Source organism: Argopecten irradians, chromosome 7 (assembly GCF_041381155.1).
Source record: "Argopecten irradians isolate NY chromosome 7, Ai_NY, whole genome shotgun sequence".
NCBI classification, from domain to species: Eukaryota; Metazoa; Mollusca; class Bivalvia; order Pectinida; family Pectinidae; genus Argopecten; species Argopecten irradians.
Window position 1 is genome coordinate 38431276 of NC_091140.1, and position 144179 is coordinate 38575454.

The 144179-nt window shown below is 33.6% G+C and overlaps 9 protein-coding genes across 17 annotated transcripts in view; 2 read left to right on the plus strand and 7 right to left on the minus strand.

Annotated features, from left to right (window-relative positions):
- The window catches only part of LOC138328366 (tumor necrosis factor receptor superfamily member 6-like), an 11232-nt gene extending 7735 nt beyond the window's left edge, over window positions 1–3497 (minus strand). For both annotated transcript variants that reach the window (XM_069275142.1, XM_069275143.1), the window contains exons 1-3: window positions 3443–3497; window positions 1370–1535; window positions 542–747 (exon numbers count right to left, since the gene is read on the minus strand). In XM_069275142.1, coding sequence (XP_069131243.1) covers window positions 542–747; window positions 1370–1516 — 353 coding nt within the window. In that variant the 5' untranslated portion in view covers window positions 1517–1535; window positions 3443–3497. The remainder of the gene's footprint in view (window positions 1–541; window positions 748–1369; window positions 1536–3442) is intronic.
- Window positions 3498–12344: 8847 nt separating this feature from the next.
- On the minus strand, window positions 12345–20912 carry LOC138328367 (uncharacterized). 3 transcript variants are annotated; one of them, XM_069275147.1, is made up of 8 exons: window positions 20747–20912; window positions 19132–19311; window positions 18614–18813; window positions 18239–18339; window positions 17998–18108; window positions 17413–17449; window positions 16343–16905; window positions 12345–15674 (listed from the first exon to the last, which is right to left on the minus strand). In XM_069275147.1, exons 2-8 carry the CDS (start codon window positions 19303–19305, stop codon window positions 15397–15399), a joined length of 1464 nt encoding a protein of 487 aa, XP_069131248.1. In that variant the 5' UTR covers window positions 19306–19311; window positions 20747–20912; the 3' UTR covers window positions 12345–15396. The 3 variants fall into 3 exon arrangements, with proteins under 3 accessions (XP_069131248.1, XP_069131246.1, XP_069131247.1); XM_069275145.1 differs by having other exon boundaries at window positions 18239–18345; window positions 20747–20911; XM_069275146.1 differs by having other exon boundaries at window positions 18239–18342; window positions 20747–20909.
- A 10196-nt stretch (window positions 20913–31108) lies between these two features.
- On the minus strand, window positions 31109–38160 carry LOC138328371 (uncharacterized). 4 transcript variants are annotated; one of them, XM_069275154.1, is made up of 7 exons: window positions 37686–38160; window positions 36669–36865; window positions 33429–33610; window positions 32639–32847; window positions 31900–31940; window positions 31363–31490; window positions 31109–31128 (listed from the first exon to the last, which is right to left on the minus strand). In XM_069275154.1, exons 3-6 carry the CDS (start codon window positions 33591–33593, stop codon window positions 31441–31443), a joined length of 465 nt encoding a protein of 154 aa, XP_069131255.1. In that variant the 5' UTR covers window positions 33594–33610; window positions 36669–36865; window positions 37686–38160; the 3' UTR covers window positions 31109–31128; window positions 31363–31440. The 4 variants fall into 4 exon arrangements, with proteins under 4 accessions (XP_069131255.1, XP_069131252.1, XP_069131256.1 ...); XM_069275151.1 differs by lacking the exons at window positions 36669–36865; window positions 37686–38160 and adding an exon at window positions 37146–37343; XM_069275155.1 differs by lacking the exon at window positions 37686–38160 and having other exon boundaries at window positions 36669–37085.
- A 620-nt stretch (window positions 38161–38780) lies between these two features.
- On the minus strand, window positions 38781–59709 carry LOC138328370 (uncharacterized). The gene is made up of 8 exons (XM_069275150.1): window positions 57910–59709; window positions 56199–56368; window positions 55483–55694; window positions 55296–55351; window positions 54778–54912; window positions 53672–53767; window positions 52988–53318; window positions 38781–38862 (listed from the first exon to the last, which is right to left on the minus strand). Exons 1-8 carry the CDS (start codon window positions 57959–57961, stop codon window positions 38817–38819), a joined length of 1098 nt encoding a protein of 365 aa, XP_069131251.1. The 5' UTR covers window positions 57962–59709; the 3' UTR covers window positions 38781–38816.
- On the minus strand, window positions 39855–49826 carry LOC138328369 (uncharacterized). The gene is made up of 7 exons (XM_069275149.1): window positions 49613–49826; window positions 46371–46552; window positions 45661–45869; window positions 45174–45232; window positions 44676–44798; window positions 43378–43800; window positions 39855–43154 (listed from the first exon to the last, which is right to left on the minus strand). Exons 1-7 carry the CDS (start codon window positions 49626–49628, stop codon window positions 42943–42945), a joined length of 1224 nt encoding a protein of 407 aa, XP_069131250.1. The 5' UTR covers window positions 49629–49826; the 3' UTR covers window positions 39855–42942.
- Window positions 59710–59830: 121 nt separating the features above from the next.
- Window positions 59831–65729, minus strand: LOC138328368 (uncharacterized). The gene is made up of 6 exons (XM_069275148.1): window positions 65426–65729; window positions 63394–63599; window positions 62936–62994; window positions 62453–62564; window positions 61117–61520; window positions 59831–60265 (listed from the first exon to the last, which is right to left on the minus strand). Exons 1-6 carry the CDS (start codon window positions 65618–65620, stop codon window positions 59964–59966), a joined length of 1278 nt encoding a protein of 425 aa, XP_069131249.1. The 5' UTR covers window positions 65621–65729; the 3' UTR covers window positions 59831–59963.
- Window positions 65730–72602: 6873 nt separating this feature from the next.
- LOC138328372 (uncharacterized) lies at window positions 72603–102322 on the plus strand. The gene is made up of 9 exons (XM_069275156.1): window positions 72603–72738; window positions 88994–89093; window positions 92119–93377; window positions 93969–94047; window positions 94443–94490; window positions 95612–96789; window positions 98090–98192; window positions 98836–98925; window positions 99190–102322. The coding sequence occupies exons 1-9, from the start codon at window positions 72733–72735 to the stop codon at window positions 99747–99749; spliced, it is 3423 nt and encodes a 1140-aa protein (XP_069131257.1). The 5' UTR covers window positions 72603–72732; the 3' UTR covers window positions 99750–102322.
- A 7819-nt stretch (window positions 102323–110141) lies between these two features.
- On the minus strand, window positions 110142–125513 carry LOC138328373 (calpain-15-like). 3 transcript variants are annotated; one of them, XM_069275157.1, is made up of 13 exons: window positions 125410–125513; window positions 121695–123150; window positions 120793–120998; window positions 118623–118806; window positions 117943–118087; window positions 117596–117668; window positions 117256–117384; window positions 116428–116589; window positions 114708–114869; window positions 113995–114194; window positions 113392–113576; window positions 112631–112803; window positions 110142–111196 (listed from the first exon to the last, which is right to left on the minus strand). In XM_069275157.1, exons 1-13 carry the CDS (start codon window positions 125445–125447, stop codon window positions 111013–111015), a joined length of 3297 nt encoding a protein of 1098 aa, XP_069131258.1. In that variant the 5' UTR covers window positions 125448–125513; the 3' UTR covers window positions 110142–111012. The 3 variants fall into 3 exon arrangements, with proteins under 3 accessions (XP_069131258.1, XP_069131259.1, XP_069131260.1); XM_069275158.1 differs by lacking the exon at window positions 125410–125513 and adding an exon at window positions 125153–125392; XM_069275159.1 differs by lacking the exon at window positions 125410–125513 and adding an exon at window positions 124684–125134.
- A 2225-nt stretch (window positions 125514–127738) lies between these two features.
- LOC138328374 (ganglioside GM2 activator-like) lies at window positions 127739–130698 on the plus strand. The gene is made up of 4 exons (XM_069275160.1): window positions 127739–127938; window positions 129015–129176; window positions 129607–129774; window positions 130382–130698. Exons 1-4 carry the CDS (start codon window positions 127774–127776, stop codon window positions 130517–130519), a joined length of 633 nt encoding a protein of 210 aa, XP_069131261.1. The 5' UTR covers window positions 127739–127773; the 3' UTR covers window positions 130520–130698.
- The last annotated feature ends 13481 nt before the right edge of the window (window positions 130699–144179 follow it).

A 144179-nucleotide genomic window follows, 5' to 3' on the forward strand; every position in this document is an offset into this window, starting at 1 on the left:
TAAAGTGATTTCTGCTGGAATGTTTCCATCTAATGATACATAAAACAAGCGGTTTACAGTATATAAGGCATCAGTATACGGTAAGATGTTCATTTGAATGACTCTTACAGTTTAATGAATCAAACCTGATGATCGTAAATAGATTACTGAAAAAATAATATGTCAAAATTTTCGCCAAGTTATGGCACATGTAACTTAAACATCCATATATTTCTGCTAATTGCATTCGATTGTGCCACGCATTTTCAAAACCCAAACTAAGGATGAAGTATTGAGAATAGAAAATACTGAATGTTGTTCAGACTTAAAAGCCGGTGATAGATGTATTGAAAAGAATTTCGAAATTGAATGTCAGTTGCGTGTTGCTGAATACTGTTGAATAAGGAATTTGTCTAATTAAATTCTAATGAAAGAAAAAAAAGAAGAAAAAAAACACACCAGTATTTGAGTGAAATGTCGTATGTCATATTGTTGTCCCCGGTTTTAAAGTTAGAGACATATGTTGTCACGAATATATCTAGTTTTTGACCCTCCGGCCTACCTCAGAGTTGGTACAGGGTATCGACACCTGGTATTAGATGATGGCGTACAAGGCATCCTCTCTTCCATGCCCAGAGCCTCACAATCTTTACAAGGTCTACATTGCTTGAAGGATATGTCTTGGCTGAATGTTTTACCAGCTTCACACGAGACACATCTTTGACACAACATTGCTCCATGCTTTACATCAATTTCTATAGGCTCAACCTGAAAAGATGATGAACACGGGACTGAATAATCATTAGCTATATAGAAAACTGACTGCGCGGATCTTTATGTGGAGGCGTCCGCAGGAATTAAATACTAAATCAACTGGAAAATATTGTAGAATTTTAAGTGACAGAACGAGATAGGAGTACATTGCAATCATCAAACTTTTGACCGATGCAATATGAACATCCATGCCGAAGTAGATTTTTTTCTTCTGTAAATAACATTTATATTTACATTTGTAAATACATTTTAAAGGGACTGTAAGACTACAACATGAAGACGTCAACATAGGATGTCGCATAAAATTATCACTTATAACTTGTCATTACATTATCTTATTTCTATATTGACAGCTTGCCATTGTATGTATTGCTTCTTATTTTGCATACAGCGTAGTTTGCTTGGATTATAAACTGTAATAATTAACGTATACTTAATTGCATTTGAATAAGTATATAATTGATTACTTGAAATGCGTAATAAATTATATAAATGCCATTTTCATCAGTTATTCTAGATGCTATATGTAGCTTAAACTTCAACATATATTTCATGTTTTAATCTACATGTATATCATTGGCTGAATATTTATTATAATGATGAAAATGCTACTTACAGCAAAGGGCACTAATCCCATGCCCACAGGACACTTGTCACATCGCTTACATCGCGGTACTTGAGGGTTGTAATACTTGTGATGTTTAAAGTCACAGTATCGATGTCGGGTCTTCTGTTTCTTCATCTCCCTTTTCTTAGAAGACATAACTAGTTTCTGTTAGCACCTTAACAGTACAAAAGTAGAACATGAGCCTAATTTGAAATATCGTTCATGGTCATTAATGAAACACGATTTAGTTCGGTTGTGAAGAAGTGATGAATGATTTGCTGACCACGACTTTGAAATCTTAAAACCCCGAAAACAACTCTCCACGAATATTTCATATTGTACAGTATGTGCTACCTTTGCAACATAAAACTTGGACAATAATCAGTCTTATGTGGTTTGTGTGACATCATTGTTTTCAAAAATCTGAATGCTAAATTTTTGCAAGTCATGTCCGGGTTGTATTTAGTGTATTGGCAGTGACCCAGTATTTTACCCTGTAAAGATAATTGAAGTAAACTAACATTACATGAATACTTCCCGACCTACTATCTAGTGCAAACATGTCGTGTCTCTATTTATAGCTTCATGTTTGTACACACGCTGCCTTCTATTTTTAACTTCTGGAATCCACCGACGGGTATATTGTGGTCACATATGTACAGGAGAAAGTAAACAGAATATTGAAACGAAGCAAATAGTATTACATTGTTGAATGTTTTCTCCGATACATAACTAACCATCACTATTGTAAAATCCATGTATAACGGGGTTCATACAAGCGATTGTATGATGGGGTTCATACAAATCATTTATATTATCTAAGGTTTATACAAACGATTGTAAGATGGGGTTCATACAAATCATTTATATTATCTAAGGTTTATACAAATGATTGTAAGATGGGGTTCATACAAATCATTTATATTATCTAAGGTTTATACAAATGATTGTAAGATGGGGTTCATACAAATCATTTATATTATCTAAGGTTTATACAAATGATTGTAAGATGGGGTTCATACAAATCATTTATATTATCTAAGGTTTATACAAATGATTGTAAGATGGGGTTCATACAAATCATTTATATTATCTAAGGTTTATACAAATGATTGTAAGATGGGGTTCATACAAATCATTTATATTATCTAAGGTTTATACAAATGATTGTAAGATGGGGTTCATACAAATCATTTATATTATCTAAGGTTTATACAAATGATTGTAAGATGGGGTTCATACAAATCATGATATCATAGGTTTTATACAAATCATTGTATGACGGTGTTCATACAAATCATTTTATGATGGGGTTCATACAAATCATTGTATGACGAGATTCATACAAATCATGAAACCATAGGGTTCATGCAAATCATTGTATGACGTGTTCATACAAATCATTGTATGATGGGGTTCATACAAATCATTGTATGATGGGGTTCATACAAATCCAAATTAATGAGAAATATCTGCTGTAAACCAATTGTCTTTCGCGGTGACTAAATTTTGCGATTTCTGTTCCAGAACCAGTTTGCGGAGATAAACTTTCGCACTTCCCGGAAATAAAATGTTCGTTAATCTACTTTGATCGCGAAAGTAATTCGCATGCGAAAGAAAGTTATTTTACAGCATATTTCATTATGGTTTATATAAAATATTTATGAATATTCAAAAAAAAAAAAACAAAAAAACAAAAAAACAAGTGTTGATCTAGACATCCTCGATACTCCAGGGGATATTATCAATCTCACTTATCCACAACTGCATACTGGCATAGAAAAAACGAAGGCATTTTCAGGATTAAAAAACTCCGGACAATCACAGTCCTTCTGAGAAATTCTTTGAGAAGTCGTTATTTAATTCCTTCGATGTAAATTCCAGAACCAAACTACTTGTCTCAATTATTATCGTACACAGAACCTTCATGTTTGGTCCAATGGTGGATATAATGACAATGATAGTAACCTCTGGAATATCGAGATTACATAGTTGTGTTAAATCCTTTTTAGTAAAATTATTTCAAGATTGATTTAAAACGACTATCGAGTAATTACAACATATACAAATACAAATACTTACACTTTGTTGTTGACCAACTCACCGTGTGTCTATAATCAACTTCTGGTATTTCCAGAGGCGGAAGTATTAACAGATCTATTTTTAGACGAGGCTAGTGTTTGAGTTTCCGCGAAAATGTACAAATAAGGCGTCATTTTACCATATATCACGATTCTTATTGTTTGGATATCAAAATACTCACTGATAAAAATAATAAATGTGCAACTCAACCGTGCAGTACAATTTTGTAAAAGTACGACATCTTGTTTGACCCAATATAACGGTATGAAAGGTTTAGCAGGTATAATGAGTATCTGCAATGCTCTTCGATTAAGCTAGTTACGATTTATTCAACACTGACACGTTATTGGCGTAGTTTGGCGTAGTTGGGAGTTAGGGTATTTTTTCCTGTCAATAGATGTATATATGACTCTGCACTGATTTAAGATCTATTTAATTAACGGCCTTGATTTGGTTAATCAGACCGAATTCCTTCGTATAATGTCAGCAACGTTAACGTAATACATGTATAAGGGGACAGTACAACTAAACAATCTCACACGGTGAGTTGGTCAACAACAAAGTGTAGTAACAACAAAGTATTTGTATTTCTTGATGTTGTAAATACTCGTTTTAAATCAATATAGAAAGTGATTTACTAAACAGGATTTAAAACAACTATTCATAATAATATCGATATATAAGCGAAATAAATATTCCCTAACGAATGCAGTCCTTGCAATGACAATAGTATTTGTATAGGTGTACACACAAGTACCAATATCATCAAGTAAACCACATGGTACGGTTATTAATTACTCGGAATTTTGAAACGTTAAATACCTAACTATTGAAAGATATTAACTTCTTCAACCTTTTGTTTTTCAATTATTATTTATTAACTTAAAGGCATCGGAAATATCCCAGTCAATACAATATGTATTACAGCCATTAGGGTAAGGTAAACACACCGATAAACAATCTGTGTAGGAAGTAAACATACCGCAAAATGTGTGTATGTCGGTCTGTAGGTCTGGCTAAATATAAACTCTGAAATGTATGTCAGTCGGTCCATGACTATATCGTATGATCCGGGTGTGTCGGTATTATACCTCTGCATTGGACTGTGATATGTTTTGTTTACCCATTGCACCATTTAAACCCTGTTTAAGGACAATCGTACATTAGTTTGTATACTTATTTGTGATATCTCAAATTTGTGTTGAATGCATTATCCATTATGTAAGTAGACTTTCTGGCCAGTTGAATTGGAAATAAATTTTAAAAAAGTCTAAAAGCGGGAATTTTTTTTGTATTTTGTGTGGTACATGTATATAGGATCTTAAATGAGCGTTTATTTCATATAAGATTGTATGATGTGAGTCTTTGGGATACTTTTTATTTCACAACGACAACAACCTTCATAACAACAATCTACATTTGAAAGAATATCGCGTCAAATAGTATTGCGAAATTACGGCGGAGGCCGCCATTTTGTCTCGCCGTCCTCAAAATCCTGATGTCAGAAATACATATCACAAAAGAAAAACCTTCAGAGGGCCGTTTATTTTTCCTTTTGTCACGAATTTAACACAATGCCATTATATACGCTGATTTTCTCAATCACTAAATCTTGGACATTGTATTGTAACATGTGATGACAGCTAGATTTTTTTAGATTTGATTGTGTAGGTATATTTAAATGTTTACTTATTTGCGTAGGCGCACCTTTATTTTGTGCTGCATTATGCCAAAAAGAAGTCGGTTAGTAAATCAATTTATATTTATATCAATAGTCAAAGCTTTGACAATAATCACGTTTTGATTACATGATCCCCTCATGTACATTTCACATCACATGCCATTGTCAAGGTCAAACGGTAATAGAACGCTTACAAGTTGTAATTAAGGTATCATATGACATGTAGATTCATTAGTACTAAATTTTTGTTGATTTGTTTCAAATATCTTTTAATTACATAAATGTAATTATGATTATTTTATGAAATTTTGAATTGACCAGTCTTTATTTATTCTACTGAAGATATACCTTAATTTGTGTTTATCATTCATGCGTGTGAAACTACATTCATTCAAATATCCCCGCAATATTCTATGTTTGTATGACATTGTTATATACTCCTAAGGAATGGGGGTGTATTCTTCAAACACAGTTGATGACTAATACCCATGTGATATCCAAACAGCCTAGTACCTGGTTTCTATATGTATTCCAGCACTGCATGGGTCGTGTTAAATGTAATTGTATGGCAGTTTTGAATAATTTCATATTTGTGTTATTCACGTCGACATACCTAGCCATTTTTTCATTAAGAGATATTTGTCTTATCTTTGCAAAGATAAACTGTATAAAATGTAAACATTTTGAATATATGTTCGCTTCTGTCACGGTCCCTCCGATTAAATATGAGCTTTAATCTTCATTAAATAGGTCATTCATCAGAAGTTACATCATGGAAATTTTTTCTGATTGAGCAAATATTCTAGTCTTACTAGTTGTTCATTAGGTTTCCTACCAGTCAAAATTAGAATATTTTCAAACCATTCTGTTTCAAATACAAATTACTGTAAATAATAATGTACAATCAAACCTGTCCCATTGACCACTTGTACTAAACAGCTATCCATCATATCTGAAAATAACATATTTCTTCAGAAAAACATTCTTCTTATATATAATTATTTGTCCTGTTTTCAAATAGACTATTACCATATTATTTACCATTAAAGGTCGGTAGCTCTTTCACAAGTGTTCATATACCATAAGCCTTATACTGTTTTATTTTTGTGAACATCGGAGACCAAAAACCAATACCGCTGACATTTCAAGGTAATCCAACGTCAAACTATGTTACAAAAATATAGAGGATGCTGTTATTTTTTAATTCTGACGTCACGTTATTATTTCCTGTGCCACGTCATTGTTTATTGATGTGTCACGTTATTATTTATGTATGAAGTCACGTCATTGTTTATGTTATGACGTAATAGTGCTTTTTTTTACCCAAAATTGCCAATTGTCAAAATTGCCATCACACTACGAATGAAGTTATGTCAGATACATTTCGTAAGCAATACAGTGAAACTTGTCTAAACCGGATGTCACTGGGGCCACTAGTACAGGTAAACATAACCATATATTAAGAAGGAAAATGTCATACAATTTCGTCGGAATATACAGGGACCAGATCAGACAAAAGTCAGTTTTGACAAGTTATACTGTATAAGAATAAGACAACACATTTGTAAATTTGAAAGTTTATTTTTTTTCTGTGTTTTTTAACAATTGCAACAATGCATATAACAATAAAGTTTGAGATGTAAACAATATCAACAACGATGAGTTTGTATGAAAACAATGTGGTATAAACATGATACGTTTATGAAATAAATGAGTTGAAATATATTTTAAAAAAAATGATGAAAGACAAAATATTTAAACTTCACATTCATTCATTGGTTATATTAATGACTCACATGAGCAATCCGATCAAAATAGTTTGTTCATTGCTAACGAACAAGCCATGAACATATGGTTTTAATAATATTGTCTGGGGTGTAGCACAACCATTCCGGTATGAATTTAAAAAAACATGCATTGCATGTAATATGAAATCAATTTTTCACTATTGCAAGTATATATAACTATGTATGCTATATGATGACATGGCACAGATTTGCTGATGTAACAAGTCTTAAAATACATTCTGTAAATTAGAAAAGGACATATAAGATGTTAATTGGCAAGTAAAAGGATGTATTTGAAAAGACTTGTATCAATCCTGTTATTATAAACATGGCTACATGGTATACAGTGCATTCTTTACAACTTATTAGATGAAGGTGACAGAATACAGATATTTATTAGAATGGGCTCCAACATTATGAAATACAAATAGCAAAAAAAACCTTTCAGTTTGAGCCATACAACTGTTTCGTACCTTAGGTGTTTTGAAATACTTTGAAACTCGAACTATGTTTTTTTAATTATAAGACTCATACTTTTAAATGGATATTAGTTCAATAGATATTATTTCTTTTTAAGTAGGTTTCAAATAACAAAACATCTAATTTCTATTTACAAAGACCCTGTCATGACGTCAGAAAGACAAATAGCAAAAGAGAATCTTCAGAGGGCCATTTATTTTTCTTTTTGTCACGATTTTAAACTAGCATGTCTTAACACAATGACATTATATACGCTAATGATCTCAATCACTAAATCTTGTATTGTATCATCTGATGACCGATTTTCACCTTTGATTGCGTAGGTATATTTAAATGTAAACGTATTTGTGTAGGCGCACCTTTTTTGTGCTGCATTATGCTAAAAAAATTCGGTCATTAAACCAATTTATATTTAGACCAATTATTTAAAACTTAAAATAAATAATCATGTTTTGATAACATGATCCCCTCATGTACATTTCACATCACATGCCATTGTCAAGGTCAAACTGTGATAGAACGCTTACGTGTGGTAATTAAGGTCCATATGACATGTGAATTCAGCACTACTAAATTACTGTTGATTTGATTCAAATATTTTTTAGTTTGTTATGATTATTTTATGATATTTTAACTGACCAGTCTTTATTTATTCTACTGAAGAATAACATTAATTTGTGTTTATCATTCATGCGTGTGAAACTACATTCATTCAAATATCCCCGCAATATTCTATGTTTGTATGACATTGTTATATAATCCTAAGAAATGGGTGTGTATTCTTCAAACACAGTTGATGACTAATACCCATGTGATATCCAGATAGCCCAGTTACTGGTTTCTATATGTATTCCAGCGCTGCATGGGTCGTTTTAATGTAATTTTATGGCAGTTTGAATAATTTCATATTTGTGTTATTCACGTCGACATACCTAGCCATTTTTTCATTAAGATACATTTGTCTTTTCTTTGCAAAGATAAACTGTATAAAATGTTAACATTTATATGTCCCTCAGATTAAATATGAGCTTTAATCTTCATTAAATAGGTCATTCATCAGAAACTACATCATGGAAATTGTTTCTGATTGAGCAAATATTCAAGTCTTACTAGTTGTTCATTAGGTTTCCTACCAGTCAAAATTAGAATATTTTTAAACCATTCTGTTTCAAATACAAATTACTGTAACCATTGACCACTTGTACTAAACAGCTAGCTATCATATATGAAAATAACATATTTCTTCAGAAAAACATTCTTCTTATATATAATTATTTGTCCTGTTATCAAATAGACTATTACCATATTGTTTACCATTAAAGGTCGGTAGCTCTTTTACAAGTGTTCATATACCATAAGCCTTATACTGTTTTATTTTTGTGAACATCGGAGACCAAAAACCAATACCGCTGACATTTCAAGGTAATCCAACGTCAAACTATGTTACAAAAATATAGAGGATGCTGTCATTTTTTAATTCTGACGTCACGTTATTGTTTCCTGTGCCACGTCATTGTTTATTGATATGTCACGTTATTATTTATGTATGAAGTCACGTCATTGTTTATGTTATGACGTAATAGTGCTTTTCTTACCCAGAATTGCCAATTGTCAAAATTGCCATCACACTACGAATGAAGTTATGTCAGATACATTTCGTAAGCAATACAGTGAAACTTGTCTAAACCGGATGCACTGGGGCCACTAGTACAGGTAATCATAACCATATATTAAGAAGGAAAATGTCATACAATTTCGTCGGAATATACAGGGACCAGATAAGACAAAAGTCAGTTTTGACAAGTTATACTGTATAAGAATAAGACAACACATTTGTAAATTTGAAAGTTTATTTTTTTTCTGTGTTTTTTAACAATTGCAACAATGCATATAACAATAAAGTTTGAGATGTAAACAATATCAACAACGATGAGTTTGTATGAAAACAATGTGGTATAAACATGATACGTTTATGAAATAAATGAGTTGAAATATATTTAAAAAAAAATGATGAAAGACAAAACATTTAAACTGTACATTAATTCATTGGTTATATAAATGACTCACATCAGCAATCCGATCAAATTAATTTGTTCATTGCTAACGAACAAGCCATGAACTTATGGTTTTAAGGATATTGTCTGGGGTGTAACACAACCACTCCGGTATGAATTTAAAAAAAAAAAAAACATGCATTGCATGTAATATGAAATCAATTCATCACTATTGCAAGTATATATAACTATGTATGCTATATGATGACATGGCACAGATTTGCTGATGTAACAAGTCTTAAAATACATTCTGTAAATTAGAAAAGGACATATAAGATGTTAATTGGCAAGTAAAAGGATGTATTTGAAAAGACTTGTATCAATCCTGTTATTATAAACATGGCTACATGGTATACAGTGCATTCTTTACAACTTAATAGATGAAGGTGACAGAATACAGACATTTATTAGAATGGGCTCCAACATTATGAAATACAAATAGCAAAACAACCTTTCAGTTTGAGCCATACAACTGTTTCGTACTTTAGGTGCTTTGAAATACTTTGAAACTCGAACTATGTTTTTTTAATTATAAGACCCATACTTTTAAATTGATATTAGTTCAATGGATATTATTTTTTTAAGTATGGATCAAATAACAAAAATTCTAATTTCTATTTACAAAGACCCTGTCAGAAAGACAAATAGCAAAAGAGAATCTTCAGAGGGCCATTTATTTTTCCTTTTTGTCACGATTTTAAACTAGCATTGTCTTAACACAATGACATTATATACGCTGATTAGCTCAATCACTAAATCTTGTATTGTATCATCTGATGACCGATTTTCACCTTTGATTGCATAGCTATATTTCAATGTAAACCTATTTGTGTAGGCGTACCTTTTTTGTGCTGCATTATGCTAAAAAAATTCGGTCATTAAACCAATTTATATTTAGACCAATTATTCAAAACTTAAAATAAATAATCATGTTTTGATAACATGATCCCCTCATGTACATTTCACATCACATGCCATTGTCAAGGTCAAACTGTGATAGAACGCTTACGTGTTGTAATTAAGGTCCATATGACATGTAAATTCAGCACTACTAAATTACTGTTGATTGTTTCAAATATTTTTTAGTTTGTTATGATTATTTTATGATATTTTAACTGACCAGTCTTTATTTATTCTACTGAAGAATAACATTAATTTGTGTTTATCATTCATGCGTGTGAAACTACATTCATTCAAATATCCCCGCAATATTCTATGTTTGTATGACATTGTTATATAATCCTAAGAAGTGGGTGTGTATTCTTCAAACACAGTTGATGACTAATACCCATGTGATATCCAGATAGCCCAGTTACTGGTTTCTATATGTATTCCAGCGCTGCATGGGTCGTTTTAATGTAATTTTATGGCAGTTTGAATAATTTCATATTTGTGTTATTCACGTCGACATACTTAGCCATTTTTTCATTAAGATACATTTGTCTTTTCTTTGCAAAGATAAACTGTATAAAATGTTAACATTTATATGTCCCTCAGATTAAATATGAGCTTTAATCTTCATTAAATAGGTCATTCATCAGAAACTACATCATGGAAATTGTTTCTGATTGAGCAAATATTCTAGTCTTACTAGTTGTTCATTAGCTTTCCTACCAGTCAAAATTAGAATATTTTCAAACCATTCTGTTTCAAATACAAATTAATGTCACCATTGACCATTTGTACTAAACAGCTAGCTATCATATATGAAAATAACATATTTATTCAGAAAAACATTCTTCTTATATATAATTACTTTTCCTGTTTTCAAAAAGACTATTACCATATTGTTTACCATTAAAGGTCGGTAGCTCTTTTACAAGTGTTCATATACCATAAGCCTTATACTGTTTTATTTTTGTGAACCTCGGAGACCAAAAACCAACACCGCTGACATTTCAAGGTAATCCAACGTCAAACTATGTTACAAAAATATATATGACACGTTATTATTTATGTATGAAGTCACGTCATTGTTTATGTTATGACGTAATAGTGCTTTTCTTACCCAGAATTGCCAATTGTCAAAATTGCCATCACACTACGAATGAAGTTATGTCAGATACATTTCGTAAGCAATACAGTGAAACTTGTCTAAACCGGATGTCACTGGGGCCACTAGTACAGGTAAACATAACCATATATTAAGAAGGAAAATGTCATACAATTTCGTCGGAATATACAGGGACCAGATCAGACAAAAGTCAGTTTTGACAAGTTATACTGTATAAGAATAAGACAACACATTTGTAAATTGACAAAGTTTATTTTTTTCTGTGTTTTTTAACAATTGCAACAATGCATATAACAATAAAGTTTGAGATGTAAACAATATCAACAACGATGAGTTTGTATGAAAACAATGTGGTATAAACATGATACGTTTATGAAATAAATGAGTTGAAATATATTTTAAAAATGATGAAAGACAAAACATTTAAACTGTACATTAATTCATTGGTTATTTAAATGACTCGCATCAGCAATCCGATCAAATTAGTTTGTTCATTGCTAACGAACAAGCCATGAACATATGGTTTTAATAATATTGTCTGGGGTGTAACACAACCACTCCGGTATGAATTTAAAAAAACATGCATTGCATGTAATATGAAATCAATTTTTCACTATTGCAAGTATATATAAATATGTATGCTATATGATGACATGGCACAGATTTTCTGATGTAACAAGTCTTAAAATAAATTCTGTAAATTAGAAAAGGACATATTAACATGTTAATTGGCATGTTAAAGTATTTGAAAAGGCTTGTATCAATCCTGTTATTATAAACATGGTACCATGGTATACAGTACATTCTTTACTACTTAATAGATGAAGGTGACAGAATAGAGACATTTATTAGAATGGGCTCCAACATTATTTAATAAAAATAGAAAAAAAAAAAAAAAAATAAAAAAAAAAAAAATACATTTCAGTTTTAGCCATACAACTGTTTCGTACTTTAGGTGTTTTGAAATACTTTGAAACTCGAACTATGTCTTTTAATCATAAGACCCATACTTTTAAATTGATATAAATTCAATGGATATTATTTCTTTTTAAGTAGGTATCAAATAACAATAATGTTCTAATTTCTATTTACAAAGACCCTAACTGCATTTATATCGACACTTTGGTGGGTCAAGAAGTATTGTATCGGCAGGTAGTACGCTTTATTCTCGATGATGGATGATAAAAGCGATGTAAACACGATGGTAGTTTCTGTTTTACTTTATACAGGTGGATTAATAAACGAAATTTATGATGGCGATGCAAGTGAATAAGTGGCATTTGCAATTCCATATGAATTTAGATGAACCCCCGCATTAAAACTAACAAAATTCTTACCTGTTATGTTTTAGACTGTAATCACCTATTAGCCCATCTTTTCTGAGAAGACGTATTTTTAACTATTTGTTATATTATTATCGCCTTCGAATATAACGAATATATGCTATCATCGCGAAAAAAACTAATTTATCAGTATCATATGTCGTAAAATTATCATGAAAAAAACATTTTTTTTTAAATTATCAAAATATGTTAACAAGAACATGAATATATCACAGTAAAACGTATATACAGTTCTCCAAACTTGCTATACGTACACACCTGATGAAACTAATTTTCATATAAAACGATACATAGATCTAACATACATATGATAAGAAAATGATCATGGTACTTCAATCACAACTCCAAAAACTTGTATGATATGGCAGTATACATTCATATTCCATATTCATTTTGATACGACATTTTGATAAGTTTGAATTTAAATTGTATTAAGATTTATATTTTCAAGCAATTGCACTCCACAGGAAAAAATATACCATTAAACAATAAAAATGTCTGTTCTTTTACAAATTTGTGACATCTTGACCATCCCAAGGAGACAAAAATAGCTATATTACTACGGCATCATGTCAAAAAGTTCAAGATTAATTTTACTTAGCTGGTTTTCGCTTTCATGTTCTTGAGGATGGCCAAGAAGAGACATTTGTAATGTTTAAATTTAAGATTGATAATTGCACTAAATCTATTGTAAACAGCATGGCAGTTGATATAAAATATTATTACTAATCAGATCCAATCTATAGATATGTACATATCAACATAAATAGTAAAAATAAATGATAAGGAGATAAACAGGGTACAAAGCTAGTATATCAATAACCCGAAATAAAGGGCAAAATTAAATTCAAAGTAAAACCAACAATTATTTCTATTGAATATATATTCAGCCACTATAGGACCTTCTTCAGTCCAAAATGACACTCCTAAACAAAAAGTAAAATGAGACTAGGGAGGTTAACAATGAGAACAATGATCAACTAATTCATGTTAAATTCACATTAAGAAAAATTGCCTGTGTAGATGCAATGAACGACCATTATTGAAATAATTTTTGCATTTCAAAATGTATGTACGTTACGAATGGCCTCATCAACTAGATATATATTCGTATCATGTACTCCATATTTGATATTCAACAATTTCCTATCTAAATAACATGTTTCAAACGTGAAGTTGGGGTGTTGAAACAGGTACAAACTAAGGTCATTGATAGTTAACATATGGCAAATACATTACTCTTACTTTAACCAAAATGGCTATAGTTTAGTTTTTATAACAGTGTTCTTCTGTAGGAGCAACAATTTGTTCTGGCACATTCCAGTAACAAGAAATTAACGTTTTATCTGATCAAATACAATCAGAAACAATTACAAAGTTTAGCCCTGGACTAACGATAACTTAACCATATTTGGTAATTGGGTGGTCGATGTTTACATATATATATTTGCATATGCCCCTGTATAGTCAACGGGAGGGGAATTGCGTTCAAATTAGCGTAATCGCAATGACGTATGGATACAAACGCAGTGCAGGTTCAGACTACTTCTAGTTCACGCTTCGATAAGATTTTGCGTCATACATGTAAGTTGACGGATTTCAAAATAACAATAAATTATATGTATTTGACATCAAAACAAAAGATGTGATCAAGCATTGTAACGGTAATAAACTACAAAATGAATCGCTGGTCGGGGCTACAACCGGGGGGCTTTCCTCAGGAATGTTCGGGGAACCCCATAGTTACGTCAGATGTAGGCCTTCATGTACATGTATGTATGTACGGTCACACATCTCAATTAAATATACAGAACATCTGATTGCCGGTGAACAATTATGGGAGCGTCTAAGCGAACAATAGGTTAACAGATCATATACAGGTTTCCAGAAAAAAAACATTACAGGTACGTCTAGCCTATCTGAAACAGCATAATCAGTTTTAAATAGCCCCTTTGTCTTTGCATTCAAAATAGGCCTAGACACAGTCAAACACTTATCTATCCCCCGTACAATAAAATAAAAGTCATGACAGAATTGAGTCTAAATTGCGTTCTATGACCGATACATACATGACAAACATTCAGCAGTTCAACGGTCATACAATCAATACGTTATCACAGTAACTTTCCTCGGTTGAAAATCAAATATGGCGGCTCGCTTCACTTCGGACCGCCTCACTACCCTGACAACAAGACATACCGGTAGTCGTTCCGTCTTGGTTATCTCAATTTTTATTCGAAATGGACATTATTGATATATTATCAAATTGAATTTTTTTTTTTGAAAATAATTGAAAAGTTTCATTGTTGTATTTCAAACCAAACTGCAGCTCTAACATTCAACAATCGGAACTATATCTTCGGTCATCCTGACTACCGTAGTTACCAAACTTAGCAACCATCACCGTTTTAAATTTGAAGTAAAATTGGATTTATTTATGTAAATATATATAGATTGAACAGCGTTTTGATTGCGTTAAAGGTGGTAATAAAAACATTGTTCAATCTCCCTCTCTATATATAATAATTCCAGCGAGCAGAAAACACATATAATGTATAAATAGCCAGTACAGTGCAACTTAACCTCTACGATTAATTAGCTTCGGATTTTCCTTAGTATGTCTTTTCCACCAATGTCAGAAACAGCTTGATTGATGTCAGCAATGTTAATGCCTGGGTTACACTGAATGGCCTTCGCGAGTGTCCTGTAAGCACGTTCTTTCGCTTGGGTATGGTCCTCCTCAATAATGTCGATATCTGTTGTCGATATGTTCAAGTGTCTGCCTAGGTCACGATACCTGCGCTCTGGGGCCAAATACTTCGATAATTTTATTGCGTGTTGCATCAGCTCTCTGTGCTCAATTTCGGATTTCCCTGTGAAAAATGAAATTCGATAAATTCCTTAATATACATGTTTATCATTACTTTGATTATAGTCAAAGCCCGAATAAGGTATATCAGTGATGATTCAACTATTTTTTTTAACAAATTGAATAAAATTTGTATAAAATTAAAAAAAAACAACTGTTGAACAATTATTTTGTTTTTAGGATAATGAATAAATACAGTAATGTCGACTTATCATTTAAGCATTGATGCATTCAATGCTTATAATTAATTTTCCAGGCTAGTTATAAAATGAAATACGTTTACACGTACGATTCCATTTATTTTTTCCAGAGGATTATTTTTTCCAAAACAATACGCAACGTCAATGTTTCTATTGTGACGTCACGATAACGTCGGGATTTCCGCGCCATTCTCGGATTTTTTTTTCATCGTGGAATGAAAAAAATGAATAGGTCAATCAGAAAGCCAGTAACAAAGAGAAAATTAATTATTTTTATTTAAATGTGGATTAACATTTATCAGAAGTGTATAAAGCCTCTATGGAAACTTGTCATATCTTTCTATTGTACTGAAAATATGTTAGTCAGATATATCTTCAAAGAATGAGTGTATGATAAAATTTTCACTTTGGTATATTTTTTTTTACATTTTATATTAAGTACTTCAGTACTTTTATTGTTTGATCCCCTTACCTTTATTCGAATTTATGTTTTTGTTCTCTGTTGTCGTAACTTCTAATGGACTGGCAACTGCGTCTTGTTCTATGGAAGGAATATCGTGACGCGGAGAACCAGTTGAAGCTCGCTCATCTCCCGAGATAACCTCAGAGACTTGGTCTGCAGAAGGGATATCGTGAGGGATAGGATTATTTGTAGGATCGTTTTCTGTCGTCGGTGAAGCAGCCGTAAACATTGTCGGATCTAAGGTATTCGAATAGTCAATAACCACTGTTGGAGAATCAACTTCAACATCAGAAAACTCCTCATATTTATTATTATCTATCTGACGATGGTAATCATCGTTCTGTCCAATGGCTGTGTAACGGTACTGCCCATTACTACATGTCGAGTGATATGTGTCCTGATCGTCGGAAGTTTCAGACGTCTCAAAACTCTCATCTCCTCCATTATGGTCAACTGCTACGGTGTTGGTGATTCCGTCGCTTACACGAATGTACTGTGGAATATAAGGACGCACTCCTGAAGCAATACTGCAGGTGTTGCTCTCCGGGTCAATTATAGGAGATATTCCATATCTGAGTGGAAATGTGAAAGTATATATATATTTATCCAAAATACAAAGAGACAATGAATTTTTATTTCATTCAAAATCAGAATAAAACATAAAGTAAATGAATCTAGGTCTTAATGACATTGATATGAAAGAAATACATGGTAGAAAGAAGTTAGAACTAACCGTGAACAGCAAAAACAAAATAAAAATATCTAGTGCCATAATTCAAAATTTTTGTCGGGAGATAAAGAAATTTGCAGTACTTATAAATGAATAGATACATGTATCATGATGACCTCGTGTTTAAGACCTAATTATGATATTTGAACTAATAATTACATAATTATGTAATCATTACGTAGTTCTGAACATGATGAATTAGAATAGCATATACTGAATTTAAATTATCAGTCCTTGTGGGAAGATACTGTTCGTAAAACCATGTTAATTTGTTTATGTAATGTAACGTCGTATGTTACGATGAAATAAATAAAGTTAAAGAAGTAATTACGAAAAAAAGTATACTTACATTATGTTTTCGGAACACTTCGACCATTGCCGGTATCCTTGTAATCAGAAAAAAAGTACAATAAAAACATTCCCGATATTAGAATAGAGTATCATATTCATTATTGTACGTTTGTTGTCTTTCTGTATGATGAAAAGTACCTTCATTCAACCTGCAATTGATTCCTTATTTTTGATCTTTTAGCAATTTTCAAAAAATATTTAAATTTTTTCCTTTTTATTCATTTTTCATTGTTCTCAGTTGTAAGCGTTTGTTTAAGTTCCTTATAATGATGCACCTGTCAGGCTAGATTAATAAATTATTTTAACTTTGTAATTAATTTTATCTACGTATAAAGTTATTGTTTATTACAATAGTACAATTGTACTGTTTAAATGTGCTAGTGTCATATGCTTTGGTATAGTTTCGGTATCACAACGTTTATATAAAGTCCGTATCCCATGTATGTCAGTTGCCAGGTACTGACCGCTTGTATGTATTTTTCTCTGGGTACTCCGGCTTTCCTCCACTAACAAACCTGGCACGTCATTAAATGACATTCACTGTTAAAAGGAAGTGAAACTAATAAAACCAAAAGTTACTCACCCCTATATCTTAAAAATACCACAAAGCCAATGGTGAGCATGACGGCTATAAATATAACCAACAGTATAATGACCCTGCTGATGTTGGCTTTGTTACTCATTAATTTGTGTTCTGAAACAGAAACAAATACGAACCATTGTTTAACCTCGATCTAAACATAACGCAGTCATACATAGTATCCTTAATTACAGAACAAAACTTGCTTTTGCATTGTTTAAAACAGGTCATGTTTATAACGTACCGTTGAGATCATAATTTGAGTGAGATTCATGTGGACTGTTGTCATGGTGACGCCTTTCAGGATTCCAGCTAATTATTTCTGTGGTTGGTTCCTGTGTACTGCTGCTACGAATAAAAAAATACTGATTTTATTCAAACATATGATTTTTACGGAATCAGTTACATACTGCTATCATTAACTAAGTTTGATGTCATTGAATAGTGCATATAATAGCTATGATTATCAGACTATGTTAAGTGAAGTACAAGCGATGATTATCAGACTATTTTGTGATAATAACAAGCTATGATTATCAGACTATTTTGTGATAATTACAAGCTATGATTATCCGAAGAATTTTTTGATAATTCTCAGACGTAAGTTGTGATAACCAACCTGATGCTAGATTTGATTCGTTTCCCACATACTTCCTTCCGGTCTGGTGCGCACGCAACCTTGACAGCTCTGCCTTCCGCTGTACAGTTCCGACATGGTTTACACTTAAATGCACGTCTAGGATTGTATGTTCCTGGAGAACATGTTTTGCATGGCTTACACTTCATGGCACCGTACTCAGTCATTTCTACCTCAAAACTCTGAAATAAATAAGATCTACTCTTATGTACCTACTTCGGTCACTATATATTCGTTTAATCATTTGTAGGTTCCTACTATGGTTTGAAACATGCTTTTCTTTTATACGGCTTTAGTTATTTCTTTTTAACCATAGAGAAAAAAATATCATTTCACTTCACTGCTATTAAATACTAGTATATAAAAATAATTGCAAAAATTGTAATTGCAAAACAGATTGCTATGATTAAAGTATCCTGAAAAAAGGTAGTTAATATCGTAACATTTACACATGACATCGTATTTAAATGATAATAAACTACTCATGAAGACGGTCTTACCAGATCTGTTTCTTCACCAACTAAACACTTATCACAAGGTTTACATTTCTCCAGCTGTTTGTGGTAATAGCGATTCTTCTCCGCCAAACAAAAGAATGGTGGACGAACTGGTCTGTCCGTGATGGCGATAGTTATCAGAGTAGACAGAAGTAGCAATGTAATAACGCTATCCATCCTTAGCTAATCATCCAAATGAAAAATAATTAAAGACAAAAAAATATCAAAACTTTTCAAAACGATTCCAAGGTTAAAAAGTCTCCTTAAACGGAATAAAAATAATGTTAACTATATTTGTTCTCAAAGCAAGAATGCAGTAACGCGCCTGAACTATGTTGAAAAGTCCGCACCTGAACTTGGAAATGCGCCAAACTGGGAAGTACTAGTTTACTAGAGCAATACCAGCCAGGATGTCAATTGTACGCTTATCATTGGATAGTTTTACGGAGTCACCGCTTCCCAGTGCATTACTTTCCTTTATGCGAATTCACGCCAATTCATAATTATATCGATCCCCTAAGTGCATTCAGTAGGATTATACATGTATATTTAAAGTGCAAGACGCGTAGGGTTTATCTAAAGTAATAAAATCAGACAAAACCAAGCAATCATTGCACAATATCGTACAACAATGTAGAGTTAGCCTAACACAATATAGACTGGTATCTAATACGTCATATTTTGCATGTATATATATATGTTAAACACGATTACCTGGTAAAGTATTGTCAACTTACTTAAACTATTTGAAATCATACGAGATGTGATCCCCAGCTATCACATTATATCTACAAATTGTAACTGTGGCTATACTCAGGTATTTGAAGGAAGAAGTATCAACTGACAGAGGGACTGTCTAAGCTAACAATGCTAAAATAAGGCCCGGCTCACGACGTGATTCTTAGTCATAACTATTTTTAGAAACACCGCGGCCTGGACAAATTTGCTTACAATTCAATGTCTACAACAGGAAGATATTTCATTCATGCAACCGATACGAAATTATGTCACATACATATCATTATTAGTACATCTAAATTGATTAGAAAATTTACAAGTTCACAGGAACATAATCCCTGATAGATCAATAATATATTATATATATGCATTTTGATAAGAAAATATCAGACTGTAAATAAACTGCTTGTAGTGTGCATTGTTCAGATATAAATGTTTTGGAAAATGTTTTCGATTGTAAATGAAACAAACATGAAAAAATAAACAGAGTTGCATTTAAAAAAAAAAATGATAAAAAACAAACAAACAAACAAAAAATAAAGCAAAATATAACCATGTACTTCTTGTCAATATATTTCACACCTTGGAATCTTAAGAAACCAGAAAAACGATTTATTTTATTTTATTTTATTGCACTATTTAATCAATAGTTCAATCAATACAGCATGCATGAATTCATATGAATGCATGAATGCATACTTAACAGCTGTCATTAATATCTCACAGTGCAATTATGCTATATCTCAATATCTTCTAAATAACAGAAATAGGCGAGCGTATACTTAAAGTTTGGAAGTTTTTCCTACATTGATTAAGTACCATGTCAATTACTATGCTACACATTACTAATGCATGATTCATTAAAACAATCAATACTTACGTTAAAGATTAGCTCGTGTGACTGTCATCAACTGGTTTCATTGTTTAATCTGAAGTCTCCATAGCAACGTTTTTACTACACTAACAGCTGATCGTATGTAAACATATCACCTTACCCAGTGGAATGTTTTGATTGGCTAAGAAGCGTCAGGCCAACTCACGATATGTATATAAATAGAAGGGGTTTCCCGAACTTTTGGGTTGTGTCCTAGGCTCGGTTATAACCGGAACAAGGACGTTAAGCCCCATCAATCAATCAACTTTTGGGACTGAAAACATAACAGAAAGTTAAAAGCAGAGAGCTGTATTTAATTCATACTTTGACATTCAATTATATCGATATTGCATATCTATAAGAAATATTAAGCTTCAATAGTTATACACGCTGCTGCATAGAGTTAGATCGCAGTGTTTGTTTCTAAATACCAGTGTTTCTGAAGTGTAGGAAACGTTAAAAGGTCTCAGCGATGTAACCGGGTCAAGCTGTCTGAGATAGCAGTGAACGGCCACAGTCGGAGGCGGAACAAAAAAGCAGAGCCAGGACAACTTACTATGATAATGCGTTAATCATCTTATAGAAAATGTATTAAAGATGCTCCACCGCCGACAAAGCATAAATGATATTCATCATTTGAACAATAATTGGTGTTTAATCGTATATATATATATGCCTAATTAACCCAAAAATAATATAAAATAATTTACTTCGCCTTTGGTGCATGCGCAATCAGAACTTCATTCCATATATGATATAGTGCCACGGAATTTGTTCGGGATGCAATTAATTATTTTTTCATATTTTTAACTTGAAGTAAAATAAGAAGCTCAAACTTTTCAATGGTGGTAATGGTGTAAAGTAAGTAACTTTTGTAACTGAAGAAAAATACTAAATCGTCTACTCCTGTTTTTGATAGTGAAAACATACCATTTGTCAGCGGTGGAGCATCTTTAAGAATTTTCATTTTAAAATATTTACTATTGGCTGTATTGTTTGTGTATTTTCTATGTTCAGGTATTGTTAGTCGTCTAGTGCGAAAACCATATATTGGCATCGGACGCCCTAATTAATTGATACCACAATTATCCAGTACAACATTGTGATTATTTTGTGTTTGATAATTCATGTTATGAATCGTGAATACGAGAACTCGTATAACATTATAGACTGTCTCTATATGTTATGGACGTTGTACAGCAATCAAGTTGTTGTTTCATTTTATACTGTATTTTAACTGTATTTATGATTGTAATTAAGTTGCGCGAACCTTTTACATTACGGATATGCAATTCGATTTGAGTCAAATATGTATTGATTTAATTCCATTCTATGAAATCTTACTTTACCATATGACTACATTATAAGTTGCCATATTGCAAAACCTTAACTTAATAAAGATCAAATTTATATTACTTTACTCAATAATGTTTAATTTCTACAAGTGATTTACATGCTTTCTATACTTTATATCTCAGAAAATCACACATTTTATGAAAAACATTGTTTGGGAATAAATACTATAAACACTTTAAATATGTCTTAATAAATAAAATATGTGACCATTCTAAACGTGTGATCATGAAATCGACGCCAGATTGGATAATTAACTTTTACCAGAAACAATGGTAGCTCCTTAAAAAGTAAACCGTGTAGGCAAGTAAAATTAATATCTCAAATATTTGCCATATTTTGAATGACTGCTTTTTAAGCGCACGTTGCCTGTTGATTAAGCATTGTCATTAGGGAAATGATAATTACTTTTTTGAGTCATGTAGTCAGACTATCGTTATCTAGAATTAATGATACCACAGTTGTAATTGATAAAACCAATTCATTCATGTGTCATTTTTGCACTATGAGCCCCATAACACAAATGTACAGTGGTAAATTGCTTCATTAATCAACAAAGAAACAAAAAATATTCCCAAATGCAAGTATTATTTCTTTTCAATCAGTTTGGATCACATGCGATTTTGCATATTTTTGCCAGTTGCCGTGACTGCCATAGGTAAAATATATCACTACGTTTAATCGAACTCTCTGAGATATAAGAAATGACACTTCCCGATATTTGTGAGAAACAAACATGTATGTTGTTTGTTTCCTAAACACGAGGGGTGTATGGAATAAAACAATGGATTATCCAATTTCATAATCTTTATTTGCATTTAGAAGGGACGTTTATAAATATACATGATTGTATCACATTATCTCGGTAAATTTCCACTCTTAATATCTCAATACCAACTTGATTATTCATATATCATGATAACTTACTGTTAGGCAAGCGTTGCAACCATCAAACCATACGAAATCGACCCTTTTGTTCACTACATTAATCGGGAAAGAATGTTTCCAAATATTTCGAGTGCCTTTGTTGATAAATGAACAAATTGTTACGATTGTACTTAAACAGCATGGGTCTCATCATTGCTAAAAGTACATGTTACTATGTATCATGTACTATAAGGTTTTTACCATGTACAAAAAAAAAAAAAAAAAAAAATCATTGCTAAAAGTAAAATGACACCTGGTTTAATGGTTTTATTTAACATTGACAAATGTAGCTCTCCTTTAGGTTGTCAGCATCCATTTTAAAATTCGATAACACCTTGCTAAAACTCTATAAGATCTCATCGGTCACTTAATTTGCCATCTTTTAATCACAGAATATGATTAATCACTCGGTTCCTAATTATGCATGATTTGATGAACATATATAAAGAAATATTTAATAGATAATTTTTCACTTCTTTCTAACCACAAATTAAGGTGCTACGTGTATTTCTGGCACATGCATGGCGGTGTCATTAGTACCCTTGATACCTGTTTTGTCAGCCACAGCACCGTATCAAATAATAGTATTGACAGCAATGAATGACGAATATTCAATATCTAATAATATTGATAAAGGCCAGTCGGTGCAACCCTTCTGTGGTAAGGGAATACGAGTCTGGGAGGTTAGAACGATTAGTATGTTCCTTATTATGCATGAAATAAAACGTGTTAATATCTAGTCATAGTAATAGTGAATCTCGATATGCATTTGTTCAAGAATTAAATATTTATTCATACCATTTGACCCCATCTTTCGCTCACGATACGTGTTATTTACATTTAAATTACTTTATATATAACGGAAGTTGTGAACTTTCTTGTGTGTGCCTATCCGCTATTTGTATGTAGCCGACGAATATATATACATGTATCTGGGGTTAGGTCACGTGCTATAATTGTGCACTGATCACACAACTAGATAAGTTTATCTCCACAAAGTCGACTGTCATTTTGTTATCATCAGAGACGCGGGCCGCGAAGATACACAAAAGACTCAATCCTTTTGACGTCAATGGAAATTTTCAACTGCAGTTTTAAGATACATTGGTGTCAGTGATTATGTAAATTCAATTTTAAGACACCTGTAGACGTGGGCAATATACTGAGAAAGTTGTATGCACATTGTATCGTGATCAAGCCCACACGAGCCGGCAAAATGATGTAATATTTGACATTTTTACATTGAGTAAAATTACTAATTCACACAGCCATCACTCCACTCTTCAGAATAAGAAATGTAATGTCTCTGTCTAGGATTTATATAACGTCTTAAAACGAATTAAAGCCATTGCGAATTATGATCTGTTTGAGTATGTAATTTTTACTTACTATTGTTAGTATTCAATAAAGACAAGTACTATGGCTATTGTAGTTATGACACTATGGAATTTTGACCGCAATCTATGCGAGCTATTTGCTATTACTTTATCAAGAAGGAATTAAAATGATGAATATTGAAAATAGGGTCAAACTTTATATTTAATGTACTTTTATGACTTATAATCTTTAATCTTGAAATAATGCATTGAATGTTACGTAAATATTAATAGAAATATTATATGACACATGGCATTCCAAGTGTAAAAGACATGATATTTTCTAACCCGCTAATATTATTTTCATTCAAAGGTCCTTTTTTAACTTTATGTATAGAAATAACCCATGACTAAAAGAGAAAACAATCACATATTTGTAGGGCACATTACTCATGTAAAGAGAACTTGCAATGCTAATGTTATCACATTTTTTTTAAAGGTTATTAGCATATTATGTATTTTGCCAGTTTACTCTTTATATCAAGATTAGATATCATTTACTTATATTTGTTAGCTGTTCAGATTTGACAACGACAAAAACAGACCAGGAAGATAAAAGAAACTACTCAAGTATTACTGTGGTACCGCTAACGATGATCTATGATCACTACTTCAATTTGATTGGATTATTTTAAACCAATAGATTGGCTATAATTGAGCGTTCTGGTTCAGTTTGTCATTATCGGCAGAAACTCCTAACTTGATAAAAGCAATGATAAAAGGTGCATGCGATATACTATTATGTTAGTGATGTTACTAGGACATATATAGTGGAGTTATCTACAAAGGACAACATCTAGTTACATATTCCGCCTACTATTCAATGGTTTTGCATATTATGTAACTGGCGCGATAAAAGAATTTATCAATGTCTAAAGTCATGCTGTGTACAGCGATGTAACATCACATCATTATGTGATAAAAAATGTCTCCTAAACTAAATTGTTTTCTGTCAGAAAGTGTTATATCTAATTACCTGACAAAATGATCCTAGCACATGTGACACAATTCAAATTTTTGAATCCAGTTTGAAATGTTAATTTATATCGCTTGGCTATACTCCTTTTATTTAATTCCATATTAACTTAGATCCTACATGTAGGTTAAAAAGTGAAAAGCTATTAGTAAAAATAATGATGACAAGAAATGTCCCATAAAGTTTAACAAACTCCATAACGAGTTTGAGCTGATGTCATTGAATTTTTCCATCAAGTTCATATCAGGTATTGCGTCAGGTCAAACGTATATTTATGACTATACTTGTCAATTTAAGGGTGTGGCTCGTAGTTTGCGCAAACCTTTTGTCTATAGATTTGGTAATGTTCCAAGATACTATATATATACCCCATGGAGTTACTTACTGTCAAAGGGATGGAACAGTTTTCAAAAACCTGGCAGCTCTCCAAAACGTCTAAATAGTATCCGCACGAAAAAATAGTTTCACCAGCGTATTTGGTCGGTATGGACAGGATTCCGGATTATAAAATATTGATATCTATAATAAAAATGGTTAATGCCACATAACCATGCCGAATTAGATAGGAATTCGGATTAGTCAAGGGTCGGTTTCGACAGGTAACACTGTATTGCCATAATGCACACATATAGAAGTGAAACAATAGCGTTAATCACCTCTACTGAAACCCTAACACTGATTTAAAGTAGTTTTCTTTGTTTAAATATTTTACATTTCGCTGTCCGTAATAATTAATACATTATTTATCGATTGTCTCTAGGTTTGAAAATGTTTTGAAAAATGATTTTTTTTGATAGTCTTTGTATTAGAAACATTAGATCGCACCCTTAAACAAATTAAAAATTTGTTGAAAATGTAAACGCATTGAGATACGCATTGGGAAGAGAGATTAAAGAATGCATTTAATGATAACTGGATGCATATTTGGGATAGCTGGTCAATGGTAGCAAACTTTATACATAGATATCATAACAAAAGTATAAGGAATGTACACAATATTTGAAATGCAACTGTTTAATCACTTACTTAGAAATTGACAACAGATTTGAAAATAACAGATTTCAAGGCTGAAATATCTCAAACCAACCATATGCTGTGAAAGTCCTTTAAACTATTCTAATGAAATAAAGGAAGAAAAGATACATTATTCAAAGAAAATATTTTTTAATTCAAAAATTCACAGAGTAGCCTAGTGGCTCATTATTAAACAGTGTAATTAAACATCAGTTACAGTATCAGGGTATATCATATACACATGTATCTACACAAGTTGTTTTGTATATGCATTTGATGCATACAAAGTCAACTATGCTAATTCGTGATTGTATTCTATATAACATTAGACGGTCGTGTGTATCTTCATTTGCACTCTGTTAATTTTAGTTCAATTCGTTTGGAACTTACTTTTACGTAAGTCACATCATGTGCTTATTTTGTTTAATTACATTACGATCACATAGACTAGCTACCAAATTGCATAGAGACCGAACATACAAATGTTATATAGTAAAAATCACGAGTCATAAACACAATAAATACACATTACCCCATTACACGAGGTCATTAAAAATTCTCGTTGTCTTAAAGCTGCCAAAATGTGACATCACATTACACACATATATACAACTTTTTTATAAACCTAAAAACAGTATTTAATGAAATTAAAACAACAATGCCAGCTTGTTGTCTCAACCATCATATTGTCGTAGTCTAATCGTAGCACAATGTGGACTACGTTTGTAATACCTAGCGCACGACTGCGATTATACTACCCAAATCATACATGCTATTTGTCATGTTTTCACTTTCTCATTTATGTACTTTATGTATTTTTGTTTCATTATTTTGTTTCATATATATTATATGTATATATTATATTTGGTTTTTTTATTTATACATATATATATATATTTGTTTTATGGAAGAACCCATTGTCTAGAGTATTCCTTTTTTTCTTATTTTTTTTCCTTGTTTTTTTTTGGTTTTGTTTTTGTTTGATTATTTTGTTTCATATATATTATATGTATATATTATATTTGTTTTTTTTATTTATACATATATATATATATATTGTTTTATGGAAGAACCCATTGTCTAGAGTATTCATTTTTTTCTTATTTTTTTCCTTGTTTTGTTTTGTTTTGTTTTTGTTTGATTATTTTGTTTCATATATATTATATGTATATATTATATTTGTTTTTTTTTTATTTATACATATATATATATTTTTGTTTTATGGAAGAACCCATTGTCTAGAGTATTCATTTTTTTTCTTATTTTTTTCCTTGTTTTTTTTGTTTTTTTTTGTTTTTATTTTTATTTTTTTGTTTTTTTTTTTGATTATTTGTTTTTTGAACATTGTCAGTATTATTTTTCTTTTTTTCCTGTTTTTTTTGTTTTTGTTTGATTATTTTGTTTCATATATATTATATATATATTATATTTGTTTTTTTTATTTATACATATATATATATATATTTTTGTTTTATGGAAGAACCCATTGTTTAGAGTATTCATTTTTTTTTCTTATTTTTTTCCCTTGTTTTTTTTTGTTTGTTTTGTTTTTGTTTGATTATTTTGTTTCATATATATTATATGTATATATTATATTTGTTTTTTTTTTATTTATACATATATATATATTTTTGTTTTATGGAAGAACCCATTGTCTAGAGTATTCCTTTTTTTCTTATTTTTTTTCCTTGTTTTTTTTTTGGTTTTGTTTTTGTTTGATTATTTTGTTTCATATATATTATATGTATACATTATATTTGGTTTTTTTATTTATACACATATACATATATATATATATATATATTGTTTCATGGAAGAACCCATTGTCTAGAGTATTCATTTTTTTCTTATTTTTTTTCCTTGTTTTTTTTTTGGTTTTGTTTTTGTTTGATTATTTTGTTTCATATATATTATATGTATATATTATATTTTTTTTTTTTTATTTATACATATATATATATATATATATATATATATGTTTTATGGAAGAACCCATTGTTTAGAGTATTCATTTTTTTTTCTTATTTTTTTCCCTTGTTTTTTGTTTGTTTTGTTTTTGTTTGATTATTTTGTTTCATATATATTATATGTATATATTATATTTGGTTTTTTTATTTATACACACATATATATATATATATATATATATTGTTTCATGGAAGAACCCATTGTCTAGAGTATTCATTTTTTTCTTATTTTTTTTCCATGTTTTTTTTTTGGTTTTGTTTTTGTTTGATTATTTTGTTTCATATATATTATATGTATATATTATATTTGTTTTTTTTATTTATACATATATATATATATATATTTGTTTTATGAAAGAGCCCATTGCGTAGAGTACTCATTTATTTTCTTAAACGGAACTCGACATGGACTCAACAATATTAAGCTTTCCCGTCAGTACGGGACATTTGCCCGGATCAGACGGTAGCTGAAGTTTGTGGATTTTAGCGAGAGTATCCGTGGATAGCACCGAGCTTAACATATGTTATAGTTTTGATTTTGTTCGACGTATCGAATATTTTAACCGCACTTGGAGGCCAATTGTCGACGATATAATCAAAGTTCCTCTATCGTACGTTGATTTGATAGTTTTTTTTACCATCATTTTTTTATCATAACAATTATACGAGGAAATATTCGACATTCCAACATAAAGCATTCCTCCCAAAGCAGTTATTTTTATACGGCCCGTCTATGTTCTGAACGGCTGTATCCATGACACCATTAATATTGCTCGACATAAACATGGCAGATTTACGCCGTACTTCAAAAGTATTCATCGTGCTGCGTTCACAGCAATTCGAACAGATACTGTTCAACATAAAATGTATCATTGATAAAACATTTAATAGGAAAGTGCTTAGAAATCATAAACACTCTCGTTGTACATTGACAGGTATTTCCCCATCCTGAATTGTTTTAAATTCATAGGGACAATGGATTATACCTGACAATAACAGTTTCTCCATTGTACGGAACACGGGCTCAATTCCTTATAAACCCGTGTCCTACATGGAGCTGCGCAATGTTGTCGCATCGTTGTGCCATACATTAATATATTGTATGCACCATACATCAACACCATGATTGCGCCATATATCAACACCATGATTGCGCCATACATCAACCCTATGATTGTGCCATACATCAACACCATGATTGCGCCATACATCAACACCATGATTGCGCCATACATCAACACCATGATAACGCCATACATCAACCCTATGATGCGCCATACATCAACCCTATGATTGCGCCATACATCAACACCATGAGTGCGCCATACATCAACACCATGATTGCGCCATACATCAACACCATGATAGCGCCATACATCAATACCTTATAATTGTGTGTACCTTCGACATTTTGAATCCAAAGCATTAATTTGACCGTACATTTAATTGTACTCAATATTAGATCAGATATATATTTTTCACATCATCACCCTCTTGAAAATAACCCATTTGAGTTTTAGCCGTACTTCGACATGCTGAACAACAATGAGTATTAAATCATTGCTTCCAGTCCCATACGGCCATAGTAAGATAGTATAGTTACAAAATTAAATAAATTTTGGCCATATTTGTTCACTTCAAACGATAAGATTTGAAATTCAAATCACTCTCATAAACACCACACATCGTTTTTCAGTACGAAATTCCCATCCCAATCCTCTAATTTCAGACTCTATCTCATCCCACGTTATTCCTAATCTACATACAAAACTGGGAACATATCCGCAGCCATGTGATCGTTTGGAAAAATGACCTTAAATAGGCAAGGTATATATTCTCTTATATAAAGACCTTTTTAAAGCATATTTTTTTCTAACATTTTGAAATGCACTAATAACTATCTATATGTTGTACAGCTTTCGTCGTTTTTCCTTGAGAGTGGTAAGCTCTTTTTGCATTCCTAGAGTGTCAAGAGCTTTGTAAATATCACGGCAACACAGGCTGCGTTTGCAGTTCAGCGCTGTAGTTATATGTGCAAACGCCAAGTCCTGAGCGGCCAAATTACGTTGTTTTTTGAGCTCTTCTTTTAACACTTCTATTCTGTGTCCATCAGTTCCCATTTGCTTCACAAATTTCTTGTACTTCTCGTTTGGGGCAAGGAGTTTCGATAAGAGATGTAAGAATTTTTCAGTTGGACGTTCTGAAATCAAACATTACCAAGATTTAATTTCAGCTGCAGCCATTACGACAACATTAAGGTTGTTTAAATTATCTATAGTAGTAAAGATATATTGCGAAGACTGAACTAATCATAAACATTTTATATATAATTTGTTTTTTCAAATGATTGAAAAATACACAAATAATTACAATCCTCATTTTATAATTATTTCGAACAAAATGTAAAACTTACTTTCGTCCAATTGTTCGTAATTGTTCAAGGGTGTTCTGAACTTCTGAGGACGTGATTGGAGCAGACATCTGTCGTTGGAAGGACGGATTAGTACGTCCTGGTGCCTTTCTTTCCCTACCGGCTGACGTGTCGGATCTACTTCCGGTGCTCTGATAATCACCACAAGAGTGATGCCGCTGTCTCCGTACCAACAATGGCTTTCTTTCCATGCTGTTGTCTCGGAGACTACTGAGTTGGTCGCTGGCGCTATCGGATCACTCTCATCAACAGAACTCTCATTCTGTTGGCCTGGTTGATCTGGAGATACGTCAATTTGTGGACTTCGTAATGGAGTTCAGTTCTGGTGGTGGTCACTGGCATGCCTGTTTAACACAAGGACAATTGTTCATTAAGACTAAATTCGTTGATATTATACGGTGATTTACACTTCTTTAACCATTTTCAGTGTCTTCATATACTAACTTACTGTGCAATATAGCTGTGGAGTTCCAATGATTATATACAAACAAACAATACAGAAGACAACACCTTCGGGTTAATTAAACTTCTTATCACAGTGCAATAACAGAGGCAATAATGCATTTTATAATCCTTACCTTCATGTCTCTGACACAATCTTTTTTTCTGGACATACATGTATATGCCCCACCCTATCAGTGCTGTACTTAGTGCTCCTATAACCCCGCATAATATATTGATCGCTTTCTCCTGTGTGATCCCTCATCTGAGTAAAGAATTCAAATATGAAAGCGATGAATGTGCGAGCTGAGCTTATTTTAGATTTGATCATGATCTTTGAATTTTCTAAAATATGTTAAAGTCATAATTCGAGTTGTATGCTTAACACCGTCGGAAAGTTAGATGGCATATTATAAGTCCCCCCCCTCCCTTATTTCTGCTCACAAAAAACAACAAAAGAACCCTAATACGTGTCATTCTCCTTTTTAACAATGCTGGCATTTTACATACTTATTTTGTGTTTTTTCTGTTTTATTTTCAAACATTAAGACACTATTGCATATGAACAATCACAAAATTCCCTGACTGAGATAACGCAGAAATACTTATCACATCGAAAAAAAACCTGACATGAACAATAACGCAAAATCTACTTAAGTATACTCACCCTCTCCCCTCTCGTTTCGGCCTTTCTTTGAGGTTTTCTGGAAAAGGCCTTTTTATAAAAGACAGACGGATTATTATTCATAGTGTTAAACTAAAATATGTATGGAAATATATTATACATACTATGTTAAGTGTATGACATATATGTACAGGTCAAATAAGTAATATGGGAACTGTATGTTTCGGGTAACACAGGATCCTTACAAACGTATGTCTGTCGCATATGTATTACTTCAAATAGTAAATATGGGGAAAGGAAGTAATTTTAACCGTGTAGAAAAATAGATTGTCAAATTTCAAGCTAGTCTATCAAGACAAAAAATAAACATCGCATGATATATAATTAATAATAGAAAATAAAAGAAGAAAATGAAAATTATTATTATAATAAATTAAAGTTGAAAGCAATAAAACTTGGGCCGAACAAAGTCTTAGGATATAATGAAATAGTTATGTACAAACATTATGATATGATAACAATTGTGATTATGGTGAATTCTGAAGAAATACAAGTAAAAAGGAAACTGGGAATGGGCAAAACAGACTAAAAATGCCAACAGCATGACACTTTATCTGCCTTGATTTCGGTTGGACATCATGTTACCAGTGCTACATCCGAGTAAAGCACATATGGTTAATCGTCCTTTGGGAGGCTAAACACTTTGGCGCATTCGTATTATTGCTTTAATATTTGTTCATAAGAAATGACGAACAAATGTATCATTTCTCATCAAAATAATGACATACCTTTGGTTAGATGTCGGAGCTGTTTTATTACACTTGGTATCCTGAATTTTTGAACATGCCTGAATCTCATACTGGCCCAGTTTCTCACACACAGTACATGGTATACAGTACCAGTAGACATCACCGTTCGGGTTGTAGGTCCCGTGTCCACAGTCTCGACAGTTGGGGCATTTAGTGGCACCACGGACACCCATACCCAAATCCGCTCCCTTCAAAACATAAAGCGATAAAACTGTTAAAAAGCAGGAGAGGCTATTTCTTCTTAAAAAGGAAAGGAGAATTAATGATAAAAATAAATAGTGTACCGAAAACCATATACAGAAATAAACAACTTGATCTATAATTTCTTGAACTGAAAGGATTTTAACGTAGGTTTGAAGATACCACTATGCACATACATGTACATAAAACTGAAGAGAAAAAAAAAACAAAAAAAAAAAAACAAAAAAAACCCATGACATTAAGTATAAAACTTAAAACTTTCGACAACATTTATATGCTTTCTCTCTACTAAAGGTAAAATAGTGTATAATTTCGGTTTATTTGATTAAATATCCTATCCAGGTTCACATAAAGACGTGCCAGGTTCCGGAAGTAGATAGAGCTGTGTGTACTGGAGAAAATAAAACAACGACATTACGGTCCTATAAGGAGTAGACCGGGGCCTCCTTTCAAATAGATCAAAAACAATTGTAAATAAGCGAATAATATTGTAATGTCTACAATGGGATAATACAAATGGAACAGTTTTAAAATGCGTATCATTAAAAATAACTTCAGAAAGATTTACCTTCAATTCTATTTCTTGTCCTTCCCAGCATCGGTCGCATTCCCCACATTTTTTGAATTGCTCATTGTAATATTCATGGTTTTCCGGATCACAGGTAATTGCCTCTGATCTAATCGGTCTGGTATCAAATCCGTTTAGCGAGAAGATGATGATAGCCGCTGTCATGACTACATTTCTAATATCTGAAAGGTGAGATATAAATCATGTTTCATCAGATACCAAACCAAACTGGAGAAAATAACCGAAAAAAGAAATAACACCAACGGCATGAGTAATTGATTAAATATCCAGTTGATGGTTGTAGAGAAATTAAAATTCGTGGTAAAATTAACATGAGTATATCAGGACTGACTTGAGTGAGGTTAATAATTTCCTTATACCGTATTCGACCCAATAAGCGCTCAAGTCCCTATCAGCGTCCTTCCAATTTTTAGGCCTTATTTCAATTACCCGGTCATAAGACCAAAACTATCAAAATTGTATAGGTTTGGAATGATTTTATCTTATTAAGCACCTTTTCATTTATTGTTTTCCAATTTTTTAAACGCCCTGTGCGCTAATTAGGTCAAATATGGTAATAGTAACTCTCTGTCTTATGTTACTCCCGTGCTAATATGGCGACTAAACATTGATCTTCTAAAAAGATAAAGTTTGTAATCCAAAACAGTTTTACAATCTGTGGTCATTATTCGACACATCGAGACTTTTTTGGAATGCGCAGAAAAAAAGTGCTGTAAATGAACTTCTTTAAGGATGATTTTCACACTTATTATTGTTGTAATGGCGAGATAAAAAAACAAATATCTATTGCGAAAACGCTAAAATATAATTACCGCTAATAAAGTTAAGTTTACAGCATATCTGATAATAAGAAAACCTACTTGAGTAATTCTTTTTAATGTTTTTCTTACACTATTTCAAAGATGAATCTATATATGTCATCTGTAATAGAAAATAGTTTCTTTCTGAACAGGGTGTTGTAAAATCTAAAATAACATTCTATTATAACTGCATAACAATACAAACAGTCGAACATCTGTGTTTATTGTTGGCGTAGAGGTTGATAGTTAAATAGCTTTACTGAAATAGTTCTTTTGAATAAAATATATACAGTGTATATGTGGTGTTTCCTTTCTGTCTGTTACGTAAGGTGTATATTACAGAGACATATAGAACAAATATTTAGATTTTACACTAAAAAACAAAAGGTATTCTGTCTGGACGAATGGAGGGTGTCCTTATAAAGGATGAGCATTCGAGTATTATCAGCTAAGTAGAAAACCGTCAAGCGTTTTCATTCCGATTCTTAGCGTCCTGGTAACATACAAGTGCGTAACTACTGAGGAAAAACGATTATCTTTTTAAAGTATGCACTATCGATTGCATTGATACTATACTTAGATGACCATATTTGGGCATGATTGTATAAATCGTCAGAATACATGTAGGTGTGTATCCGGGTTGAACCAGTTTGGACCAGTATATATTTACATTGCCAACGTACGTAATCTACATGCATCGGCTACAAGCTTATGGTATGGACGAATGACCCTGCACTTACATTTTTATTATATATTAAAACACAAATTAATTGAGGTAGCATATTATTTTTATAAATAACAATAATTCTGAAGGGAGAAACGTCACGGTTGGTGATTCTGTGACTCTGCATTAAGGATGCATAAGCAGTATAGGTGTGTGTTATGTGTTTTCAATGGGTCAAGGGTCATGGATTGAAAAAGAAATTTCAACTTCGCACAGAATATAAAAAAATGTGCAGAAAAACTCCAAAAAATAAATAAATAAAACATAAACAATTTGGAGACTAATTTTAAGTTTAGCGACACATGATGTACTTAGTAATGAAATCAATTTAATAAACATAAGTGCAAGATTTCAGGGAAAAAATCATCGACCTAAGAACGTTACCGTACGAGTGTCTTATGCTACATGTATGCACAGAGACGAAACACTAGTGTCTGACAACACATTTCTGATACAGCCTAAAAGTTAGCGCTGTGTATTATAAAACTAATTCATAGCACCGGATAAACCCTTACCCAGGTAAACCGGTAAACATTTAGCGATATTCGTTGCATCATACAGGGTAATCCCCTACCCGGTTTTTAAGATGGGAAATCCCCGTTCACCTTGCTTGCGGCAGCCATGTTGTTTATTCATATTCACTGCATCATCACGTAAACAAACAAACAAACAAATAAAAAGGGTCTATATGCATGCTAAAAACTATCATGTGTTTTGAATTCCCTACCTTTTAGATAAGGACAACTGTTTTTGTATGAACTCATCTAATTCATTGTATAGCCAAATGTACACTCTTGCAAGAAATTGCTAAAAATGTTATGTTCATGTACCATCTAAATGGTAATTTATTTACAGCAATTGATGAACACGTATAAATCGCACACTAAATAATGATAGGTTTAATCTTCTAGCAATTCAGCCGTATTGCATTTTGTTTAAAATCACGTTCTACTTACATGATAGCTTTGCCATTTACGTCGAGCCTTCCCTCTCAAATATGGATCAAAACAAATAAACATTCAGTTCGGAATCGACTGTTTTATCAGCAAAATTATCTTTACGCTGAACGTAGCTGACAGAAGATGATCTACCTTATATTGTCAAAGCTAGGTATGATGCACAAGTGTACATATGACAGGTAGATATGCACACATGTATAGGTGATCACAGGATAGCGGCATGTTTATTGACGCAATGAAGAAATTTCCAGAACACGTATGTGTATACCTGTGTTAAAACGACCAGATGAAACCGGTTTATGATTATTAACCATGAAATGTAGTCACACTGTAAATATATATGGACGGTTACCAGTTAATGTAAAATATTTTCTCGTGGAAAAATGGTGATTGTTAATGTCATATAGATACGTTATCAAGGGGTTTAGAAAATACCTTAGGAAAAGAGTAAAAAGTCAATATTTAATTTTTAGTCTTAGCTGTGCCGCCATTCGAATATGGGAACTTAATGGTAAATCAGTAATATATATATATATATATACGTAGATATCTACGAGGCATTTAAAACTTGATTCAAATGGTTTCGTTGGTATATCATTGTGAACGAAAGTTGTGAAGTTTGACCAGTATATATTATGGCCGAATTGCAAATTAATCCATTTACTTTAGAAAAAAATCTGCGTAATCTGTCCTAATAACGTAGCTCAACAATCGCTAAATTTTATGAATGGAATACCTGTCTGTTGTCTTTGTTTGATGTACTTATATCATCGCTATAAATAGACTAGCCAATCGCATACAAACACGTAAGAGGGAAATCCCCATTCTTGCCCCGGTCGCCGCAAGGCAAAATAAAAATTGATCTTTAAAATTGATATAAACTGCACATACATTAAAGGACACATCGTGCATGTCATGTAACCGTTCAGAAACCTTCTCTTCCATATTCATTATATTCGGTATATATCACTTATTGACAGAATTTGGGGAACAATAAGATAAATCATAGAGCATCAGGTTGATGATTTTAAAAAGTTTTTCTTCCTCTTGTAAGATTGCTACAAATATTGCAATCGAAATTCTACACCATAAAAAACTTATTTATGTAATAAAGTAAACTTGGACTACTTTTAGATACAGTTGCTTACATAAACCACAAATAGATAGCAAATTGTCATAATTTAAAGATATTTATCAAATAGTTCGTACTTACATAATCGAAACTGCATTCCACCTCTTTCAGTCGTGATTTCCCCTTGAGATACGGATCAAAATACAGTAACATTCAACTTTTGGTTTCGTGCTGAATGAGATTTTGTGGGACACAAAATGGGTATATGCGGTTAGCCTTCCTCACGGTACGACGTACCCGAATACACAAGAGGGCTTATCTAGACAGATATGTATATATATAGCGCTGTATGCAAATTAAGTGAATAAAGGTCATAGAGTTCAGGCCACCATACAAAATGACACTCCTAAAAACATCGGGGTTGTTTACTCTACCTGTCCTGTTGGACTGCCGTCAAAATAACACGAAACCTCCTTTGAAAAGAAAATGCACTCTGGCGGTGTGTTTTTAAGATCCCGGCAACATTTCAGATTTAAAAGACGAATTCACAAAACTGAATACAAATCATTTTTGTCAATTTATTATTTTTATTTCTTTTCCACGTACATTAAATCAAATAACTATATGAAGCAAATACATTAAAGGACACATCGTGCATGAGTCATGTAACCGTTCAGAAACCTTCTCTTCATATTCATAATATTCGGTATATATCACTTATTGGACAGAATTTGGAGAACAATAAGATAAATCTTAGAGCATCAGGTTGATGATTTTAACAAGTTTTTCTTCCTCTTGTAAGATTGCTACAAATATTGCAATAAAAATTCTACACCATATAAAACTAATATATCTAATAAAGTTAACTTGGACTACTTTTAGATACAGTTGCTTACACAAACCACAAAAAATAACAAATATGTCATAATTTGAAGATATTAATCAAATAGCTCGTACTTACATAATCGAAACTGCATTCCACCTCTTTCAGTCGTGATTTCCCCTTGAGATACGGATCAAAATACAGTAACATTCAACTTTTGGTTTCGTGCTGAATGAGATTTTGTGGGACACAAAATGGGTATATGCGGTTAGCCTTCCTCACGGTACGACGTACCCGAATACACAAGAGGGCTTATCTAGACAGATATGTATATATATAGCGCTGTATGCAAATTAAGTGAATAAAGGTCATAGAGTTCAGGCCACCATACAAAATGACACTCCTAAAACATCGGGGTTGTTTAGGGTTAGGGTTAGTCTGTTGGACTGCCGTCAAAATAACACGACTGCACATTTTTGTCTGTCTGCTGACAAAATAATTTATCGTTGGCTTATTTCATGTAGTATACGGTAACAGAACAACAAAAACGAGAATCCCCTCAACTGGAGTGTAAACAAATTAAATTCTGTCTGAAGTAGATAGTTTTTTTAATATGAACAAAAGTTACAAAACTATTTTCAAAGTTTTATTATATATGTCAACAACAGGTTAACTTGAGGTCGAATATTTTCGATACCTAGGTGTACTGTTATTGACTTGTTACCAAAGTTGCTAATCATATATAACGATGGTGTTTTTATTTAGTGTTTGCTATTGTTACAACTTACACGTTAGAACAGAGAAAAGCGATTTCCTGTGTACGTTGAGAAAGGGGGACACTTAATTCGCAAAATAAACAGCTGTCAAAAATAATTGTCCCAATTCCATGTAATTTTCAAAATGCTGCCTAAGTTGTCTTACATGTCTTAAGTGTGTTTGTCTGCTTCACATCACCTCCTTTGAAAAGAAAATGCACTCTGGCGGTGTCTTCAAGATCCCGGCAACATTTCAGATTTAAAAGACGAATTCACAAAACTGAATACAAATCATTTTTGTCAATTTATTATTTTTATTTCTTTTCCACGTACATTAAATCAAATAACTATATGAAGCTAAATACTTTCATTCATATTTACTCTCAATATGACTGACATATATGACTAAACATATATTATTTATCAAAAGGGAAAAAAGATCTGGCACAAGTTATTACAACTTATGAAGCCATCTCCTTACAAAGTTACATAGCCAACAGATGACAGCATAGCTGGTAACATACATTGACATAGAAGAAAACTATAACTTACATTAACACACAGATATTTATTTATATAAACATATATAAAGTAAACATGTTAAAATCTTCCGCTGGATCTAATGAAAATATGCACTTTACTAAAAACATCACAATTTACTTCCAAAGACATACGTTCATTTCCAAACAATAATAAATCAAGAGATAATGGTTCATATAAGTCTTATTTTTTTAAAGATTCAATTAGATCTGTGCGAGCAGCTATATATGTATGACACTCAAAAAGTAGTGATAGGCATTCTCACAAATAGTACCCACAGCTTAAATAGATTGAGTCTGGGGACAGGTTAGCGTGGTAGAGATCGTGCTTTGAAAACTGCATCATCTTAATCTGGAATAGTATGTTAATTTTTCTAACCCCATGTAAATATCACTATTACACTCATTCACAACATCCTACTCATATCATCATCATCATCATCATCATCTTTACCATCACCCTCATCCTTACCATCATTCCATAATTACCATCACCACCACCACCACCACCATCATCATCATCATTATCACCACCATCACTCCATCATCATCATCATCATCATCATCATCATTATCATTATCACCACCATCACCATCATCATCATCATCATCACCCTCATCCTTACCATCATTCCAAAATAATTTATGTAATATCAAATCCAGAGACAACGTTACGTGGATTTGTTTGTTTATCAAAGTAACGTCCTATTAACAGCCAGATCCATGTACAGCCAGATCCATGTAAGTGAACTACGTGTATGACGTGCGGGTGTGTGTTTCGGGAGACAAAGGTATACTCGTGTTGTGTCTTTTTGTATAATATAACTCTTGCCTTTTTGTAGTGCTACAGTGTATATCACTGAAGTATGCCGCCGAAGACACCTAGCAACACACCCCACCCGGTCACATTATACTGACAACGGGCGAACCAGTCGTCCCACTCCCTTACTGCTGAGCTCTAAACCGGAGCAGAAACTACCACTTTTATAGACATTGGTGTGTCTCGGGACAGAACCCAGAACCTACCGCACAGGGGCGAGCGCTCAACAGAAGGCCAAAAGTGAGGTGGTGTCAAGGGAGACGTTTGGAAGAAAACAAATTAGTTAGGAAGAAGAGTAAAAAACTAAGATCCTAAATTAAGTCGCCATTTACGATCATGCAATAGGGGCAGCAGGTACAATTCTAACGCTCTACCTGCACCAATAGCAAAGCACACTACTCCAACAAAACCAATAATACCAAAGAAACTTGTTCAGCAATAATTCTCAATATGAGCTACTTTTGTAGCGTCGAATGTATTACCACAAATTCGACAATATTTCAGTGTCCTAACTGGACAATTGTTATGGTTTCCACCATATGTCAACTACATGCACTCTATCCTCATAATTCTGTCCAACCTATTTTCCATAGTAATATTCCTTGTACCTTTATAGGCATATCTCAAAAGTTAGCTTAACACGGTCCAACATATCTCAAAAGTTAGCTTAACACGGTCCAACATATCTCAAAAGTTAGCTTAACACGGTCCAACATATCTCAAAAGTTAGCTTAACACGGTCCAACATATCTCAAAAGTTAGCTTAACACGGTCCAACATATCTCAAAAGTTAGCTTAACGCGGTCAAACATATCTATCAATAGTAATATTCCTTGTACATAATAGGGGTATTTACAAAATGAAGCTTAGGTGATCCACATATATATTATGAGTAATATTCCTTGTACATAATAGGGGTATTTACAAAATAAAGCTTGATTGATCCATATATCTATTAATAGTAATATACCTTGTACATAATAGGGGTATTTACAAAATAAAGCTTAGTTGATCCATATATCTATTAAGAGTAATATTCCTTGTACATAAAAGGGGTATTTACAAAATGAACTTTAGGTGGTCTACAAATATATTAATAATAATATTCCTTGTACCTAATTGGGCTATGTACAAATTGAAGTTTATTTAATCCAAACATCTATTAATAGTAATATACCTTGTACCAAATTGGACTATTTACAAAATTAAGCTTAGTTGATCCACATATCTATCCATAGTAATATTCCTTGTACTTTTATAGGCATGTCACAAAAATTATCTTAACGCGGTCAGACATATATATCCATAGTAATATTCCTTGTACCTTTATAGGCATGTCACAAAAATTATCTTAACGCGGTCAGACATATATATCCATAGTAATATTCCTTGTACCTTTATAGGCATGTCACAAAAATTATCTTAACGCGGTCAGACATATATATCCATAGTAATATTCCTTGTACCTTTATAGGCATATCACAAAAATTAGCTTAACGCGGTCCAACATATCTATCCATAGTAATATTCCATGTACCTTTATAGGCATATCTCAAAAATTAGCTTAACACGGTCCACATATCTATCCATAGTAATATTCCTTGTATCTGTATAGGCATATCTAAAAAAAAATAGCTTAACACGGTCCAACATATCTATCAATAGTAATATCCATTGTACATAATAGTGGTATTTACAAAATGAAGCTTAGGTGATCCACATATCTATAAATAGTAATATTCCTTTCACCTAATTGGGCTATTTACAAAATGAAGCTAAGTTGATCCACATATCTATTAATAGTAATATTCCTTTCACCTAATAGGGCTATTTACAAAATGAAGCTAAGTTGATCCACATATATATAATAGTAATATTCCTTTCACCTAATAGGGCTATTTACAAAATGAAGCTAAGTTGATCCACATATATATAATAGTAATATTCCTTTCACCTAATAGGGCTATTTACAAAATGAAGCTAAGTTGATCCACATATATATAATAGTAATATTCCTTTCACCTAATTGGGCTATTTACAAAATGAAGCTAAGTTGATCCACATATATATAATAGTAATATTCCTTTCACCTAATAGGGCTATTTACAAAATGAAGCTAAGTTGATCCACATATATATAATAGTAATATTCCTTTCACCTAATAGGGCTATTTACAAAATGAAGCTAAGTTGATCCACATATATATAATAGTAATATTCCTTTCACCTAATAGGGCTATTTACAAAATGAAGCTAAGTTGATCCACATATCTATTAATAGTAATATTCCTTTCACCTAATTGGGCTATTTACAAAATGAAGCTAAATTGATCCACATATATATAAATAGTAATATTCCTTTCACCTAATAGGGCTATTTACAAAATGAAGCTAAGTTGATCCACATATCTATTAATAGTAATATACCTTGTACCTAATTGGGCTATGTACAAATTGAAGTTTATTTAATCCACACATCTATTAATAGTAATATTCCTTGTACCAAATTGGGCTATTTACAAAATTAAGCTTAGTTGATCCACATATCTATTAATAGTAATATTCCTTTCACTTTATTGGGATTTTTACAAAATGAACCGTAATTGATCCGCAGATCTATCCATAATAATATTCATTATGCCTTAATAGGCGTATTAACAAAATAAGCCGTAATTGATCCGGAGATCAGACAGAATTGATTAATGGTAACATTTGTTGTGTTTCCATTTTGGTAGACTTCCTTTACAAAGACTTTGACTATCATCAAACTTATAGAACAGATATGGGAAATGTTTTGAAAAGTAGAATGTATGCAACACGGTTGATTAAGGTGACCTTACAAAGTTGGTAGATTTTGTTTTGTCTTAGAGAGCGGTAATTGCCCAAAATAAAAATCGTTCAAACTGAAAACAATCCCTCATAGTGTATACACAGTACGTCTTTTCTCCTTCAGATATGTAAGTTCATCACGTAGCCCAAGACTTTTCAAAGCATCGTAGATATCATGGGTAGCACAGTTTTGGTTTGCAGTTCAGTGATTTTGATACATATTCAAACGCCAAATCTTGTCCTCTCAGGTCGCGTTCTCTGAGCTCCTCCTCCAAATTTTCTAATTCATGTTTCTCTAGTTTCATGTAAATTGCAAAAGCCTTGTATTTTTCTTTGGGAGCAAGGAGCTTCGCTAAGACTAGCAGACATGTCTGGGTTGGGCGGCCTGAAATTACAGAATACATTGAGAACCTTAGCATTTGTACAACTAGAAAAAAAAACCCATTCATTATTGACTATAGTAATGAAATAATGGCTAATCTATAATACAAAGTGATATATCAAAAAACTGAAACAAGCATATGAATGTCTTTTGAATACTTATTCACTATCAAATCAAATGACTAAACTAATGCGATCTTACAATTTTGTATTATTGTAATGCTTACTTTTGTCCAATTGCTCTCGGGTGTTCCCAACTTCTGACGACGTGATTGGATCAGATATCTGCCGTTTGAAGGCCGGATTAGTACCTCCTGATGCCTTTCTCTCCCTTACTGTTGATGGCCTTCTGTCCACATTGATGTCTCTGAGACTACTGAGCTGGTCGCTGGGGCTATCAGGATCGCTCTCATCACCAGAACTCTCATTCTGTTGCTGCACAGTTTCTCTTGAAGGATACTGCTGTCGTCCTGGAATCAAAGGCCTTCTTTCCCGGTAACTATCTTGTAGGCTGCTCAAATCATCGCTAGAAGGATCAGATTCGCTTTCGATATCCGCGGCGGATATTTCAGCCTGTTGCTGCGCAATGTCTCCTGATGGAATAGTTGGTAATGGCGTCAAGTCCTCTCGATTGGTACTGGTCGGATTTCCTGTGTAACACAAGCAATTACTTCGTTCATATTTATTAGTGAACATACTAGCTCACAACGTTTCTTTTTTATTTCTACAAACTATTGTATAATTAACATTAGGTAACACATTGACTATACACGAATACACATCAATAGTTTCCATATGCAAGCTAGAGATATGCCAGTAAATGTATGCATGCATATATTTCTGACATTTCAAATCTAAAAAGCAATTTCTTGAGGCTTAACCTGAATATATTTATCATGTTTTGGAGCTAAAACACTAAATAATCCACAAAGCAGTTGATGATGATAGTATACTCTGATTTTTGTGTTATGTCTTCATAAGCTAAAACTATATTCAAGTTAACCCTAATAACTGAATCTAAACCCATGAAATTCCTAATTTCTCGAGGGACTCTTTTTTTCTTTGAAATCATTGCGTTGTTTTGTCAGCCAATCAGAACGTCAATTGTACGTTATGCGATGATAACATAATTGTTTAAGCCAATGAAAATGATTGTTATAAGCAAAATTGAAGTATCAAACTATAATGAAATGTAACAGTTACAATTGTATTAAATTACGCATAAAAATGTTTACACTAATCTTGTGTTGTTATATAAATCTAACATGACTGAATGATAGTATTTGTGTAACAATACCAACATATCAATTCAAAAGCTAGTATAAAACTATTAAGATCAAAAGGTTTTTTTGGTTTTACTAGTTTAACGTCCTATTAACAGCCAGCGTCATGTAAGGACGTGCCAGGTTTGTTGCTGAGGAAAATCGGAATACCCGGAGAACAAACCACCGACTAGCAGTCACTACCTGGCAACTGTCCCAGATTGGATTCGAACCCGCATCCCAGAGGTCAAAAGGGATCTTACCTCTATCACCCTGGCAAGTTCTTCGTTTTTTGATGCAGATTGTAAATCCTATCAATGCCAATACTAAAATTCCTATGACTACGTACAGTGCATCCTTTATGCTTTGCAGGTTGGAGCCCTCACCTTAGTAAATGAATGAAATTTATGCATTTATAAATTAAATTTGACATTATAAACAAACTGATGCTTGTATTATTTGATTACCTGACATCATGTTTATCGTAAATCAAGATTTCGGTATTGTAAAACATTACCAAAGAATTAATTTCGTTAGTTAACCAAAGTCCACATACCAATTATATGGCTTATTTCAAAATTTCAAATTAATTCAATAATGAAAAGAATGATCTGGTTGTTGTGAAGTTTTCAATTGATCTAAAAATACAAATGCAAACTACTTATCAGTGTGTTTTGAATTTCACGTTAGAACACGAAAATGAAACTTGTTTGTGAAAACAAGAAATATTAAAACAACTTAAAAGAACGAATATGACTTACCATTATGTTTTGGGCCTTCGTTTACATATTCCTGGAAACCGGGTATCTTCGGTACGGACCTGTCAACCCAATGCAAAAAGACATTACATAGCAGTCGATTAATTTACTAGACTATCACGAAGAAATAAGACTTACATTGATAAATTGTCAGTTACATATAAAATATTTTCAAAATCAATATTATTGGTAGCTAATTTGGCAGAATGATATTTTCGGGTTTTTCTAGGACAATTGTAAATCACCTTTACTCTACACAGGCAATATTTCTTCACATGAAATTTACGTAATTTTTTCCACATGAAATTCACATGAAATATTAATTTCACATGAAGGAACTTTCACGTGAAATTCAAGAAATACTGCCTGTGTATAACTAACATATATTATTTTTTAACGAAATGCTTTTGTTGTACTCCGTTATGAATGAAAACCCCCAAATCTATAATTCGCTAAAAATAAGTGACTGAACGTTTCTGAACTGATGTACCTTTGATGAAGTGTCGGAGCTGTTTTATTACATTTGGCATCCTGTATTGGTGAACATGCCTGAACCTCATACTGGCCCAGTTTCTCACACACAGTACATGGTATACAGTACCAGTAGACATCACCGTTCGGGTTGTAGGTCCCGTGTCCACAGTCTCGACAGTTGGGGCATTTAGTGGCACCACGGATACTCATACCCAAATCCGCCCCCTTCAGAACATAAAGCAATAAAACTGTTAAAAAGCAGGAAAGACTTACTCTTTAATAAAAAGAGAATTAATGATAAAACATAAATAGTGTACCGAAAAAATAAAAAAAAAATAAAAGAAATAAACGAGTTGATATATAATTCTTTGACTAAAAGAATTTCAACGTAGGTTTGAAGATGAAATACGTGTGTAAAAATAATACAAATTGTTAAAATATTTAATAATATAACTCTTAGTGTTGAAAATAAACTTAAAAACACAGATAAAAAGCATAAAGAAAAAAGAAAACATTAGTACAACATTATCCACCAGCTTTCACATTTGGAACCAGATTAGGGTAACTGCAGTTTCCTTATCCAACGTTGCGACGATGGAAAAATGCAGTCGTACTGTCTGTTCAGAGAAATGTTTCAAAATCAAGTAGGATGATAAATGTTGAAAAATTTTAAAAAGTGGCCAAAAAAAAAAAAAAAAAAAAAAAAGGAATTCGAGAAAGTTTTACCTCTAGTTCAACTTCTTGTCCTTGCCAACATCGGTCGCATTTCCCACATGTTTTGAATTGCTCATTGTAATATTCATGGTTTTCCTGATCGCATTTAATTGTCACTAATCGAATCGGTCTGGTATCAAATCCATTCAGAGAGAAGATGACCATAGCCGCTGTCACGACTACATTTCTAATATCTGAAAGGTGAATTATGTGTCATCAGATACCAAACAAAACTGGCGAAATAAATTAGTAAAAAGAAAATGACACCAACGTCCGGAAGAAATTGATACATTGTTGTAACAGAGGTTGTAAAGAAGTTACCGTTACCATTTATAAGTAAAATTAAGGGCTGACTTTGAAATAATAATATTTTTCCTTCACAATTTCGAAGGTAAGATTTTAAAAATTGAAATAAAATTTAAAGATAAGAAAAAGAAATTACGTGATTTACAAATCAAAACAGATATAACATTCGATTATTACTGCAAAGCTATGAGTGACTATTTTTAACGTAGAGGTTGATATTTAACTGGCTTTACTTAAATACTTGATAATATGAAAACAATGTATAAGCGGTGTTTTCTTTATTTCCGTTACGGAAGGTGTACATGTGATCTGCATTTTACATATAGAACAAGTATACACATATGTAGATTTTACACCATACAAAATATCGGTATTTGGTCTGAATGAATGAAAGTATCATGTTACAGATAAAATGCATTATCATTCCGATTCTTAGCGTCTTTATGGAATAGAAAGTACATGCATTCTAATCCAAAACACCTATCTACTTTTAGTTAGTTTAGGCATGAATATATTTTGAGAATGCGTGTAAGTGAGTATTCGGGTTGAACCAGTTTGAACCAGTACATACTGACATAGTTGAATTACGTAATATACATACATCGGCTGTACAATTATCGCAGGGACGATATAGGAATGAACATGATATATATAGTATACTAAATTGTCACTTATGTAATAAAAACACGCACTTGTTCAGGTAGCATGGTATTTTTGAAGATAACAAATGTTTGAATAGAGAAACGTCATGATTTGAGATTCAATGGATGTATGTTCATTATGCGGGGTGCCATTCTTTGTAATGGGTCAAAAGTCAGAAAATAAGAAACAAACTTATGTAATCAAAGATTATTAAACGTGTGTGTTTTTTGCATTGTTTTCACATAGTTTGCTGAAATGACCTGTTACAGCTACCTTTGAATTTGCCCACGAACCAATTTAACAAAACCCATGTGCTATTTTGTAGTACTGTGACAGAGAACCCGTAAAAAACTTGATAGAACATATGTAGCTTAAAAATTTACAACATTTTTTTTACAGGATCTTGAAACCAAAAAATGACTAGATTTGGAGGCCTATTTTAGCAATATCAAATTTTCACTGATTCTTGTACACCAAAAATATTTTGCAATTATATGGGCTGTAACAAAAGGTAATGGAAATTTAAGAAAGATTTGAAACCGGTAAAGTTGTCATCTAAGGATAAAACTGTTTAAGGTATATTTTTTAATACTGTTAATATGTTTGCAATTAATAAATACTTAAGGAAACAGTATTAGACTATCTATTTTCAAACATATTCATTATTACATCACTGAAGTTGCATCGAATGTTCATATTGATACTTATAGCATCGTCAATCAGAAAATGTAAGAGAATTCTATGGAGGATAATATTTTTTTATTTCAATGATACATACACACTTTTTTAATAAACTTGTTCAAGTACATCTAGGAAGTGATGCATCATACAATTTTGGTACACCTTGAAGAAGAAGCAAATTAAAGTAATTGTCACAATTCGGATGCAAATTCCTTTTGCTGTTTGCATTAAAATCAAAAAGAATTTGCGTGACGTGCTCCCATTGAATTTAAGCAGGATACATAAAATGTCAGGGAAACGAATTTTATATAACATGTATGAATATAATATAAGAAATTTCTTTGTAGTTTTGGTATCTAAAGCTGACAATGCTAGTTAAAAAGCTTGCATTTGAGATAAAAAATTGTATTGAAAAACTATTTTTCAAAATCGTCACCTTGGCAATGTCTGGTAAACAATTCTTGAAATACAAGTGTAATAAATCAATTAAATACGTTTTAACTTGCATTGTTAGATTTAAGGTTAATATTATATTTATCTATATTTGTATGTTATATGGGGTATTTACATACATGTAACATATAATTCTGTAAGCCATCTTATTTATTTTGTATGATGTGTATTATATAGGATGTAGAGTTCACTATCGACGGCCCGTTACGGTAGGCTGCACATGGGGAATCCCCTACCGGGAGAGACTGGAAAACCCCGGATCATGGACTCGGATCGGTCGACTGCCATTTTATCGAAACAAATAAACAAAGATTGTTTACGATAAAGCTATTTTGTGTTTACAAATACTTTGCATCAGCTCATCTAACTTATTTTATAGGCAAATGTACACTTTTGCAAGATATTGCTATATACACTGTGCCATCTAAATGGTTATCTGGTACAGTAAAAAAGAAACACGTATAAAATCGCACACTTTATTAAGATACAGTTTCATTCCCCGTATTACATTTTGTTCAATATAAATATCAACTTAGAAAAGTACATTCCCATTTACGCCGAGCCTTCCCTCCCAAATAAGGATAAAAATAGATATAAACATTCAGTTTGGAGTCGACAATTGTATCAGCAAAATTGTTGATGGTCTAGCTAATGGTCATGCACATGTGAACATACAACAAGTCAGTGTGCATACCTGCACCGCTGGTCACATGACGCGGCATGACGCAATGGAGATCTTTCTAGAAATCATGTGTGTTCTCCTTTCCGAATCAGTGTATGTTAAAACGACCAGGTCACCGAAGCGCAAATTGTTGACCAGGACGAAATTTATAAAATAGTATTTTCGGTATTGAAACATCGAAAAGCGCAAATTTCTATCCGAATTAATAAATCATAACATCATATACTCAAGAGGGTATTCCCCATTCTGGCCGAAGCCGCAAAGTAAAATAATAATGACACTTTATAATTGACTTAAATATGAACATATATTAAAGTACACGTTTGTCATGGAACTGTTCTGAAACCTTGTCTACATACTCATAGATATTGCTTTCTATCACTTATTGTCGGAGTGTGTAATAATATTATCTAGTAAACAACTGATACAACCACAAATAAATAACATTTATGTATGTCATATTTGGTAGATAGGTCGTACATGTACTTACATGATGGAAACTGCATTCCACCGCCTTCAGTCGTGATTTCCCCTTGAGATACGGATCAAAATACAGTAACATTCAATTTTTGGTTCTGTGCTGAATGAGACTTTGTCGGACACAAAATGAGTATAATTATATGGTTAGCCTTCCTCTCGGTACGACGTACCCGAATATACAAGAGGGGTGTCTAGACAGATATGTGTATATACAGCGCTGTATGCAAATTAAGTGAATAAAGGTTATAGAGTTCAGGCCACCATAGTAATCGATGCTCCTCAAAATATCGGGATTGTTTGTCTGACTGCCGTCAAAGTATTATGATACGTGTTTCGTTTTCAGTATACGTCGCAAAAACGACAGGAGTTGTACGCTATTCGTTATTATAGCACAATTATAGAACAGCATTAACTACTTGATTTCTTGAGGGAGGAGGGTGTTTTCTTCCAATCTGACTATTGATGGATTTCATCAGCCCTGTACAATTTTGATCTGGTCATGTATCGATGTTCTTATATTTCCATATATTTCTATACGTTTTTTATTAATATATTTATATACGAAACCAAACGGATATATAAAAAAACGCTTTCTTTCTTATATACAAAAGTTTTCCTTTATCTGCAACACCTTTACCGCACACATACGGCAGGTGACCTTGACAGGGACACCCTTGTTGTTTACCTCAAAATCCTGGATGTTTCCAGAACGTAGATGTGTAGACACTTGTGTATTACCTTACATTACGTGTTATCATTTGTATATCATATTCAAACACTGAATAGTACATTCAAAATGAAAATTCTGCAATCAATTTGACATTTTAACATGATTTCTATTTTGCAATTTTATATAGCATACGTTGAAATAGTGATGGAAATATATGCCATCGATTCCACACGGTTTCAAATATCACAACTTAGTAAGCTATTTTTTAAAAGTGTTCGGAAATGTCCTTGATGTAAACAAACAACAACAAATAACAATACTGCAAACAAACCCTTTTCGCGTGCGATTGATTAGAAATCGCAAACTTTAATCGTCGCGAAAAATTCTAACTACAAATACAGCATTTTACTTGTTAGGTTTGTTAAACGAAATTGAAGCTTGAAAAGGACGAAATAACGTCGTGCGAAATCATTTTGCAATAGTTTCCTGTATTGTGGTCCAGATCGGACGCACCCAATTTTAACGGGCAGTGATCCATTTCATCTCACTTTTCTTGCTTAATTGCAAGTATGAGAATGTATGATTACTGGGTTATCAAATGAGCAACTCAACATCATTACCATTATTCGGGAATTTATTAACACTTGAATAATGTGTAACGTTATATATAAAGTGACGAAGATAAACAATGTATTGATTTGCATAGTTGAATGTGATAATTTAAAGGTCCCAACCAGCAGGTAGACCGTTGGTAATCCATTACATTATAAACCTTATTTGGCTACAAACGTAGCATAACATACATAACTAAATAATATTATCAAATATAACAACAGCATTTCGTTTTAACACAAATATTAAACAAAGTCAAATTGATCACACAGAACCAGAAAATAGAGTTGGCTAAAAGCCTTGTAATTATTTTGAAACAGTTTATTTTCACAATTTCTTATCATTCAAAATAACGAAAGGAAAATAATTACATTCAAGATGTCCTTTTATGTCATCATAAAATAACCCCATTTGATTAAAAACGTCAAGGACAAAAGTTAAAGATGATTCCCTTTCATGTCGAAATAAAGAACGGAAATCCATTAACACATGTTATAAAATAGAATTTGTTTGAATCATATTATCTTTTCGAGTCGAGAGAATGAAAGGTAAAACGATGAAAACATGTCCTTTTTGTCAACAAAAGACAAATATAGAAATACAGAAAGCAAAGATGTTTTCCTTTCGAGTCGAAATAACGAAAGGAAAACAATTACCTTGAATTAAAGATCCTCCACTGCTGACAAATGGTATTTTTCACTACCAAAAACAGGAGCAGACGATTTAGTATTTTTCTTCAGTTACAAAACTTACTTAATTTACACCAATGAAAAGTTTGAGCTTCCAATTTTACTTCAAGTTAAAAATATAAAAAAAAATAATTAATTGCATCCCGAAAAAAATTTGTGGCACTATATCCTATATGGAATGAAGTAATAATTGCGCATGCACCAAAGGCAAATAAATTAGTTTATGTTATTTTTGTGTGTTAATTAGACATAAATATACGATTAAACACCAATTATTGTTCAAATGATGAATATATATTTTATGCTCTGTCGGCGGTGGAGCATCTTTAACATTTGACAAAAAAATCACAACATTGATTCAATTTTAGTTTGAATCAAAAACAAAATAAGAAGTCAACGCAATAAATATTTCCTTTCGTGGTGAATGAATATTAAAAGAAATAAAATCTTATCATTATTTTTTTTTTATATTACTATACTGACCATTTCATTGTAAAAATAATGCATTTGCACATCAATTTTAATAGCGGTAAAATTTAAGAACTCATAATATACACACAAATAATTTCTTCATTTACACTTTATAAAGAGAACCCCCAATAATCTGGACGCCGATAATCTGGAAAACTCGCAGATCGGACGGAAATGTCAGTGACCGGATTACCGTAACTTAACACATTGACTAAAAACATAAAATTCGACAGTCCGGAAAACTCGTAATCTTGACGGATTCAGACTTGAAAGAAGGTGTCCGGATTATCTAGGGTTCACTGTACAGATTATCAATCACTTTATTTACACTATATACAGGTGATAACTATTGCACACAAGCTAAGATCGTTATGAGTAATTTCATACTCAGCAAGTTTTGCAAACCATTTCTCGGAATTCATAGTAAGAAGGATTTAGGCGACAAGAAGGCCAATGATCATGCATTGCCTTTCGATGACCCCGCATACCCTTGACTTCTAAATAACATCATTGCATTTACTGTGCTAGAAAAAGCACAATTCCTGCAAATAGTACAAATATGAACAATTCTTAGTTACTATACGTATTTGCACATTATGCATTGCAAATATTTTTATAACAATTTTGAATCAGTGGTTTATTTACAATTTATTTCATATCGATTCCAGCTGTACACACAACAAAGAATAGCATTGATAGGAGAGTTACGTTAAGTGGCTCGACAGTATCTTGAACTCTGAAGAATTATCTATCTTCACCAGCGCATTGACAATGACAAAGCATGATTACATAAGCCGTAAGTAAAAGAATACCAAATCCAAGCAGCGAGTGTTCTCTTAAAATAATTAACTAATTAAACAACTTTGAATTATATATCATTATTTCTTAATCAACTTGATATTTTTTATTTTAAGTTTAAGTTTAAAAGCTAAACATATATTACCATGTATCTTTGCGATTAAAATGCCAGTTAGTTTCCTGTTTGTCAAACTGACGTCTTCGTTCCTTCTGCAGCTTCACAAGTACTTCATTTAGGTGCAGATGTTCGAGGGCGTCATAGATGACATGGTAAGAGAGTTCTTCTTTGTGCTTAAGCACTTCCTCTGTGTATTTAAGGGATAAATACCCAGTATCGAAATCCCTTAGCTTGTCTTCATCTTCAATACTTTTCACTTGGATGTCCGTAATTCCCATATGTCTTGCAAACCTTAGGTAGCTTTCATTATCCTTTAGTAGGATGGACAGATATCGAACACCTGCGTCGCATGGTCTTTCTGAAACGATAAAACGCAACAAGAACTTGATCACATGGTACCTTGATGCAACTTTTGCCTGTTTCGTGCTACGACCATTTTGAAATATTATTAAAAAGACTTAAGCTCAACTGGTCTAAAGGACTAAGGTGGTAATGCGATATTGCGGCGTTTGTAGTACTGTCATCAATCGACTTCTTCATTTAAGCATTGGCGTCACTATTTTTTAATTTTATCGGTGTATGAATAAAACTTGTTTGCAAACTGTGTGAATTAACGTAGCGTGACTTGGCTCGTTCTGTTCGTCATTTCAAAATAAAAAAAACCTCTGACCCAATCACATACACACAAGAGTGCTTAAGAAAGCAGCGTACCGTTGTCCAAGTGTTGCCATTTTTGTTCTTCTGTTATTTGCGTCTCAGTTTTGTTTAAGGGAATTTTTTCCTGATCTCCTGGATGTTCTGGCTTTCCTGTCAATGGATGATTAGTTGATTACAAAAGAGCAAAAATCATAGGAAACCCAGTTAATTGTATAAAGTATGCTGAATAAATATCAGTACATCTGTATATCTGAAGATTAAACCAATTTCACGATAGAGAAAAAAAAAATATATAAAAACATGTTAACCACGCTTGTTTCCTGGGTAGTACGGCGTAATGACCCTTGATGTATGTAAAAACCGGAGTACAAAGAAAAAAACACAGGTCGTATGTACCACCTGACTCCGTTTACTGTACGAATGGAGCGCTACCCTTTGCTTGTTTGAGTATTTCTTTGTTTAAGTATAACGGTCCATCGACAGCCAAGGTCATTTCGGGCCCATCTTTAGGATCATAAGGAAACAATTGTTAAACTTTTAGTTTTAAAATTGGATCCAGTGTTTCAATACAAGTTTAAAATATTGTGAATGATAAAATAGTTTTTTATGTTAAAAGAAATAATAATCATATGATAAATAAAACAGGTGATAAAAATAATACCACATGATATGAATTTATCATGAGTGGTACCCGTGATAGTGACTGTTAACACTAAATAATCAACACACACTTGATTACGTCATTACCACATCGCCAGCCAAAAACACTTATCTACTTCATCAACGTTACCCATCTGAGATTTCTAGGATATACCGTGTAAAAAAATTACCCAATCATATTATTTTGCCCACGGCAGCGATAATTATCCGAATCATTTGTCCAATAGAAAATAAAAAGAATATACTGTTTAACATATATGATTCCTAGAAACATACAGGGTACTGTACATTATAGCAACAGTCTGATGGTGTTATGTACGTGTTCATACATTTGTATTTATATATTACCCAAGAAATGCCGAAGTGTCCCCCCTTCTGATTTTCTGTTTATGCAGGATAAACAAAAATATCATTACCTAGAAACATACAGGGTACTGTACATTTTAGCAACAGTCTGATAATGTTACGCACGTGTTCATACATTTGTATTTATATATTACCTAAGAAATGACGAAGTGTCCCCATTCTGATTTTCTGTTTATGCAGGATAAACAAAAATATCATTACGACTCCTGTAACTACTATTGCAGCTAGTATATCGATGATTCTTTGTTGGTACAAGTATATTTCAGCGACTGAAAAATTAAATATATAGAAACGGCTATCATCTTCTTTACAAGTGCAAAGCTAGTTTAAGATAACATTTTCAGATTGAAAATTGATCATTTAAAATACAGCGTTTTATATTGTTAAGAAGCTTTCATTGACTTTGAGACCAAGAAATGGTGAGAATTGGTAATATAAGTGCCTTTATCCTCTAGGAAATATATTTTATATTCACAAATTAAACCATCCCATTCATTCTAAAGTAGCACATCAAATGGTAAGTTAAATATTGATGTTAAGGAGTTTATAGCAAAGAGGTTTTTATGGGGAGGGGGAAGGGATGTAAAAATGAAATTGGAAAAAAAGCAAAATAAGACATATCACTACATTATTTTATTTAAGTAGCTCTTACCTTCAAAGTCTTGACTTTCTGCAACGTATTCGTCAAAATGAGCCTTTGATGTAGGCCTGGCAAAATCGTAAAATAAAAATGTTAATGAAAATTAAACATGTGTTTTATGTAACTAATTTAGTTCATTAACAAAAGGGAATTTAACTTGTAAATTGCATCCGAAATCCATCCGACATTACTAAATTACCTTGCTATCGTATCACTCTGGATTGTGTGATTACATTCCGTATCCTGTGTTGGTGAACATGCCTGCACCTCGTGCATGCCTAGATCTGTGCACGTGGTGCAGGATATGCAGTACCAGTACTTGCCGCCATCAGGATTGAAAGTACCGTGTCGACAGTCTCGACATCCGGAACATTTGGTCGCACCATGGAGACCCATACCTAAATCTGCTCCCTGTAAGAATAATTGAAAGCCGTCAATTAAGTCATAGTTAGTTTTATGTATGCTTGGTATACTTAGTTTAGCGTCCTATCAATACCCAGAACATGATATTCATCGACGTGCTAAGTTTGTTATGAGAAGGGAAGCCGGAGTTCCAGGAGAAACAGTATCAACCTACGATCAGTACCATGTTGCTGTCTAACGTGAGTTTGCAACCGAAGAGTGGAAGACGAGTGATAATAGATCGGAACACCTTAACAAATCTACTAACGCGATTAGCATTAGAATCATGGTTGGAACTCAAAATGCAGTTTATAAAGAATATTGTTATAAGGAGAAGAATGTGATCATCGAAATTGCGATCTGTTTTTTTTCCATCGATATTCAGTCAAAAACATTCATGGTAAAACTTCTGTTACCGAGCTTTACTCTCGTTTGTTCTGTAAGGTTCTATTCTCGTTTTAAGTGTGAAGAACTTAGTGTAATGTGTTTTGCGTAGTGGGATTGATACCGTACATTTAGATCTGGCTCCATGCCGTCCAAACATCTGTCACACTCTATACAGTTGTGGATCTGGTAGTTGTAGTACTTGTGGTTCTTCGGATCACAAAATAGTCCATCCTGTTTCATGGCTTTGCCTTGACAACCGATCACCGTCAATAGGATCAGGACCACTTCAATGACTCCTGGGATATAAAATCAAACATGTTTAAAGATGCTCCATCGCCGACGAAAAGTATTTTTCCTCTATCAAAAGCAGGAGAAGATGAATTAGTATTTTTCCTTAGCCTACAAAAATTACTTACTTAACACCATTGCCACCATTGAGAAGTTTGAGCTTCTTATTTTAATTCAAGATTATAATGTTAAAAATAATTAATTGCGTCCCTTAAAAAATCATGGCACTATGTCCTTGACATGTTTAATTTTGTTCCTTGAAAAATTGAGAAAATAGAAAACATTTATATTCCTGAAGAGCCATCAAGAAATGGCGAAAGAACTAGAGGAAGGTAGTTGAGTTTTATTTTTTATATTTCGATTGGGTGTATATATATACCACTTCTATTCTGTATGACGTCAGAAGACTTTCACTCTGACTGATTAAAATCGTTATCATCTATCCTCCTTTCCTTTTGGATTTTAACCTCACAAATTTTTGCAATGTTGCATCACAGGTATTACGGGTTAAACAAAAGTAGCGTAAATACAATACTATGTTCCGTTATACTTTTTTAATTTTCGTAGGTCTTTTTTTCTGTCACTGATTTCACTTTCCGATTCTGTCAATGAATATTAAACAAATCACTATGACTGATGATTCATACTTTTACATACCTATCGATATGCAAATATTTATATTTATGTGAAAAACTGTAAATTATTGATTTATTGGCGCGGATATCAATTAGCACAATTAGGTGGTTCAATACCAGAAATAATCTAAAACACAATTTAGCGCTGTACATGAATTAGCGCACCAATTCCATCGCGAAAGCGCTAAAATAGAACTATCGCTAAAAAGAACTACCGCTAAAATAGAAATACCGCTAAAATAAAACTATCGCTACAATAAGTGTGTTTACAGTATTTAGATTGGCCGAGAAAAGGTATTAGTGTTATCGGCGATGTTTTGCGCGATAAAACCCAAAGCAAACATGTAGATAAATATTATATATATATTGTATGTTATCATTTTAGTTCCTTGTCTGACGTAAGATTATATATAAACCTACAAGGAGTAATAATTAGAACACGCGCTACCCGGATAGAACTGTCAAACACTTGAATTAGTCTTTTGGCAAGAGACCAACTTTGATAATTTGAACCACCATTTTAGGGAAAGTTTTATGTATGCTTTCTAAGCGATATATGGATATGTTAATAACAAGTTTTTGTTACTTTTCAAATCCGTTATGCATGATATTTATGTTTACGATAACAATAAATGTGATTTGAAAGATTTTTAACATAAAGCGTTATGATAAAGAAGTAGATATTGTTTCCACAGGAAGGCTGATCTAATACAAAGTGTGTATCATATATATTGACAAGTAAAATATACCGTAGAAATTTATTGAGGAGGTAAATACAAAATTTAACCATTTTACGGGGATTATATAAGAATGTTAGTAAAAGATGGTTTTGTGATAATACACTTACATATCAATAAGTTGTTCGATTTGTGTTTAAAAAAAATACATGTTAACATAGCTACAGTCATACTAACCGAATCTGGTCTCCACCTTCCGGCGCATTTTTCCTTTGGAAAATGGGCTCATCAGTTGTTCGGGTAGGAACAAGTAGAAGCGGGTAAGAAAATGGCGGACGAACGTAGGTATATACCGTCGGCAGACAGTGTGCTATAACTGTGCACAATGCACCTGTGTACACATTTTAATAAGCCTATGACGATCGGTAGTTAGTATGGTTTAAATACAAATACAGTTACATTACACAACATAACTGTAGTGTATTCTGTAAACAGTGGCTATTGCTTTTTTCAAAATGCTATTCAAACGATAAATGATAGCACCTTTCTGTGAAATTTTTTTTTTTTTATTTCAATGCCTTTTACATGTTTGAACTGCATAGTCTTTAAACGGCATCACTTTTAAAAGACCTGAGTTTCTAGGACCCCCCCCACCAAAAAAAAAAAAAACAAAAAACAAACCACCGACCAATGGTAACAATATCCCTAATGCAAGCTCGAACTTACCTAGAGGTGAAGTACTTAAGATAACCGGAAACTTAGAACACTAGTCCCGAATAACTCAGAGGCAGACGACTTGTGGGAAAAGTGATTTACTCAGCATCCTAACAATCCAGAAATACATAAAACGCGAGAGAAAATAGAAAGCAACATAACCATATCTCAACATCATCTTAAGCGTGGTTAAAGGAGTAGATATGATAGGACCAGTATTTGGCCTTAATTTTTCAGGCCGAAAAAAAAAAACTCTGATCCCCATCGATTTCATATCAATAAATACTCTCATACTTGCCATTCATCAAAACATATTTTTTTATAACCATGTACACGATGTGTCCCACCTATGACGTCATCAAATTGATGATTTTTCCTCTTCTCGCCAAGTTTTGCTAGAAATTCATCATCTTTAGGTTAGAAAAGGCTTGAAATGGATTTGGCCGCCACCTTGGAGCAACTTTACATTTTGCATGGATATGCGTAAATACACGATACACAACGTGTGAAAATCTCTTTCTGCTCCACGAAGGCGGCCACATTCATTTTAAGAGAAAACCACTCAAAAAATATGATTTTTCAAGGATTTTTGTGAAAAATGGCGGGAAACTGCATGTTGATGACGTCATAGTGAACATAATTGGCACATGCGGGATATTTTCGAAATGTAATGTGTTAGCAAATGTATTCAGCTGTTATATGGCAAACTATGTTGTTCTTTACTGGAGAATTAATTTTGAGGCCATATTCGAGTCTTAACGTACCTACTCCTTTATTCACTGATATCTTCATCTTCATGAAACCGTACAATTCTTTTTCCCTCACTATCCATCTCATGCTTTAAAAAGTAATATGCATGCCATTTGCAATGAGGGCTAATTTAGTAATATGTCATGCTAGTAATTATATTGTACGACAATGTCATTTTGATGTATCAATAATGTTCCGTTCCAGGCAATGTTATGCAATGTACTGTCGTACATGAAAACAAGAACAGTCTTTCTTGAAACAGGCGTAAATGACTGCAAATGAATGTATTTTAGGTGGAGGATAAAACGGTACCGCCAGTCGAAAAAGAAAAGAGACATTTAAATACACAAAGTATTATCTATCTTAGTACATGTAACTGGGTCTGATTATTACTTTTATGTTGATTGCTTTATTAATAACTTCAATTTGATGAAATGCGTACTACGTCATCATATTGCGGGAAATCAAAACAATTGCTTAAACTAGACATCAGAGAAAAAACGTATCTCGAGCACAAAAGTTGTTATTTACATTGTAGGCACAAGAAGAAAAAAACACTGTGTTTGTTCGATATCACAATATTATAAATTCTGAATTAATAAATGTACAAAATTCATCTTCAGTGTTGCCTCGTTTTAGAAAAGAAAATGTATTTTGATGTTTGTGAATTAATAAAAATAAGCAATAAATAAAGTATTATTTGAACATTATGGACGTTTAATACTGTTAAAAACAGTGAAGATTGAATACAACTTACATATGTAAATTAAATAAAATATGATATATCAAACGACATGAAAACAATTTAATGACTGAACAATTTCTTATCATGTGAGAGGAATTTTGAAATTCATAATATTTTCTTCCAATAATTGTCGTTCGTTTTGAAACCCAAGTCTGTTGAGAATATCATAGATGTCTATGATTCGTAGGCCCGGTTTTATCTGTAGTACTCGTGTAATTATTTCGTAAGATACGTCAGCAAGGGGTTTATTTTTCTCTCCGAATTCAGTTTCAATCGATTTCATATCATATTCCTTAAGACCAACTTCCTTCGCAAATGTTCTATAAGCTCTATCTCCAGCTAATAGTTTGGACAGGTAACGGATGAAACCATTAGATGGTGAGCCTGTAGGTATAAATAAAACCTGTTAATATTGTATAATTATTTAAGGATTAACTTGAATAGATTTTTAATGTTATGGAGATATAACACAAAAATCTGAGTGTACTCTAAATAAACCGCGAAGCGGTTTATGATTAAAGTACACTCAGATTTTTGTGTTATATCTCCATAACATAAAAAATCTATTCAAATTAATCCTTATAATTCAATTTACTAAAGATAATCTCCTCAACATTTAAAATTCATTTTGGGACTCTTTTGTCTATGAAATTATTACGCCGTCATCTCAGCCAATCAGAAACGACGTTACAAACGGCGACGCCATTTTTTCCTTTATGGGCTGATAAAGTAAATTTTTAAGCCAATGGAAATGCTCGTAACAAGCAACATTGAATTATATATATATATATAATTAGAATGAAACCAAATGATTGAATTATTAACATAATTGATTAAAATTACGAAACAATAAATAATTGAAAACTGGTTACGTAAATAAATAAAGAACAAAATGAATGAATGAATGAATGTATAATGAATAAATGAATGTATGAATGAATAAATGAATGTATGAATGAATAAATGAATGCATGAATGAATGAATAAATCATGCAATTAATGAATAAAAATTAATAGATCAACGAACTATTCATTGTTTTACTAAGTGAAGAGTGAATAATTGATTAAATAAATACTTGAAAACTATCAATAAAGAAACTTAAGAACTGCAGAGAAAAGGTTGGACAAATTATACAATGTAGCAAAACAACTAATTTGCTTACAATAGTATTCGATACTTACAAATCCCTGCAAATTATTGGATATAAAACAACAACAAAAAGTATATAACTTACGATGATGAAAGGAAGATTTACAGCTATCTTTCTCCGTATCTGTAATGGGTAGGGATTGTCGCCTGTGTACCCGAGAACTTTGTGTATTCGCAGGTTTCTCTTTTATTACAAGTTCAATTTTGTTTCCTGAAATGGACGATGTTCGTTTAAATTGCTGCCCATTCGTTTGGCGGATAGGCTGAAGAGACTGTCGCCGTCGTAATAAGGGCTCATTAACTTCGCCTGTTTTCTGACTGAATGTCCTTTGTCGTTTGTAATTATTGGTGTATGGCGTCTTTGGTGGGAAGATATCGCCTCCATCTTCTTCCTCGTCTATATCCTGAAGAGTACTCTCCTCTCCTACACGGGCGTCGCGATCACGCGAAACATACAGTCTCAATGATTCCTCAGTCTTCACACGACTTCTACCTAAATTCAATATAATAAACATACAATGATATAAGTGCATGGATGGTAATATAGTCTAACTAATTCCTGAGCCTTCACTCGACTTTTTTCTTAATTCAAAATAATAAACATACAATAATATAAGTACATGAAGCGTAATACAGTCTAACTTATTCCTCAGTCTTTACTCGACGTCTGCATAAATTCAACATAATAAACATACAATGATATTAGTGCATGGATGGTAATATAGTCTAACTAATTCCTGAGCCTTCACTCGACTTTTTTCTTAATTCAACATAACAAACATACAATGATATAAGTGCATGTAGGGTTATACAGACTAACTTATTCCTCAGTCTTTACTCGACGTCTGCATAAATTCAACATAATAAACATACAATGATATTAGTGCATGGATGGTAATATAGTCTAACTAATTCCTGAGCCTTCACTCGACTTTTTTCTTAATTCAACATAATAAACATACAATGATATAAGTGCATGCAGGGTACATATTTTAATCTAACAACAAGGGTGAAATACAAGTTGAATGAAGCCATGGTTCCAATATTCCAAAACAAATCGAGAGACTAAAAACAAAGACAAAATACTATCACTGAGATATTTATACATGTGTTTTTATCTTCCTTTTTGGTAAAATAACACTTACATACACACTTAAGTATTTAGAATTTATCTATAATTTGGGCTGTAGGCTTTGTACCAAAACATATCGTAACCTTTATCATACCAAAAACCAACTGATAAATTATTTTATAACATGATCGGCGTATTAGTTAAATTGAAATAATGTTTTGCCTCATAAACTTGTTTTGGTTCCCTTATCATAAAGAATCTTTTTTATTCTAAATACATTCCAAATTTTCACTCGCCAAAAGTAGCTCAGGTAGCTGATGAAGTTCGAAGTGTGTATCATACAAAACACCTACTGTGTAATTTCCTCCAAAGTGTGTAAGCTACTATTCCAACAATGACTAGAAAAGTTACTGACAATGCAGTTATAGCTAGGAACATCGTATATAAGCGGTCGTCGTCATCTGCAATAAATAAATAAGTAGAAAAATAAATAAGATAAAAAATGATAAAAATAAATGAAATTATAGTAATAAAATATAGAAAAAAAGCAAAAATACAACATTATAGTGTGGCTTATTTCACTCAATACCGATTTGAACACAAAATAATATTGTAAAACATTGTTTCTTTATCAAAATAGATAACAGCAGATTTGTATATAATGCAAACCCCGACACTTTTTTTGTTAGCAAGCACTATTCACCAAATTTCATTTTTACGCATTTATTTTTTTTCTTGGTGGTTTCCATGGAACATTAAAAACATGGTTACTTATTATTTTCGATGTCTGAACCAAATATTGTTTTACTTAAGGGCTTGTCGATAAAATTACCTTCAGTTTCCGAACCTTTAAATGGTGATTTTCTACCATTGTCTTTTGTGGAAATAGATCTGAAAGATAAATTAATTTATAAAGAGTCTAAGATTGTATCTTCGAGCATTAAAACCGACACATAAACAATAAATAATGTTTTAACGAAATTAGGAAACAAATAAAGTCATATTTTTAACAGCCTCTAGGCAAAACTGTGAAATAATAATTAATTTCAATTTGGTCAATTTGATGTAATTATTGATATTATTTTAATAAAATAAAAAATAAAAAATAGGATATATTCATTATAACAATATGTGTTTAGAAGATTAGGAAATTTAAAAAATGTAAAGATCACGTGCTTCCTAGGGTTAGAAATTCACTATTTAACAAATTCATAAAAAACGTAAGATCAAATTCCAGTTTTTTTTTCAAAACTTTGTTGTAAAAATATAGATTATAATAATACAACAAACCTTATGGATATTGGGGTAGTAACATCACATGTGGTATCTTGTGTAGGGGTACAGGGGTAAACCTCCACCAGACCTAGGTCGGAACATTTTGTGCATGGACTACAATACCACTTCAAGTCCTCGTCGGAGTTGAATGTACCCTTTTTACACGGCTGACATCCGAGGCATAAAGTTGCCCCATGGAGACCGAATCCAAGATTGACCCCCTGTGAAATGAAATCAAGCACTTGATTTCAATATTTTCTTGATTCAGCATTTTATGTGTAGTTGTGCATATGATAAAAGACCTGATTACTTCTTAGGTATATTTAGGTTTTTTTTTCTTTACCGTCATTTTGGAAGTGAAGGAAATTTGGAGTACCCACGGAAAAACTACCCCCCTGTTGTCCTGGTGACTGCCCCACAGGGGATTCGAACTCTCGACTCAGAGGTGGATGTTTATGGTAATATATAATGCCATCTTAACCGTTTAGCGTCTGTTGTCCTTTGTAACTTCTAGATACATTTTTACTAAACTGAAATAAAGGTTAAAGAATGTATAATGGTAAAACATAGATTAATAAATACTTGTCGTTAGTGACATTTCAAAACTTATTTTGCTAGTTTTGGTCATATCCAATTTCACACGGATTTATGTAACATTAATGTGATGTTAGCAAACATGTCATTCTTTTACCAAAATATCTAAAGACTGTACATTACGTCATATATAAGTCTAAGTAGCAATTTTGATGCATATGACGTCACGTCATTTGTTGATATTATGACATCAGAATGACTGACACTACGACATGTATTAACTATCGTGGCAGTTTTGGAAACATATTACATTAGTAAAATGTAGTAGTCTGTGATCAAATATATCACGATATAAGATGTTCTTAATATTATGAAGGATTTATTTCAAGATTGGCTTTAATAGATTTTAATGAATAGTGTAAAATGCAGGCCTAAAAAACAAAACATTGATGCTTGGTTTAATTAAATATAAATCACACTAACTATTCTCCCCGTGTATCAGATAACCATGTGATCACGAGTCGTTACCTGACAGACTAGAATAAAATATCTATATCATAATAATTATAAATAAAGACAATAGCTCATTAACTCAATATAGGTATTAAAAAGACCGTAACGTGCAATAATAATATGATCCTAACCGCGTAATGTTTCTCTTAGGTGAAGTGACTTCAACAGTGATCATGAGTCATTTTCTATATCATTACGAATAAACCTGCCTGAGCGACCACCTCTGTATAAAGACCACCTGCTTAATAACACAACTTTATCAGGGTACCAAAATAGTTCATTTCAACAATTTGACCTGTACATATAGACCACTTGCTATAGAGAACATTTTTTCTTGGTGCTTTGTGTGGTCTTTGTTGACATGTTTTGTTGTATTAGATAGAGATATTCCAAAAACGGCCATATAAATTAACATGACATAAACCACGTGATGTTTTTCTTACCTACATCAGGTTAAGCGACTTCAAGAATGAGCATGAGTCATTATCTATCAGACTAGAAACAACATACATAATATCATAGTCATCATCTGTAAATACAGTAACTGAACAACTCAATAGAGCTATTCTAAAAACCACAAAAACCAACTCTGTATTTTAATATTACAAAGTTACCTACCCTTGCGGGTAGGTATTGTGACGTCATGTGTTTGTGAGCGAAACGTCATACTTTATGGAGAAAACGACGTTAATTGCACTCCCAAAATAATGATGTAGCAATTGATACCTACCCGCAAGGGGAGCTCACTCTGCAATATGCGAAGACGGTATAATCTACGTAATGACTGTCTTACGTAATGCTTTTTTTTCTTTATTTTTTTTCGTCTTATATACATCAGATGAAATGACTTCAACAGTGATCACGATTCATTATCTAATAAACTTGGACCAACATCTCTACATATATACCATAATTGGTGAAGGCAATAACTTAATGACTCAATACAGCTTTTCAAAACACCACAAAATACAATATTCTACGTAATGTTTTTCTTACTTACATCAGGTGGGATGACTTCATCACCGGGTAGACACATATCACAGTCCCCACACACTCCGAACTGGGCTCGGTAGTACTTATGTTCCATAGGATCACAGTATAGATCCCTCTCCATAGGAATGCAGTAACTAGGCATTTCAACAGTTGATACTAGTACAACCAGCAGTACATTTGGATTGGCCCAAAAAGACTCCATCTTCACGGAAGACAAGGGTATACGTTTTAAACCACAGTTAATAGTGAAACGTAAAGTCACACATCACTTAACATGTAGATCAGTGTCTGGTTTCTTAAAACCTACTGTACATGTAAACATGTTTGTGTAAAATATGCATACGCTGGCCCAGGTATTGACAGTGAAACGTAGTTTTTAGAAACCAACATATTTGCAATGCGTGGATATATCAACAAGCATGATTCCGTTGTTCAAATTGTGATTAGGCTATTCACAGTTTAACGACAATTTTCAAATCACGATAAAATAATTTCTGTTTATATGAATTTTACACAATTGTATAAGAATCTTACAGAGAATTCCTTTCTTTACTTACTTGGGTTTTAGTTAATATATAATAACAGACTTTGCCGTAAATGCGAAATACAAAAGTTCACTAATTATGTAATTAAGCTAACCATGCTTTGAACAACCGGCCGCAGGTTGTCATTTTATAGTGAAAATTATATCAGTGTTGATTAAGAGGTAAACATATATATGTTGATGTCAACAAACAGGTACAAAATAATCGGTTTAGATAACAGGCAAAATTGTTTGTTGAATGCTTATGCTAAAATGTTTCGTGTAAAATGTTTTGGGCCAAATGTTTCATTTTATAGTATATGAGAGCTCGGGGTTAGAGAAGACTACTTATATTAACTAATCTAATTGTTTCTATAAACAACACGGACAGTCCTGTGGCTCATGTCACTCCGTGGAATTTTCTTGTTCAATAGACAACTCTCTTTTCAAAAAATGATGGTGACAACGTTTTTGATCATGTCAAGGTCTGGTCAAGTGTCAAATATCAATTGGTTAGTTGCTAACAAAATGCCTAAAATCTGGCGGGGTTAGAATTGTAAAAACAGGAACTACCTGATTTCTTCTTTTTTTCTCTCTCTTCCTCTTCTTCTCCTTTTTCTTCTTCTTCTTCTTCTTCTTCTTCTTCTTCTTCTTCTTCTTCTTCTTCTTCTTCTTCTTCTTCTTCTTCCTTCTTCTTCTTCTTTTTTTCTTCTTCTTCTTCTTCTTCTTCTTCTTCTTCTTCTTCTTCTTCTTCTTCTTCTTCTTCTTCTTCTTCTTCTTCTTCTTCTTCTTCTTCTTCTTCTTCTTCTTCTTCTTCTTCTTCTTCTTCTTCTTCTTCTTCTTCTTCTTTTTCTTCTTCTTCTTCTTCTTCTTCTTCTTCTTCTTCTTCTTCTTCTTCTTCTTCTTCTTCTTCTTCTTCTTCTTCTTCTTCTTCTTCTTCTTCTTCTTCTTCTTCTTCTTCTTCTTCTTCTTCTTCTTCTTCTTCTTCTTTCTTCTTCTTCTTCTTCTTCTTCTTCTTCTTCTTCTTCTTCTTCTTCTTCTTCTTCTTCTTCTTCTTCTTCTTCTTCTTCTTCTTCTTCTTCTTCTTCTCTTCTTCTTCTTCTTCTTCTTCTTCTTCTTCTTCTTCTTCTTCTTCTTCTTCTTCTTCTTCTTCTTCTTCTTCTTCTTCTTCTTCTTCTTCTTCTTCTTCTTCTTCTCCTTCTTCTTCTTCTTCTTCTTCTTCTTCTTCTTCTTCTTCTTCTTCTTCTTCTTCTTCTTCAATATATTTTATGTCACACGTCACATCTTTAATTTATTCACAATAACATTTTTGCCGATTGTTTTTGAAAAGATTAGATGGATCGTGTGTTGTCTTTAATTACATAGTTCATTATTCATGGCACTCATTATCACTTTCATTCAGTTAAAAAACCATTATACTCGAGCACAATGATAGACAAATAGAGGCCCAGGTGTTGTCGCTCTATCGCTCTAATCAATAGAGCGATAACTCGTGACAATTTAATAGACAGACACATAACTAATAAATAGTCAACATAATATCTATCACAATACTCCTAAGCATAATATCACATACATACAAAGAAAACCTCAATTTCAACATCCATCGCCCCGACACTAACACGCAGTCATCCAGGCCTTCCAACAAATAGTACAAGGCAAATACACGAATACGGCAAGCACTAAACCCCAAGAACTTATTCTGTCTTTGCATATTACAGATTTATCTGCCCTTGGCGGGTAGGTACTGTGTGTGACGTCATGTGTTTGCGAGCGTAACATCATACACGTACCTATCGGAGTAAACAACCTGAATTGTGCTCACAAAATAATGACGTAACAATCAATCCTTACTCGCAAGGGGGCTAACTCTTTAATAAGCAAAGAAAGAATACATGTACCTACATTGTCGTCATCACTTGCCAAGATACCACAGTCATCACCATATGATGTAAACCAGCTTTGTTCGCGTACAACAATATGAAATCGCGAAATATTTTCAAAGAAAGTCAATTTACAGTATACATGGCCGAATGGACAAATGACATTGATTTACTAGAGACACGTATTCGTCAGCAAAATAAGAACGTACGAATTTGTGTCAGAAACATATTGTTATAATTACGCTATAGTAGCAAGTTTTCGGACAAATGTTGTGCCATTTTGTGTCAAAATCTTATTGTTATAATATTATAATATTTGAATTTAAAATGTGAATATGTTAAAATGCGTGTTTTTGAAAGTCAACTGAATCCAAAAACTAATTCCTTTCATCAGTGATTTACCGTTACATGGTCATGTGTTGATTGTACTCTATAGGGAAATTGAAAACGCAAAGTAGTATCAAGTTTACTTTAATTATATTGGTTTTTTTTCTATAAATACATGGATTTTTGTTTGTATTCTAATCTTCTGAGAACAATCTGAAAGGCTATAGTTTTCGTTGTATCAAATACATATTCGTCTTAATTACTTCCAAGGAAGTTAGAAAACCATCACATGGATATATAAAATTATCTTGAAGGCCTACTACCTTTTTGAAACGGATTTTAATTTTTAAATTTTGACTGTTAAATTGAATTTGATAATTTTATGGAGTCCAAAAAATAATTATCATTGTCATAATTTAAAACCTAAATAACTTAAATGCACAATAAAATGTTAATTTCTATAACGCGGTTCGTCATGTGTTTTCCAGTTTCGTCATAATTACCGAGGAATAGTTGACTATCACTAGCACACCACGTTTCAAATAGCGAAACAAACATTCTTTGTTATCAAAGCTTTACACAGGGAAACTCTCATTTGTTTGGTGTTTGAACTTCATCTTTGGCTATAAGATATAGATGTACTGACATTACAATTATTGTTAAATAACTTTCAATTTTTATTCGGGAAAACGTAGAGGGCCGTTATCAAATAATGAATTGCACGAGTTTTCCACGGGATATTGTTTGATAGCGAAATAAAAAAGGACATTATTCGTTACATGGGTGCATAAAATAATGCACCAAAGTTAAATTAAAGCTCCCAAAAACCCTGGTTGTCCTTACCATTTTTGGCCCGTGTACAAAATATTGTGCTTGTGAGTGGAGCAAACAAGTTTGACTTGCAAACAGTGTGTTAATAAAGCAGATGTCTCTATGTTATCACCAACATCAAGAAAGGGGTTCCTAATTTTTTCATAGATGTTTTTTGTGTTACTTATGCTGAAATATGACCTAACACCTATCTAAGCAATTCTAAGGACCAGAAGTTATAGTTTTCAGTGGTGTTTTTGTTGTTGTTGTTATGATTTTATGCAGCATTGTTCAAAATATGCGACTTCTTAACAAAAAAAGTAGAATCGTGAACCACAAGTCAGTTACCCGTGTAAAATTTTTTTTTTTCTACCACGATTACTTTTGTCATTAAAAGTTATAAATAATTATGTAATTAAGGCAAATCACACGTCGTTTGCTACGCACTGAAATGCTACAGGTTATAAGAATGTTATCAGTTTGACTGTCGGTACACTTACCAGCTATTATCAGTGAAGGGAGACAACTCGATTAGGAATATTGCTTGACAAAATGTACAATGACAAGAAACCAAGAGATGACAGGACAGAAACACTCCTACCGAAAGAGGATTTCTTTGTTAGAAATTAATTGTTCCTTAATCTAAAATGTTATGACTTTATGACATCATATCGACAGATTCCCTGAAATTAAATTGTTGTAATAAAATCAAAATAAACAAATACAATAATCTGTGTTTTGGCTTTGTTATTGAACAAGATTTATCTTATTAAGTTATTAGTATACGTGGCATTTTTAATAAAAGTGAAAAATCGATTAATTCAATTATTTTGTTTTCTGCTTCAGCTCGCTGAAGCGTTTATTGCGTTCAGCTTTATCGTAATACTTTTTTACTTAGCCTATTTATATTTTTATTGTTATTCATTTTTGTGTTGTCATTTATATTTTTTTGTTATTTTATATTTGTATTGTTATTTATATTTTTATTGGGTTTTTTTTCATATCACGTGACCGTGCATTTTGTATGTGTGTCTTACTAAAGGAGCAGACTGTCTTGAAAATTCGACAATCTGTTTTGTCTACACGGTGAGGATGATTTCCTACTGACATACAGTAATGTACGGTTGTATGGATCCTCAAGTTACCATGAATGTGCCGTTGATATTACTTCTTTGACTGGTCCTGCAAATAGGATGTTAGAATTGTACCTGCTGCCCCTATTGCATGATCGTTAAAAGCGACTAAACTAGGATTTTATCTTTTCTCTTCTCCCTAACTAACTTTGTCTTTCCTATTGCCTCCCTTGGCACCCCCTCACTTTTGGCCTTGAGTTGAGCGTTCGCCCCTGTGAGGAAGGCTCTGGGTTCTATCCCCTAGCCGAGACACACCAAAGTCTATCAAAAAGTGTTAGTTTCTGCTCCTGCTTAGGGCTCAGCATAGAGGGAGAGAGACGATTTGTTCGCCCGTTTTTAGTATAATGTCACCAGGTGAGATGCGTTGCTTGGTGTCTTCGGCGGCATGCTTCAGTGATATAGCAATATAACAAGGGCAACAGTTCCACTATACAAGAAAACAACACGAATATACACGTACCGCAGTCTCCCAAAACACGCATCTCGCACAACATACACGCAACACCACATACATGGGAAGCCGTCCATACATGACCATAAGACGTTAATTAATAAAACAAACAAACAAACAAACAAACTTCATTAACCGCTAATGCACATCGTATTTCTATTCCATCATGATTTTAGTGTAATTTGAATCTGTTCTCAAAAGTAAATGACATCCTAGGGCGTGAATCACATAACCAAATTGTTCATAAGAGAAACTGTCAATCTTAGAATGAAGAAAAAGGCACAACAATTTGATACAAAAATGGAATGCATCTGTTCCATTATTAAGGGCATACGATTATGTTAGCATATTAAAAGGCAACCGACTAGCTTAATTCAGACTGAGGATTTGAAGCTCACATATGGAAACCCTACACCCGAGTATTATCATAACTGAACATGATTCTCGGTGGGTTCAATTTCAACGTTAATAGAAAAATATTACATAGTAATATATTCATTATTATAATCAATATCAGTCAGGGGATCTAATGTTAGTTCTATATCTGTACAGTTTAGGAATCATGTTATCAAAAATGTTGATGACAAAGCCTTTTGATATGCATTTTCATGACATCTGCAATGAACTGTTCTGGTGTACGTAAATCGGAACCGCATCCATTTCTGGTTATATTACAGAGTTATAGGTGTTACACGAGATCTTTGACACACATCCTGTCCTCCGGTGTACTTCGTTTCACAAAAACTTGATCGAGCAAATATCTGTACTGCATGGTCTCCATAGAAAAACCCTAGCAACGGCGCAACACTTATACTGTTTTTTTGACGTCATGAAGTAGTACGATTTCCCGGCGTCTCTGGGATTGTCATCTGTTTAATTTAAAAACGACATTAACTGTTGTGTATGCTACATATTGATTCTCCATTATCAGAGGAAATGCCAGCCCCTTATGAATATACTTAAGAACCTCATCGAAAAATACATGTTTTGTGTTTTTTATCTGTTTAGTACAGTTCCATCAGGTATTCCATGTGTAGCAAGTTTTAATTGTACACAATACTGCGGTCGCCTTCTAGCTCCACGCTATTGGCAATTCCAATCTGCTACACATGTTCTTTATTCTTCAAAAAATTGGAAACATACACCGCCGAGTCAACCACGAAGGACTGAACTTCATCTAAAGACTATTTTAGCAGTATATGAAGCCATATCATAATTAATGGAGACAAAATGCCATCCTAACGTGTAGAACAAATAGCACGTAGTTCAAAGTAAAACATTTGGAAAGTTCATTATACATCGGAAGCACTCCAGCAAAAAGACATAAATAATTGGAATCATGAATTGCATGGACTTTGCACCACTCGAAGGCGTGTCAACTTATAAAAATATCAAGCCCCATATATGCCTATTAATATGTTTCTAAGTAGTATTAAGAACATAGAAATCTCACTTCAACGATGTGCTCATATCCGCGGGTGTTCAATTTCGCGATGGTTACTTGTAAATATTTCGTGACTTTTTTCCCCGCGATAAATATTAATTCTAATCTTTTGCAACATATTGCATATAAACACAAATCTTTCGCGAAGGGGGGGATTTTGCGCTTAAAAGACATTCGTGTAATTATTGTAACCCCACTCCCTCGCGTAAATTTTCTCATTTGTAGTAGTCGTCTTGCTATAACAACTTGTCATTTCCATGTTCTGTGCTTGAATAGTTGATATTGGTGTGAAGAAGCATCGAAAACTTTTATGGTTCTGTTGGAATAATAGTTCTGAAGGAATATATATTTTCATATCATCAATTTCGATCGTACAGTGAAGACAATGTTGCATTGTCTCGCATTAGTCTTGCGAGGTCTCGGATGGTTTCAGAACGTCAATAACACAGAAGGCATATCTACTCGTTCAATCACTTATAATGCTATATATATATGTGTGTGTGTGTGTGTGTGTTTCCTCTTGATACATTACTTATAAAACAATTTCTAGCATTTAAAATCCACACGTATCATTAATGCATGACGCGTCTGACAAATGAATCGGGACGTAAACGCTACCTGTATTAGAACTGGATTAGATGTGGAGTCGGTGTGTTGTGAATCAGAGCTAGAGATGGTACACGAAGCTTGCGTATGAAGAGGTATCGATGAGCGGGTAAACAGGTCCAACACCCGTATTCATTATGGGGGTAAGTTCAAACACATTGTAATTAAGGGATTTAAACAGTATTTTGTAGTATTTTTGTTTAAAACATTAAACTAGATATCTATACATTGATGGATAAGAGAGTAATTTCATCCCATTCTTGTGAGACACGATTTTTCAAGATGATTATGTAAACACGAGGCTGACAGTCTATCAGTTTCAACAATTTCGATTGTTTATTTTAATATCATCTTGCCTCAATCATATGTACACCAGTAAATAATAGTGTTCATTGTAAGTTTAAGCCATATTATCATTTTTATTAATTTTGCCAAATTTTTATTAGATAAATAAAACGGTAACGTTTTGAAAATATTTAACAAGCATTTTCTATCAATGACTGTTTAACAGATTAATAGCATATTAATTTTGAATACATGAATTACATACATACACATATTGATGGACTATTTACACGGTTTGATATTGGTTACATGTAAATAATAAGTAAGTATGCCAAATGACATATTATGATGCGAATGATCTGTAACAGATAAAAACGCACGTCCATACATCACCACAGCTATTTTGGAACGTGTCACTTTATCTTGCCATTTATTTAAGAACGAAGTTCATGGTAGCAGCGGAATATGTTCAACTCAAAGGTGTTTTACAGGTCCGTATATTCATGTATACAGAAATCTTCACTTTAATGCATTTCACAAAATGAAAATGTTCAGGACTTTGAACACAGTTCGTCTGTCTAATAAACAATTCACACCACCGCTGTTTCGATTAAATACATAAACACCTTAATACATATATAAAACTATTTGCTCGTAGTAAGCAAATTGAACTGAATGCTTCATCTGAATGTACAATAAACCGCGAAGCGGTTTATTTAGAGTACAGTCAGATTTTTGTGTTGTATCTCCTTATTATAAAAAATCTATTCAAGTTAATCCTTAAGTATTTTCATTTTGTAATATATTATTTGCTGTATTATATAGTTAGAGAGAGGATCTTACTTGAGTGGTTATGTGATATGAAACGAGTTTAAGAATTTGAAATGCGACGAGCCTTTAGGCGAGTTTGATCAATTTCATATCGGATAGTCACGAGTGTAAGATTCTATTTATCATATAACTTTTATTAATATCAATATAAGTAAATAAAATAAAGTTCGTCTCTATATAAAACAGTAGAATTATGCGACTACATATGTATATATTATGACGTCAAAACTACATATATTTTGGACTACGGTTATCGCCTCAAAACTAATTTAACAATAAACATATATTTACAACTTATTATCAACAATTAAACGCGAACCTGAGTATTCATATTTCGTTTTCAAGATAGGTCGATGTATACATTCTCAAATTTTAGCATTAATAAGGTACCAATATGAATAACAAATTTAAAGAGCAATTTATAGAGTAAACATACAATATATACCGCTAATATAAAATAAAAATGTATTATACGACATGAATAACATATATACAATATTGATATCAGGGTATAGAATATAAATGACAAATTATAAAATATCAATATAAAAGTTATACAATAAACAGTGACGCTGCATTTTATTTGGCAAAACTTGTAACGGTAAATGGCTTCTATCCCTATGATGTTTCACAGTTGTGATGCATCAGTGATCTAATTTATTATCCTCAATATTATGTCACGGATATTACAGAACCTGTTTCACCGACCTTACATATCACCAATCTTATATTAGGTCATTTAAACACCAAAATAAAGAGCAAAATAAACAAACAAAATAAAAGATAAAACCCATCCCTACCTCTAATTTTCGGTTCTGATTCTCATGTGAGATCATCAGAGATCTTAAAATATACCAACAGCGTCCTAGCAACACATATCTTTTAATATACAGACATAGTGTCAACATCACAAATCTTTAATACACCGACAGCGTGTCAGTATCACAGATCTGATAATTCACCGACAGCGTGTCAACATCACAGATCTTAAAATAGGAGGACAGTGTTAACATCACAGATCTTATAATACACTGACAGCGTGTCAACATCACAGATCTTATAATATACCGACAGGGTATCAACATTAGAGATCTTATGACAAACCGGCAGCATGTCAACATCACAGATCTTATAATACACCGACAGCGTGTCAACATCACAGATCTTATAATACACCGACAGCGTGTCAACATCACAAATCTTATAATACACCGACAGCGTGTCAACATTACAGATCTTATAATACACCGACAGCGTGTCAACATCACAGATCTTATAATACACCGACAGCGTGTCAACATCACAGATCTTATAATACACCGACAGCGTGTCAACATCACAGATCTTATAATACACCGACAGCGTGTCAACATCACAGATCTTATAATACACCGACAGCGTGTCAACATTACAGATCTTATAATACACCGACAGCATGTCAACATCACAGATCTTATAATACACCAACAACGTGTCAACATCACAGATCTTATAATACACCGACAGCGTGTCAACATTACAGATCTTATAATACACCGACAGCGTGTTGTCAACATTACAGATCATATAATACACCGGCAGCGTGTCAACATCACAGATCTTATAATACACCGACAGCGTGTCAACATCACAGATCTTAAAATACACCGACAGCGTGTCAACATCACAGATATTAAAATACACCGACAGCGTGTCAACATCACAGATCTTATAATACACCGACAGCGTGTCAACATCACAGATCTTATAATACACCGACAGCGTGTCAACATACAACATCACAGATCTTATAATACACCGACAGCGTGTCAACATCACAGATCTTATAATACACCGACAGCACGTGTCAACATCACAATCTTATAATACACCGACAGCGTGTATAACATCACAAATCATTTATAATACACCGACAGCGTGTCAACATCACAGATCTTATAATACACCGACAGCGTGTCAACATCACAGATCTTATAATACACCGACAGCGTGTCAACATCACAGATCTTATAATACACCGACAGCGTGTCAACAACAGATTAACACAGATCTTATAATAACCGACAGCGTGTCAACATCACAGATTTATAATACACCGACAGCGTGTCAACATCACAGATCTTATAATACACCGACAGCGTGTCAACATCACAGATCTTATAATACACCGACAGCGTGTCAACATCACAGATCTTATAATACACCGACAGCGTGTCAACATCACAGATCTTATAATACACCGACAGCGTGTCAACATACAGATCTTAAATACACGACAGCGTGTCAACATACAGATCTTATAATACACCGACAGCGTGTCAACATCACTTAAAACGAGCGTGTTATATAATACCGAAGGTGTCAACATCACAGATTTATAATACACCGACAGCGTGTCAACATCACAGATCTTATAATACACCGACAGCGTGTCAACATCACAGATTTAAATAACCACAGTGTCAACATCACAGAATCTTATAATACACCGACAGCGTGTCAACATCACAGATCTTATAATACACCGACAGCGTGTCAACATCACAGATCTTATAATACACCGACAGCGTGTCAACATCACAGATCTTATAATACACCGACAGCGTGTCAACATCACAGATCTTATAATACACCGACAGCGTGTCAACATCACAGATCTTATAATACACCGACAGCGTGTCAACATCACAACACTTAAAATACACCGACAGCGTGTCAACATCACAGATCTTATAATACACCGACAGCGTGTCAACATCACAGATCTTATAATACACCGACAGCGTGTCAACATCACAGATCTTATAATACACCGACAGCATGTCAACATCACAGATCTTATAATACACCGACAGCGTGTCAACATCACAGATCTTATAATACACCGACAGCGTGTCAACATCACAGATCTTATAATACACCGACAGCGTGTCAACATCACAGATCTTATAATACACCGACAGCGTGTCAACATCACAGATCTTATAATACACCGACAGCATGTCAACATCACAGATCTTATAATACACCGACAGCGTGTCAACATCACAGATCTTAAAATACACCGACAGCGTGTCAACATCACAGATCTTATAATACACCGACAGCGTGTCAACATCACAGATCTTATAATACACCGACAGCGTGTCAACATCACAGATCTTATAATACACCGACAGCGTGTCAACATCACAGATCTTATAATACACCGACAGCGTGTCAACATCACAGATCTTATAATACACCGACAGCGTGTCAAAATACACAGACAGAGTGTCAATATCAAAGATCTTAAAATACACCGACAGCGTGTCAACATCACAGATCTTATAATACACCGACAGCGTGTCAACATCACAGATCTTATAATACACCGACAGCGTGTCAACATCACAGATCTTATAATACACCGACAGAGTGTCAATATCACAGATCTTATAATACACCGACAGCGTGTCAACATCACAGATCTTATAATACACCGACAGCGTGTCAACATCACAGATCTTATAATACACCGACAGCGTGTCAACATCACAGATCTTATAATACACTGACAGAGTCAATATCAAAGATCTTATAATACACCGACAGCGTGTCAACATCACAGATCTTATAATACACCGACAGCGTGTCAACATCACAGATCTTATAATACACCGACAGAGTGTCAACATCACAGATCTTATAATACACCGACAGAGTGTCAACATCACAGATCTTATAATACACCGACAGCGTGTCAACATCACAGATCTTATAATACACCGACAGCGTGTCAACATCACAGATCTTATAATACACCGACAGCGTGTCAACATCACAGATCTTATAATACACCGACAGCGTGTCAACATCACAGATCTTATAAATACACCGACAGCGTGTCAACATCACAGATCTTATAATACACCGACAGCGTGTCAACATCACAGATCTTATAATACACCGACAGCGTGTCAACATCACAGATCTTATAATACACCGACAGCGTGTCAACATCACAGATCTTATAATATACCGGCAGCGTGTCAAAATACACAGATCTTATAATACACCGACAGCGTGTCAACATCACGAATCTTATAATACACCGACAGCGTGTCAACATCACAGATCTTATAATACACCGACAGCGTGTCAACATCACAGATCTTATAATACACCGACAGAGTGTCAACATCACAGATCTTATAATACACCGACAGCGTGTCAACATCACAGATCTTATAATACACCGACAGCGTGTCAACATCACAGATCTTATAATACACCGACAGTGTGTCAACATCACAGATCTTATAATACACCGACAGCGTGTCAACATCACAGATCTTATAATACACCGACAGCGTGTCAACATCACAGATCTTAAAATACACCGACAGCGTGTCAACATCACAGATCTTATAATACACCGACAGAGTGTCAATATCACGCATCTCATAATACACTGACAGAGTGTCAATATCAAAGATCTTAAAATACACCGACAGCGTGTCAACATCACAGATCTTATAATACACCGACAGCGTGTCAAAATCACAGATCTTATAATACACCGACAGCGTGTCAACATCACAGATCTTAAAATACACCGACAGCGTGTCAACATCACAGATCTTATAATACACCGACAGCGTGTTGTCAACATTACAGATCATATAATACACCGGCAGCGTGTCAACATCACAGATCTTATAATACACCGACAGCGTGTCAACATCACAGATCTTATAATACACCGACAGCGTGTCAACATCACAGATCTTAAAATACACCGACAGCGTGTCAACATCACAGATCTTATAATACACCGACAGCGTGTCAACATCACAGATCTTATAATACACCGACAGCGTGTCAACATCACAGATCTTATAATACACCGACAGCGTGTCAACATCACAGATCTTATAATACACCGACAGCGTGTCAACATCACAGATCTTATAATACACCGACAGCGTGTCAACATCACAGATCTTATAATACACCGACAGCGTGTCAACATCACAGATCTTATAATACACCGACAGCGTGTCAACATCACAGATCTTATAATACACCGACAGCGTGTCAACATCACAGATCTTATAATACACCGACAGGTGTCAACATCACAGATCTTATAATACACCGACAGCGTGTCAACATCACAGATCTTATAATACACCGACAGCGTGTCAACATCACAATCACACACATCAACGATCTTAAATACACCGACAGCGTGTCAACATCACAGATCTTATAAATACACCGACAGCGTGTCAACATCACAGATCTTATAATACACCGACAGCGTGTCAACATCACAGATCTTATAATACACCGACAGCGTGTCAACATCACAGATCTTATAATACACCGACAGCGTGTCAACATCACAGATCTTATAATACACCGACAGCGTGTCAACATCACAGAATCTTATAATACACCGACAGCGTGTCAACATCACAGATCTTATAATACACCGACAGCGTGTCAACATCACAGATCTTATAATACACCGACAGCGTGTCAACATCACAGATCTTATAATACACCGACAGCGTGTCAACATCACAGATCTTAAAATACACCGACAGCGTGTCAACATCACAGATCTTATAATACACCGACAGCGTGTCAACATCACAGATCTTTAAATACACCGACACAGCGTGTCAACATCACAGATCTTATAATACACCGACAGCGTGTCAACATCACAGATCTTATAATACACCGACAGCGTGTCAACATCACAGATCTTATAATACACCGACAGCGTGTCAACATCACAGATCTTATAATACACCGACAGCGTGTCAACATCACAGATCTTATAATACACCGACAGCGTGTCAACATCACAGATCTTATAATACACCGACAGCGTGTCAACATCACAGATCTTAAAATACACTGACACCATGTCAACAGTGTATTCAACATCACAGATCTTATAATACACCGACAGCGTGTCAACATCACAGATCTTATAATACACCGACAGCGTGTCAACATCACAGATCTTATAATACACCGACAGCGTGTCAACATCACAGAACTTAAAATACACCGACAGCGTGTCAACATCACAGATCTTATAATACACCGACAGCGTGTCAACATCACAGATCTTATAATACACCGACAGCATGTCAACATCACAGATCTTATAATACACCGACAGCGTGTCAACATCACAGATCTTATAATACACCGACAGCGTGTCAACATCACAGATCTTAAATACACCGACAGCGTGTCAACATCACAGATCTTATAATACACCGACAGCGTGTCAACATCACAGATCTTATAATACACCGACAGCGTGTCAACATCACAGATCTTATAATACACCAACAGCATGTCAACATCACATCACAGATCTTATAATACACCGACAGCGTGTCAACATCACAGATCTTATAATACACCGACAGCGTGTCAACATCACAGATCTTATAATACACCGACAGCGTGTCAACATCACAGATCTTATAATACACCGACAGCGTGTCAACATCACAGATCTTATAATACACCGACAGCGTGTCAACATCACAGATCTTATAATACACCGACAGCGTGTCAACATCACAGATCTTATAATACACCGACAGCGTGTCAACATCACAGATCTTATAATACACCGACAGCGTGTCAACATCACAGATCTTATAATACACCGACAGCGTGTCAACATCACAGATCTTATAATACACCGACAGCGTGTCAACATCACAGATCTTATAATACACCGACAGCGTGTCAACATCACAGATCTTATAATACACCGACAGCGTGTCAACATCACAGATCTTATAATACACCGACAGCGTGTCAACATCACAGATCTTATAATACACCGACAGCGTGTCAACATCACGAATCATTTATAAATACACCGACAGCGTGTCAACATCACAGATCTTATAATACACCGACAGCGTGTCAACATCACAGATCTTAATACACGACAGGTGTCATCACAGATCTTATAATACACCGACAGCGTGTCAACATCACAGATCTTATAATACACCGACAGCGTGTCAACATCACAGATCTTATAATACACCGACAGCGTCACATCAATCTATAATACACGACAGCGTGTCAACATCACAGATCTTATAATACACCGACAGCGTGTCAACATCACAGATCTTATAATACACCGACAGCGTGTCAACATCACAGATCTTATAATACACCGACAGCGTGTCAACATCACAGATCTTATAATACACCGACAGCGTGTCAACATCACAGATCTTATAATACACCGACAGCGTGTCAACATCACAGATCTTATAATACACCGACAGCGTGTCAACATCACAGATCTTATAATACACCGACAGCGTGTCAACATCACAGATCTTATAATACACCGACAGCGTGTCAACATCACAGATCTTATAATAAACCGACATCAGCGTGTCAACATCACAGATCTTATAATACACCGACAGCGTGTCAACATCACAGATCTTATAATACACCGACAGCGTGTCAACATCACAGATCTTATAATACACCGACAGCGTGTCAACATCACAGATCTTATAATACACCGACAGCGTGTCAACATCACAGATCTTATAATACACCGACAGCGTGTCAACATCACAATCTTATAATACACCGACAGCGTGTCAACATCACAGATCTTATAATACACCGACAGCGTGTCAACATCACAGATCTTATAATACACCGACGACAGCGTGTCAACATTCACACAGAATCTTAAAATACACCGACAGCGTGTCAACATTACAGATCTTATAATACACCGACAGCGTGTCAACATCACAGATCTTATAATACACCGACAGCGTGTCAACATCACAAATCTTATAATACACCGACAGCGTGTCAACATTACAGATCTTATAATACACCGACAGCGTGTCAACATCACAGATCTTATAATACACCGACAGCGTGTCAACATCACAGATCTTATAATACACCGACAGTGTGTCAACATCACAGATCTTATAATACACCGACAGCGTGTCAACATCACAGATCTTATAATACACCGACAGCGTGTCAACATCACAGATCTTATAATACACCGACAGCGTGTCAACATCACAGATCTTATAATACACCGACACAGCGTGTCAACATCACAGATCTTATAATACACCGACAGCGTGTCAACATCACAGATCTTATAATACACCGACAGCGTGTCAACATCACAGATCTTATAATACACCGACAGCGTGTCAACATCACAGATCTTATAATACACCGACAGCGTGTCAACATCACAGATCTTATAATACACCGACAGCGTGTCAACATCACAGATCTTATAATACACCGACAGCGTGTCAACATCACAGATCTTATAATACACCGACAGCGTGTCAACATCACAGATCTTATAATACACCGACAGCGTGTCAACATCACAGATCTTATAATACACCGACAGCGTGTCAACATCACAGATCTTATAATACACCGACAGCGTGTCAACATCACAGATCTTATAATACACCGACAGCGTGTCAACATCACAGATCTTATAATACACCGACAGCGTGTCAACATCACAGATCTTATAATACACCGACAGCGTGTCAACATCACAGATCTTATAATACACCGACAGCGTGTCAACATCACAGATCTTATAATACACCGACAGCGTGTCAACATCACAGATCTCATATAATACACCGACAGCGTGTCAACATCACAGATCTTATAATACACCGACAGCGTGTCAACATCACAGATCTTATAATACACCGACAGCATGTCAACATCACAAATCTTATAATACACCGACAGCGTGTCAACATTACAGATCTTATAATACACCGACAGCGTGTCAACATCACAGATCTTATAATACACCGACAGCAGCGTGTCAACATCACAGATCTTATAATACACCGACAGCGTGTCAACATCACAGATCTTATAATACACCGACAGCGTGTCAACATCACAGATCTTATAATACACCGACAGCGTGTCAACATCACAGATCTTATAATACACCGACAGCGTGTCAACATCACAGATCTTATAATACACCGACAGCGTGTCAACATCACAGATCTTATAATACACCGACAGCGTGTCAACATCACAGATCTTATAATACACCGACAGCGTGTCAACATCACAGATCTTATAAATACACCGACAGCGTGTCAACATCACAGATCTTATAATACACCGACAGCGTGTTGTCAACATCACAGATCTTATAATACACCGACAGCGTGTCAACATTACAGATCTTATAATACACCGACAGCGTGTCAACATCACAGATCTTATAATACACCGACAGCGTGTCAACATCACAGATCTTATAATACACCGACAGCGTGTCAACATCACAGATCTTATAATACACCGACAGCGTGTCAACATCACAGATCTTATAATACACCGACAGCATGTCAACATCACAGATCTATAATACACCGACAGCGTGTCAACATCACAGATCTTATAATACACCGACAGCGTGTCAACATCACAGATCTTATAATACACCGACAGCGTGTCAAACGTCACAGATGTTATAATAAACCGAGAGTGTGTCAACATCACAGATATTAAAATACACCGACAGCGTGTCAACATCACAAATCTTATAATACACCGACAGCGTGTCAACATCACAGATCTTATAATACACCGACAGTGTCAACATCACAAATCTTATAATACACCGACAGCGTGTCAACATCACAGATCTTATAATACACCGACAGCGTGTCAACATCACAGATCTTATAATACACCGACAGCGTGTCAACATCACAGATCTTATAATACACCGACAGCGTGTCAACATCACAGATCTTATAATACACCGACAGCGTGTCAACATCACAGATCTATAATAATACAACAACAGCATGTCAACATCACAGATCTTATAATACACCGACAGCGTGTCAACATCACAGATCTTATAATACACCGACAGCGTGTCAACATCACAGATCTTATAATAATACACCGACAGCAGTGTCAACATCACAGATCTTTATAATACACCGACACGTGTCACATTACAATTATAATAACCACAGCTGTCAACATCACAGATCTTATAATACACCGACAGCGTGTCAACATCACAGATCTTATAATACACCGACAGCGTGTCAACATCACAGATCTTATAATACACCGACAGTGTCAACATCACAAATCTTACAAATACACCGACACGTGTCAACATCACAGATCTTATAATACACCGACAGCGTGTCAACATCACAGATCTTATAATACACCGACAGCGTGTGTCAACATTACAGATCTTATAATAAACCGACAGCGTGTCAACATCACGGAACTTAAAATACACCGACAACGTGTCAACATCACAGATCTTATAATACACCGACAGTGTGTCAACATCACAGATCTTATAATACACCGACAGCGTGTTGTCAACATCACAGATCTTATAATACACCGACAGCGTGTCAACATCACAGATCTTATAATACACCGACAGCATGTCAACATCACAGATCTTATAATACACCGACAGCGTGTCAACATCACAGATCTTATAATACACCGACAGCATGTCAACATCACAGATCTTATAATAACACCGACAGCATGTCAACATCACAGATCTTATAATACACCACAGCGTGTCAACATCACAGATCTTATAATAAACCGACAGCATGTCAACATCACAGATCTTATAATAAACCGACAGCGTGTCAACATCACAGATCTTATAATAATACCCACAGCGTGTCAACATCACAGATCTTATAATAAACCGACAGCGTGTCAACATCACAGATCTTATATAAACCGACAGCGTGTCAACATCACAGATCTTATAATAAACCGACAGCGTGTCAACATCACAGATCTTTATAATACACCACAGCGTGTCAACATCACAGATCTTATAATACACCGACAGCGTGTCAACATCACAGATCTTATAATACACCGACAGCGTGTCAACATCACAGATCTTATAATACACCGACAGCGTGTCAACATCACAGATCTTATAATAAACCCACAGCGTGTCATCATCACAGATCTTGTAAATACCCACAGCGTGTCAACATCACAGATCTTATAATACACCGACAGCGTGTCAACATTACAAATCTTATAATACACCAAAAGCGTGTCAACATCACAGATCTTATAATACACCAACAGCGGGTCAACATTACAGATCTTATAATAAACCGACAGCGAGTCAACATCACAGATCTTATAATAAACCCACAGCGTGTCAACATCACAGATCTTATTATAAACCCACAGCGTGTCAACATCACAGATCTTATAATATACCCACAGCGTATCAACATCACAGATCTTCTGATCGCCGTCAAAATGGCTGTTCTAACTATTGGATTAAATCATCGTTGATAAACGGTTTACCTGGTCTAGCTTAAATAATGTTAATGCAGAGACCCCAAATGGAGTTGATAATATAAATATAGGCTCTACACTTTCTTCATATGACATCTATGCCATTCTATTCTTAGAAAAGCTCAATTTTACATGTGTTTTGTGGTGCTGTTTTATTTTTTTTATTTTCGCGTTGTATAAAAAATACGCGAAATTTTATCACGCGAAATAACGTTGATTTTCAGTACCAACATATTATGTGCAGCGATATATACCACCCACACACATGCTATTATCATAGTTAAGTGTATGAGACTCTGAAACCCAATCGATTACAATTTCCAGTGTTAACGTAATGTTACATGAAAAAAAGTTTCTGCGAGCGATGTTTAATGGTTTTCCGCTGAGCATACCTGTATAGAAGAGTATTGATAATTTTGTCTATTGCGAAATACGAACAAAACATCTTCAAATGTTAATACCATTGAAAGTGTGTAAATTCTAATGGAAATGTTATGCTATTTCAATATTAAAAACAAATGTTATTAGAAAAAAAGGAAAGCAAATGTTTTCATCCACGATTATATTTTCTCGAAATCGCGGATCATCATTATCAGGAAATTATGACCCGTAAACTATTTAGGTTTGTTTGAATTGCCTATAACCTTGTTTTATTCGCTAAAATTATTTTTTCCTATTTGTGGTCCAAATCGCGAAAAGTTTGATCCGCAAGTGATTTTGGTTACATGTTTAACCATTAACATCAAATATTGTTTTATAATTTTATAATTAGTTAACGTTTTTTATGCATTTTCTAGGGTTCACCAGAAATGATGAGTAAGAAGAATCTTACTAATAATTGTATTAATTTTAAAGAATAAAGTTGATTTATTTTAATGTACATGAACTTAATAAAATAAAGGAAAATAACAATTTATTTATTTATTATCGATTTACCGGAAACAAATGACAGGTGGTCTAAATAGAAATTTACAAATAATTCATCTAATCTCCCCATCAAATCCCTGCGTACCATTCGTATATCTGTTTTTGTAACATTTCATGTATGACTTATAAATTTTCTATAGAAACGGTGACGGGATGTTTGTTATCGTCAGTGATCAGAGGATTTCTAAGAAACTTTTCACAGAAAGCTATATTCAGCGCAGTATTTATTGATAATTAATCAGGCACTTATATACATATATATAATTAGCTTTGAGTGATAACGTTTCTGGCATGACCTTAGCGAAACTTATCCTATATTGCTATTCAGCACGATACTCACGTGTCAAGATATTTGATCTAAAGGATACTAAATATATACCTAATATATATGTAGCTTTTCTTCTGCTGTGCCTATGCCATTCACGGTGTATAGCTTCTAAACTTACCCTGAAGTACAGTTCATGCTTTCTTTCTTTTATTTGTATACACTTAAAATCGGGCTCACGATTTTGCAATCGTCATATTCAATATGGGATCGGGGCATGTCATGAGTTTTGTGTCCCAAAAACATACGTAAAAGAGGAAGAAGCAGATACAAAACAAGAAAATAAAAGACCTTCTTGATTCAAACGGGGTTACATCTTACAATGATACCTAGACATTCTTGATAACTAACCAACTTACTATAAACCAAATTCTATTCGCGTGCGATTTACTTTCGCGAATTTAACGATCCAACAGCATTTGCGAAGGTTTATCTTCGCGAATTAATATCTACATCATCTATATTGATAAGAATTATCATTCAATTGTTGAATCCACGATTAATTATCTTCGCGAACTTGTTTTGAAATGGAAATCGCGAAATTTAATATTCGTGAAAAAATATTGGTTTACAGTATCATGAAAACGTTAATAAAAAGTGAAACATACAGAGATTGGAGAATACTATATTTTAAATGCTTTATATGATAACTCATAACGTGTGTTTTATCGACCTATTCCATAATAACACACGATTATAGTGGTATGATATAAGAAGACATAAGTACCTCTGCTATCTCCGACCCCCGCTACATAACGAAAATAGAAGGTATAATGCCCAGCCCAATTTTCGGGTTTCATATTAAACATATGCCTTTCTCCGACAGGAGGAAAGACGTATATTCAGATCAATATGATTGTATATAGTAATTAAGTATGAGTTATTACTAAGGTGAAAAAGGATATAATGTAATACAGTATTTGTTTAACTTTTATTTAAAGCGTTCGCCGTTGTCTGACGAAACCATGGAACCCTATACACCTGTATCAGATACAATAATACACTCCTGCATTTTACATGAGAACCTTTGGTGATGATATTGTCAAATACGTGAAACATAAATAATTTAATCGTATATTATACTGCTGTTCTGTGACTATCATAATTGAATAATGTATCATCTCCCTATACCGCCCCCCGTCTTGTGTTACGGGACAGGGGGTTCGGAATCAATATAATCAATAAACTTTGTAATTGCAAACTGGATAAAAATACAGAATGACAGTTATTAGTATAAAACAATTGAGTTGTTGTGCATCAATTGACAATACATCGTCATTCAAATGAAAGGGCGGCAGTGCTACACGGTGCCATGATAAATCTATAATTCAAAAAAATTAAGAATTACTATTGAGTTTATGAATATTCAAAACAATTGGTAAAAATTTGCATTTTGAAATGATGTAACGGCTAAAAATGATCGCTGTCGAATGAAACAAACAAATGCTAACGCCCATTTATTCATAAGCAGAAACTACTGGATATATATGTTTCTGTATGCACCGTTTTATATATTCGCAGTGAACAATTTTTCCCCGAAATTTCTTTTTTGATGATTTTATGTTTGACGAATGAGATCGCAAGCACAACCCATATACAGTCAGTACTTGACAACTGCCATTACTAGATTCTAACTCGTTACTCGGAGGTGTGAAATGAAGAGTGTTACATTTTTATTTTAAGACACATTTACCACGAGGCCCCACACACCGACATTATATAGTAGCTGTCAGCGTCCTATCGATTCAATGTAGAATGTAAACCCATATCATTGTCAGATGTCACATTTGAATTTCATTACAGAAAATCACTTGTGTATTTCATTACACAATCAATCTTTAGCACTCTTTATGTCACAAAGCATTGCATTGTTGAACATATTGATTTACTTTATCAGCTGGGTACAAAGTACAATTATGAAATATATATACTCCTATTGGTATGGTCCACTGAACAAGCCATTACAATAAAATGTCTATGTCAAACTGGTCCTAATATATAAATAATAATGTATGTCATTGATAACCCAGAGAACCATGCGGCTTAAAATGCCCACCTTTGTTTTGGGAAATTTCTGTCCGATGTGCGATAAATAAATATATAAATAATGAAACTGAGGATAGTTTTAATACGTTTTATTTATGTTTTGTTTTTAAATCCATGTTAAATCCTATATACCTAACCTTCAAAAGGAAAGCAACACTGATAGTGGACAAAAGTGATTTGAAGGAAATTATTTTTTCAATGTGCGATACCTCCGCCATTGCCATTTAAATTTTCGTTTTTGCTTTAAAAATATTGGACCCCTTTGACCCTTCATGAAGGCAAGGTCATCAACAAATGATAAAAGCTATTGGTAGGCATACAATAGGGATTTCCATCCGAAACCATATCAGATATTTTTTTTCTTATCTTTTTAATCTGATGACAGACACGCTTCATCACACTCCATAGAATTTTCGTTTTGATAAATGTACGAAAGGAAAAAGGAAGAGCAGATATACGTTGGTGATGTTTAATCAGCAGAATACATCTTGATATTTAAAAACCATAAATGCTCTATTTCCATCGCTTAAAATGTATTTTACATACCAAGGTATTGCCATTGATAGGGTGACGAACGGAAGAAAAATGACCATACAGGATGGTTTCCGCTATTCATCACTTGCACACTTGCTACCATTGGTTGTTGTCAAAGCTATTTAGAGAATGGTAAGTACATTATCATCCACTCTCCTTTAACCATCAGACTGGCCATCAGTCTCTAAAATATTTAAAAAATCACTAAAATTTAGCTTTGTTATTTTTGCCTCTACTACATGTCTGATTTCAAACTAGGGGGAGATGATCTAGAATAGAACTCTACTGAGAAAGTCTTATCAACAACTAAGGGTCTGGTGGCCAGCTAACTGTTGTAACAATAAATTTATTTTCCATACAGTCAATCATAATACAGAAAAATATACATATGTACTAACGATGACCACATATGAACAATTGCATACATCTTATCCAAGATGATAGTTAACGTGACCCTACCCCATTTGGTACACGACCCCTTTTGGTACAAAATTCGGGTTTTCCCCTCTAAAATCCTAGTTACTGTGTTTTGTTATTTATACTATTGTGATGTGAAAATACAAGTACAAAATGACAATTTAAGCTCAAATTTGACATTGATCGTCCATTTATATTCGTATATGCCCACATCGAAATGGATGAAAGGGTCGTAAATGTTAGCAGTTGGTGCCGTAGAGCCATTCGACGGCTATTTTATGCTACATTGTTATCCGTTTTCAACAATAGTAAACACATTTAATGAATCTCCATACCCCTAAAATTCTTCGGATATCATTTCCATAACGATACTTATTTTATTAACGCAGATACGTCACTTTTCTGAGTATAACACCGCAATTCAAACATCCCGCTTCGTCATTTTTGTTTTACTACCAATGCGCATACCTCAACATTGCTGACTAAAACGATCTACCAGGCCAGGTGCTCGGTTGTGGTTTAATGATCCGGATTTATAGCAAGGATATAAATATATATATATTTACTGTCTGGTTTTTACATATAGAAAAAGTATGTGTAGCCTCAAGAAATTCTTCCTATATTCTGGGGTTTTCCATGCCTGCAACATAAAAAAAATAGAAAATTATACATGAAAAAATATACAAGGTACAGAGCTAATGATCTTAAAAATATCCAACCATGGCTGAATTATAGGGTAACTTTGTTCTATAGAGAACAAAATGCACCATGTACAGGTAAAAATACAATATGATTGCATTGATATGACCATTATGAGGACTTTTCTTAACTTCTTATTTGTGGTCCTCCAGTACAAATTGAGAGGATATATTAATCCCAATTTTACCATTTTACAAATAAACTTCCAGGTAAAAATGATTTACGTGTAGCTAAAGATTTACATGTAATAAGTTAACAGAAGAAAAGATATACATTGTATAGACATTGGTGATTTATATACCCAGGAATTGAATTAAATGATATTTGTTTTATCATACAAATATATATATGAATGTATGCTATAAAATAAATATACATGAATCACATGTATTTGAATCCTCTTAATAAATTGATATGGGGGAATTTAAATATGTAATGTTTCGTAATGCAAACCTTTTAACATCAATAATGAGTTGTAAAAAAATTAAAAAAGAAGAGTATGAAAATACATTTTGTAATGTAATTTATGAAATTATAATTAAATATGATACATACATAATACACAAAAAAGCACATCTTTTATTACCCAATATAACCAGATGTATGATTTTGGTTATTTTCTTTTTTCATGTAGATAACATGACGTTAACCTCAAAATACAGTTGCTGAAGATTTTCAGCAAGTATGTACAAGTATACATAACCTGTGTATTGAGGGCTAAATATAGTCTTATCAGATTAAATACATGCACAATTTAAGGTTACATACATTTTTAAATGCAAACGGAAACAAGTTCTATTCACAATATGTAATGTACACTACGTACATGGTACAATTAATAAAAGGATCTTATAAAACAAGATACCATATCTTATATTTATGTTATGTATTTGCATTATTTCTAATGCTTCATTTGGAGAATGGATACTGGATAGATCTTTATATAGTATAGGCCTAGTTATAATATGGACTGTTAAGGCATGTTATATCAAATTTTATATGCAAATGAGCAGGTGCATGTTACGTTTTGATAACATATTTCAAAAAGTTTGGAAAATTGGTATTTACCGGGAATATAGATTGCAGAATACTCTAAAAGAGGTATGTTCTATCTTAAATCAGTTTATATGTAGAAGTGTAGTGGATATTCCTCATATTTTTTTTATTGGAACACCAAACCGTCTTACAATTTCATTGAAAAATACGGGAAACGACTCGCCAGATTTAGGTAGAGTTTTGAATGGCAGTGCTTTTTAAATAATCGTCGGTAAATATCAAAGAAAGTAACACATAATGATGAATGAATACCATACCTTTCGATCAAAGTGCATGCATTAAAACTTCAGCACACCAATCGAGAATATCAAAGCAAATGTACCAAAAGGGGTCATCTCGATGTATCAAAACCGGAAGTGACGTAGTGAGGAATAAAACCAGTCTATTTTCAGCTTGCAGTTACGACGATAATTGTTTTTTTTATTGTGGACGTACACCCCAAAGGAAGGCCTTGTCAGAAACTAACAAACATTGAATCACAAGGAATGCATATTGAAAATATCGCAAAAGATATCTCAAATTTGTACCAAATGGGGTACAGTAACGTTATCAATCTCAAAAAAATGTCGGATGATCCATAGAGTTTACCAGTTAATGACATATCATATTATTGAATTAAAACTAATCATTATTGATAACGCAATGTTCTATTGTATCATAGAATAACCCTCACTTTGTATGACATGTAGAAATGACTTGATGACTGTCGAACAATGTCATGTCATTGTCATGCTTCTTTCGGAGCATTATTTTTGAAAATTAGTGGCTGTCAATAATAGCTTCCAGTTTCGTTTAAAACTTCTGTTTATTCCGTTTTATCGTTACGGAAATAAGAAAATAGCTTCGAAGGTTTAATAGAAATGAAATCTGAATCCAAAATCAGTATCAATCCTACCTTTCGCGTTTGATGAAAATAGTTATACATTTTTTGTTATTTTGTCGATATTATTTGCCTTAATGTAACACCAATATCTTTTTTTTCTAGAATATGTAATTGTCTGCTTCAATACTGGATCGGTTTCCCCAAGTATAACAGTTAAAGTGTCTGGTATACATGTTATTGGAAACGTTGCTCTGCCAAGCTTTACAACGACATTTGATGAATATGTGCCTATCGGTAATGATAACTACAAATTTCAAACTTTCGAAGGAGCGTTTACATACAACAGTACATGTGCTTTTAGAACAGAAAAGAGTAACACAGGAAGTCACTTTGTAGGCGTTGATATGTGGAATGTTCCCGATCACTCTCTAAATGTCATGGTGACATACGAAGCAGGTAATATGTGTGATGGATATACCGCGATTCATCGACGGCATCTTGGGGCTGAGTATTACGCTGTTACATTCTGTGAAGTGTTTGGAGTGTGCCAGATTTTCATAGCCGCTGTCCATCCTATCGACACTGCAGAGGTGAAAGTTAAACTTCCTGATACTCAAAAGGTGGCTGGTGTTAGTTTTGGTGGTAAAGAATACAAGAAAGGAGAACAGTTTATTATAGATCTCGCACCGACAGAAACTGCCCTGATAGAGTGCGAATGTGACCTGACTGGCACATCCATAAGTGCTGATAAAAACGTTGCTGTGTTCAGTGGCAGTAGAAATGCTAAAGTTGGTGTCAATGGGAACGAGAATTTTCTAATTGAACAGCTTCCACCTTTCACCAAGTGGGGGAAGGAATATGTCTTGTCCTGTCAACCATACTGCAACACACACGGCGCCTTTATCAGAATAATGGCTAAACCTGAAACTATAATTCACATAAGTGGATACAACAAAGTAAAAACTACTGAAAAAATTCGCTGGATCCACAAACGTATCGAACAGGACGATGTTCTGTACATCACGGCAGATAAACCTGTTTTTGTTGTAATGTTTTTGCTCAGTGACCAGACACACACCTCTTCAATGTTCCTTATACCACGGGTAAATGAGTATGTAGCCCAAAGAACATTTAGTTACCCAACAGAAAGGTTCAACAACATGGAAATGACGCTGTTTTCAGCCGAGGAAGAGACAGAGATATTCATTAACAATGAAAACAATAAACTTGCTGACAGAGTCTACTTCCCAAACTCACGGCTATTTGCGAGTCAACTCCGATTCCCAGACCAAGAAACAAATAAAAACCTTATCATTACGAAAAATGGAGGATTCAGTATGTTTGGTGTTGCCTCAAGTAATACGGCATCGGGACTAACAATGCAGATAGGGTTCTCGTTGGGCTCATTCGATACGGTTATCGTAAGTCTAAAATTCAATCATCTTTTTGTGGACATCAACTCTCAATAGAATTGGGTAAAACTATAATTCCATACGTGAAGCCTTTATTAGTTATCATAGATTTAAGTGACCTAATTTGTGTTATAGTACGCAGAGAAACTTATATTACCTCATATGTAATCAATGTATTCACAAATTTCTTTGTATCTCGACGCCATTTCATACAATTACTTTGCAGAAATGAATAACTTTCGCTCGAGTTTGTCGGGTTAATAGACTCTATTTTTTAATGATATTGCGCGGTTTTTAAGACGTATCAATCGCGTACTTTAACATTGGTTGGATCAGAATGAAAATATTATGTCACGGAAAAAATATCGCTTCGTCATCTTGTCTTCTAAACGATTATGTTAATAGATTCAGTTGTATGCTTGTCAGTCGATTGCAGAACTCGATTCTTCATATATTGAGTTGATAAATATCATTCAAATAAACCATAATCTGGCTAATTTAACAAAAAAGCATACTATAGTACATTGTTTTGAAAGTAAGTGTGGAAATGACAGTAGGGAGGATACTCGAAAGCTGTTTTATAAAATCTATCGATTTCAGAATGACGTGGCCCCTGTTTATCCCGGCGATGGTATCGATAATGATTCTGATGATTCCATAGATGAAGATGACTGTAAAGGTTAGTACAAAATACATTTGATGAATTTTACTAGGAGTTTTTGTAGTGTTAGAATTAATATTATACCGACATTTGTAATACATAAAGTTTTTTTCATACATTTTACACGACTCTAGCTTATCAATACTGGTGCAAGTTGATATGTTATTTATTTCGTATTTACATGTTACAGAGTTATTTGCCCTTGTTGGTAGGTACTTATTGTGACGTCATGCTTGTTTGTTTGCTTGTGTTTGCTAGCGTCACGTCCCTCTTTCAAGAGAAAACAACGTAAATACTGCTCACGCAATGATGACGTAACAATGGATACCTATCCATAATAGAGGTAACTCTGTATATGCAAAGACAAAATAAGATTGATTAAATAACCGATTTTGTGTATTTATATTTTACAGATACGGTTTATCCTGATGAAACTAAGGACTGCAGCAACAACTTTTCTTGTAAGTAAAACCAGCACTTGTGTTTGTTGTTAATTGTGTTAAATTGAGGTTTACACACTTTTATTAATTTATTCACCCCTGAAGACACATTTAGGCTCTTCTAAATCAAAAACTAGACTAGTTCATTTTGACAAATTAGTGATGAATTAGTTACTGTTACATCAAACTCACTCGGTTTATCCCGATATTGATATTTTACAGACCCATTTTCTGTACAATTACAAGAAAACGACTTTCGCTGATGATTTCAATTGAAGCTATTTAATTAGTTAAAGCTTATATTACAAGTGAAACAGCATTCAAATGAGATTTTAGAAAATACAGTAATTGAAGAATCGTTTATGAGACATGCCCTTGTCGAAGACCGACGTTTTCTTTCTCTCTAACAGTATTCAAATTCGGTGCCCGACACATGTTCACATATACCTGTCCACTGTTTATCACTTACCAAAATTGTACAAAACGGAGATTACATTCACAAGAAAGAATGTCAATGACTTTCTATTGAACTCGTTTCTGAAAATACTTTTTCTTTTGAAATGAATAAAATATCATCTTTCCTTGTGTTTAGTTATACACTTCTGTGGATTACGCATTCAAGACTCTCTTGTGCTCTCTAGTCGTCCCGATTATGCCGATTATGCAAAACTGAATCATTATAAAAAGAAATTACAAATAATAAATATGGTTATAAATAACGAACATTGTATGCATATACGAAAGAACTCACCTGTATATTATAAACTGTTATGTCATGATTTTAATACAGATATTGACTGTTTACATTCTTTTGAGCTTTCTCCGATGTAAATACACTTTACATCATGTTTTATCTAACGGTATGGGTAGTTACAATCAGCAGCATCATTTTAATTTTGAAAGTTGTTTTTTTAAAGTTGTTCTGCAATTAAAAACACTGCACTCAATTAAGTTTAGCTATTTCATTTCTTTATTGAGTTTTAAAAACGTAGAGCAAGGTTATTTGAGGGTCCAATGTTATCGAGTAGCTCTTATAACAGTCAAAATATAAAAACGCGAAAAGCATTTCCTCGGTAGTAAACAATTATAATGTGAAGCATGAATAATTGACACTATCTATCTTCTCCTTGTTCTACCAACAGCTCAGAAGAATGAAAAAGGATACCGTTTCTTCGTTGTGTTTCCATTTCTGGACGTTCCGACTTCATTTACTGTGGATTTAATGTCGAATATTGAAGGGATTCTATGGACCGGTTTGGAGATACAACATTTCCCCCCGTGTACAGTGACAGAAAGGCCCGTATCAAATACTAAATCATTGATATACGATGACGAATGCCTAGATTTGGGAATGAATAAAAGCGGTATATATCACCATGGTACACATTTGTCATTCCCAAACAAGGAATACACGGTGAGTGTTACTCTGCATGGGACGAGTAATATAGCAACGTACATGGCACTTCCGATCGAGGCTCTAGGGTTGGAGTACTACGCTCTAACGTATTGTGATGGCGGAGGATATTGCGCATGCGCAGTGACTGCTTTATACAATACTACAAGTGTTTTAGTGAAACTTCCCTTCATGAACAACTTAGTTGTCTCTGTTGGTACCGTGGATTATGGTTCAGGTAGCTCCATTAGTGAAAATCTTAACTCATTTCACACTCTCATGTTCTCATCAACGAGTGACTTTACTGGCGCCTTCATCAAGGCAAATGCGCCAGTCTCGGTTGTCTGTGGAGGAGGTGGATCTAAAGCCTCGTACTTTGAACAAATTCCTCCAATTTTCGCCTTGGGAGTAAACTATAGGATACCTGTTGGTTTCCTGATACGTGTTGTGGCTACGGATGGAAACACGGTTGTTACTGGACAAGGAACTGTGACACAAACAAAACTTATCTACGAAGCTGGGAATTACATTGACTTTGATGCAACATCGGACGTTACATCAGTCGAATCCAACAAGCCTGTGCTTGTTGTTGCATTAAAACTGAATACAAATAAAGATGGATGTATGGTTGTAATGGTAGCTACATCCCATCTTTCTTACGATCAGTATGTACGCTTTCCGTACAAAATCACCAACAACGAAATATATCTACAATCATATTTGCCAAGTAATGGCTCGATGGGAAATCTAACCAAAGAAGACGGAACAGTGCAATCTTTGACGATGAAAAATGGAGTGAATACCTTGATTGGAAAAGCCTTGATCATACCATACACCAGAAACCCATTTCTTTTGATAACGTTTGGTAGTGACGATGATACGCAACTTTGTACTTCAGTTGGAAGAAAAATGACTAGAATTGAAGAGGTATATATCCCATCCACGTTTTGGTTTATCACTTATACTATAATAGAATATACAGTCAAACCAAAACGACCACGAAAATGGTTTTTTTTCACAGGACAAAGTATCTTGATATTGACCATTTGTAACCCTGAAAGAGTGGTCTTATTAAGCGGGTGCAATTGACTGCAATTGGATGTAATTGACTTTATGACGAATTCCTTTTTTATCTACTTCAATATTGTAAGTATAAATGTTAATATATTAAGGTGCTTCCATTTAATTACTTTAAACAAACATATTTTAACGGTAGTAGTAATTCTACCGCTGGTCACACCATGCACCATGCTAAATTGATACGGCACCACCAAATGGAACGTGTGTGGATTTTTCCACGATGGCGGCATTCATATGAAAGATAAGCTTCGAATATAAAAGCCAAGTATTTTCGGTGTTGGCAATAAAATGGATATAAAAGTAATACCGAAATAGTTTCGGTATACATTGAAATAAATAATCCATGTAATTCAATCGGATATGAATACTCTCTGTCTTGTTTTCAACAAAGAAAACATTTCGATGACAAATGAAAAATCTATAGTTAGGAATCTTGGTGGATCCTGAAAAAGCTTCTGAAAAGAACCACTTCTACCGGTTTGGTTCGACTGGTACGGCGCGTTCCATTTACGATACAGCAGATTCGTATCTCGATACAACTGGAACGAACCTGCAAATGAAACGCACGGCTAGATTGCGCTCTTAGTATGATTTTGGTTTAGCATGTGACATCACATCGTTAACATGTTCAAAAGTGTGTTTACAGTATGATCAATTTCTCTGTAATTAAATTAATAACGCTTGCACATCTGCTCTACTCGTTTGGAAAATACCACAATACTGTGGTTTGTATGCTAAAAGCATTGTATTAATTTCAATAATTTACGCCTTATATCTATTATTAATAAAGCAACTACATGCCTGCTCCGAAATCCGAAAAGTGTTAAATTTGATTTACAAATAATTAGATGTACAGCGACAAAATTACATAATTCTATTTATTTCTTAATTAACGAAAAAACCCACGTTTCAATTACTATAGAATCATAATAATCTCGGCGTTGAGATTTGCGCTGATCTCTCTTTCAGTTGACCTCCGCAATGATAGTATTTTGATAAAATAATAATTATTAGAAGACTAAAGAAGTAGAGTTTAAAAACAAAACACCACAAACAGACTGAAAGCTGGCACGGCGAAAATGTAAAAGTTTGTGTAAGAATGAAGACTTGAGTTTAATTTACTGCAGTGTTTTTCTGTCGTATACAGGTATGTTCTCCGACAGAGCAAACGAACACTAATGACAATGTCGACAACGACTGTGATGGACTAACCGACGAAGATATCTCAGTCAAGGAGTTCTATGTCTACGGTACAGTATCCTCCACAGTTCTCGTCAAATGTATTATGATGTTCTTTAAAACCACAAACTGGTAATGTTAATATTACAAGACACGGAAATAATGGTTTCACATATGAATTTTAAATATTTTTACAATGTCCCATCAGCAAAATCGCGAATATATATCACCGCGAAATATACATAGAGGATCTTACATGAGTAGGTATGTAATATGAAATTTATCAAACGAGTTCAATAATCTGGATATGCCACAAGCCATTAGGCGAGTGGCATATCAAATTATTTATTGAGTTTGATAAATTTCATATAACATAGTCACGAGTGTAAGACTCTAGTTATCACATAACATTTTAAATAGAAATATAAGTGAAACTTTTTAATTTTGTCTCAATATTGGAAATCCGGCTCGGAGGCGACTTTACCGTGTACTAAGACAATCATGCGACGTCATATAAAGATGATGACGTCAAAACTACCTGTGACGTCACAATAGTGTCAGTACACATATGTCTGACAATATTTATGACATGACCGTATGACTATTTATGTGATAAATTAACATACACTCTTACCTATCTATAATTGTTTCATATAAAACAATATACCCGACTGATTGATTAGATTATTAAAATATTATGTACTTTTGCTTTAGATAAAGAAAATCACATCAGTTCTGGGTTGTACATACCGGATTTTGATTTGGACGGAATGATTGACGAGGACTGCTTTCATGAAATTCCTTGTAAGCTTCGACCTCACAGTTTCCTCTCATTTTGTAAATGTTGTATAAATACTTTGTGTTAAATGATATCTATTTCTAAAAATGCATTTTTACGGAACCCATAAAAAACATATATTTGTGCAGCTAAAACATACATAGTTACATTACTTAATATCGAATAATTTTTCAAAGTGACAATTTGCAATCGAGATAAATGAATATTGATGTACACAGACAAAGTGCCGTAAAAAAACTTAATTTATATATTTGTATATTCCAATCTAGTGCCAACAACAACAGCGGTCACGACGACAGAAATGACAACAACAACAGAAGAAACAACAACAGAAGCAACAAAAACTACAGAAGCAACAACAACAACAGAAGAAACAACAACAACAGAAGCAACAACAACTACAGAAGCAACAACAACAACAGAAGCAACAACAACTACAGAAGCAACAACAACTACAGAAGAAATGACGACAACAACGGCGATGACTACGAAAACAACAGCGCGTGTGTGTTATTGTCCGTGTGCCTCGTACAAACCTCCGGATACCTCACTGATGAACATCACCAAAAAGGAACTAGACAACATTGTTGAGGAAACTAAAAAGAAGCTTGCAGTTAACAAGACATCTCTTTCGTCATACATCAGGAAAAAGACCAGCGCGAATGATGCTCGACCTTCGGCTGCTGGTATTGGTTCAGTCGGCATCGTCATTCTCGTCTTTGTAGCTGTGCTGATAATCGGCATGGATCTGATCTTCATCAGGCAAAGATTGGAGGCAATTAAGCCCAAGGCACCTGACCATTCTGTACCCGACAGCTCATCGATATGATGAATATGATAAAAAGTGCGAGTTTAACATATTATGATAACAAGAAAATGCGGGCGTTCTATCCGACGAAATCATGAAGCCTACACAACTACAGAATCATGAAACAGTCTTAAGTGTTTGCTTAGCAAATCGAAAGTGACGTGACTTTTTGTAACGTCATCTGTGAGTGGATAAGTCTATATTAAAGACTGTTTTAGACTTAAGATGGTCTTGTGATCTTGGATATAAGAATAACGAGTTGGCTAAATGCAAAAGAGCAACATGCAATACCTCCTAGGCATCCTCGATATTCCAGGGGTTCCGATCACTTACGATCTCTACACCCCTGAACTATCTCATAGTAAAACAGGAGGCAACAGAACAGAACAGGTAATTTAGTCGTTTGAAGTACATCAAAAGAGCCGTATAACGGTACACTGTTGTTGACAGTGTGGCTTTGAAGTTGGGCGTCACTCTCTCTGTAGTCTTCAAAGGAAATCTGTGCTGGTCTGTGATTGGTCAAATGTCTTCTGCTGAACTGCCTTCAATTTCACAATGAGATAGTCCAGGGGTGTAGAGATCGTAATTGATCGGAACCCCTGGAGTATCGAGAATGCCCCCTAGGGAGCTGTTTTAGGAAGTTCTGTAACTATCACAATGGGTTGCTTCCCTTAAAATCATCATAGACTGTTCCCCCTGAACTACATATCAAAGACATAGTTGATTTCCATAAGAACAAATGGCGTGGACAATTTCCATGTCTATTTATATGATAATGGATTCATGACAATCATTCATCACTTTTTTTTTAAAATTTATTTTGTTCCATTTTGTTTAGGATATTCCTTTGCTTGTCATACGAATTAACTTTTAATGGTGAAAAGTACTCTACGATTACTGATGATCTAAGTGTGACGAGTACATTTGCTGATGGAATGGTGCGTGATTTAATGTTAATTGTTTTGTTTTATTTACTGCTTATCAAATGCATAATTAACCTTTCCCGATTTAGAAAAAAAAATATTGATGATTAAGTAAACATTCATTTCATTTGCTAAAGACTTGCTAAAGATTGGAAAGTTTAATTTGTAATAAGTTTTTAAGCTGTTTTAATATTATTATGTTTTCTTTAATATAAGATAATCTGTAATTGAAATTCAACATTATTTCCTATCTACCTTGATATTTTGACAATTAATCACTATTAGTCAAAGGGAGATAACAACATCCAAAATATTTTTTAGCAACCTCGGAGAAATTTCCGGCAATAATCGGAAATATAATATTTCCTAAGATTGTCGGAAATTACTCCGAGATGTCGCGATTGATTTTTTTTTCAAATGTATATGATAGTTGGAGGGCGGATTTACGAGTTTAAATTTTTACTGACGATGCTCATTTTGGTCCTAAGCTAACGATTGTTTTGAATACGAATCAAATGAAGATGATACCAATAATTTCTAGCAGAGCTTTTCTCACTTACTTATATTTCTTTAATTAATTTAAACATGCAACATGCTTAGTCATGGGCATATAATTTTGTTTAAAAAACATAATATTTTGATATTAGGGCAAATATTTTGTTATGATGGAAATTGATTCTCATATCAATTTGAGTACTTAAGATGTTATTTTTAAATAAAATTATTATTTTGTACCTGTGTGTCGTATGAGAGTGAATTTCTCAAATTAACGGGTGCAATGCGGATAACACTTTCCTTTCTTAAAACAATGTAACAGCTGTAACGAAAAAAATAAATTGCAATATCTCAGTCGTTTATTACCTATGTGCCTTGCCCCTACCTGCAATATATCCCTAGAAATGGGGAAAAAACGGAAAAAAAATCCTTAGATATAACCAATCTAGATAAATGATAAAGACAAACAACGATTTTTGCTAAAGCAAAACTAATCAATTGTTCATCTGAACGTGTAACAAATCAATTCCAGTTCCCGTACATTATTGGTTTGTGTTGAGTACCATTTTAAAATAGTCCATGTTTGAAGTACGACTAATATCTATTGTCGTTACGCAGAGAGCACAGAACATACAAAAATATATAGATATTTATAGTTTTTATGTTAATTATTATTTTTTTATTTAAAGCATCACAGTCGTTACCTATACGTAAGGGAGATAACTCCCCTGCGAATAGAACAAATGAAATAGGAGGCGTATCTCTTAAATTTTCCCATTCATCTCCAGTTGTAAGACTATCGGTTTATGTAATCTCTAAGAAGAATATTGTACAGATAGGACAATTTAAAATCTATCGCAAAATAAAACAAATTCATTCAATTTAATATGTCTTGTACAGGAAAGTTCCACGACGATTAATTTAATAGTGTTTGCAGTCTTTCTGACTGCAGATCCTGTAATCAAACCAGGGACATGCAGGGGAAGTAACTGCTGATACAATTATCATAACTACATTTTGCATAACGATTTTGTTGATAAATTTAGATGATTTAATAGTTAATTTACAGACACCATGCCATTGATCACCGTAAAAGAAAATTGATTTGAAAATCTGTTTACTGAATCTTCTTTCTTATAATTCCCTGTAATGAAAACGGAAAATAAAGTTTTTTAACATGCGAGTGTTGATCATTTGTGGTATATTTCCACTAGTATATATCGGGAGTCATTGTCCCATGTCGGAAATCATCGAATACAATATCGGGAGTTATATCGAGCACATATCGGGAGCCATCGAGCTCATATCGGGAGTCATCGAGCACATATCAGGTGTCATTGATCACATATCGATAGTCATCGAGCACATATAGAGCATATATCTGGAGCTATCAATTATATATCGGGAGTTATCAGACATATATCGGTAATTGACGAATACAATATCGCGAGCCATATCGAGCACATTTCGAGAGTCATTGATCACATATTGGGAGTCATGATGCACATTTCGGGAGACATATCGAATACATATCGGGAGTCATATCGACCACTCATCGGGAGTCATAATGACCACATATCGGGAGTCATCGGACACATTTCGGGAGTTATCGAGCACATATCGGTGGTCACAGTAGCTTGCAGCACCTGTTTAAGATTTTCTAAAACAAGCCAGGTACATACAGGAAAGTAACTGCCAATTGAAATGCCTTCATTATGATATCTGTTAGATTTTGTTGATAATTATAAAGGATTTAGAAGTTGCAGACACGATACCATTGCTAACCGTTAGATGAAATTGACGTATACAAGCTCCATTTACTGATTTTTTTCCCAAAGATAATTAAATAAAGTCCTCTTAACATGCGATTGTTGATCGTTTGTGGCATATTTCGACAAGTATATATATCAAGAGTCATCGAGCACATATCGGGAATCATCTCGACAATATATCGGGCGCCATCGAGCACATATCGGGAGTCATCGAACACATATCGGGAGTCATCGAGCACATATCGGGAGTCGTATCGACCACATATCGGAAGTCATCGATCATTATATCGGGAGTCGTATCGACCACATATCGGAAGTCATCGATCATTATATCGGGAGTCGTATCGACCACATATCGGGAGTCATCGAGCAGATATCGGGCGCCATCGACCACATATCGGGAGTCATCGAACACATATAGGGAGTAATCGAGCACATATCGGGAGACGTATCGACCACATATCGGAAGTCATCGATCATTATATCGGGAGTCATGTAGTACACAGTGAAGTAAAATGGACCATGATAATATGTACATGCACATCATCTGATATATTTGAATAGTAAAAAAACAATTCAGCGGAAATAATATTAAAATGTAATCAATAATTCATAAATCTCCACCATGACAACACAAACTAGATTTAGATACAATCACGGAATGAGAGAGAGAAAGAGAGAACACGAATGAAAGGATCTGTTGAATGGTTTTAAAACTCATAGTTCACTGGATGGATGATAAAATTATGAGGTTACACAAGTACACTTACTTCTCTAAAAACCTTGAAATGACACGGATCTGGCAGGATACCTAATGGTTTATATTTCTATAATTTCATCTTAATTTGAAAAGGGAAATGCAGGAGCTTTTTTATTCATAGAAGCATAGATATTATTTTATTCTAATCAAGCCTCATTAAAATGATAATAATGGAAAGTGATTGCCAAGCATAGAAATAGGTTTTCAATCCCTGTGGGAGACAAGCGAAATGACACAATGGATCAAACCCGAATGTAAACCTGTTTAGTTGGCGTCGTTATTATTTCTATTGGTGAGATATTTACTAATTAGAAATCCTTCATGTCCACATATGAAAGAGTAATTTCTCATTCATTCCTCGACGATTTATTACAATTTTAACATTTTGAGATAAGTTCGAGGAAAACCGCGACTCTCGGTAGATTCTCTATATATGAACTTTGCATGACATTTTCATCGCAAATCTCGTTGTTTGCGCTATGGATAGAACCATTAGCATAGTTTATGAAAATAACGGTAAGTTTTACCAAGAAAACAGACAAATTGACGCAGTGACCTTTTTTGTATTGCATGGGTAACCATGTGATACAGCCTTAATTGACACGAGTGTATTGTTGTATGGGACAAACCGGAATTACAGTATTAAGAAGGAAATATATATATATATTCTTTCATACCTACACGTGTAATACTGGTTGGTTTAGAGGAATACACTTATGTCGCCTGAGGCTGTATTACATGGCTACCCATGCAATAAAGCCTTATGACGTCACATCGTCGACACAATTACTATTTTCTAGGTACAATTTTAACTTTTTTTTCAGAAACTAGGCTGGATTAACTTTAAAAGAATAACAAACAACGGAATTTGCGATGAAAATATTATGCAATTTTCATGTATGGAGAATTGACTTGCAGTTGCGTCTTTTCAAATTCATTTCAAAATGGCGGAGAAAAATAGTAGTAAAATTGCAATAAAATGTCGATGTATGAGAGAAAAAAACTCTTTCATACGTGGAAATGAAGGATAGGGATATTCTACCCTCGGGATCAAAAAATGTTGTAATACCTTCGGCAAACCTCGTGTTTTACAACATATTGTGACCCTCGGGTAGAATATCCCTATCCTTCGTATTCAAATATGGAAGAGTCTTATAGTATTTTCTGCGGCATATGAGAGAAATATATATTGTATTTTACACGGCATGATAGAAATATATTTAGTATTTTATACGACATATGATATCATTCGCAGACATAAACGATAATACATACGGGTTACTAAAGATGACGGCCTATTTTTGCTCCCGAATACTTAAAGAGAATCATATTTATAAAAAACATTTAGTATTTACCAATAGTTGCATTTGTGAAGAATATTTTATCTTGTGTGTTCTTCTTTTTCATTGTTTTCATTGGAAAATAAGATCCCACAACACATTTCGTCTTTACTGATCCGCGTTGTTGTCAAGGAAGGCAATACATATGTGAGAGAATATGGCAATGATACTAAGACCCATTTTCTTCGATATCGTGGATCTTACATCGACATTGATCAAGCAAATAATTCAGTTCACACAATATCTACCTCAAAGGAAGGGGTTCTTGTAGTCGCTATTCAGGACGACGAACAGACGGACGGATGGATGGTAGTGCTTTCGTCAAAGATTCAATCAGTACAGACGCACGATATCAAATGGCCAGATGGTTCTATTGGAACAACTTTGCACATTGTGGACCGCTGGCCGACCAAGCTTCAGTAACTGACGTTCCAAGTCTTCTCTGAGAACTATGTCGACTATGAGACATTAAACGTTACGTCAGAACACGAATTTGACCAAAGCTCTATTGCCTGCACAGTATCTGTTGCGTCCAACCGTGATAAAATGACAGGATTCATCACTAGTAAAGTTGGTTATTCTGGAAAGTATGCAATATCTCTTCATCGCTATATGGCCCCCGCCGAGGTAAGTCGCTTAACTTTCATTACTATTATGAACGTATGCGTCCGTACTAGAAATAGCAATAAATAAAAAAATACTCCACCGCCGCCAGAACATAAACGGTGATCATTATTTGAAAAATAAATGATGCGTTATCGCGCATATATGTGTCTTATTAACACAAAAATGCATATAAAATAATTTCTTTTGCTTTTTGTACAAGCGCAATCAGTTCATAATTCCATTTAGTGCCATGAATTTGTATGTGCAACATTTTAGCATGTTTATTACGTAATGTAATTATTTCCAATTACAAATTGATTTATTCTGGTCCCATGGGATTCGTTACAGCAAAGTTGTACTGTAGCATGGTTCTTTGAAATTTGGCTCTTTTATGATATTTGTTTCAGTATATAACGACTAACCTGATCGACTGTTGATTGTAGGTTTGCAATATTACTAGGAACCTAGTCGCCGATCACATAGACAATGATTGGGAGAACTGATGAAGACACGTGTGTTAAAGAATACCACCGATTGGGTAAGGGGTACTCTTATAATTGTGGAACATATAGAAATATAAATGAATATGAATACAGGTATTAACTTGATTAAAGTTTTACGTACCATATTTTTCATACTCATGAATCAAGAAAAGCTTTTAATATGTCACCGAAAGTTATCTAAAATCCATAGGTTTTATTTTACATGCAAAAAATAAAAGCTGAAAATGATCTACAATTTAAGTTTACATTTGTACGATGTTATAAGTTATTGTAAAGTTATTTCAGCAGGAAGTTTTTCATCTAAACCTATATAAGACATTAACAACAAGATATTTACAGTGCATAGATTATGTGATGTAAATAATGTTATAAGGCATCAAACATGTTTTTCTGTATATTTGAAAAAAATCACAGCTAAAACCACCAAACCTTATGGTTTTCAGTAGATTACGGAAGACAAAAGCCTCTCAAAATTTTCGCTCAGTTACGGCACATATAACTTTAAACACAAAATGAAGTTGCAAATGAAATTTTATTTCATATGTTGACCTTATATCTATCTAATTTCAGAGCAATAAGTTATGAAAGGCATCTTACTAGAATCATATTATATATATATAGATTGAGTTGATTCATTGAAATTTTTATGTTGTCTTAAATAACATATATTTTCAATTGTTTCAGAAGTCAAAATCATTACGATAGCAATTAACTACTGATATGTAAATTATGTTGAATGATGATTTTCCGGGTTCATTTAATGTTTTAAGAAAAGTTTTCATAAATTATTTTACAAATCGTTTTAGATATCACCCCTCTAGAGGAAGATCATTATATACAGAATTATGACCTTGACGGAATGATTGATGAATATTGCAAAATGTGTGATGGAGTGTTAATCCTTATCAAGTCAAAAACATAATTTTTCGTTATTCTTCTTAATGTACATATTAATATAATGTTATTTTAGGCCCACTACCTTTCCAAATCTTGCAACATCGAATAAAAGTTTCCCTACGTAATACTGTATATGTTAACAGTGGGGAATCATTTCGCTATTTTGCCGTCTGACGCAGTTATAGTCGACTAACGCGTGGTATTTAGGACGAAGACCGGGAAAATAAGACGACCCGCATTATGAAAATTAACGTTTGATTTATTTTAGTTAGATGACAAGAATTCGATAATAAGTGTAACCAAGGGGACTTAAGGTGTTTTTATCCATGTTCAAATCGTAGTTCCATATACACAAATATTACACAGAAGAAACTAATGACCCTTGTAGAGAAGACGAAGAAACAATTGACTGTAAACAAAACACTGTTGTCATCGATCATACATTCGGAAGAAGACATCTGCCGAGGACTTCCGACCATCATCAAATACGATCGGGACGTTCGGAACCATATTGCTAGTGACGATGATTGGATTTATCATAATCCCTGACATGGTTTCAATAGTCAAGTACTTACAAAGAGCAAAATCCAAAGTTGTTTGAAAGATACTGACATCCGATGTTTTTTGATCTCACTAATGTAACTGTAGGCAAACCAAACATATAGTGGCGTATGGTATATCGGTGTGATGACTTAGTTCATTGGCGTCATGCTGCGTTGTAAGAAAGAGTTGATTGTATATTATCTGCTGTCCTATTTCGATAGACACCGTGTTATCTCATTGTATACTTTGGTTTCATAGTTGCATATTCCGAATTCTTGACAAGTATGTTGACGTAACCTGTTGTTTCATTTAGCTGATTGTTGTTATTTCAAAGTGTTGTTTCCGTGTGTCGTTGTGCTGTGTTTGGTTTCGATGTATTGAGAAAGTGTCCCAGTATATTGTCGTTTTAATCTTTTTTGAGAAGGCTGGCGTTGTGTTGTGTTTTGTTTCGATGTATTGAGAAAGTGTCCTAGTATATTGTCGTTTTAATCTTTTTTGAGAAGGCTGGCGTTGTGTTGTGTTTGGTTTCGATGTATTGAGAAAGTGTCCCAGTATATTGTCGTTTTAATCTTTTTTGAGAAGGCTGGCGTTGTGTTGTGTTTTGTTTCGATGTATTGAGAAAGTGTCCTAGTATATTGTCGTTTTAATCTTTTTTGAGAATGCTGGCGTTGTGATGTATTAGGTGTTGTTTTAGTATGATGGTGCTATTTTTGTCTATCTGTGACTAGGATATGTTGAATATTGTCTCATTGGCTGGAGATGTGTTGCCACTAATATGCTATGTTGTGTCTTTTTTAGTGAAGTGCATACTTTCATTAAGCTTGATGATATTCTGTATGCTGTATGAGAAAGCGGTCGGGCGTTGTGTTGTGTCATATGTTGCCCTGGTGTTGTAGTACTGTAGGTCTTCTAAAAGTTGGATGACGATAGGATGAATGTTGTCCCTGTGAACTTCCGATGTGTCCTCAGCATGCTGAATTATGGTTACAATCAGTCGCTAACATACATGTAGATAAATTGTTTCCCATGACTTTGTGAACATTTTATAGCTTACGCGTCTCATTTTAATTTGTACATTTGTTAAGAAAAATATTAGATGGTATACGCAACGACCCTAATCGTTTTCATTTCAATTCAATGACGCTCTATGATAGGAAACTACATGTATAACAATTACGGACTATTATTGATTAATATTCTAACAGTATTTGTTCGATAACAAATGCTTTACTGCATATACACAAAATGGAATACATGTACATGCATGTTAAATGATTAATATCCATAAACATATTGAGTTCAAGTACTAAAGATGTAGCTCTATACTCACTTGTTCGAGAAATATTTGTAAATTTCTATCAGGCAAAATTTGAAATCGTATATTGATGTGGAGCAGAGACATCTACATGTAGATTTTTTCCTTGTGATGTTCTGATTACATATGCTTGTCATTTCATGCATAATAAATCAACCATATGTTATACGAATTTTTTGTTATTCATTATTTTGCGATTAATTTTATAGTATTAAAAACATGAAACCGTAAAGCATGAAATTATCCCTAGCATCCGCTGATGATATGAAAATCAATCGGTGTTGAGTAAAAAATGATAAAAGCTTTGGAGAATTTTGACTCGGGAAATGGCTCCGCAAGGAACACTGGTTATACAACCCAGTAACACAATTGTTATAGTTATGAAGACAGAAAATGGGAATGCAATAAATGAAAAACTCAATCGCTAAAATAATATCACGATTATGACATCGACACTCAGTCATTTTATTTTAGTCTTATCTTGTCCATTATCAATGAATTTTGTAATAACTGTATATATATATCATGCTTCAAAATGTTATGACAGAGGTTTGTGTCAATTCAGCGTTATTGTGTGCATATGTAACGTAAAATATAAATAATAGGCTTAACTCAATCGCTAAAATAAAATCACGATTACGACATCGACACTCAGTCATTTCATTTTAGTCTTATCTTGTCCATTATCAATGAATTTTGTAGTTAACGTATATATATCATGCTTCAATATGTAATGGCAGAGATTTGTGTCAATTCAGCGTTATTGTGTGTATATGTAACATAAAACATATATAATAGGCTTAACAAACCAAAATAAGAAAAAGTCAAATTTTTAGCAAGGCTTTCTAATTAAAGATGCTCCACCGCCGACAGAGTATAAATGATATTCATCATTTGAACAATAATTGGTGTTCAATCGTGTATATATATATGTCTAGTTAACATAAAAATAATATAAAATAATTTGTTTTGCATTTGGTGCATGCGTAATCAGTACCTCATTCCATATAGGATATATAGTGCGGATTTTTTTCGGGATGCAATTAATTATTTTTCATATTCTTAACTTGAAGTAAAATTAGAAGCTCAAACTTTTCAATGGTGGTATTAGTGTAAAGTAAGTAACTTTTGTAACTGAAGAAAAGTACTAAATCGTCTGCTTCTGTTTTTGATAGTGATAAAATACCATTTGTCAGCGGTGGAGCATCTTTAAAAAATTAAAAGTTAAAACGTAAAGATTTGATTGATTTCATAAGATAATTTATTTGTTAGTCATAAAGATAAGATGAAGTAGCATGACATAAATAAATCAGGATGACGGTATTGACAATCAGAAATAACGCAATCTCAACTGATAATAAAAGAAATTAAATTTTAATTAGATCATAAAATGTATAATATAAAAAGAACTGTATAATAACAAATATAAAAGTAATGAACATTAGCAATGTATATCAGATGAAGTCTCGCATATTCCATTTAGCACTTAGTACTAATAAAAAGTTCCATATAAAAAGACCCTGATTAGTTATTAAGATACATGTAGTTTTTTAAAAAAAAATATATAAATAAAATCTTAAATCTTCATTTATCATCGATTAGAGATTCCACGTGGACAAGAAACGTTATAATTTTTGATTACTTATCGTTATAAATGTAAAAGATATAATAGCTAATTATTCAAACGTCTGTTTATCATCTCGAGTGAAGTCATACTTTCTATTTTACACACAGAAAATTTATTTATAGATTATATAACAAATGAATCTCTTGACAATAGAGGTCCTTATTCTGACAACGTTATGTAGTAACATCCTACGTGAAGTTATGTGCTGAAGATCCTTACATCTTCTGTACTTCATTCGCAAGACATATTTTCATACCACGACGACAGCTACTATCAGGCATTTTGTTACAACAGTCAGAAAACTTTACCCTGCTATAAACATTATTGACTTGGTACTAATACTACGTTCGATAAAGTTTCACTTTAAAAACTACATTTTGTACAATGTATATTATCCTGGCAGAAAGACAGCAGGCATTCTCAAGTCTTAAAATGAAAAGACATACTGTTTGAAATTTCTAAGCAGGATGTTGTTCTTTTTGCACAATATGATATTACTGCTCTCAAAACTGCCTTGGACTATGGAGAGCGGACACGTTTGGTGTTATTTCCGGCATATGTAATACTCCGTCCGGCGCTCGCCATTCTTTATAAAGTCCGGAATTTGGGGACAACAAATATTGCATTGACCGGTTTGTGGACCAACCAGTGACCGGTTCTAGAGGGGTTAACACTTGTATCACTTGCCTGTAATGAAAATATATAATGTAGGTAAATATACGTATGATATATCATAAATAGATGATCAAAGGCGAGTGGCATATAACCGATCAGATTATTAAACTAGTTTGATAAATTTCATATCACATCGTCACAATTTTAAGATTATTTTTATCACATAACATTTAATAATAGAGTTATGAGTAGATCTTAAGATTTAGTCTCGATATAAAACACTAGAAATCCGGCTCGGAAGTGACTTTTCGTCTACTGAGACAATCATGTGACGTCATATATAGATTACATTTGTATGACGTAAAAACTACCTGTGATGTCACAGTAGTTTTATTACACATGTGCCTTACGATATTTATGACATGGCCGTATGACATGGCTAGATGGGCAAGTTATGTGATATTTAAGCTATTAATGCCTTAGTCGAAGCTTCACTAAGTTTAAAAAAAAATAATGGGTGGTCGGGTGGTGTAGTGGTTAAGCCGCTCGCCTTTCGCCTAGCCGGCCGGGGTTCGATCCCCGGCACGGACGTGAAAAGGTTAGGGGTCACCTGCCCGATCACGTGGGTTTTCTCCGGGCACTCCGATTTCCTCCCACACTAAGACCCCTCGCGCGAATACATATGTGCAATCGAGAGTGATTTACATAAGTTGTATAACTTGTTTCTCAATCGATGTTAAATAAATAAAGTTTATTTATTTATACATAAGTTTTAAAGTTTTCGGCTACTAACATTTAACTCTATGGTTTTAGCATTTTCAATCATTATAATCCAAAGAAAATGTGATGATATATGTAACATTCCTATAGCCAGTGGAATTGTTTGTAATTTATTTATAGCATTATTGTGATAACAATATTTATAGGTAGAGAGATAAAAAAGGGATGTGGATGTGGCGCCGTGGTTGAAGGCGCAGGTATGTTTGGCTAGGCGATTGGGTGCCGTAGATCGTAAGTTCGAGGCCCGGACAGGGCACGAGTCAATAAATTGTCATGCTTTGTTAAATTTCTTTGATATTCCATAGGTAGAGAGATACATATTCAAGTAAAATATCAAAGTATCTTCTATTAAAAACGTATTATGTATTGGCATATTACAGAGTTATCAGCCCTTTAAAAGCAGGTATTGATTGTGACGTCAGGTGTTGGCGAAAGTAACGTCATATTTTTCAGAGAAAACGACGTGAGTTGCGCTCACAAAATAATGATGTAACAATCGATACTATCCGCAAGGGAGGTAACTTTGTAATATGCAAAGACGGAATAGGAGCTTAGCCAGGGTTTTATTCTAGTTTTATTATTCATTCTCTGTGTTTTTATACCACAAGTGCCGTGACATTGTACATTTACACTGACCCTGATATAATTAGTCACATTTTGTGCGTTTGTATATCAGTTTAGTTTGTGTTTTGCTACATATATATTCCATTGGCTATTCTGACGTACCTGTGTTTTGGCGGGACACAATCCATGGTGACGAAGGTACCTCGTGTAGAGATGAGATAGGAACTCCGTGACGTGTCACACTTGACCTGTCCGTACTGGTCAGTTGTAGTATTTTCCACAACGAATATAGCGCCATACCACCACAAGCCATACAGATTCAAACCAGGAGATAGCTGAATATAACATAATCATCTTGATAATTTCATTTCATTATTTCTCTTGTTAAATCTTCCATATAATATTATATACATTTTATATCGCTTTCAAAGTAGTATCTTAGTATCTTGTTATAGATTGAGCGATTATATGAATTGTATAATGGTTGAAACCACGAAATAATCGCATACACACACTTAATGAATTTGAATAGTTTTAATGCCCTATCACTAGCCAGGATCATTCAAGGAATTGCAGAGTGTAATTGTGAATGGAAACTAAAGTACCCAGAGAAAAGCCATCGACTAGCGGCCAGTACCTGGCAACTGTCCAACATGGGATTCAAAATCCACGACGTATAGTCGAAGAACTTGTGTATATATGCCAGAACATCTTAACCGTATTGCCACTAAATGAAATATGAACGTGTGCTAAAAAGACGTATGAAGTACAGATATAATTGTTTCTGTTCAGGAAGTCAGAAATTCAGACCAATATAGGAAGCCGATAAATTCTAACATCAGAAACGTTTTTAGTCGCACTTATAATTGTTTTTCATTGAACATAATGAAGTATTTTGCAATATGTTTCAAAATAAAGCAAACCTCTTGTTTGGTTCCCTTTTCGAGGGCCAACAGTATAATGACATCTGCCAATGTAAATCTGCACGTGGGGCTGCTTGTGTCGAATTCCTCTGACTGAATAGGCCCAGAACTGTGGACGGTAAGAACGAAATCCTTGTTGAGGGCCTCAATCGTAGCCATGCGCAACGAGGAAGACATCGGTACACCTATTTGATAAAGAAACAATACATATGATTGTGTTTATTTAAAGAATTACCGCGTGACTTACAGACGAAACTTATATCACCAAATGTCGGTGGTGTCATCGGGCACGCTCAGACGGGTTTTCTGTTTGTAAACAGTTTTTATATTACTTTATCTATTTTAAATATAATTGACCTGCCAGATCTAATACATAATTTATTTTAAGAATAACGGTTTCCAGGTTATTGCTTTATCTACATGTATTCTCACTATTTAACTCTTTTCTTTTTTCCCATTATAAGTATATGCATTGATAAATTTGTGTTGCCATGTTTCAATATTCTCATTGCAACACTTTATTAAAAAGATAAGTTAACAATATATAATTGCCATGACACTATCAGGATATAAACATGAGTACAATAGGAATAATATACCCACCTGTTTGCCAGTGTTTGAAAGCTAGACAGCCCACAGTATAGGTCCCGGGCTCCAGGTCAATCTCACACCCAGTAAAGGGCTTGGCTGCACGCCGACTGTTGCACACAACCTTGGACAGTACTTTGTCTTTCGATGACTTGGAATTCTCCATTACAATAATGAGCATGTCAACAAAGGGTTCTTTGGTCAAACCCTCACCCCTAACAAAAGGAAACATATTCATGTAAATAAAAGTGGACAAAATAACATTTAAATATAAAAGGTTAAGGTTATATGTTATTACAAATGTAATACGTCAACGTATTTTAAATTAAGATTTTCTTTTACATCTCAAAATAAAAGGGATAAATTCCAACTTGATATTTATTACCTACTTACAGCTATTGTAATACTGTTTTTATTTCTGTGTTTCGGAATGTCGTCTGTTTATTGGCATTTTCCAATACTACGATACATTTTATACAGTGTTAAGGGGAAGCGTGGCTAAACCTGTCTATTCTTGTATTATTCATATTTATGTGGCATGCAGGAAATATCGCTTAAACATAATTGCAGTTCCGTGATATCCTTTGCGACCAAACGTCAACTTTGGTTTAACAGTTATTAATGAAATCAGAAATCATTGTTCTGTTCACAACGATAGAAATATATCATCCTCTTTGACATTAGGTGTTTTGTAAATATTACGAGAACAAGAATGACATCAAACTTACCTAACCGTCCTTTGAAACAAACAAAGTTCCACCTGAGTCCTGTTGTAAATGTTCAAGGTGATAAATTTCCAGGGCTGGTCAGCATGAGGGGGGAACGATCCTTTGATTCGTAGTTCGTTCCAATGAGGCCGAGCTTTACATATCTCTACGCTATCAAAGTATCTGGAAGACAAATGAAATGAATTTCAACTAAACGTTTAAGAACAATTAAAAAACAACAAATTATACAATAAACAATTACAATAAATCATTAACATAAGAAATGCTTCCGTCAGAATTTTTTGAAACAAGAGCTGTAGATTTAATATTGTGAAAGTATTTCTTCTATCAAATGAAACAAGGACGAACTTTAAATACAAATAGTAAAATAAGCAAACAAAACTCATTGTTTATGCTAGGTTTACACTATGTTCCCGGCGGCCACGGCAGCCCCGTTTCGGGCCACCGTGGACAAAACGTGGTGACCGCGAGACAACTTGAGACAACGCAGAAGGACGTGATAGACAAACGTGAGCGGTCGTGATTACCGTGGATGCCGTGCCAGATTTTTAAACTGTCAAAAAATTTGCCACGGCAGTCACGGTACAGATGGTAAACGCCACAGGACGTCATAAAACGGGATTGACGTAACAAAACGTAACAATGCGTGCGAGGCCGTAACAAAACTTCCAGACGGTCCGTGGTGGAACGGGCAGCAAGCACGTTTCCCGGAATCTAACGGTGATTTCAAGTTTTGTGACGTTCTGTTGCGTTTTTTCCACGTTTTATCACGGTTGATGCAGATTGGCTGCACGTTTTGTGCCGTTTTGTCAAGGTTTGTCAAGGTTTTGACGGCAAGCCAAGGTGGATGATAACCGTTTCGATACGTTCTGTCAAGGCACATCACGGCTTGTAGCGATTGAAAGCCCGACGTGATACGGCGTGTTACGTCTTATTACGGTCTTACGTTGCAACCAATATCTGATGAAGTATCATTGCCTGGCCTGGTACATATTTGCTACTTCATGGATTATTTGTATTATTAAATAGAAATAGTCATTATCAAACACATTAAAACCATCAAATTATACAAAAGCTATTATTGCAAAAGACAGATTAAGTGCTTAACCATTACAGAAAAAAATGGCGTAAAAACACTTGGCTATAATAATTATATATTCATACCAAATATAATTTGTAATTAAAATGTGTTTGAAATGACATTTTCGGCAATAAATATTGTTTCATTTGCTTCAAAATATCCCGGTATCAGACTTTCATCCCTAGTAAGCCTTGGCGGACCGTGAAAAACGTATCGTAGCTTGATCAAAACGTGTAAAACGTGGCAGACCTCATCAGATCGTAACAGGCCTAGTGAGAACGTAGTGGTATCCTTGATAGACCGTGCTAAAGCCGTAGTGTACCTTTAACCTCCTGGAACAGCACTTTCCCGTATATCCACGGTCCATGACGTAATCCGTAAAAGACCGTGGCAAAACTTCACAAGACCTAGCTCAACTTGAATACAGAGACAAAAATAGCCAAAACTCCACGGCGCACCACGTTTCGGGCAAACGGGGCTACCGTGATCGCCGGGAACATAGTGTAAAACTCATTGTTTACATGTTTACAAAAGCAAAAAAGAAACAATATAGCTCAGTAATAATTCGTCGTAAACATGCGTTTTAATAAAACAACATATACAAATGACTAACATGCGATCTATTTTAACAGAATCTACCTCATAAAGTCCGGTAGACACATCCAGAATATTCCTTTGTCATTGCCATCTAGCTGTATCCCTTTCTTTGACCAGTCGCTTACTTGGGACCAATTAGAGGATTTGTCCGACCAGCTGCCTTTCCAGGAAACTGTACCCCATGGATTTCGGATCTTTACCAACCTGTAAGAAAGGAGGGTGGTAGTATAAGCATAAACAAGTATATAATTGAATAGTAACAGCTTAAATTCGTGTTAATGTCGTTTTGTAACCAAAGGGGAGAAAATCGTGATTGTTTTATCGCTACTGATGCTCTTTCATATAAACTGTAAATCATAAAAATAATAACTATTTTCTGTATTATTTTGTATTGGAGGGCTGAAATTGGCTGCGAGTTCATAGTTCCGTTTCACTTAAACTAGGAACTACGAACTCGCAACTAACTTAAGCCCTTCTTCTGTATTTGTATTGATATGAATCTAATTGATAAAATCTTTCTGTTTATACAGGTATGTACAAGAACTGTAGAATTGCTTGCATAATGGTGTATACGTAGAAGAAAGGCTCTGTAAACGTGGACGCTTATTTTGTAAAGGTGAACAAAATTTCCTAGCACTCACCATTTTTTGATGGTGTATCTATTGTGAAAGTTTTATGTTATAAAAAGTTAAAAAAAAATAAAAGATCTACTTTAACAGTAATTAAATGATGACTTTATAATCATCATACTTGGTGCTAAGCAAGCCATGTGTGATTTCGTACATAATTCTATATATATAGATAGGATCATGGCTAATTAATCAAAGTGAGGAAATGTCATGATTATTGACGTTCCTCCAGCATGCTCACCGATTTCCCGCCACATCCTGTACATCTAGGAGGGAGTAAGCATGGTTTGGTATCAGACCCATGGTGTCGTAATGCTGTAGTTCACTGGACTTCATGTTTAGTGTCCCACAAGACGTCCCCATTAAAAACCTATCATAAAACATAATAATAATTGCGTATATAAAGGGAAGTAATATATTTTTAGGATATGTTAATAACTAATTAGTTTTGTTTATCATTTTTATTTATCGTCACGTTAATTTTAGTATTATTGTATTATTTTGTTATCATAATTTACATTTTGTATAGGTTTTCGTTACTTCACTTTGATGTGAGCTCAAATATTGTTGAATATATTTACTTCAGTTCACGAGCTTTAACGAGTTTCTTCCAAATTTTCTTTTCGTCTATTTCCACATCATCGTCTGCTTGTTCTGTTGAAAAGTAATATTATTATCATCACTTGGTGTAATCAATATTTTGACTTAAGGATTAACTTGAATAGCGATTATATAACAGAGATACCAACATTGACATGAAAACAATATTCTTTGAAATAGGCTAAATTTATTTATACAATACACTCTTTTTAGGGTTTGTGTACAACAATTACAATACTGTAAAAAACATTTTTCGCGAGATGCATTTTTTTTTCATAATTTCATGAGAGAGCTTTGAGTTGTTCTACATAATACAAACACATAATACCTTGTAGTTGTACCGTTTCGCATGGTTCTCCCGTCAGTAAAGCCAGTGCTTCAATCGCCCGTCCGGACACCAATGCCTCATAACAACCATGGAGCTTGGCAGCCGCCTTTTCAATCAGCGGCACCCAAAGCTGTTTCCTCCGGGACTGCGAAAATGTTTTGTGCATACATTTACATGCTTTTTCAAAATTTACTAAACTAAAACTACTTAATTATCCAGATTAAAAATACATTTTATTTCAAAACTTTTATAACGACTACTTAATTATCCATGTCAAATATGAATGTTATTTCAACATGAATTTTTTTCAAATTTTACAACGACTACTTAATTATCCAGATAGAAATAAAATGCTGGATATGGACACGGAGAAAGATGTATTATGTACCGGCAAGGTCGCTTTGAGGTTCAGTCCAATAAAAGATAAATTTTGTCTGAACTAAATAATATCAAAAAGACGAAAATAATGTCATGTCTCTTTCTCATAAATTACAGTAAATGTCAGGTTCAGTCTAATAGTTTAACGGACAATCATATAAAAGATAAGCTTCATGCGAAATAAAATTATACATATATGGAGGAATATCATGACGCAAAACGGTGTTAAAGACTATATTTTTTTAACTAAAATAACAAAAAAGATATTATTTGTTATATAATAAAACAATGACTAAAACTACCTTGGAGTACAGCAGACGATTGTACTGGTCACATGGGAAGAAGTCATCGATTAGTACGATCTTCCACCTCCCGTCTTTACAAAGGCGGACATGGTATGCCCCCTCCTTACAGAATTGTCGGGTCAGGATGATCTTCTCCAATAGTTCCTTTCTCTCCGCGAGTACAGCTAGAGCACTCAAAAACCTATATAAATGCATATAAACGTGTAATTATAATTCATTTTTCTTCTCTTTTCTCTCCGCGAGTACAGCTAGAGCGCTCAAAAACCTATATAAATGCATATATACGTGTAATTATAATTTATGTTACTTCTCTTTTCTCTACGCGGAACAGCTAGAGCGCTTAGGAACCTATGTAAATGGAGATATCCTGTTAAGATCTTTTATTTCTCTTTTCTCTTTCAAGAGAACATCTATATCATTTAGAAACTTAAATTAATTATTATATGATACATATATGCAACACAACACTTTCTTTAAATAGCGACAGATCAAATATATATCAATATTAATTAGATTTCCACTATTCTTATTGGCTTATACGTCCGAGCTAAGTCCTCGGTCATTATTTATTCTACCAGGGCGGTATTACACCACATGAACCTCAACAATGGTCCATAATAGATATGTATTCCCTTTAGGAAGGGCGTAATAGTTGCACCGTTGATCACATGACTTCTGTAAAGAACAACGTAGTAGCTTACCGCTCAGCGTGTTGGAAAGATAGGAGATGAGTGCGTTTGTTGTTAGAATGAATGAAAGCGACAATACAATTATGTGAAATTCATATCACATGAAATTCGAAGTTAATTTTGCCACTTAAGACAAAACAATACACTGCAGACTTCCTATCATTTGATATTTGACTTTATAATAAGATACATGTAGTTCATTCAGCCTTCACGTAATAAAATGAGAAAAGATAAACGAATTGGTTGGACTATATGAATAAGTCTTATAATGCAATAGGTGTATCAATTTTATATACTTACATTCTTAAGTATAAGAAATATTACCTACACAAAATCATACTGGTCGCCCCAATCAGTAATTAGTTGTATTAAGAATTGGAAAGAGTCACTATGTTTTCGAAACAAAAATAAAAAAATAAATGAAAATTATATCGACAGCGTTTACAGAATATCTATATCGATGGCCTTATATGATGTTAAAACACTAAAAAGTGCAAGGTATCCTGTGTCAGTTTATGTTCTCATATATGGTTTACACCGCTGTGATGCACCAGGCAATGTAACACGACCTACGTTAGGGAAACATTTAATTTATCCGTGTAAATTAATCAGGAAATGATGATGAGTGTAGTATTAACTTATTAATTAGTATTGAGGCTCTACAAAGTTATCAAACTCGATCGGTTTACAGTTAAAACTTAAATACTTTTCGGAAATTGAATGGGTCTTTAAGTTTGAGTACATGTGTACTTAGTATCTTTCACGATATATATTCACATTATCCCTAAGATGGATGGATTACTGATTTTCTGTTGTGAATAATATTATCAATATTATCAGTGAAAACTTTGAACTGTATTTAACCCTATTTGTGTTTGTCAATATCTCGCTATCACTGGGTCTATAGAATGTTTGTTGTGTACACACATAGTCGTGAGTCATCACAAACTGCCTATTGATAGAACTATCTCTTAAGGCCCTAAGTCTCTGTTTTGTATATGACAGTCCCCAACCAACCGACGTCTTCCGGGGTTAAAGTTGAATAACGACTGGTAAAATTTCATTTGACATCACAACTGATTTCCGTTTTAAAAATATGAAGTCCTTCTATGTGCTAATGAAACTAAGGACATTTTTTTCAGTAGCTACAAAAATATTGTTTGTAATATAACCTACAAATTATCAGAAACCGGCTAAAGCTATCAACTGACCATGACGCGAAAACAACGGTTACGCTGCATATATTAAACACGTTGAGTAATTGTCTAGCGCCGGTGATCTGTTTTAGACCCCCTCCCCATCACCTCTTGTGTAAGACAGATTAGTCTTTACCCTAACAACCACGGGATAACCCAGTGAAGTATGGGAGGTATAAAATGCGTTAATCATTTTACAAAACTATTGCTATAGCGAAAAGAATACTAACGTGATTTGGGAAAATGAAATATGTATAGAAACACATCAATATAAACTCTAACCAGCAGTTTCCAAGACGACCTTGACCTATATCATCAGCCAATGGATTCTGTCGATATACGACCCAATCGTCCTTGTCCTGTGTGCTCTCGTCGGGTCGAAGGTCATGACATCGCAGCCATTTTGGATTCTCACTGGTATCACGTGGTCTGAAGTAGAGCGACTTAGTACTGGGCGGGAACTGTTCGTCTATAAACATTGTCCCATTCTGTAATAAAATATTCACTATTCACTAGAATGCCTTCACTAGCATTTCTTAATTGTCATTGAAGTATATATATATATATATATAAGTTATTAGAATTTTGAGCACATATTATCAGTTAATTTGTAAAACATTACCTTTAAAATTATTTTTAAACAGGTTGAAAACTAAACTTCAATCTGATTAGGTCACTTCATATATACACTGCCCTACAAAAGATTTGTTACAACTCTCTTAATTATGTATAAAATGTTTTTAACAAAATAATTGGAGATATTTTTTGTCATTTTTTTTTAAAGATATAAAGGGAGATAATGCTACTTTGGTGTTTTAATACAAATATTTTTTCTAATTAAGTCCTATAACAGGTTTTATTAATTATTCAATTATTTCATATTTTCATATAAAGTATCTGGACAATGCGATATACACATGATAACTAAAAGATATTGAAGTTATCTTGTCATTTTAATTTCATTTATAGGAAATGTGTAACAGAATTTTTGGAGGGCAGTGTATGTAAGCAAAAATGTGTCTATGAAATGAAAAATTGATTTGTTTATGATAACAATAATCGACATACGTCTATGTTCCATCGGTTCGAAAAGAACTGAAATAATATTAAAAATAAAATACACATGATTTAAGAATATAAAAAATCCGCCTGTTTTGACTTAACTTCAAAAGTGAAAGGCTTACCTCTCGACAAAAATAGGTTATGTTGACCCACTTCTTGTGCGCCTCTTTTTCTTCTTGTTTTTGTAAGTCCGCTATTTTCAAACTACGTCCACTTCTGAGCATGCGCCTTTTCATTAATTTTGAGGGTCTATTTGTTTCTATTTTGGGTCTTGGTGTATCACACATTCGACATCGTTGTGCTAAGTCATCATTCAGATATGTGCATGATTTACATGACCATCTTTTCCTGTCGCTATCTGCGTCTTTTTTAGTTTGCTTAGGTTTCGCATCTTCTTTGTCCTTTTGCCTAGGAAATAAAGGCTTGGGCATATTATCGGATTTGTCCTCTGTTTCCCTTTTGTCTTTTTCTTTCTTTTTCTCATGTGTATCTTTATCATTCTCTGTCTGTTTATTAACAGTTACCATGTCTTTGTCATTACCTTTTGCAGCATATCTTGCTTTAGGTGATGGTAGTCTGTTCTCCGATATGTTTTCGAACATTCGCTTTTTGTCCTCAATACCAGCCCCTTCTTTGCGTCTCGGTGATGGTGATACTTTGCGGGGCTCCCAACCTTTGATATCTCCGGATCGTTCGCCACCATCAACTGTATCGAATCTTTTTTTATCAAAATCTAAACGAATCGCTTCCTTTTCTGCGATTTTCTTATCGGGTTTCTTAATTACAATTTCAATACCTCCGGGTTTCTTTTCGTCTTTCCTTTTGTCAGGCTTTCTCACGTCAATACCTGGATGTTTCCATTCACTAACATACGTTTTTTGTGATACCTCTGTTTGGTTTTCACTTTCCTGTTCTTCCGTTATTCCATCCAAATAAAACGTACTTTGTCGAGTTCCTTCGTCATCTGTTTTTATTTTATCAGATGATTTGCTATCACCAACAAAGATTTGAAAAAGTTTACTATTTCGTATTACACCGCCTTTTGATTTTTTCTTCTCGCCTTTTGATTTACCACTCTCCGTTTCTGCAGATGTCTTCTCTGAAGAACCAGTAATAAATGCAAAGAATCTACTAAGGCGTGACTTTCGGTCATCCTCGTCTTTTCCTTGATGATTACGAAGTTTGGCTTCCTCCTTGCCAGTGAAGTTGTCTATCATTCCTGGGCCGATAGTGTTACATTTAGCATTATCATCTAACAAACTATCTCTTACAGTAGGTCCATGTTTATCTTTACTAGTCTGGTCACTTCGGACCGTGTTGCAAATCTCACAGAATCGATGAATACCCTGATTAATAAAAGTACACTGGGAACAATGCCATGTTGTACGATCCAAAGACGCTCTTTTGATGCTTTTCTGAAGTCTCGCGTGTGCCACGTTTCTGCGACCACACTTCTTACAAAACTTTTCCTGAAAATCATTTTCGTCCCCACACCTCTTACACGTCCAGCCGGGATCACTGAAGAACTGGATCCGGCTTTGTATCCCAGCGGATATATGTTTCGCCATTGTGCCGAGTCTAGAACAGTGACAATATGTTAATTCATAAAACAAGATAATGAAACTAGATGACATGAAACTTTATCTTTGAGTAACGATTTCGAAGAATTTTCCATATGCAAGTCAGAAACTAGAACGCTTCATATCACAGTTACATCTTGAAAAATCGATCCATATCAAATGACAAGTTTAATCCTACTAATCTGCAATGATATTATGCAATAGTTATCTAACTGTTTTAGGCAAGATAAATATTATTGTTTAAACAACATACTAAACTCAAACCGATTCATAAAAAAATAAAAGATCGCTTAATATTTTATTTGGTTTCAAGTCAAGTTTTGAACCTTGCCCCATTAAATATGTATTTAATATCGAAGGAAAATACTGCCAGGTAGCTTGGATATTGTGACCGAATCATTCACCGAAGTGATATGAATGGTTTTTATACTTATTTTGATATCAGATTAAATGTTTATAACAACGACGTTGCCAGAAATCATGCTTTCATTCATGGTTGTATGCGTGATACAGAAACGGTTTTTTATTTTTATTTTACTTTTCCATACACCTTACATTTGAGTATGCTTCAAAGACGTAGAAGGAATCTACATTGTACTTGTGTGTTATCGCGGTACATGCATTCAACAGATTGGCTTCGTCATGTAGTGGTCAACTATACATTGGTACTACATTTACATTCTCCTTGAGTGGGATTATATGTTGTTTGCACATAAGAGAACATGCTTTATTTATTTACACATATACGAGCCCATGTTTTATTAACACATACGTGCAGAAAACGAGTCGATTTTCACGCTCTATTTACATTTGTTTGAACGCTTTATTATAGACGTATACATAATCTTGGTACCGTACTGATAATATAAAAGTATCTGCAAAAGGCTCAATATAATCATTTTAGTTACAATAGGGCTATTGTTGGCATTATTGCATGTTGTTACATTCAAAACAAATATCTAAGATAAAAAGACTGTGTGTTGTCGGTAATTGAAAACTGATTGCAACCCCTATTTCTTTGAATTGGTGATCGGTAACTGAAACAATAGCGTTAAAGTTGTCGGGTACTAATTCATTGCTTTAGCATACAAATGTAATGACGTGCTAAATAGCATTCAAATAAAAATGAATTACACGATTTAGCATACAAATACGTGGTGGTTTATGTGCTAAATTGAACGATGTTTGTTTGTTTGTCTAAGCTTTACAACTAAGGTCAAAGTGAACGAACACGGTCGATATTTTAAGGCATTAAAACTTAACACAGACGTTAAGTATCTTAGAAATCGTTTATCGATTGATTCATATCATGTTATAAATAACATGAAATACGAGACAAGTTTAGTTCTTGATTTTACTTCCTTTTTAATCAACGAAGGTTATTCTGAATAATTTCTTGTCACAATACACCAATGGTTCACCAGCTGCAGTTACTCATTGTTGTTGATAAATGTGAAGTAAGCATAAGTGTTTGGAGTAAATGGTGTAGAGTGCGTTTGTTTTCTCAACCTTAACTTGCATATATACATACTATACACCGCATGAATGGCTAATACTTCCTCTACTCCCCATGCCACTGCATATCTCTAAATGAAGATTTATATATTTGTTATTGTTTAGGACTGTTTCATTTCAATAAAGTACTTTCATTTGCTTTCACTATTGATCTACATGTAGTTTACTCAAATGCATTATTTATATCAAGCATGAAGGAAGTCGTGAAGAAAATAGCAAATGATACATACACATATTAATACACTAGCACCTTTAGTTTGCCTCGTATATTTTATATATCACAAATCATTTCCTCAATTACAACTATACATGTGTATACACCGTGTGCTAAGAAACCGCCTATACGTGTATGTACTAAATTAACAACCTACGTTAGACTTATATCATTATTATACCAGCAATGTAAAGTTCGTGACATCGCAGTTAACACGGATATGAGACAGAGAGTTATAATAAACACCGGTATATAGATAACTGTAACTTACCTGAGATTACGACATCAGATACATCACAGGTGTTGTACAGGTACAAACGAGTGTCTATGTTTGTGTATTTACACGTACGTACCCGACCCGCACATATACATTGTACTTGTCGTCTTCAATTGAAACTTGATGTGTTTATCAAGGCCTCGTATAGGTACAATGTCTAGCCATGACTGCGAAATTAACGATTATACATCTACATTTTACCCTGCAGGGAAGTTCGGAGAAAATATACAAAGAAACTTAATAATACTTACATGTACCTGTCAGTGCCTAAACGCCTTAATACATACATGTATATGTGCTATTTATAGAGTTGTACAATGTTCGTATACTCTCAACATTGTCACCTTTATAGGCCAATTCGAGCGGAAACAATTTCCGGAATTTCGACCACAGAACATATCAGACTGGTACCAGACTATTTTCAAGTAGATATGTACCACTGTGTGCCACATTCTACTATAGATCAATCCATGTGGTCCTGATCATCGCCTTTATATTACTTCAAATTACCTTTCATATAAAAACAAATAGTCTGTACACTCTAATCAACGCGTCATCAGCAGATAGAAAAAAAAGGTGATGGAAACTAGTAACAAATACACTTAATTGATGTAATCATACCATAACTTTAAGAAAATCATTTAGCTTTTATTGATATCATTTTAACACTGTTCATTGACTGCATATTCATTTTTTGAGCATTCGTCGCATTTGACACCGAGCGCATTAATTTTATGGTTTAATATTTACACATAAATCAAATTCAATCTCTTTTTTGTCAGAACACAATAAAATTTCATTGCTGGTATCATTATCACAAATGCGTCCACTTTTTATTTAAATCAGTCGGTTTTGCACTGGTAAAGGATGGTCCCATGTGTATCTCGCTCGAGGTTCAAACAACATATTGAGTGTTCTTGAGTATCTATAGCATTGGAAAATTGTTTTTTGTAGTTACGATAATATTACAACTAAAGTATGGATGCTTTAAAAGCATCTACAGGTATATAACAAATCCGCCTGTATTGACTTTACTTCAAAATTTGTGAAAAGAAATGTAAATAAAATTCATCTGAATCGCTGAATCAAATATCACAATGTTTTTTTATTAAATCATAGAAGTGATTTGGAGTAAATATGAATAACCGTTTGGTTGACGTTTGTTGATAATATAATTTCCGTACAAATATCCACACATACACAGGCAATATTTCTTCACGTGAATTTCATTTAAACTGGGGCAAAACAGTTAATTTCACGTGGAATTCTTCATATGTATTTCACGTGAAAAGACCTTCACGTGAATTTCACGTGAAACAATATTGTTTGTATATGTGTGGATATTTACACGCAAAACTAAAACACACGCAATGTCAGAAATAGATGAGCTAAAGGTTTATGTATGCTGGCTAATTAAATGAAGCTAAAAAAATCTTTAAAATATCACTCGAAGGTCGCAAATATGGTGAAACAATCTACATATTTTGTTCATGCATACATGACTGCATTTCTCTCCAACATTGTGATATATGTCTCGGTGGTGTATAGGAGACATAACGAAAACTGATTTGTAGGTTGGTTGGGCTTTTTCAACGTCTTATTACAATGTAATAATCGAAATGGTGTTACCGGTAATAATTCTATGTAACATTTATATTTTTTTTAAATTAAGGTAATAATAATAACGAAAGGAAGATAAAATAAACTTTGAACAAAAAACAATGTCCAACAGTTTCGCAATCAATACATCTTTTTTAATTTGAATTTTCTCCGTTTTGAAATATTGTTTTAAATTCTTTGTCAGTTTGCTGAATGATGTATGTCACTTTTGTTTGTATTTTGATCCATTAAAAACATTTGAATAGTAGTAAATTTGGAGGGCATGCATTTTCTCGTAAAATTGATAACTTGTTCGATTAACAATAGATAAGATTGTCGAGATATCTTTGTATCTATTTTTCTCCTCTCAACTTCAAGGCTCCCTGGTAAAAAAATCAAGAGGGCGTAAGTTAAGGGTGATTTACGCTTCTTTATTATGCAAAAGAAAGTTGTTATTGTTTTTCTGGTTTGTCAACATATGATCAAATAATACGAGATCCTAGCCGGGGAGTAAGGAGGACTTTAGCTTGTGTTACTTACATCAGTGATTGTGCATTTCTACCACGGCGAGAGATTAAAGTGTATGACATGTCTGCTTATATCACAGATTACTCGGTCGATATCGACATGTGCAGGGACATGAATTCTCATGATGTGCAACGTTATGTGGACATACCCCGTCATTATCTCTAGCATCACGGGATCCACATGACACCAATTGAAATGACCGCTTTCTTAACGAGTACTGACCGGAGGTACATGTAGGTTTTAATTTTAATTACTGAGTATTTATCATAATAGTCTAAGCAAACAAAGAAATACAGAAAAAAAATATCTCCATTTATAAATATTGCATTACATGACAAATAATAACTTACATATGTTCAGTTAAAATTTTTCTTAGATATAGTGCATTACGTAACTTTCCCTCTATTGGGCCTCTTTCTATCTTATCGTATGAGGGGGTATATGAGGTGGAGTTAGGGCTCTCTCTATTATACTCAGTTGCAGACAAGATGAAGACGTTCGTAGTACTCGCCTTGTGTTTGGCTTCCTGCTATGCCAATGTGTTAGAATACAAACCAACTCTCATTGAGGATGAAACCGAAGAGGTTTTAGATCTTCTCTCAAAGCCAATCATTCCAGAGAGGTACAAATCTGATGAATTTTTAAAGAAATGGGTAAGTCACCCTTCCTTGCATCAGTAGGCGTAAAATGTACTTTGTATCAAATAGCATGCCGGAAAGCCAATGCATTTGCATGTAAACATTCTTTAAGCGTTTTCCGTGTAAAATGTTTGAAATCGGACAACAGAGGATAATATAGGCGCTAAAAAATCAAAATTTACATTTTTAATTTGACTGCGCTCATATATTTATATGTATGTTTACGGTATACATGTGTTATTCCATAAAGTCAAGGTATGTTGACTTGTGTCACCTTTTTCAATGTGTTATACATATAAAATGGTATATTAGAATGCGTGTCGCTGGGAATTAAAGTTAAATATTGTTTTTTTTCTTCAAACCGTGAACGTTACTTAAGCTATTTGTATAAACGAATATTTTAGATGAAATACAATGTAAACTTTAAGATTATCAGGGCCTGGACATTATCTTTCATTTCTATTTGTTTTTGTAAACATCGATTGTCATCAAACGATTTTAACTATGACATAAGCCATGGACCCAGAACATTACTACATTTGTAATTTGTTAGATTTCTGCCATGTAATTATTTCTCTATATACATATAGAGATTCTCTGTGTATCTAAACGCGTGTGTTGTGAGTGAAATATGTTAATTCATGCACATGTCAAGACGTTCATTGTAAGTGCATCTTAGTCATACATGGATTAAACATTGCATGCTATGCATGATATAGAATATATTTTAATTAAATCAAAACCAAATATTATCATTAAATAAACTGCACATCGTAGGTTAAATACTGTATTGTCAACTTTTGAAAAAATATTTTGTAATGTTGTCAGAAAAATAAATCTTATTTGACGTAATTCTAAAATTCCTTTCAGTATATTTTAAAATTCTGAACGAAGTAGAACACATAATTTCTTCTCCTTTCTCTGTTGCTTATCACATCTAATTTTAGACTACATATTCTTCACTAGTCATTGAATAAATCATAGTTTAGTAATATGATTATGAATTTATTAGTAAAGCATCAGAGAAATGAACAAAAAACTAACATTGGCAGTACTTAGCAGTAGATAATGTGGGTTTTTTTAACTTCCAGGGTATCAAATCGAGACTAGGTGCATTCAAGTGGACCGATTGTGGAGGAGCTGGAGTTAAAGTTCAGAATGTGTCCTTGACCCCTGACCCCTTAAATTTCCCTGGTACATTCACACTTGGGTTCAAGGGTACAATTTCTACCTCTGTGGTTGCACCCCTGCAGGTAAACGAAATATATTATTAAAAATGATATAGCTATCGAAATTTCCATTTCTTTGGTTTTTTTTTTATGCTTTTCAATATGAAACAATTACTTATCAAATAGAATATAATCGTAATTTAGTTGCTTTGCTATCTATATTGTTTATTGTTGGTTTATTTATTTGTTAACCTGTCTGTTATCAAAGTTGTTCATGCATCGGTGCATTCATTATTAAGAACATTGTATTTTATGCAAAATTCGGCAACTACATTTCACACATCGCATACATGGGGGCATCTTTACATTGCCCTGGCTGTTAAAAGGACATTAATTGATCAAACAAACAAAATGCAAAACTCGACATCTAAATGCACATCTAGTTTCTAGTGTCATGCTCCACGCCAGCTACACATCAGTCAAACCTTTAATTAACCATTCATTTTTATTCTAGGGTACGCTTTTGATTGAGAAGAAGGTTGGATCTACCTACGTTAAGCTGCCTTGTATAGATAATTTCGGATCATGTACCTACGATGATGTATGTGAAATGCTGCAGTCTGTTACCTGTCCAGATCCCTTCGTGTCAGCAGGAATAGACTGTCAGTGTCCATTCAAAACCGTAAGTCATAAGGCTGGAAATGAGCGGTGTCACACTAAGCAATGTGATATATTAAGATATGCTGATTAATGAATTATTATTAAATAGGATACAGTTGTGTGCTGTTATAGTAATAGTATTCATTAAAAGCAAAATGACATGGCCATTTTTCTTCAATTTTATTTTTGAAGTTGTTTGAACATGCATATATCCTATATGTTATTTGATAGATTCAACTGTATTTGTCGTGCTTCTTCAATTGTAATTTTCAAGTTGTTGGTAAATGTATAAAAATCGACTATGTTGAATTCGACCCGAAATGTAGTATTTCATAGAAACACGTTAAACGTAGACTTGTTATATAAGCTTATGTGGCGTGAAGTTAACATTTAATTTTCCTATCTGATTATAGAGACAAAAGTAAATACTTAATCTACTGAACAGTAACCTTGACTTAAAAGAGAATCAATTAAAAGCAAAGTCAACTCGCCATATATATTTTTACTACTATCACCATCTATAGTGAAAATCAGAATTTAGCATTCTAAGAAAAAAATAGTATTAGGTCAACCATAGGAAACTTACACGCTGTCTTTCGTTTGTTTACATGAACAATTTCGTTTTTCAGGGCAACTACAACGTCCCGTCCGCTTCTTTTGAGGTTGATGCTGCCGCTTTCCCGTCCGGAGACTATCACCTTCGCGGATCAGTTTCCAATTCCGGCAAGGTCATGGCATGTCTCGACCTCTACATGTCTGTAGCGTAGGAAATAAATTCATCCCAAATCATCATTTGAACCCATGATCAACCAAACGGCGCATTTCGTTTCTACGTACTGCATTTTCATTTTGTATCTTTCTGTCATTTTAATATATTCTTAAAAGAATACTGAACATATGCGTAAATATGTACGTATAATAATTCTTATTAAAAATATCAAAACCGCTTATGATTCTGTTCTAATATGTTGAGCGATTTGTGTGTTGCTTTGAACTTTATGGAAGAAGTTAAGTTCAGCTATGTGTTTATACAGGTATCTGATTCAGTTTTGAAAACTGTTCTCAGGAAGTGTCAGTTGGTAGAGGATCGAGTGAGAGTAGCACAGAGACATGATCATATACAGTAAAATTCGGATAAACCAAACTCGGTTACAACGCATTACCTTATTTTATAACGAAATGAATTTGAAATTGCAAATTGCCTATTACTGGTACTCATAACCCTATCTGAACATTTGACAAAAGGTATTTTTGATAATACATATTATTGTAAAAAAATCATTTAAGTAAGTTTTTCTCCTTGTTTTTATTTCCATTAACTCTATCTATACAACGAATTTCTTAAGTAGCGAATTAAATTATCGAGTTTTACTACATAACGAAGACTTTCTCTCTTTTGTATTGTTTGTTTATTTGTTTATTTTGTTTGTTTTTGTTTTTTCTTTTCCTCCTATTTCTCAGTGAATAAAATATACAGCACATTAAATATAGAAACAGAAACACAATATGGTAAAAGTGATGCCGGAATATGCTTGTTAAATCAATAATTAGTATGTGAAGGTAGGAAGAAATTGTTACTTTGTATACATTGAACAGAAAAATGAAATATGCGCGAATCCATGCTAGATGACCGTTACCTATTAAGAATTCTATTACTACTTGGAATACATTGCTTTGTATAGGGAAAACGGTAATTAAAAACCACGGATAGTTCCCATCATGCATATTTTCGAGTATCACCGAAACCGGAGGGGACTTTAGTACTAGTGTTTGTCCCCGTTTTGTCCCGTCTGTCTGTCTGTGTGTCTAGTTGTCTGTCTGTCTGTCTGCCTGTCTGGATTTGGTTTACAGATGATAACTTGAGAACAAAGTGAGGGATTTTGAGCACACTTCACTCAATGTAGCATATGGAAAAAAATACAGTTTGATGTTGAATTCGGGGTCAAAAGGTCAACAACAAAGGTCACCGTTACTTACACATTAAATTATTTTTCACAAATTTTAATTTCCGGAAGATAACTTGGGACATGTCAATAGAATGTGTTCAAACTTCATACAATTCAATTCCTTTATTTTCCTTAATTTTACAACTTATTTGAATTGTGCAAAATACACACATATACGCACATATACAATCACATAGAAATTAGTACAATATCAAAGACAAGTTACAATTGTAAAGCACATTGAAATAATTAATTTGTATTAGTGTATCGAAGTTGTATGGATATATTATAAGCAGTCTGTAAATACTGTACATTTAATATGTTCGATCACATGTGAGAAGAGTCTTTGACTCAATGTACAATCGAATGGAAATAAAGTCAACCATTATAATTATTAAAGTCACTTCGTATGATTCAAAAGATGTTCTCAAATAATATTAGTGTACTATTTAAAGGCTACATAACTTACAGGTTAAGTATACAATACTAAAATAATTATACGGAAATTACTGGAGGCGTGATCGTATTTTCATGGCCTTAAATATAAATTCACGTAGATCACTTATATTTTCGCAACATAATAATTGTATCAATTTGTACATAGATGGTTTACGCCAATAAAAAGGTTTTACATATTTCTTTCTTAAAATATAGCATAACTAAGCACTAAGTAATAACTTGTCACAGATTAGAAAATGCAAATGACGGTAGGGGACGAGCTTGATATTGCTGGATGTAAAAATAACCAAGCAACAAATTATAGAAACCTAAATGGAAATCGGTCAATTATTGAAATTGAATGATATTGGGTCTGTAGCATAGAATGAAGGGCTACCAAGTTTGTTCAAGTGAATGGCGTAATTTTAAAGTCAACGTCATCAAATATTTTGGAAACAAGCAGCTTCAAGTAAGGTGTCTGTTGTATTGCTTTGATTGTTAGCCACTGTATACTGTGACTATGTTGTTTTGTGCCAGTTTATAGTCAGATGGGCCTCTTAGTTCTCGTAATACCAACTTTTGAAAGTCGTAATAACAACTTTTTTTCTCCCAATAACGACTTGTAAAACTCGTAATAACGATTTTTCCCTTAATAATAGTAAGGACAATTTTCTTGCACTACATTATAACGACATTTGAAACTCGTAATGACGACTTCTCGTAATAAAGACTTTTAAAATTCGTTATTACGAGAAATTGCAATAACAAAAAACTCCATCTTTTTGTGACCCTAACCGACTTTCGTACAACTGATGATCGATGCCATCAGATAATTGGAGATAACAAACAGTAAAATGATAATGTAATATATAGATCGGACCATACCTTTGAATAGTGACCATAAAACCTTGTAAATGTACACTATATTATACATTGATGACCGTATGATAATAACAATTTGACACTATATTATACATTGATGACCGTATGATAATAACAATTTGACATTATATTATACATTGATGACCGTATGATAATAACAATTTGACACTATATTATACATTGATGACCGTATGATAATAACAATTTGACACTATATCATAAATTGATGACCGTATGATAATAACAATTTGACACTATATATTGTACATTGATGACCGTATGATAATAACAGTTTGACACTATATCATACATTGATGATCGTATGATAAGAACAATTTGACACTATATTATACATTGATGACCGTATGATAATAACAATTTGACACTATATTATACATTGATGACCGTATGATAATAACAATTTGACACTATGAAATCATAAATTGATGACCGTATGATAATAACAATTTGACACTATATTATACATTGATGACCGTATGATAATAACAATTTGACACTATATATTATACATTGATGACCGTATGATAATAACAATTTGACACTATATTATACATTGATGACCGTATGATAATAACAATTTGACACTATATTATACATTGATGACCGTATGATAATAACAATTTGACACTATATTATACATTGATGACCGTATGATAATAACAATTTGACACTATATATTATACATTGATGACCGTATGATAATAACAGTTTGACACTATATCATACATTGATGATCGTATGATAATAACAATTTGACACTATATTATACATTGATGACCGTATGATAATAACAATTTGACACTATATTATACATTGATGACCGTATGATAATAACAATTTGACACTATATTATACATTGATGACCGTATGATAATAACAATTTGACACTATATTATACATTGATGACCGTATGATAATAACAATTTGACACTATATATTATACATTGATGACCGTATGATAATAACAGTTTGACACTATATTATACATTGATGACCGTATGATAATAACAATTTGACACTATATTATACATTGATGACCGTATGATAATAACAATTTGACACTATATTATACATTGATGACCGTATGATAATAACAATTTGACACTATATTATACATTGATGACCGTATGATAATAACAATTTGACACTATATTATACATTGATGACCGTATGATAATAACAATTTGACACTATATTATACATTGATGACCGTATGATAATAACAATTTGACACTATATATTATACATTGATGACCGTATGATAATAACAGTTTGACACTATATTATACATTGATGATCGTATGATAATAACAATTTGACACTATATTATACATTGATGACCGTATGATAATAACAATTTGACACTATATTATACATTGATGACCGTATGATAATAACAATTTGACACTATATTATACATTGATGACCGTATGATAATAACAATTTGACACTATATTATACATTGATGACCGTATGATAATAACAATTTGACACTATATTATACATTGATGACCGTATGATAATAACAATTTGACACTATATTATACATTGATGACCGTATGATAATAACAATTTGACACTATATATTATACATTGATGACCGTATGATAATAACAATTTGACACTATATTATACATTGATGACCGTATGATAATAACAATTTGACACTATATTATACATTGATGACCGTATGATAATAACAATTTGACACTATATTATACATTGATGACCGTATGATAATAACAATTTGACACTATATTATACATTGATGACCGTATGATAATAACAATTTGACACTATATTATACATTGATGACCGTATGATAATAACAATTTGACACTATATTATACATTGATGACCGTATGATAATAACAATTTGACATTATATTATACATTGATGACCGTATGATAATAACAGTTTGACACTATATTATACATTGATGACCGTATGATAATAACAATTTGACACTATATATTATACATTGATGACCGTATGATAATAACAGTTTGACACTATATTATACATTGATGACCGTATGATAATAACAATTTGACACTATATATTATACATTGATGACCGTATGATAATAACAATTTGACACTATATATTATACATTGATGACCGTATGATAATAACAATTTGACACTATATATTATACATTGATGACCGTATGATAATAACAATTTGACACTATATTATACATTGATGACGTATGATAATAACAATTTGACACTATATATTATACATTGATGACCGTATGATAATAACAATTTGACACTATATTATACATTGATGACCGTATGATAATAACAATTTGACACTATATATTATACATTGATGACCGTATGATAATAACAATTTGACACTATATTATACATTGATGACCGTATGATAATAACAATTTGACACTATATATTATACATTGATGACCGTATGATAATAACAGTTTGACACTATATCATACATTGATGATCGTATGATAATAACAATTTGACACTATATATTATACATTGATGACCGTATGATAATAACAATTTGACACTATATATTATACATTGATGACCGTATGATAATAACAATTTGACATTATATTATACATTGATGACCGTATGATAATAACAGTTTGAACACTATATTATACATTGATGACCGTATGATAATAACAATTTGACACTATATTATACATTGATGACCGTATGATAATAACAATTTGACACTATATATTATACATTGATGACCGTATGATAATAACAATTTGACACTATATTATACATTGATGACCGTATGATAATAACAATTTGACACTATATTATACATTGATGACCGTATGATAATAACAATTTGACACTATATTATACATTGATGACCGTATGATAATAACAATTTGACACTATATTATACATTGATGACCGTATGATAATAACATTTGACACTATATACATTGATGACGTATGATAATAACAATTTGACACTATATTATACATTGATGACCGTATGATAATAACAATTTGACACTATATTATACATTGATGACCGTATGATAATAACAATTTGACACTATATTATACATTGATGACCGTATGATAATAACAATTTGACACTATATTATACATTGATGACCGTATGATAATAACAATTTGACACTATATTATACATTGATGACCGTATGATAATAACAATTTGACACTATATTATACATTGATGACCGTATGATATAACAATGTGACACTATCATAAATTGGTGACCATATGATATAACAATGTGACACTATCATAAATTGATGACCATATGATATAACAATGTGACACTATCATAAATTGGTGACCATATGATATAACAATGTGACACTATCATAAATTGATGACCATATGATATAACAATGTGACACTATCATAAATTGGTGACCATATGATATAACAATTTGACACTATCATATATTGATGACCATATGATATAACAATGTGACACTATCATATATTGGTGACCATATGATATAACAATTTGACACTATCATATATTGATGACCATATGATATAACAATGTGACACTATCATATATTGGTGACCATATGATATAACAATTTGACACTATCATATATTGGTGACCATATGATATAACAATGTGACACTATCATAAATTGATGACCATATGATATAACAATGTGACACTATCATATATTGATGACCATATGATATAACAATGTGACACTATCATAAATTGGTGACCAGATGATATAGAGAATACATGGTTAGTATCTTACAATACAAGGTTTATTTTGGTGCGAGACTTAGGAGAGCCGAGATGACGAGGCTTTGCCGAGTCATCTCGGCTTTCCGTATCGAGCACCAAAATAAAACTTGTATTGTAAGATACTAATCGTGTATTCTGTTTATCCTGCAACTATTATGGCATTCAAAACAAAAGCAAATTGACAGTAATTTACTTGGTTTCGCTCGAAGCGTGACGCTTCTTTGATGCGGAGGTAAATATTCATTCACTAAACCGAATGAGAGTGTACTCCTTTTTACTGCCGTGGGAAATAAATAAGCGCATTCACAAACACCATCCGTAAATCCATTCAGTGTAATATATCACTGAAACAATATGAAAATACTCAAAAAACAATATATACCCGTTTAAAAATTACTTCGCAATACATACCTTTGCCATGAGCCAAGAAAAAAACCACACCGCCATACGAGATTATATTTACACTTGCTAGGCTTGGTCACTATACGCTAATACTAGCCGATTTTGTTTACCATAACTGCATGGTAATATTGAACTTTGAACTTGCGTATGAAAATGTTCTGTGCAACGTAAAAGGACTACTTTTTTTAAAGAAACACATGGCTTTGTTTACATTTTGACGCAACATTACGTGTATATTGTTGTTTTTCATAGAATTTTGGAAAAATTTAAACAATATATACATGTTTTATATTTATATATGATTCAAACAATTTTTTAATTAACAATTGTATAAAGAAACGGAAACATATCCCGACCGGGGCGACGTGCTTTCATTTTTGTTAAAAATGATGGTTGTCAAATGTAAACATTACCTCTGTGCCTATGTTCGTCCTACGATCGAGCCTTTGGGATGGACGGGCGTGAGACCCTCTGATAGAGGTCAGTTATAAACATATCCTCTTGTCTTTGTTCTTTGAGAATTTAATCATGTGTATTATAAAACATGCACCGCTAATAATCCACGTGTTGACAGTTACGCGTCACCACAAATACATTGTACATATCCATCGAACACAAGTGAATTTGTTTCATCTATCGATGGCGATATTGATCTAAGCGTAGATTATATAATCACATGGCTCCCAAGGATGTAATATCGTCAAGTCAGACGACATCTCAAACACATTGAGCTACTTGAAAATCGGTGTTTTGCCAACTTCGGCAAACTCAAGTGTGTAAGCGTGCGTCAGCTTCGCCTTGCTGCACAATAACGGTCACCGAGTTCACACATGTGGCCGTGTACAAATTCTTTATGTTATTACGCTATATATTAACTTTTAGCAAAATTGAATATATATTTAAAGTTCTGATCTGATTAAATAAAATTATCTCTGAAATTTACTTTGTTTGTCATGTTTATTTTACACTAAAATATTGAACTTTTTTGTCTTCGCGGATGAATAATTCTACCTTACGTGAAGCGTCATCATTCGCTGTTCAATTGAGTAAGCTCCTCCCACTTTTGACCGACTTTTATTGAATAATTACGTCACTTTCAAATGACGATTTTATTGCATAAAATATAAATAAAAAGTCGTGTGAGTGTAAATATAGGGATTGGATTTCGTTTTTATGTTAACCATGCTTGTATGGAGCAATTCCTCTAAGAATATATTCAATATGGGGCGCTAACGCGCCCCATAGAATATATTCTTAGAGGAATTGCTCCATACAAGCATGGTTAACATAAAAACGAAATCCAATCCCTATTTGGATACCGTAAAAATGACGTCAGTCCGATGAATGTGACGTCACGTTTTAGCGGGACTGAATGACGTTTCATTCACCGTAAGGTTCAAGTTCTGGGTCAAGTTAGAAAAAGTTCCGTCAGATATGGAACAAATTCACGTGATCGTATTGACGGATAAAGCATTTCGTATTGACGGATAAAGCACAAGTTTATCCGGCAGTAGTTATCGGTCAGTATGTGGGACAGTTGCAGGATAAATAACAATTTGACACTATCATAAATTGGTGACCATATGATATAACAATGTGACACTATCATATATTGGTGACCATATGATATAACAATGTGACACTATCATATATTGGTGACCATATGATATAACAATGTGACACTATCATATATTGGTGACCATATGATATAACAATGTGACACTATCATATATTGGTGACCATATGATATAACAATGTGACACTATCATATATTGGTGACCATATGATATAACAATGTGACACTATCATAAATTGATGACCATATGATATAACAATGTGGCACTATCATATATTGGTGACCATATGATATAACAATGTGACACTATCATATATTGATGACCATATGATATAACAATGTGACACTATCATAAATTGATGACCATATGATATAACAATGTGACACTATCATAAATTGATGACCATATGATATAACAATGTGACACTATCATATATTGGTGACCATATGATATAACAATGTGACACTATCATATATTGATGACCATATGATAATAACAATTTGACACTATCATATATTGGTGACCATATGATATAACAATGTGACACTATCATAAATTGATGACCATATGATATAACAATGTGGCACTATCATGTATTGGTGACCATATGATATAACAATGTGACACTATCATATATTGGTGACCATATGATATAACAATGTGACACTATCATATATTGGTGACCATATGATATAACAATGTGACACTATCATATATTGGTGACCATATGATATAACAATGTGACACTATCATAAATTGATGACCATATGATAATAACAATTTGACACTATCATATATTGGTGACCATATGATATAACAATGTGACACTATCATAAATTGACCACTTGTACAATTTGAAGTCAGTAATAACATTAAACTAAGAATGATAAAATTTTGGTACTCTTCTATCCAATGAAAGCAAACTGTCTAGTTTTATGTACAAATTGATGTATACTCTCCATGTAACTGTTCAGATTGAGTTGAAATTGATGAAATATGTTAGAAATATTTTAGACAGTGTTGGATTAAGTTTTGTTTTGATACATCGGAGAAACTGTTTACCTAATATCAAATATCTACATTCAATTATTACTAAAAAAATGCACGACCAATTTATACAAACATGATCTCTGTGAGGAGCAGTTCAAAGACCCCGTCCCAGAGTCTCACCCTAGACACCACCTAGCTGGTTTCCATGTCAAAAGTGACTGTAACATGGATATAGATATATCTGGTAAGCACTTGTATGACTATATTTTCTATGTCATAAAACAGTAATAACGTAACAATCCGCGATAGATATTAAATGTTTTATTACTTTCACACCCTCATTGAAGGTATGAAATGATTAAAAAAAAAACTCGCGTTCAATAATTTTCATAACGATAATCGATATTAACAATTATGCAATCGGTGAAGTTTTTCCAATGTTTACTTCAAACTATTCATGAGCAGAACTATTCCCAAAAATCATACACAAGGCCGCCTTAATTTATTCCACCGCAGTACATTTTCGAGTGTATCTATCTATTTAGATGTAACCAATATTGATGATATAAATGATGATTAATAATATATTATTTGGATGAGGTTCCGAACTATTCGCTCTCTGATGAAATTTCTATGCTCTCTTCCATCGAGATTGTTAGCTAGAGTTGTCTCCCTTCGAATGGCATTGCTAATTAATAGGCCAAACATTCATAGTAGGAATATATTATTTTAGCTACCTTTTAATTATGATTTAACTAAGATCATTTTCGAACTAAAATACATGATTGGTTCTAAAATGTACTTTGTTTATCTATCGCTATCTTGTGTGTTACAGATTCACCCAACTCTTCCAACTACTCGACCACAGTTAAGTTTGCGAAGCAGCGGAACTTCTGCCACTGTATAACAGAACACACCAGTGATTAAAGGTCCGAAGACAGTTCCTCGTCACCACCCAGTGCTCCCGAAATGTAGACAACATACGACACCTCCACCCGGACGATCAAGATGTGAGTACCCTTCATTAATTGATTCTATGGTTTTGCTATCTTACTTGTTTGCATTGAGACAGTATGTTACCTATCGTGGGTCTTTTCTCTGTTTCATATGGTGGCTGATTACGGCCATCTCGTGTTGTTGTGTTGTCGCCTTGTCGTGTTGTCGCCTTGTCGAGTTGTCGCGGTCTCAAACTGTAACACGACAACACGACAAGTCGCCATTTCAAAAACGCTAATTAGCGCGTACAGAATATCGTGTTGTCGTGGTAAAATGTCAACTTGTCGTGTTGTCGTGTTGTCGAGTTGTCGACTTGTCGCCTTCCTGTTACTCATGCGCAAATCATATGAAATAGCCACTATCTTTGAATATAGAAAACTGAAGTGAGTGCTTGTACAATAGACCATATTGGTGGCATATTTCTGCCATCGAGTTGCCGACTTACGACTTAATGATGTCGACATAATTAAGGCATTAAGTCGACATCATATCGGAAGATGTCGACATAAACAGAAGAATATGTCGACTTACCACATGAACCTGCCCACATAATGATTCCAAGATAATTATGTAGAAAGTCGGTAACTCGGCGATTAATCGTGTTTATGCTCGGGTGTGACACCGACTTGTCAGTTATTGATGTCGACATCTAAACTAAAAGATGTCGACATCTGGTCATGAAAGTGGGATTCAAAGGCCATCCTTTCATAGGGCACTGTGTATATGCAGCAAGGCGCCATACAGCAGAGTTCGACGTTGATTTTGTTAATTCAGAAAAGTTTTTATATATTTGATTACAAAATTAAAAATTGTGATCCTGCATATACCGGCCATGCAGCTGTAGCCTGCGTGTACGTACACATTGTAGCTGTTAGTCCGAGCTGAGGAAGTTAGAGTGCAAAAGGACTCTGCTTTGTACAACGAATTTCCATCCTCTTGGCCATAATCATTTATTAATATATATAACCGTGGGTTGAAAATTCGTTTAAAAGCTGTGTGAGTGCTTTGTGGATTAGCATTCGTACTAAGTCCATGTGGTACATACCGTACTATACTATATTACAATTATTTTTTCAAGATATCATTTTTTTGAATCACGAAAAAAACCAGTTACGTAATTTAAAAGCCAAAAAGGTCACAGTACAGATACGCAATACCCATTTGGAAACCAGCTTTACTTGTTAGCTTGCCCTGTCCATATATATACATAAATATTTACATCCCTCGATACACTTATATAAAGGCACAACGAATTTTTGTTACGGTCATAATGGCCAGATTCAACCTTTGGGCTAAAAATCCTCTCGCGGGACGCGGTTTTAGCTCCAAACTCGGGATATATCTGCATCTATTTTTTGTAGTAAAAACGTAGTAAAAAATGTCACGTGCTTATACCTCATTCATGCCATTGGCCGGAATATACAATTGTATTATGGGTAACTAGTGATCACGTGGTTGTGTGTTTACTTCCAAATATGGTGATAGTTTGCTTGCCATTTCTTCGGATAAATTGATTTATTTGAAAATATTTAGACTCCAAAATGTTATTAATATTGCATGCATATCATTTTGACTTGCACATATGTATTATTTTACTATAAATAATGAACTGAAATGAGTTATAAAACTGTCATTTTCACGTTTTGTAAATAAATGATATAATGCGAATTGACCAATTCAATAGGTCTAACCGTCTAATCTAGGATCAGCGAAGATCGGCTACTCCCGGCTAAATTCGTAGAATTCTAAATTTATATTTATATATATTATTACCTGCTTTAGGTTTCAGAACATATACATGTACATATAACACAGAGAAAATAAGATCTTCTTCAAAAGGCCTAATTATGTATAAATACCAGGTCAGAGAAATCACTCTATTTGGAAGTAAAACACACACTCATGTGACCACTAGTTACCCATTAATATTGGTTACCCCCATAATATTTCGGCCAATGGCATGAATGAGGTATAATCACGTGACTTGTTTTACTACGTTTGACTACAAAGAACACGTGTTTTGTGCCATTATTGGGAAAATCCCCCGCGGATCGTGGTTTCATTTCCACCATTTGAAACAGAAGGCTTAGAGTAGACTTTGATTGTGAAACATTGATAAATTGAAGATTACATGTTGTGCCATGGCAGATGTCAAAGTTCATGTATATATACTCGACAATTACTTGAAACATCATCTAATAAATTTGTGTTGAAATTATAATTGATGTTGACCAGGAAATGTACCAGTCTAAATTTTGGTTGAATAATGCATGGAAAGTGAATTATTCAAACACTCTGGATATCGAATTTTTAATCATTAATTTCTTTTGAACTCGGGACTTTTTGGGTGTGTTATTAGGGGAAAGTTGATAACTTTTTATAATATATGTACCCTAATTTTCTTTTGTTGATTTACGGACCCTGAAAGATACGGATTATGCGGCTTTAACTTTTCCACTTTGTGGAAAATCCTTCAAATCGGATTTATCTCCCTTGATTAAAATGACAAACCATGTACCTTTGCTATGTTATAAAGTTTTTTTTTTTTTTTTTTTTTTAATTCAATAATGAATGCAGATCAAATATATTAATCAAATATGTGTATTAATTTAATTTGAAACATGTTTGTTTTGCTGAAAATTTGCAAAAAAAAAAAAATAATATCAATACAAAATATTCATTATTGTAATTTGATTGTTGTTGTTTTTGTACTTGCTGTAAAATGAGAAAAACCGTGTTGTGGAGAAGAAGTTTGTTAAAATTTGAATTTTTTACAAATGGATGAGAGTTAAGAATGTCTAACAGTCACCTGAATTCCGATATGCACAGTTATGAATAATGTTTGGCTTTTAAACAAACAAATAAATATGTCTCCTATATAAACTATGGTAAAGACCCTATCCCCTGGGGAAAATTCCGAGACCCCAGGGCCATGAAATTCACAATATTGGTAGAGGGCCTTGAGACCTGCCATGTAAGCACATACATGTACATGTAAGCCCGTGTTTCTTAGTATATGTGTACATATGTATTAGATTCCCAAAAAGCTAAGTGGGCTATGCGGAAGCTTATAACTATTTGTTTGGAAATAATATGGAAAATAAACTATGATATGATAGTATTGCTAACAATTTCAAATGGTGGAAATGAAACCACGATCCGCGGAGGATTTTCCCCATAATTGTACAAAACACGCGTTCTTTGTAGTAAAACGTAGTAAAACAAGTCACGTGATTATACCTCATTCATGCCATTGGCCGGAATATACAATTGTATTATGGGTAACTAGTGATCACGTGGTTGTGTGTTTACTTCCAAATATGGTGATAGTTTGCTTGCCATTTCTTCGGATAAATTGATTTATTTGAAAATATTTAGACTCCAAAATGTTATTAATATTGCATGCATATCATTTTGACTTGC

What these genes read in the sequence shown, in the direction of transcription:
- LOC138328367 (XM_069275145.1), bottom strand. Translation starts at nt 19,305, where the DNA reads ATGGATAGCGTTATTACATTGCTACTTCTGTCTACTCTGATAACTATC. An exon ending in CGAATCAAATCTAGCATCAG is followed by an intron (nt 18,346 to 18,613) that starts GTTGGTTATCAC and finishes TTTTTTTATTCG; the next exon opens with TAGCAGCAGTACACAGGAAC. An exon ending in GGTATTTTTAAGATATAGGG is followed by an intron (nt 17,450 to 17,997) that starts GTGAGTAACTTT and finishes TCTGATTACAAG; the next exon opens with GATACCGGCAATGGTCGAAG.
- LOC138328371 (XM_069275151.1), bottom strand. An exon ending in GCTCCGACATCTAACCAAAG is followed by an intron (nt 31,941 to 32,638) that starts GTATGTCATTAT and finishes TTTTATAAAAAG; the next exon opens with GCCTTTTCCAGAAAACCTCA. An exon ending in AGAAAGGCCGAAACGAGAGG is followed by an intron (nt 31,491 to 31,899) that starts GGAGAGGGTGAG and finishes TTCTTTACTCAG; the next exon opens with ATGAGGGATCACACAGGAGA.
- LOC138328369 (XM_069275149.1), bottom strand. An exon ending in CGAAGGCCCAAAACATAATG is followed by an intron (nt 44,799 to 45,173) that starts GTAAGTCATATT and finishes TCATTTACTAAG; the next exon opens with GTGAGGGCTCCAACCTGCAA. An exon ending in AACTTGCCAGGGTGATAGAG is followed by an intron (nt 43,801 to 44,675) that starts GTAAGATCCCTT and finishes TGTGTTACACAG; the next exon opens with GAAATCCGACCAGTACCAAT.
- LOC138328370 (XM_069275150.1), bottom strand. Translation starts at nt 57,961, where the DNA reads ATGAGCCCATTTTCCAAAGGAAAAATGCGCCGGAAGGTGGAGACCAGA. An exon ending in CAGAGTGATACGATAGCAAG is followed by an intron (nt 55,352 to 55,482) that starts GTAATTTAGTAA and finishes CGATTTTGCCAG; the next exon opens with GCCTACATCAAAGGCTCATT. An exon ending in GACACTTCGTCATTTCTTAG is followed by an intron (nt 53,768 to 54,777) that starts GTAATATATAAA and finishes ATCCATTGACAG; the next exon opens with GAAAGCCAGAACATCCAGGA.
- LOC138328368 (XM_069275148.1), bottom strand. Translation starts at nt 65,620, where the DNA reads ATGGAGTCTTTTTGGGCCAATCCAAATGTACTGCTGGTTGTACTAGTA. An exon ending in ATGAAGTCATCCCACCTGAT is followed by an intron (nt 63,600 to 65,425) that starts GTAAGTAAGAAA and finishes TTCATTTCACAG; the next exon opens with GGGGTCAATCTTGGATTCGG. An exon ending in TAAAGGTTCGGAAACTGAAG is followed by an intron (nt 62,565 to 62,935) that starts GTAATTTTATCG and finishes TATTTATTGCAG; the next exon opens with ATGACGACGACCGCTTATAT.
- LOC138328372 (XM_069275156.1), top strand. An exon ending in AGATGAAGATGACTGTAAAG is followed by an intron (nt 94,048 to 94,442) that starts GTTAGTACAAAA and finishes TATATTTTACAG; the next exon opens with ATACGGTTTATCCTGATGAA. An exon ending in AAATGACTAGAATTGAAGAG is followed by an intron (nt 96,790 to 98,089) that starts GTATATATCCCA and finishes TGTCGTATACAG; the next exon opens with GTATGTTCTCCGACAGAGCA.
- LOC138328373 (XM_069275157.1), bottom strand. Translation starts at nt 125,447, where the DNA reads ATGTATGTATTAAGGCGTTTAGGCACTGACAGGTACAT. An exon ending in CAGGATGTGGCGGGAAATCG is followed by an intron (nt 116,590 to 117,255) that starts GTGAGCATGCTG and finishes CCTTTCTTACAG; the next exon opens with GTTGGTAAAGATCCGAAATC. An exon ending in TGTGTCCCGCCAAAACACAG is followed by an intron (nt 111,197 to 112,630) that starts GTACGTCAGAAT and finishes TTTTCATTACAG; the next exon opens with GCAAGTGATACAAGTGTTAA.
- LOC138328374 (XM_069275160.1), top strand. Translation starts at nt 127,774, where the DNA reads ATGAAGACGTTCGTAGTACTCGCCTTGTGTTTGGCTTCCTGCTATGCC. An exon ending in CTGTGGTTGCACCCCTGCAG is followed by an intron (nt 129,177 to 129,606) that starts GTAAACGAAATA and finishes TTTTTATTCTAG; the next exon opens with GGTACGCTTTTGATTGAGAA. An exon ending in GTCAGTGTCCATTCAAAACC is followed by an intron (nt 129,775 to 130,381) that starts GTAAGTCATAAG and finishes TTCGTTTTTCAG; the next exon opens with GGCAACTACAACGTCCCGTC.